Here is a 121,896-nt window from a genome sequence, read left to right as displayed (position 1 = left end):
TATTGAGAATAATAGTCAGAGCACCACATGTGTTGAGAACACTCAGAGCACTACAACGAACAGTTTCATGAACACAATGAGTGAACTGAAACAATGGAAAGCGTGACATTGTCTGGTGTCACCTTTGACCTGAGTGGAAGTCAACAAGGTGCTCCTTTAATCTCGCCTTGGATGACGAGGAGAAGTAAGGGAAAGAAGTCTACTCATTTGCTCTTAGACGAGATCCTCTGCTTCCCTGGCAGATTAGGTCCCTTCATAGCAATGGAGGTTCCACTAATTATCTAGCATTTACTTTCCTTATGTAACATAAGAGAAAGTTCACTCCTTCCCAAGAAAAGGAGATGTAACTCCACTTTCTCCTGTAGCGAAGATGTAATTTCACTTTCTCCCGTGGTAGAGGAGGAGGTGGAACTCTTGGTCCTTCCGTAGTGAAGGACGAAATGCAACTGCAGGTCCTCTCGTAGTGGAGGACGAGGAGGAAGGGTTACAAATCCAGATCCTACTGTAGTGGATGAGGTTCAACTTTGGACCCTCCTCCACTGGAGGAGGTGCAACTTCAGGTCTTGCTCTAAATGGAGGAGGAAGAGGGAGATTTAGCTCTCGGCCCTTCTTGCAGCGGAGGAAAAGGCGCAACTCCAGGTCCTCCCATACTTGAGGTGGAGGTTCTGTACTCAGACCTTCTGTAGTAGAGGTGGTGCAACTGTAGGTGCTGCTATAGTGAGGTGGAGGTAGCCCTCGTGAGCGCCTCACCACACTGATAAATATAACACCAGCTCCTCCTGTTCCTAGACTTCCCATACACCCCGTCACCAAGGTACTCTGGGGACAACTAATCAATTTGCAAAGTGCTTTTGCAATCATTTCATAGCTTCGCATTGTCGCTGAGATGAGAAGTGAAAGCCAAAATGTTTTGCTATTCCATGCAGTGCGGAGGCGGCGACTACAGTGAGCATATATATTGAATGTTTTAAGGATGGAAGGTGGGCGCGGGTGTAGAAGGCACTCTGGCGCTGGCACTCTCGTCAAGCACTCACTCGCGAGGAAACACTAGTTTACTCTCTCTCTAACAGACAAGAAATTCGCTTTCTTGACTAAAACTTGCTCTACTGTTTCTCCTTAAAAATGGTGAATATATTGGTTTGTGTACATTGTTGTGATGTAAGGTAGAACGATGTGTGAATTACATTGTCTTGTCAATGGTACTTTTGACAGCATTATTTATGTTCAGTGCATCAGGAAGCATTATTTGATCTACTCATCTGTGCTCGTAGATTTATGGTGAGAGATTGCAATACTGTGTTATGGAAATTTTGTTTTTACATCAAAATAAGACGTGTTATACGGGGTTATATGTCACTTCGACCTGCTAACGTGATCCTCTATGTATAGTGTAGCAGCTGTTATTGTGTATATTTCCCCTTGTTTAACTTAGCCCTGCCTCTCTATCGCTGTAAAAACAAAAGCTTAAAATAAGACACAATAATAAAAACGTGGAAAAAATTCTCTCCCACCGACTAACAATTTAAAGGTGTCTTGACTTGAAATATCGCGGAATAAAGCTCAAGGCACTTTACGACTGCTGTCATATACCAGGAAAAATGCCAGTGCTTAAGTTCCTTCCTGGTGAAGAAAATGCAGGGGTGAATATACCTAGAAAATATACAGATATATATACCAGTCAGTACGAATATCAGAATATTTTTGATGTATTTAAGGACTTCAGAGATTGGCTGAAACTGTGCTGTGCCACTGAAGGTAAACTTTTGGTAATATATGTAAAAGGAGAGATGTGCTGAGAGTAAGATATTGCCTGAGGAGTGAACAATGAGGGAGGGAGAGCCACTCACTCCACACTCCCGTAAATAATTCAGCCCTCCAGCCCTCCTGCATTCGAATCCTGCCTTGCCCTTCCCTCGGCTTTAACGGCGACTCATAGGAGTCGATTTGATTTCCAGGGATGTGTTGTAATTATCAGATGCTGCTGGAAATAAATGAACAGTGCTTGAGTGAGAGGAAATGATCAGTTTAGCTCTACACTTAGAGATTAATCTTACGCCCTCCCCTCAGTGCCGGGGCTCGCATCTAAACCCCTTCTTTCTGACTTAGTTTAACATTTACAAATCAATGTAACTTTACACATTTCGACTCATGCATCACCATAGACAACGAAACAATTTTATTAAATGCTCTTAAGGCTAAAATATTATAGATTTTTCCATTATTCGGAGTATTTGCGGTCATTTAATAGACCTCACAGTCATTTCAAGAGAACCAGACATGGAGATGTTCGGCGGAGCCAACCTTCACTAACCACCCACTTGTTAATCTTCCCCTAAAATACTAAATCCCAGGCTAATTACATTTGCAAAATTGACCGAATATCACTATTTATTGATTGAAAATCTTAGGGCATCAAGGACTATGAATGACACACAGTGGCGATAAAAAAAATTATTCGTGGCATGTTGAACGCAACTTTGTTATTGGTGGTGCTAGGAGTGAGACCCCGAGTGAGTGCTCAAGGTTGTTCTAATTTACGGTGTAGTGGAGGCCTAGGGGCACGGTAGGCCTAGGCACTCACATCACGAGTGAGGGTAGGCCACGGGGGTACCAAGGGTAGGCTGAGTGGAGAAGTGGGTAGAGGTTTAAGACTGAACTAGGTCCCCCTTAAGGTGAAGTGGGTGTGCTGTGTGACGAGGGTGCTGGGCCAGGAGCTAGGGCTTAGCTACAACCCACTGGTGCCTGTGTCTGGGGGGCGGAGTTCACATTATGGTGTGAGACACTTGCGTACTTCACAGTTCTGCTATTACATACACCTCATATCTAGGAAGCGCTAAACCCATACGGATCATAGAATACCTGGGCAATGAGAGGCATTTAGTCTCGACTCAAGATAGGGGGAGGAAAAGTCCAACGCCTTGGAACAAATGCACCTCAGCCAGCATCAAGGAAACTCCTTTGAGGGGATTCAGCTCACAACTGAAGGGCCCAGGATCAATCCTGGGTGTGGAAAGTCATGATGCCTGCTTTCCTGTTCACCTAACAGTAAACAGTTGACATGGAGGGTTATCATTTACAATTACTATTCTTTGGAACTTTGCAGTGTATACAACCAAGTATTGTGTAAATCTACCAATGGCTGACTAAGGTTAAGTTAGGTTAATTAAGTTAGTTTCATTGGTTACATTTCTTATTATTTTCTCAAAATAATATCTGAACTCTAAAACCAGATTAATATTTTACAATTCAAACTATAATTGATGACTAAAATCCACCAAGGACCCCAATGGAAATAAGTCACTTTATCTGACTCTTTTTGGTTATCCTCGGTAATCTACACATATGCTGCTATGTATGATAATTTATGTAACCGTATTTATGTGTATCTGTTCCTGAGTCCCCTCAAGGAAGGTTCTTTGATGTTCTGGGGGCTCTTGATCTAGGGAATTGGATCTGTGCTCCAGTTCCCTGAATTAAGCCTGAATTCCTTCCACATCCCCCCACAGGCACTGTATAATCCTATGGGTTTAGCACTTCCCCTTTTATTATAATAATAACCTGTTCCTGAATAAACTTAACACCATGTAGCAGTCGTCCACTATTACCCCTAGGAGTTAGTCGTTGTGTGAGTTTCATTCTGGGAAATATCGAAGGATCTTGATGGAAATGAGCTATACTGTTGGCTTTCTTGGGTTATCTCAGAGGTTATTAGATAATCCACTTGGGTTATTAATCCAAATAAAGTTTCTTCATCCTCAGAAGTCAGCAGGTTGAGTGGTGTCTGGAAAATTAGGTGTTCCTTGTAATTAAACATAATTTACTATCATCTGCTGCATTATTGCCTATTTATGATTTTTTGGGAATGATCTCTATATACGGTAATAATATCTCTTTATCCTACATAAATTAGTGGTCAGCTGTGTGTTTTGAGTTAAGCTAATCCATTTCTGGCAATATTGAACTAAATGCTCTTTTTTTTTTTATTTTGCTTTGCTGCTAAAAATATTAGTGTAGTTATTAATGCTATTCGTATCTAATATACAAAATTAAAAGTATGTTTGTGGCTGTTGTGGAGAAACTTCTGAAGCTAGTCTTCCTAAATTTTTGCTTGGCAAAGTCCCCTGTAACCCCCAAGAAAAAGTTTTGACATACTGTGGTAGGTCTCTTCTCTGCCTCTTATCCCACTAAAGACAGAAAATATTAGTCTGTTTTAAATTCTACCCAATAAGAGTGATCCAGGGAATGCCACTGATTTTACCAGTGTCTAAGTCACCAATTGGTCAGAAGTCTCCATTATTTTTTTTACTGGCGAGACGTTCTCCCGTACGGTAAACCCTCGATTTAATGGTTACAGAATAGTCCAGTATTGTTACATTCACAGCAAAACTGTCTTGTCTCTATCCACCGTCACCAGTACTGACCAGCCGCTCCTCTATTAGTCTGTTAAATCAAGGGTTTTTGTAGATTTTGTAAAATTATTGGCAGACACAAACCTAACATAGCCCAACTTAACCTAAATCTAAATTATGCTGTTGAATATTATTACAATTATATTTTAACAAGTCATCTAACCTGCCTCCTGGATAACTTGCTGACATTGGTCATTTAAGAAATCAGTTAATTTTATCACATACTGATCCACGAAATGTTTCAGTTTACAGGTACATATTGTTAATTATGTGGTCTAATGTTTGGTAGATACCTGAGTGCATAAACTGAGCATCCAGCGGCAGATTATTTACAGCTTTCCTTCCCTTTAAGAGGGGGGCTCCTTGTCGTGGTAAAGAGGCTATTGGTCTGAGGAATTGGACCTTTTGGTCTTCTTTCTCAGACTGAACCTAATTACCCCCAGTCCTCCCTCCCCTATACCATCCTCCTCATCCCCCCTTTACCCCTTCCTCCCCCCCTCCCAACCCTCCCTTTCCCCCATCTGGCATCACAGTTTCTAGGTAGGGGGAAGTGTGCTGGAGTTCACCCCACTCAGTGAGGTTCCTCAGGTGTGGTGTAGTTCACCATGGAATCTGGATTGTCTGGAAGTGTCCTGGTCCCTTCTCAGATTTCCGAGAAGTGGGCTGGGTATCCTGCAGATGATGGGTGTATCTCCAGAGGCTGCCTATCAGTTCTGGGAGGTGACAGCTGAAGGAGGTATGCTCTGTGGCAGGTCTCCGGCCCCCCTCTCTTTTGTCTGCTGAGGTTGCTATCCCGGAGTGCTGGTTTACTGGCATGAAAGGTAGGGTATGGCATGGGTTCCACACTGCATCTGCACTGCTTGTGGGCTGAGGTCCTCTTGGATGAGAGGAGGAACTTATGACCCTTTCATGCCTTCTAGTGACTGTCCATCCACTGTCCCTCTTTTTTTATTTCTTTCCTTGTTTCTTTTTTTTTTTTCTTTAAAATAATAAGAAAGAAGTACACCACTATCCTGGAGTCTTTGTTCTGTGATAACACTCCTCCTCCCAGGCCCCTTTCTGTTCCCGCATCCTGTTCTGACCCGGCTTCATTATTGGACCATTCTCTAGACTTTTCCCATACCCCTGTACCTTCTGCTGGTGACGCTTCATCACCTGTTCCAGGTGCTGGGGCTCTGCCCGTTTCTGTTAGTGCCTCTGCCTCTTGCATGCCTTTAACATTGCATCCGGCTTCCCCAAATACAGTGTGACAGTTTTCGGATCACACACCTACCTCAGGGCGGGCCACCCATGGTACTACGCCTAAACGTTCCAGACCATTTTCTGATGATGGTTCTTCGATGTCTGTTCATTCTACCCAAAAACGACGTATGCAACACCCACTTCCTTTATGCACCATGTTTACAAGTACGCAGTGGACTAAATTCTTCTCCCTACAACCGACATCTCCAACTGATTATCTTTTTGACCATAGTACTGGTAAAGTTCTTTTACGACACATTGGCCAAAATATATGCTTTCAGGCTTTTTGAAGCGGTGCACACATAGTTACTGTTCAGAATGCAGAACAAGCTCATGATGACACCAAAATAGGCCATCCAGTTCATTCTAATGAGAACATTAGAGCACTCCAGGATGATTTGAATAGTGGCAGATGCAGTTTAATATAGACAGAAGCAAAGTTCTAAATGTTGGACAGGAAAATAACCATGCCACACATAACTAAACAGTGCATTAGTGTTCGCAATAAAGCTAACAGAATCCTTGGCTTCATAGCAAGAAGTATAAATAATAGAAATCCTCATTTAACTCTATATATCTTTGGTTAGGCCTCATTTAGATTATGCTGCGCAGTTTTGGTCACTGTATTACAGAATGGATATAAGTGCACTGGAAAACATACAAAGGAGGATGACTAAGTTGATCCCATGTATCAGAAATCTTCCCTATAAGGATAGAGTGAGGGCCCTGAATCTGCACTCTCTAGAAAGGCGTAGAATTAAGGGGGATATGGTTGAGGTGTATAAATGGAAAACAGGAATTTATAAAGGGTGTGTAAATAGCGTGCTAAAAATATCTAACATAGCCAGGACCCGCAGCAATGGCTTTAAATTGGAAAAATTCAGATTCAGGAAGGATATAGGAAAACACATGTTTGGTAATAGAGTTGTGGATGAGTGGAACAAACTCCCAAGTACCGTCATAGAAGCTAAAACGTTGTGCAGTTTTAAAAATAGGTTAGATAAATACATGAGTGGGTGTGAGTTGGACCTGACTAGCTTGTGCTACTAGGTCGGATGCCGTGCTCCTCCCTAATGTGACGTGTCTGACTTCACTAGGTCAAGGCATTGGCTTAAGCCGGTGGGAGAATTGGACCTGCCTCGCATAGGCCAGTAGGCCTGTTGTAGTGCTCTTTCTTTCATATGTTCTTATCACTTCCGGTCACATGCTCATGCTGTTGCTGTTTATACAGATGGTTCTAAATCTTCTGACGGTGTTGGGTTCACAGCGGTGTTCCCTGACTTCTCTGTATTACATATACGTATGTCTCTGTATTACATATATGTCTCCTTCAATGTTTGTGATCACTTCAGATTCCCTCAGTGCTTTACGAGCCATTAAACAGTTTGATTCCCCTCATCCATTAGTCCTTCGTATTCAACTATGGTTGCGCCATGTGGCTAGCAAAAACAAATACAGTGGACCCCCGGTATTCGATATTAATCCATTCCTGAGAGCTCATCGAATACCGAAAATATCGAAAAGCGAATCAATTTTCCCCATAAGAAATAATGGAAATCAAATTTATCCGTGCAAGACACCCAAAAGTATGAATTTTTTTTTTTTACCACATGAAATATTAATTTTAATATACACAAACTGAAGAAGACATGCACAGTTACATGACACTTACCTTTATTGAAGATCTGGTGATGATTGATGGGATGGGAGGAGGGGAGAGTGTGGATGGTGTTAGTGTTTAGAAGGGGAATCCCCTTCCATTAGGACTTGAGGTAGCAAGTCCTTTTCCAGGGTTACTTCCCTTCTTCTTTTAATGCCACTAGGACCAGCTGAGTCACTGGACCTCTGTAGCACAACAAATCTGTCCATAGAGCTCTGTACCTCCCGTTCCTTTATGATTTGTCTAAAATGGGCTACAACATTGTCATTGTAATAGTCACCAGCACGGCTTGCAATAGCTGTGTTAGGGTGATTTTCATCCATAAAGGTTTGCAGTTCAACCCACTGTGCACACATTTCCTTAATTTTTGAAGTAGGCACAATGGATTCCACAACTGGCATAGGCTTCTCAGGGTTAGCCCCAAACCCTTCAAAATCTTTCTTAATTTCCATACTAATTTCTCACCCTTTTTACCACAGGGTTGGCACTAGAAGCTTTCTTGGGGCCCATGGTGACTTATTTTGCAGAAACAAGCACCAAAAACAGTGATTATATGGAATGTACCGAATGTATCCTTAGATGCGCTCACACTGGCTGGCTTGTAAACACTGGCATACACAGGGCAGTTCAGGCCACATGTGGATACATCTCGAACGAATCGTATCGAATACCGGGTTTTCAATCGAATACCGAGGCAAAATTTTTGCGTTAAAATGCATCGAATACTGGATTTATCGAATACCGATGCCATCGAATACCAGGGGTCCACTGTACATCGTTTTCTGTTGGGTCCCTGGACACGTTGATGTGCAGGGCAATGAACAAGCGGATGCTGCTGCACGGTCAACAGTGCATGATCTTCTGGTTTCCTATAGAGGTATTCCGTTCAGAGATTATTTTCCAGTCATCTCTGCTCGTCTTCGTGCAGCGACCGTTGGCAACAACAGTGGTTGGGCATGCACCATAACAAATTGCACTCTGTTAAACCGCTTTTAGGTTTGTGGCCATCTTCTTACCACCATTGCTGTACTTGGGAGACTGTGCTCTCCCATCTCCGCATTGGCCATACCCACCCTACTCAAGGGTATCTCATGGAACGACACCATATTCCTCTCTGTGAGGTTTGTTGGGTTCCTATTTTGGTTCTTGTAGATTGCCTGGTTTACCAACGAGCTCCCAAGATTTGCCTCCAACAATGCTGCTTTTACCTCATCTTCCCTTCTTGCAGATGGTCCTGCCTTTGACTTACAATCATTTTTTTACTTTTTATCAGCAACTGCTTTACTATACAAACTTTGACACAGCCCTTAGTGTCCCTTCCAGCCCTTTTCTCCCCTCACCACTGATCCCCTCCCCACCTAGCTGTTTATAGCCCCAGCACTATTTTCTGCCCTGCAGCGCTGTATGATCCTTGTCGGTTTAGCGCTTTCTTTGATTATATGTAATAATAATAATACAGCTTTTCTGTTAAAACCTTAATACTGTATTACAAGTACAATAATACTTGTCAGTTTGTGTTGACAAGTATACAGAACTAAACTCTACACACAGGCTTCCCACTTCTAATTATTTTATTTACTATATTTGTATAAATAAGAAAACCACATATGACACCTAAATCAAAGCTATTATTTTATTACATTTGGAGCACTTTTGTTTCCCAGAATATGTAATTGATTATATCTTGTTATTTCTTGTTTTAATTATTGTTTTTTATTTTAGCTCCAGTACTGTCATTATTCTAATAATAATGTATTAATAGGTTTACAAAATGTAATTATTAAAGTAATTACTGAAATACAATATCTATAAACAAATTGTTTCCACCAGTAGTGTGAACACTATATTTAATATATTTAAAAGAAGTTTTAATTTTCAGATAATAGTTTGTTGCTCTTATTTATGCACTTAAAATTTTGAAGTCACACACTTGTATTCTCTGTGGTGTGCTTGATATCTTTTAATCATGCAATAAGATCACAAGTTAGTTTTCCTAACTTGTGTGGGCATGTTCAATGGGAATGAGTGGAGACAAGTGATTTTTATGATTTGATGTGCTGTGGGAGTGTCGGCAAGCTAACATTTATGAAAGAGATTCATAGGAAAACTGGGTAGTTGGACTTGAATTCTGGAGTCAGGAAGTACAGTGCTTCTACTATAAAGGAGGGGTGCGAATGTTGCAGTTCTGAAGGTTATCTGACTATGATGTCAGTACACTTCTGGCAAAATGGTGATTGAATGAATGACAGTGAAGGTGTTTCTTCTATTCTGGGTCACCCTGCCTCGGTGGGAGATTGCTGGTATGTTAAAAAAATACTTGTTCTTGTCTTGCATATATGTTTTCTAGACCGCATTACAGTTTTGATCAACAGTAAAAGTTTTACAGTTATACTGTATTCAATGGTTTTAGTTCAGTGCATGCAGTTACCTTTGTGTTTAGACAGGTATTAGTTAAAATGGGTATGCTGCTTCAATATGTATCTGATTTATAAAAAATACATTGTTAATTATGGAGCATCAGAATGTTCTTTACTGTATTTACAATATCTTTAATTTTGATATTTTAGAACTTAAATGATATTCTATATCTAATTATATTTAGGCTTACATTCTTAATGTTATTTTCATTTTAGGTGATGTGACGTCTAAATAATTATGGGAGAGAAGGTGGGTAACACAGAGGTCCTCGTTGGGGGGATTGGTGGTATATGGCACGAGGCACGACTCACCCTGGAGGCTGACCATCTGTTTGTCACACTCACTGACCTGGATGACCTCAATAATCTTCAAGGGTCTGATGGAGAAAGTGGACCAAGTGAAGTCCCTGAGCCAATAGCAAGTCAGAAAAGAGTTGTTCAGATCTGCAAGTCTGATAACAATGGCCTTGGTATCTCAATTAAAGGTGGAAGGGAGAACAAGATGCCAATCCTCATATCTAAAATTTTTAAGGTAAATCAATATATCTGTTGCATTTTTGGAAAGTTAGTCTTGTATAATCTTAGTTTTTATGTACTCTTAAATACCTTGATGCTATTGCTGATGTAGGATGAAGAAAGAGAAAGCATGAGAAGTTCCTGCTGTTTGGTAATGTGTAATGCATATGTATGCATGCATTCTTGTGAGCTTAGGGATGTTTGTTCTTTATTTTTTATACATTTTTTACTTATAAAGCTTTAAATATTTAAGATTATGAGGCTTTAAATGTTTACTTGAGCTTATGTAATTAATATTGCAATGTACACAAAAATTAAACATATAAGTGCAGGAATAACCTCCCAAGCTGCTTAACAGCTCCCACTTTGCTCCAGATTTTGTTGTCATAGGAGAAGATAAGAGAGAAATTTTAGAAAAGAGTTTTAAGAATATTTTGAGCTACACTGATTCTTTTGTTGTACAATAAACCCTTCAGTATAATGGACTTTTAAAATTATAGACAAAATCTGTTTTATTTTCAATGTTTATTGCAATATATCTGTAAATTATGTGTACAGTACAGTAAAACCTCTCATTAATGAATTTCTACAATTTCTCACAAAAAAATTATTGGACAGAATGAACAAAAGTCCGTAATTCTGTATTTTGTCTGTAGCCATAGTATCCAGTTGTCTTCGGAGGTATTGAACCAAGTCTGCTTACTCAAATGTTTGTCTGGTGAGGGCCAAAGAGGCTATGTCCAGAGCCTGTTTCCTGACCCATAGGCCACCCATTCCAGTTTATTGTTTATACTCATACATGCATGCTCTTGTTGGGCTGTGGGGTTGCCTCATCCATACACTTGCTAATTAGGGCAATGGAGAAATGTTAAATTTTTATATATTTTTTATTTTAATACAGGGTATGGCTGCTGACCTGACAGAGAATCTGTATGTAGGAGATGCTATTCTTTCTGTCAATGGGGAAGACCTGAAGGAGGCCACGCATGATGAAGCAGTACGTGCCCTGAAGAGAGCTGGCAAAGTCGTCACACTTGAAGGTAATGCCTTGAGATTTTGAAGCTTTTATTTGTTTCAAGGTTTGTAAGAAGTATTTCTCTGCAGAATTATAGACATGTAATTAGTTTTTAGATAAAAAATTATCTCATTTAATTTTAACAAATATGTAAAGGAATTGAAGTGTATGTTTTTGGGGTATCAATGTTGCTGTTGTCACAAATTACTTAAAAAACAGCAATGTTGAAATTAAAGTAAAAGTTATTATTTCTTAGTGACTGTTAGTACTGTAAAACCTCAATAAAACGATCTCTGTGTAACAGATTTTAAATTTTAGATATAACTGACAAAATATTTGGCCAGACACAGGTTGAGTGCAACTGGCGAAGTCGGCTGCATCAAAATTTTACCCACTAGCAGTGATGTGTGTGTGTGTGTCCATCCAGTAAGCTCCTTATACAATAGACCACTGTATAGTCCTTGTGGCTTAGCGCTTCTTTTTTATTATAATAATAATATACAATAGACCAAGTCTGGTGCATTGAGCTTTTATCTGTTAGCATTCGTGCACGTGTCCTGTGGGTTCTGCATATAACGGACAAGTCTGTTGCATTGAACATTTCAATACAACACATTTTCATTTAAATGGATACCCCCATACAGTTAGTCCATCATACTGAGGTTTCACTGTACTGTACTCTATAGCAAAATAATGAATCAGGTTTAAATTAATTTGGATAATACAGCACTGTATGATACCATGTTAAAAATCTGGTACAAGTCTAAGATAAATGTATTCACATGTATTTTGGAGATTCAACATTTTCAGTGAAACACTGACATTGACAAGGTAGACCTAAACTGAATAATATTTTGCTCATGGTAATTCTGAGTGAAATGTTCCTAACTCTTTTTGTTTTACTCCATTTATTGGCAGTGTCATTCCACTCAGCATTTGTCATTATTTTTTTTTACAGTCTCCAGTGCCTGTGCCATACTTTGTTGTAATAGAAGATAGATTGCATTTCTTATACACCAGATTTTTGTTAAGTTGAATCTTATTAGTTAAATGTTGTTCTCTCGCTAGTTTTATGAATTGTTTGAGGAGTAAATGATGATGAAACGTTGATTCTAAACTTGATTAAACTAAACCCAAAACATAAATACAGTATGTATTTATACTATGGTATGGTTAATTAGTTCAAATGAATTCCTTTATGAAATTTTAATTATTCTTGGAAAGAACTTTTTGGCAAAATTTAAAACCAAACAGACATGGTTTTACATCCAGGCCTCAGTTCTGGCAATGTTTCCTCTGGTAGTGCAAAATGAATATGGAAGAAAATGCAACACAATCACAAACAAGTGATCTTAACAGTGCAGAATAAGCCACACAAGGATGGAAATCTTTAGCTCTAGATCTTTCACACTTGGAGCATCAGGAGCTATGCAGTGTTGCAAGACTAGCAACACATAGAAGGGGAAATTCTCTTGAAGCAAGGCAGAAGTGCATGAGTGGCAGCTGCCTCAGATGTACTTGACTCAGAATTTCCTCTCCTGTCTGTTGCTAGTCTTGCAACATTGTACAGTTCCTAATGACACACGAGAGCGCAAAAGATCTAGAACTACAAATTTCCCTCCCCGCGAGGCTTGTTCTGGAATAAAATGCCAGGAATTCATCTTTTCATAATCATTTATTTGAATATATAAATATTGGTGTTAGAGAACTGATAGGAGTCTCATGAAAGAAATGATAATTGGAAGAATAACATTTCATTATGTAATTAATCTGGAGGTTTAGAAGGGTATTTGTCAGAATGGAGGAGTCTGCAGATGTGTGCTGAGATGGTGACGTATAGCTGCTGTTATGACTGAGTCTTCTGTACTCTGGGAGAGGGCATGTGGGATATACATAACTGGGATGGCTTTATCACACTACAAAAAAGGGCATTGTGTGCATGCACTTACAAGATGTCATTTTTTTTTAATTTCATTGTTGCATGTGCTTGTTTTTACTTTTTTCCAAGTCTAGCTAAATGTCTGTGCAGTATATTGAGGGTGTTACGATGTTTGAAATTGAAATCATAGGAAATCTGGAAACTGGCTTACTTTAAGTGTCCACAAAGTACAATCATAGAAGAGGTAAATTGTGTATCACTCTCCTGATAGTGGTTCTCATCTTTTGCCACATTCACACGCTAGTGATGTCTCCTTTCTCAAACTTAACAAATTCCTGTAATGAATATGTTTTCTCATTTTGACTTAGGTGTTTTGCAATTTTCACTGTATTTTTCATTCTTCTTCATGTATTATGTTTTTTATCTTTTATGTCACATTACCCATTTTCTACCAGTGCAAAACAACTCAGTGAAGGAATCACATTCACCCTCACTTATTCAGTAGCTGTCTTGCCAGAAGTGCACAGATATCATACTTCAAATGACCCTCTGAGCTGCAACATTTCTTCCCATCCTTCATCCACCTATCTATAAGTTTATTATGCAGGTGGGCTACTGCTGTAAAGTGAAACATAGCCTTTTTTTCACTTACAAATGCATATAAAGGCCTAATAACATGTTTACACTGTCATATATGGTATTAACCCTTTCAGGGTTTCTGACGTACTAGTGCAGCTTACGCACCAGGGTTTTTGACGTACTAATACGCCTAAATTCTAGCGCCCTCTAATCTAGTGAGAGAAAGCTGATAGGCCTACATATAAAAGAATGGGTTTATGTGGTCAGTGTGCGCAGTATAAAAAAAATCCTGTAGCACACAGTGTGGCGTAATGATTTAAATGGTTTAAAACAGCAACTTTGCACTGTATTTTCGTATAGTATTTATGATGGTATTCTAGTTTTCCTGGTCTCATTTTATAGAATGGAAGACATATTACAGAAATTGAGACGATTTTGCTTGGTTTTACAATAAAAAGTACCTTGAAATTGAGCTCAAAGTAGCAGAAATCTTCGATTTTTGCCAAAGTTCAAAAGTAAACAAATCATGCTATGCGTCCAATACACATCAACTGGTGAGTCTGATATTATTTCACAAGTGCGCTGATAGTATTTATACCATTTTTACACTAATGCAGTAGTCTGCATAACAGTAAATCTTCTATTTTTTGTGAGAATATAAATTCAAAGTGGAAAGCAAAAGAATGTAAGAGGGGCATGAGGAAGTGACTAATGAACAGAGGAAATGTTATTTTAGTGCCAGGAATGTCTTTCTTATTTATTCTGGACCCTATTTGGAAATTGGCATCTTTTGAAATTTGTGTGAAATTGGCAAAATTGCTAAATTCTGACTACTTTATTGGATAGTTGAAATGGGTAAATGGGTCAGTTTTTTTGTACTCATTCGATAGAAAAAATGGAGTTCTAGCGAAATAGTTATGATTTTTGTCGACTAGTACACTGGAATTGGCCAAAAATAGGGCTCAAAGTGGGCAAAATCGCCGATGCGTAAACATCGTCGAGACCGCTAACTTCACAAGTGCATAATTCCGTAAGTTTTCCATCAAATTTCATACTTTTGGTGTCATTATGATCGGGAAAAGATTCTCTATCTTTTCATGAGAACAAGTCTGGGAGAGGGTTTGTCGACCCTGAAAGGGTTAAGTGAGCGCTAGAGCTAGGCCTAAAAAATGCATATACATCACACACATTACTTATCTTAAAATATTTTTGTCATTAGCTTATAATGAGTGGTGAATATATTAATTGTAGGAAGTCTGAAAACAATTAAGACTGGGTATAAATGAAAGCTGCTACATAGTGAAGTGCTGTAAAGTAGGGCCTGCATATATGTAGACTTCATCTTTATTTTATGATTTGCATGAAACAAAGATGAACAGATTTAGTAGTTTATTATTCTCTGAAGATTGGTTTGCCTTTTTCACTCTTAGTTGGGAACATAGTTTGGATGAGAGTTGGAGATAGTATATCAGTTTGGAACACTTGTAAAAGAGCTTAAACTTAAAATGGTGAATGTATCAGATTCATAAATTTCATGCTTTTATTGTTTTTCTCTTCTATCAAACTGTTGTTTTCTGTATTTTACCATAATAAATGTTTTCTGTGGTTTTAACACAAACATTTATAAAAATTTAAGCTGACTTAAAAGTAACTTTTCTGTCTTAATAGCCTTTGAATATTTTCTGCTTGTGGTTAAAATTGCATGGTTAAAAGTATGTCATTCTAAACTATTGTATCCAAGTTTGTGGGCATGCATTTTAAATTTTTGCATTTTTTATCATATGTTAAATCCTCACCGCACCTCATAACCTTATTGTCGAGTCTTGACGTGCAGTGTTTTTAATGTTCTTGTGTGTGTGTGTGTTTTTTTTTTTTTTTTAGTGTTTTTGTGCCACATTTTAATATTCTTGTATCACCATTTTTGTCCTTTAATGTTTTTGTAATTACATGTATTTTGTTTTTTCATAGTACAGTGGACCCCCGGTTAACGATATTTTTTCATTCCAGAAGTATGTTCAGGTGCCAGTACTGACCGAATTTGTTCCCATAAGGAATATTGTGAAGTAGATTAGTCCATTTCAGACCCCCAAACATACACGTACAAACGCACTTACATAAATACACTTACATAATTGGTCGCATTGGGAGGTGATCGTTAAGTGGGGGTCCACTGTATTTGCTGTATTATATTTGTGACGGCAGATTATGAAGCAATGTGATGGATGTAAAGAGTTTTCATGTGGAGAGTGTGGCTCAAGTTAGAGCATGTAAGAGAGAGGGGGACTATTTTTCCATTACATAAAAGTAAGCCCCAAACTGGGATGTGTGATGTCACCATGGTTTACTGTATATATAGATGAGATTGTGGAAGATTGAATTCTGGAGTGTTGGTGAGAGGTGCAGGCTTAAAAGATAATGAATCTGATTCAAAGAGGAGCTGTTACAGTTGCTTTTTGCTGGTGGCAAAAAAAGAATCTAAAGAAAAGTTGCAAAGGTTGGTGGATGAATTTGAGCGAGTATGCAAAAAATGGAAATTTAAAGTGAACAAATAAATGAGCAAAGTTTTGAGAGTAATAAAAAGTCTAGGCAATGAAAAATTGGAGGGAGAGGAGTATGGAGGAGGTGAATGTATTCTAACAATTGGGAATGGACATTATGTCAAAGGGTTTTATGAAATAGATGGAAGGAAAAAAAGGTAAATGGTGTGTTGAGGTGTCTGTGGAGAGAAAGAAGTTTATCTTGGAGGCAAACAAGGGAAATGTATGTACCAGAATACAGTATAGTGGCACCAACACTTTCATTTGGGTGTGAGGCATAGGTTTTAACCCTTTGAGGGTCTGTGCTGTAGATCTATGGCTTTACGTTGAGGGTCCAAACCGTAGATCTTCGTCATGAGCTCAGCTCACTCTGATAAGCTGTGAGCGGTAAATTTTGGCCTAGATATGAGAGAATACATCTATGTGGTATGTGTGCACCACATAAAACAAATCCTGCAGCACATAGTGCATAATGAGAGAAAAAACTGGTACCGTAATTTTCAATTAAAACAGCGACTTTGCAGTGTTTTTTCGTATGTTTTTTATAGTTGTATTTGCGATTTCTTGGTCTCATTTGATAGAATGGAAGTTATATTACAGAAATAAGAGATGATTTTGAAAATGGCTTGAAACTGAGCTCAAAGTGGTGGAAATGTTAAATTTTTGCCAATGTTCAGGAGTAAATAAATGACCTCATACGTCTAATACACGCCTGCTAGTGGGTCTAATATACGTTCACAAATGTGGTGATATTATTTATACAATTATTACAATACTTCATAACAGTAAATCTTCTATTTTTTTGTTTGAATAAAAATTCATTATGTGAATAAAAAATCAAAATGGAATTCATTAGTAAAGCCAGAAAATGTAACTAATGAACAGAGGAAATGTTAGTTTAGTGCCAGGAAGGCCTGCATTGTTTATTCTGGACCCTATTTTGAAATTGGAGTATTTTGAACTTTGCATTAAATTGGCCAAATTACCAATTTCCGATCACTTTATTTTGTAGTTGAAACAGTTGACTTGGCGAATTTTTGTGCTCAATCGATAGAATAGAAGTATTACTAGTGAAATAGCTAAGAATTTGGTCGACTGGAATAATGTAATTGGCCTAAAATGTTAGTCAAATTCGGCAATATTTACGCATCGGCATAATCACCGATGCGTAAATATCACTGACACGTCAAAATTCGTGGGAGCGTAATTTCGTCAGTTTTCCTTCAAATTTTGTACTTTTTGTTTTATTACCTTCAGAAAAAGATTCTCTACCATTTCATAAGAAAAAATAAATTTTTTTTTTTAAATTCTTGGGCACTGGTGTGTACTTTGAAATTTGGCCTCTGGACCCTGAAAGGGTTAAATGTTGCAGGAAGGAAGAGGTTAGAGGCAGTAAAGATAACATGTTTTAGAACAGTGTGTGGTGTGAATATTATGCAGAAAATTTGTAGTGTAAAAACTAGAAGACGGTGTATACCTGGAGAGGGTTTTGGGGGTTAACACCCCCCGTGGCCCGGTCTGTGACCAGGCCTCATGGTGGATCAGGGCCTGATCAACCAGGTTGTTACTGTTGGCCGCATGCAACCCTACTTATGAATCACAGCCCGGCTGTTCAGGTACTGACTATAGGTGCCTGTCCAGTGCCTTCTTGAAGACAGCCAGGGGTCTATTGGTAATCCCCCTTATGTATGCTGGGAGGTAGTTGAACAGTCTTGGGCCCCTGACACATATTGTGTTGTCTCTTATTGTGCTAGTGGCACCCTTGCTTTTCATTGGGAGGGATGTTGAATCATCTGCTGAATCTTTTGCTTTCATAGGGAGTGATTTTCGTGTGCAAGTTTGGTACTAATCTCTCTAGGATTTTTCAAGTGTATATAATCATGTATCCTTCCCGCCTGCATTCTAGGGAGTACAGGTTGAGGAACTTCAAGCGTTGTGTTTTATTGCAGTTATGTGTGCTGTGAAGGTTCTTTGTACATTTTCTGGGTCACTAGTTTCACCTTCCTTAAAAGGTGCTGTTAGTGTGCTGCAATATTCCAGTCTAGATAGAACAAGCGACCTGAAGAGTGTCATCATGGGCTTGGCATCCTTAGTTTTGAAGGTTCTCATTATTCATTCTGTCATTTTTTAGCAGATGCAATTGATACAATGTTGTAATCTTTGAAAGTGAGATCCTCTGACATTATCACTCCCAGGTCTTTTGCATTAGTTTTTCGCTTTATTGTGTGGTTGGAATTTATTTTATACTCTGATATAGTTTTAATTTCCTCACGTTTTCCATATCAGAGTAGTTGAAATTTCTCATCCTTGAACTTCATATTGTTTTCTGCGGCCCATTTCAAGATTTGGTTGATGTCCGCCTGGAGTCCTTCAATGGAGGACACTGTCATGCAAATTTGGGTGTCATCTGCAAAAGAAGACATGGTGCTTTGGCTTGCATCCCTGTCTATGTCAGATATGAGGATGAGGAACAGGATGGGAGTGAGTACTGTGCCTTGTGGAACAGAGCTTTTCACAGTAGCCGCCTCAGACTTTACTCTGTTGACTACTACTCTTTGTGTTCTATTTGTTAGGAAATTATACATCAATCTACCAACTTTTCCTGTTATTCCTTTATCACACATTTTGTGCACTATTACATCATGGTCACAGAGTTAATTTGTTTTAGACATAAGTTTTGATCCATGTTGCTTAGGTGTGGGATTATGAGCGGTATAATTCGTAGTGCTAAGCAGGGGTTGTAGTGGTTTGGGGATTTAGAGAGGATTGAGGACAATTGAATAACCAAAAAGGTGTATAGAGTTAGGGCGGGAGGAAGGGATAGAGGGTTATCCTGAAAAATGTTGGAAAGAAGTGGTAAAGGAAGTTTTGATTGCTATTGGCTTGAGAATCCAGCAAGCTTGTTAGATCATTGAGTAGAAACACAGTTTTTATTACTTAATGAGCTTTTGTAATGTGAGCAAGGTAATATTTATTGAGGGATTCAGGGAAGCTGGTTAGCTGGACTCAAGTTGTGGTGGTGGAAAGTACGGTGCCTGCACTCTGAAGGAGGGCTGGAAATGATGTAATTCAAAAAGTAATTTAAATTCTGGTGTCTTCACACTTCTGGCACGAAAGCTATTGAATGAATGATGGTAAAGACATTTTCTTTTTTTTGGGGGGTCACCCCTACATTGATGTGTTAAAATAATAATTTTTATGTTCTTAGAAGATGTTATTTGATGTGGTTAGTGCATGTATTTTGTGCTCTGTGATGCTAAGCATATTTCACTCATTTCTAGTATTGGCAAGTTATGGCATCTTTTATTCATTTTGTGTACAGTATCAAGAGTGCATTTGTATCATGTACAAATGCGCTCCATTTCTTTTCTGTCAATGATATAACAGCACGAGTGCATCTTGTATACTGTATAATACTGGTTTTTAGCATAGTGTGGCTGCCAGAGGTGTGTTATTACTTTTTATGTGCGTGTGTGTCAAGTTATTTTTCCTGTTGCAAGACTATTGCATCACATTACAGTACTTTTATGTGATATATGCAAATGTCAGTTCTCCTGCTTGAAGTTGAGCGTGTTTGTGCATACAGTGTGTTAAGTTATGTTTTGTATTCAAGCATCTTGTAATATAACTTAAAAAGATGGAGCAACTTGTTGTCTGGCTTTGAGAATGTCTGTGAGTTACATTCTTCTCACATTTGTAATTTACTTCTACTCAGATAGTTTTTTTCTCGTGCAGAGTAGGCACTCTTGGCATCTTCGCCCTCCTGCACTACATAAAATATGTCCTTTCCTTGTTATCCTCTCTCATTTAGAATAGTTATTTGCATTTGTCACATTATTTTGCAATACAAAACATAGTTAATTTCAGATCTCAGTATATTTATATTATTTTTTATTACATTTTGCTGGACTATGGATAAAATTTTATTTTGATAGATTTTTCTCTCTACACAGTATGTGGTAATTACTTTCATATGAAATAGATGTTTTTGTTTGTTGTCCTCACTCATACAGGATTTTCCTTTCACTATTATGTTGGGACAGAGCATGCTCCTGTTACATTATTTTCCTTCGTATTAGACATTTCGTGTGATTCTTCTTCTTGGGGTGAAGCATGTTATTGCATCATGCTATCATGTCTGGCATTAGCAAACCTGATGAGGTCAGGTTAGACTTGAAGATGAAGCATGTCTTTGCATCGTACTCTTATGTCTGTCAAATTAAGTGACCCAAGGTGGTCAGGTCAGGCTTGAGGATGAAGCATGTCTTTGCATCATGCTATCGTATCTGGCCTTAAAAATCTTGAAGTGTTTGGGTTAGTGTTGTTGACTGCAGATGCTACTTCTTGAGGATCATGAAACATTAATTAACATATATCTTGATAATTTTACATCATTGTGAAAGTAAATGATAGAGAAATCACTTTTAACAAAGCCAGAGAAACTATCATTGCTCCACATCACATGATCTCTTCATCTGAAGATGCCATGTGACATGAAATAATAATATACTGTCATACTTTTGATGGTATACAATGCCAACAAGTTGATGAGCAAGACACATGTGCAACACTTGGGTGTCTTTATTGCTGAAATGTTTTGCCTACACAGCAGTCTTGTGCAGTCAAATGAAGGTCTTTGTTGTGTAGGTGAAATGTGTGGGGGCAGTAAAGACACTTATTCTTTGTTAATACAGTGATAGTTTTTCTCAATATTATGTATTTAAGGTTTTTTATTGTAGTTTCAAACAATGTTTTACATTTATCCATATTCTCCTTTTTTTTTTTTATAGATTATTGGTACATATTGTAAGTGTTTTCAACATAAAAACTTCCTTTACTTTGTGTGTAAATAGTATTTAGAATTACAAATAACTTAGGTCACATTCTTGTGTCAAGGATAAATGGATTCATTTTAGTTTAAGAGCGTCGATACATATATATCATTGTTATTGTTGATGAAGTAGATTGGTATGTAGTAGAAGGGTCAGTATGCAAAAATATTTTAAGCTTTTGTTATTGACTTTTTCCTTGTAGACTTATTTTTCTTCACACTGTTTTACTGCTCAATAAGGCTTTGTTGAATTTACTCTGAATATAAAAATATTTTTAATTTGCTTTTGGAGAATTGGCTGATTTAGAGTATAGTACATTACTATGAAATCACACTTCATACAAAGTAAAATGTTATGACAGTCATAGATGTGACAGATAATCTTGTACTAGAAGGATTAAAATATTTTTTTAGCGATATATACATACCAGAGAATATGTTATAATAGTATATGTAAGGTTTAAGCAGCTTCATATCATATTGTGGTGAACATTTGTGGTTTAATAATGAGCAGAAAGCTAGTCCTGGTAAGGCAGAGTTGGCTCAACTATGGGTATTCAACACCAGTAGGACTGAAGTTACATTACTGAAATCATTGGTACCCAGCACCAGTACACTAGCACCAGTATACCAGCACCAGTACATTAGCACCAGTATACCAGCAACAGTATAACAGCACCAGTACACCAGTAGTTTAATCACTGGCTGGGTCATCACCCAGCAGAGACTCACTTTGGGAGACATTTTCCTTACAAACAAAACACTACTGTATAGGAATTTTGAATCTGGTTAGTAAAGATGGTCATATGGAAAAAGTAGCTGAAAATAGAGCAGTACAGGGATGAAGTGCCTTAGATGACTTAAAAATTTAATCATATTTTCTCAAATATATTATGTAACTTGTGCTGGAAATCCTTTCCAACCAGTTTGCTGTCAGTAAGGATAGGCAAAAGTACATAATGTGAGGGCTCTTGTTGGACATACTGATAATGTTTGAGTTGTATGGGAGTAAGAATAGTTTTGAAAGCCGACAAGTTGAAGAATGAAACACATGAGGAACATTTGGGAATCTCTATTGAGTAATCTTTTTGCCAGCCAGTGGCTTCTTCAGGAAGATGAGAAAGAGTTCGAGGTAATCATCTCCAGGCTGAGGAACTGATCACCTCATACTCCTCCTCCTCTTCCTCTGTTTTTCTCTGTATTGGGCCAAAGAAGTTACTGGCAGGCAAAATGTTCTTCAGTAAAGATTCCCTTATGTTGCACAAGTGTCTCAATCTTCCACTTAGTAAGTTACTGGCTAGTTGTGTTATGTTCCTTGTTCTTCACTCACTACATTCTTTCATGGATGGGTTCCTTGTCATTGGCAAAGAGCTCTTGATCAAAGGAGCTGATCCTCAGTAGGTCCTTTTCAGTGCATCACATCTGAATACCTTTCACCACCCATTCATGTTGTTTATTATATTGTAATAATTTCTGCAAATGTGATGTAGGGTCTTTATCCTACAGTGAATTATGAATGTGGGTTGTGGAAGGTGACTAATAGACTTAATAATTGTTTTGAATGCATTGAAATGACTAATGTAATATTACAACAAATTATCCCCAGTAACAGCAAACTGGTAATGATAGCAACAATTTAATGATAATGTCCACACTTTCTTATGTTTGAAGCACTGAATAACAACACATTTCTAGCGTTTTTTTTTTTTTTACATCCTACAAATCAGCCAGTGAGTGAGAACATTTATCATGATCCACAAGGTGCATTTATCCACTGTTCATTTATCATGATCCACAAGGTGCATTTATCCACAATGTTTATTTATCATGATCCACAAGGTGTAGCAAGTACTGTGTGAGATAATAGCATCTTTAAAATGTTTTGCTTGTAGATATAGTTACGTTTGAGCAAGCATTCATGAGAAGCAGTTGCTAGCATTTTTAAATGTGCTTGATTATTTGCTGTACTATATAAGGGCTATTATTTGATTTGATTTTTGGTTGCTCACTCATGTTTGTTTTCTGTCTTCCTGCATGTATCGTCCTCGACCTGCCTCACCTGCCTGCTTTCTGTACCCTACACGGCCCCACATTCTGCACCCGGGACTCCATATCAAACCTGGGCTTCACACCAACTGTGGATACTCTACCCAACCTGGAACCCTTTGATCTGTCCACCCAATATGGACAATGATTACCAAACCTGGATAATTTATTTTCACTTTGGGAATTCCCTTTCTGGACTGGGACCCTGCTTGGAAACTGTTCTCAATCATGGATCTCCATTCATTTTGGAACTACAACCTTAATTTGTTATGTATTTCATTATTTTGGTGCTTTTGCTTGACATCTCAATTTTGGTGATCAATGACTATTTGCATTCTTTCACTGTGGTCTGCCTGAGAGCTGTTTCTGTGGCTTTTGACTTACTTTATGGTGTTGATACTCTGTGGCTCCCTTCTAGTGGTGCCCTCCTTCTATGTTACAGTCAAGTATCTGCGAGAAGTGACGCCTTATTTCCGCAAAGCCTCAGTAATGGCCGATATTGGGTGGGAGCTCCAGTCCGGTTTTTTGGGTGCAGAAAATGGGTTTCTCACCACGGATGAAGATAGAAGTTCACCAGTTATGACCAATGGGCCAGACACAAGATCAGTTCCTCTTCTTTTCTGCCATCTGACACAAAACTATAAATGTGAAGGTATGCTATACAAGGTTTACTATAATAGTGTATTTTTAATTTAACTATTAGGTCAATGATGATTCTTAAGTTTGCAGCTTAAATTTTGGCAAAAGATTTATCCAGTACTGAAATGTAATTAAATTTGTTGATGTTCTAAATAGAGTGGACCCTCGACCAATGATATTAATCCGTTTCAGAGAGCTTGTCCTTAGCCGAATATATCGTTAGCTGAATTAATTTTCCCCATAAGAAATAATGGAAATCCAATTAATCCATTCCAGACAGCCAAAAATATTAATTTTTTTTTTTATGAAATATACATTTCCCTACAAAGAAAACAATGAGACATGCACAATAATTGCATAAATAAATGCTAAAATGACACTTACCTTTATTGAAAAGTATTGATGAGACATTGTTTTTCTTGAACACTGGAATTTTCAGAGTGATACATGAGTAAAGGCTTCACTTTGCAATCCCCACTAGCATTACAACAAAACATGAGAGTTAGCCTGTCTTTCAAGGGCTTGTGTCCTGGGAGTGCCTTTCCTTCCTGAGTAATGTAGGTCCTGTTTGGCATTTTCTTCCAGAACAGGCCTGTTTCATCACAGTTGAACATTTGTTGGGGTTGGAATTTTTCAGCTTTGCCATGCCTTATCACACTGTGTATGCCACTACGATTCTTAAATCTCTCAAACCAACCTTTACTGGCCTTTAATTCACCAATATGAACACTAGTTCCAGGCATTTTTTCCTGTTCACCTGGGTGTTAGTCGACTGGTGTGGGTCGCATCCTGGGGGACAAGATTAAGGACCCCAGTGGAAATAAGTTAGTCCTCGATGACGCACTGACTTTCTTGGGTTATCCTGGGTGGCTAACCCTCTGGGGTTAATTGTTTCTCAGTAATTGTTTCTCGTTAAGCCACACCATCAACCCTCTCTCCACATCTTCAAGTAGTACAGCTGACTGTGGTGCAGCAGCAGCTGACCGTGGTACAGCAGCAGCTGACGGTGGTGCAGCAACAGCTGACGGTGGTGCAGCAGCAGCTGACCGTGGTACAGCAGCAGCTGATGGTGGTGCAGCAGCAGCCGACTGTGGTACAATAGTATTTAAATAGTATTTCTCACCCTTTTTACCACAGGGTTGGCACTAGAAGCTTTCTTTGGGCCCATGGTGGCTTATTTAGCAGTTACAAACGCTAAAAACAATGGAATAATACAAAATGTATCGCATATATGCATGGAACCATCCGCCCTGCCTTGTAAACAATGACACACTAGCTGAAGGCAGGGCAGTGGAGGCGCTCAGGCTGGACGGACAGGCCAACACGTTCGGGACGAATGCTGTTACCCAAGTTTTTCACTGTTGGTCGACCCAATATTTTTACGCAGAAACGCATTGTTAGGCTATTTTATCATTAGACGTTGACAGCGTTGGTCAAGGGTCCACTGTACATTGTCATAATTCTTTTGAACTTAGTTTTGCTGCACTTTATTCATTTATATAGTCTAACAGAAACCTAAATTGATGTGGTATGTATCAAAATCATATTGACTATTGTTAATAAACTCAAATTAGACTATAATATTAAATGTGAACATTATGAATGTATTTTCTCTTTTGGGTCATCCTGCCTTTGCAGATGGCTGTTGTGTTAAAAAAATAATAATACAGCCTTTCCTCACTTAATGATGGAGTTCTGTTCCTAAGACCACGTCGGTAATTGAGGAGCATACTATAATGGTAGTGGGTTTGTAATGTACAGAATAGAGGAAATCAACTCTTGTACATTATTTAGGTGTGCATTCTGGTCAGAGAGCCCGTCATAAGTCATAGTTGTCGGTAAATGAGTATGTCGCTAAGTGTGGAGAGCCTGTAATGCTGTGATAGTAATAAAAATAATAATTATTTATTCAGGGTCACTACATGTGGTTTACAGACTGTTATACATTTAGACAGTTACCTTTAAGATATTATTGTTCTATTTATACATTGTTAGTGAATTATGCAAAATATGTCTAAGATGACCCCTAAGTCATTGTGACTTATTTCCATTGGGGTCCTCAGGATTTACTCATGTGTAATTTTTTGTTAACATTATCATCATCTGCTTGCTTTAATTGGCACATGCTTGGCTTTGTGGTTTCTTTAAGGTCTCGTTTTTCATTTCCAAGAATGTTTTTGTTTTATTTTAATTTTGCATGTCATATTTTTCCAGAAGTACACAGCCTTGAGTTGCACTCTCCTGACCGCCTACACAGTCTTATAATAAAGTGCTCCTCAGAAGCAGACATCACAAGTTGGTATAATGCCCTGCACTCCACCCTGGACCGTCTCACCATTGCTGCACTAGTTCATGCCAATAAAATGCTTGGAGATGTACTAGACAAGGCCACAATACATCACATGGGTTGGCTAAAGCTTAAGGTAGATCAAGTGAGTGCTGGTTTCTTATCGTTAATAGTGTAAATGATGGTGAAAGTGTTTATTTTTCGGGTCACTCTGCCTCAGTGGGAGATGGCCAGCATTTAAAAAAAAAATATTTTTAAATTTGATAACTGTATTTTATACATTAAATCCATCCTGTGCAGCTATGTGATGGAAGTTAATTATGTACTGGAATTTTTAAACTATTTCTGCCTGTATATTCTTGAGAGAGTTGATCAGTGTTGTAAGCCAATAGGTATATTTTCATTCCAAAAATTCAGTTGTTTCCTAGATCTGTTCTAAATTAAGTTAATGTAATGTAATTGGTGCTACTAAATAGTACAAATACTAATTCAACAGGTTTCACCTTGTGTGCTAAATGATGCTAGCATATTACTGTGCTATACTCATTAGTTAACGATTACCATCCATTGTTTTCGTCAAGGTAATACAAGTTTATGTATATTATACAAGATTTGTTAATGAAGATGGTAGCTAATAGGTTCGTAAGCAGCTATCTAGAGAGGTACTAATATCATGTTGAATGAGTGTGAAATGGAAACCTGCTAATTTGTTGAACTTTGGTATGATTGATGTTCTTTCAGTATCATGAATACTTAAGATGACAGGTGAACCTTACAGACTTCTTACATTCATAATAAATAATTTTTTTTTTCTTTTTTTCAACAAGTTGATTGTCTCCCACTGAGGCAGGGTGACCCAAAAAGAAAGAAAATCCCCAAAAAGAAAATACTACTTTCATCATCATTCAACACTTTCACCTCACTCACACATAATCACTGTTTTTGCAGAGGTGCCCAAAATACAACAGTTTAGAAGTTTTTTTTTTTTTTTTTTTTTTTTTTTAAAAAAGTCGGCCGTCTCCCACCGAGGCAGGGTGACCCAAAAAAGAAAGAAAATCCCCAAAAAGAAAATACTTTCATCATCATTCAACACTTTCACCACACTCGCACATTATCACTGTTTTTGCAGAGGTGCTCAGAATACAACAGTCTAGAAGCATACACATATAAAGATACACAACATATCCCTCCAAACTGCCAATATCCCAAACCCCTCCTTTAAAGTGCAGGCATTGTACTTCCCATTTCCAGGACTCAAGTCCGACTATATGAAAATAACCGGTTTCCCTGAATCCCTTCACTAAATATTACCCTGCTCACACTCCAACAGATCGTCAGGTCCCAAGTACCATTCGTCTCCATACACTCCTATCTAACACGCTCACACACGCTTGCTGGAAGTCCAAGCCCCTTACCCACAAAACCTCCTTTACCCCCTCTCTCCAACCCTTTCGAGGACGACCCCTACCCCGCCTTCCTTCCCCTATAGATTTATATGCTTTCCATGTCATTCTACTTTGATCCATTCTCTCTAAATGACCAAACCACCTCAACAACCCCTCTTCTGCCCTCTGACTAATACTTTTATTAACTCCACACCTTCTCCTAATTTCCACACTCCGAATTTTCTGCATAATATTTACACCACACATTGCCCTTAAACAGGACATCTCCACTGCCTCCAACCGTCTCCTCGCTGCTGCATTTACCACCCAAGCTTCACACCCATATAAGAGTGTTGGTACTACTATACTTTCATACATTCCCTTCTTTGCCTCCATAGATAACGTTTTTTGACTCCACATATACCTCAACGCACCACTCACCTTTTTTCCCTCATCAATTCTATGATTAACCTCATCCTTCATAAATCCATCCGCCGACACGTCAACTCCCAAGTATCTGAAAACATTCACTTCTTCCATACTCCTCCTCCCCAATTTGATATCCAATTTTTCTTTATCTAAATCATTTGACACCCTCATCACCTTACTCTTTTCTATGTTCACTTTCAACTTTCTACCTTTACACACATTCCCAAACTCATCCACTAACCTTTGCAATTTTTCTTTAGAATCTCCCATAAGCACAGTATCATCAGCAAAAAGTAACTGTGTCAATTCCCATTTTGAATTTGATTCCCCATAATTTAATCCCACCCCTCTCCCAAACACCCTAGCATTTACTTCCTTTACAACCCCATCTATAAATATATTAAACAACCATGGTGACATTACACATCCCTGTCTAAGATCTACTTTTACCGGGAAGTAGTCTCCCTCTCTTCTACACACCCTAACCTGAGCCTCACTATCCTCATATAAACTCTTTACAGCATTTAATAACTTACCACCTATTCCATATACAGTGGACCCCCGGTTAACGATTTTAATCCGTGCAAGAGGGTTAATCGTTATGCGAAATAATCGTTATGCGAATGAATTTTCCCCATAAGAAATAATGGAAATAAAATTAATCCGTGCAAGACGCCCAAAAGTATGAAAAATTTTTTTTTTTACCACATGAAATGTTAATTTTAATACACACAAACTGAAAAAGGCATGCACAATTAAATGACACTTACTTTTATTGAAGATCTGGTGATGATTGATGGGATGGGAGGAGGGGAGAGCATTATCTTCTTACTGTTTAGAAGGGGAATCCCCTTCCATTACGACTTGAGGTAGCAAGTCCTTTTCCGGGGTTACTTCCCTTCTTCTTTTAATGCCACTAGGACCAGCTTCAGAGTCACTGGACCTCTGTCGCACAACAAATCTGTCCATAGAGCTCTGTACCTCCCGTTCCTTTACGATTTGTCTAAAATGGGCCACAACATTGTCATTGAAATAGTCAACAGCACGGCTTGCAACAGCTGTGTCAGGGTGATTTTCATCTATAAAGGTTTGCAGTTCAACCCACTGTGCACACATTTCCTTAATCTTTGAAGTAGGCACAATGGATTCCACAACTGGCATAGGCTTCTCAGGGTTAGCCCCAAACCCTTCAAAATCTTTCTTAATTTCCATACTAATTCTCACCCTTTTTACCACAGGGTTGGCACTAGAAGCTTTCTTGGGGCCCATGGTCACTTATTTTCCAGAAACAGCACCGAAAATACTGTAATAATACGAAATATTCCGAGTGTATGCTTGGATGTTACCGCGGAGGCTGGCTGGTAAACAATGGGACGGAGCGGCACATGTGAGGCTGGCTGAGGGCACATTGGACGCGTCTCGGACGAAAATCGGTATGCGGGTTTTTAATCGGTATGCGCGGCAAAAATTTTGCGATAAAAGTAATCGTTATGCGGAAAAATCGCTATGCGATGCCATCGTTATGCGGGGGTCCACTGTACTTGCAACATCTGCCACATTGCTCCTCTATCCACTCTATCATATGCCTTTTCTAAATCCATAAATGCAATAAAAACTTCCCTATCTTTATCTAAATACTGTTCACATATATGCTTCAATGTAAACACCTGATCTACACATCCCCTATCCACTCTAAAACCTCCTTGCTCATCCGCAATCCTACATTCTGTCTTACCTCTAATTCTTTCAATTATAACCCTACCGTACACTTTTCCTGGTATACTCAGTAAGCTTATTCCTCTATAATTTTTACAGTCTCTTTTGTCCCCTTTCCCTTTATATAAAGGGACTATACATGCTCTCTGCCAATCCCTAGGTACCTTTCCCTCCTTCATACATTTATTAAACAAAAGTACCAACCACTCCAACACTATATCCCCCCCTGCTTTTAACATTTCTGTCATGATCCCATCAGTTCCAGCTGCTTTACCCCCTTTCATTTTACGTAATGCCTCACGTACCTCCCCCACACTTACATTCTGCTCTTCTTCACTCCTAAAAGATGGTATACCTCCCTGACCAGTGCATGAAATTACTGCCTCTGTTTCTTCCTTAACATTTAAAAGTTCCTCAAAATATTCTCGCCATCTACCCAATACCTCCATCTCCCCATCTACTAACTCCCCTACTCTGTTTTTAACTGACAAATCCATATTTTCCCTAGGCTTTCTTAACTTGTTTAACTCACTCCAAAATTTTTTCTTATTTTCATTAAAATTTCTTGACAGTGCCTCTCCCACTCTATCATCTGCTCTCCTTTTGCACTCTCTCACCACTCTCTTTACCTTTCTTTTACTCTCCATATACTCTGCTCTTCTTATTACACTTCTGCTTTGTAAAAACCTCTCATAAGCTACCTTTTTCTCTTTTATCACACCCTTTACTTCATCATTCCACCAATCACTCCTCTTTCCTCCTGCCCCCACCCTCCTATAACCACAAACTTCTGCCCCACATTCTAATACTGCATTTTTAAAACTATTCCAACCCTCTTCAACCCCCCCAATACTCATCTTTGCACTAGCCCACCTTTCTGCCAATAGTCGCTTATATCTCACCCGAACTTCCCTCTCCCTTAGTTTATACACTTTCACCTCCCTCTTACTTGTTGTTTCCACCTTCCTCTTTTCCCATCTACCTCTTACTCTAACTGTAGCTACAACTAAATAATGATCCGATATATCAGTTGCCCCTCTATAAACATGTACATCCTGGAGCCTACCCATCAACCTTTTATCCACCAATACATAATCTAATAAACTACTTTCATTACGTGCTACATCATACCTTGTATATTTATTTATCCTCTTTTTCATAAAATATGTATTACTTATTACCAAATTTCTTTCTACACATAGCTCAATTAAAGGCTCCCCATTTACATTTACCCCTGGCACCCCAAATTTACCTACTACTCCTTCCATAACATTTTTACCCACTTCAGCATTGAAATCCCCAACCACCATTACTCTCACACTTGATTCAAAACTCCCCATGCATTCACTCAACATTTCCCAAAATCTCTCTCTCTCCTCTACACTTATCTCTTCTCCAGGTGCATACACGCTTATTATAACCCACTTTTCACATCCAATCTTTATTTTACTCCACATAATCCTTGAATTAATACATTTATAGTCCCTCTTTTCCTGCCATAGCTTATCCTTCAACATTATTGCTACTCCTTCTTTAGCTCTAACTCTATTTGAAACCCCTGACCTAATCCCATTTATTCCTCTCCACTGAAACTCTCCCACCCCCTTCAGCTTTGTTTCACTTAAAGCCAGGACATCCAGCTTCTTCTCATTCATAACATCCACAATCATCTCTTTCTTATCATCTGCACAACATCCACGCACATTCAGACTTCCCACTTTGACAATTTTCTTCTTATTCTTTTTAGTAATCTTTACATGAAAAGGGGTTACTAGCCCATTGTTCCCGGCATTTTAGTTGACTTTTACAACACGCATGGCTTACGGAGGAAAGATTCTTATTCCACTTCCCCATGGATATAAAAGGAAAATTAATAAGACCAAGAACTATTAAGATAAAATCAAAGAAAACTCAGATGAGTGTGTATAAATAAATGTGTACATGTATGTGTAGTGTGACCTAAGTGTAAGTAGAAGTAGCAAGACATGCCTGTAATCTTGCATATTTATGAGACAGACAAAAGACATCAGCAATCCTACCATCATGTAAAACAATCACAGGCTTCGTTTTACACTCACTTGGCAGGACGGTAGTACCTCCCTGGGTGGTTGCTGTCTACCAACCTACTACCTACTACTACAGTTTAGAAGTATATACATATAAAAATATACAATATATCCCTCCAAACTGCCAATATCCCAAACCCCTCCTTTAGAGTGCAGGCATTGCACTTCCCATTTCCAGGACTCAAGTCCGGTTATATAAAATAACCGGTCTCTCTGAATCCCTTCACTAAATATTACCCTGCTCACACTCCAACAGCTCGTCAGGTCCCAAATACCATTTGTCTCCATTCACTCCTATCTGACACGCTCACGCATGCTTGTTGGAAGTCCAAACCCCTCGCCCACAACACCTCCTTTACCCCCTCCCTCCAACCTTTTTGAGGACGACCCCTACCCCGCCTTCCTTCCCCTACGGATTTATACGCTCTCTATGTCATTCTACTTTGATCCACATTCTCTCTAAATGACAAAACCATCTCAACAAACCCTCTTCAGCCCTCTCACTAATACTTTTATTAACTCCACACCTTCTCCTAATTTCCACACTCCAGATTTTCTGCATAATATTTACACCACACATTGCCCTTAGACAGGACATCTCCACTGCCTCCAGCCACCTCCTCACTGCAGCATTTACAGCCCAAGCTTCACACCCATATAAGAGTGTTGGTACTACTATACTTTCATACATTCCCTTCTTTGCCTCCATAGATAACATTTTTTGCCTCCACATATACCTCAATGCACCACTCACCTTTTTTCCTTCATCCTCATCCTTCATAAATCCATCTGCTGACACGTCAACTCCCAAATATCTGAAAACATTCACTTCTTCCATACTCCTCCTCCCCAATTTGATACCCAATTTTTCTTTATCTAAATCATTTGATACCCTCATCACCTTACTCTTTTCTATGTTCACTTTCAACTTTCTACCTTTACACACACTCCCAAATTCGTCCACTAACCTTTGCAATTTTTCTTTAGAATCTCCCATAAGCACAGTATCATCAGCAAAAAGTAACAGTGTCACGTCCCATTTTATATTTAATTCCCCATAATTTAACCCCACCCCTCTCCCGAGCACCCTAGTATTTTCTTCTCTTACAACCCCATCTATAAATATATTAAACAACCATGGTGACATTACACATCCCTGTCTAAGACTTACTTTTACTGGGAAGTAGTCTCCCACTCTTCTACACACCCTAACCTGAGCCTCGCTATCCTCATAAAAACTCTGTACAGCATTTAGTAACTTATCACCTATTCTATATACTTGCAACATCTGCCACATTGCTTCCCTATCCACTCTATCAAATGCCTTTTCTAAATCCATAAATGCAATAAAAACTTCCCTATCTTTATCTAAATACTGCTCACATATATGCTTCAATGTAAACACTTGATCTACACATCCCCTACCCACTCTAAAACCTCCTTGCTCATCCACAATTCTACATTCTGTCTTAGCTCTAATTCTTTCAATAATAACCCTACTGTACACTATTCCTGGTATACTCAGTAAGCTTCTTGTTCTTTCTTTCAACACACCGGCCGTATCCCACCGAGGCGGGGTGGCCCAAAAGGAAAAACGAAAGTTTCTCCTTTTACATTTAGTAATATATACAGGAGAAGAGGTTACTAGCCCCTTGCTCCCGGCATTTTAGTCACCTTTTACAACACACATGGCTTACGGAGGAAGAATTCTGTTCCACTTCCCCATGGAGATAAGAGGAAATAAACAAGAATAAGAACTAGAAAGAAAATAGAAGAAAACCCAGAGAGGTGTGTATATATGTGCTTGTACATGTATGTGTAGTGTGACCTAAGTGTAAGTAGAAGTAACAAGACATACCTGAAATCTTGCATGTTCATGAGACAGAAAAAAGGACACCAGCAATCCTACCATCATGTAAAACAATTACAGGCTTTCGTTTTACACTCAGTTGGCAGAACGGTAGTACCTCCCTGGGTGGTTGCTGTCTACCAACCTATGACTCAGTAAACTTATTCCTCTGTAATTTTTACAATCTCTTCTGTGCCCCTTCCCTTTATATAAAAGGACTAAACACGCTCTCCACCAATCCCTAGGTACCTTCCCCTCTTTCATACATTTATTAAACAAAAATACCAACCACTCCTACACTATTCCCCCCCCCCCCCAGCTTTTAACATTTCTGTCATGATCCTGTCAGTTCCAGCTGCTTTACCCCCTTTCATTCTACGTAATGCCTCACGCACCTCCCCCACACTCACATCCTGCTCTTCTTCACTCCTAAAAGATGGTATACCTCCCTGGCCAGTGCATGAAATTACTGCCTCCCTTTCTTCGTCGACATATAAAAGTTCCTCAAAATATTCTCGCTATCTACCCAATACCTCCATCTCCCCATCTACTAACTCCCCTACTCTGTTTTTAACTGATAAACCCATTTGTTCCCTAGGCTTTTTTTAACTTGTTTAACTCCAAATTTTTTTATTATTTTCATTAAAATTTCTTGACAGTACCTCTCCCACTCTATAATCTGCTCTCCTTTTGCACTCTCTCACCACTCTCTTCACCTTTCTTTTACTCTCCATATACTCTACTCTTCTTATAACACTTCTGCTTTGTAAATACCTCTCATAAGCTACCTTTTTCTCTTTTATCACACCCTTTACTTCATCATTCCACCAATCACTCCTCTTTCCTCCTGCACCCACCCTCCTATAACCACAAACTTCTGCCCCACATTCTAATACTGCATTTTTAAAACTATTCCAACCCTCTTCAACCCCCCCCCCCCCTACTCATACCAGCACCAGCCCACCTTTCTGCCAATAGTTGCTTATATTTCACCCAAACTTCCTCCTCCCTTAGTTTATACACTCTTGTTGTTGCCATTTTCCTCTTATCCCATCTACCTCTTACTCTAACTGTAGCTACAACTAGATAATGATCCAATATATCAGTTGCCCCTCTTTAAACGTGTACATCCTGGAGCCTACCCATCAACCTTTTATCCACCAATACATAATCTAACAAACTACTTTCATTACGTGCTACATCATACCTTGTATATTTATTTATCCTCTTTTTCATAAAATATGTATTATTACCAAACCTTTTTCTACACATAGCTAAATTAGAGGCTCCCCATTTTCATTTACCCCTGGCAACCCAAAATTGTCTACTACTCCCTCCACATTTTTTCCCACTTTAGCATTAAAATCCCCAACCACAAGTACTCTCACACTTGGTTCAAAACTCCCCACACATTCAACATTTTCCAAAATCTCTCTCTCTCCTCTATACTTCTCTTTTTCCCAGGTGCATATACACTTACTATAACCCACTTTTCACATCCAACCTTTATTTTACTCCACATAATCCTTGAATTAATATATTTATAGTCCCTCATTTCCTGCCATAGCTTATCCTTCAACATTATTACTACTCCTCCTTTAGCTCTAACTCTGTTAGAAACCCCTGACCTAATCCCATTTATTCCTCTCCACTGAAACTCACCCACCCCTTTCAGCTTTGTTTCACTTAAACCCAGGACATCCAGCTTCTTCTCATTCATAACATCCACAATCATCTCTTTCTTATCATTTGCACAACATCCACGCACATTCAGACTTCCCACTTTGACAATTTTCTTCTTCTTATTCTTTTTAGTAATTATTACAGGAAAAGGGGTTACTAGCCCATTGTTCCCAGCTTTTTAGTTGACTTTTACAACACGCATGGCTTACGGAGGAAAGATTCTTACTCCACTTCCCCATGGATATAAAAGGAAAAGTAATAAGAACAAGAACTAAGATAAAATCAAAGAAAACTCAGAAGTGTGTGTATAAACGTGTATATGTATGTTTAGTGCGACCTAAGTGCAAGTAGAAGTAGCAAGACGTACGTGTAATCTTGCATATTTATGAGACAGACGAAAGACACCAGCAATCCTACGATCATGTAAAACAATTACAGGCTTTCATTTTACACTCACTTGGCAAGACGGTAGTACTTCCCTGGGTGGTTGCTGTCTACCAACCTACTACCTATAAATACCATAATAATAATAATTTTTTTTTTTCAACAAACCGGTCATATCCCACCGAGGCAGGGTGGCCCAAAAAGAAAAACGAAAGTTTCTCTTTTTAAATTCAGTACATAATTTATACAGGAGAAGGGGTTACTAGCCCCTTGCTCCCGGCATTTTAGGCGCCTCTTACAACATGCATGGCTTACGGAGGAAGAATTCTGTTCCACTTCCCCATGGAGATAACAGGAAATAAACAAGAACAAGAACTAGTAAGAAAATAGAAGAAAACCCAGAGGGGTGTGTGTATATATATATATATATATATGTGTGCTTGTACATGTATGTGTAGTGTGACCTATGTGTAAGAAGTAGTAGCAAGACGTACCTGAAATCTTGCATGTTTATGAAACAGAAAAATGGACACCAGCAATCCTACCATCATGTAAAACAATTACAGGCTTCAGTTTTACACTCACCTGGCAGGACGGTAGTACCTCCCTGGGCGGTTGCTGTCTACCAACCTACTACCTAGTAATACCTATAAATACCATAATAAATATACCTTCACTATTCTTTGTTCTTAGTAAGGTAGCTCTTAACCCTTAAACTATCCAAACATAGATCTACGTTCACATGCGTAGTGCTTCAAAAGTAGATCTTCGTTTTTTTACATATTTTCAAATATTAAAAAAAATAAGACGTAGATCTAAGTTTTTTTACACTTTCAAATGTAAAAAAAAAAAAGAAGATCTACGTTTTTTTAAATACTTTCAAATGTCGAAAAAACGTAGATCTACATTTGGACAGTTTAAAGTTTAATACTGTAATATTTCCTCTCCATCTTATGAGACCTGGTCTGGGACTGGGCTGTGGGGAAAATATTCCCCAGACCCTCAAACAGATAACAGAACAGGCACAGAAGACTTGCAACAGAAATTAAAATACAAGTAATGAATAAATTTTCATTTCCATGTCCTTTTTACTGTTCAGAAACTTTTACTTTTTGATGCAATTTGTAGTATATCTAGAAGAGTAAGCCCTCAAGAGTTATGAACTCTAGATATTAACTGTCGTTTAATTTCCAGGGTAAAGATGAATGGGAGCCTCAGTTTTGTGCAGTAACTGACCATGATATGATTCTTTTTCAAGAAGTCCCATGGACAAAAGAGGCATGGGCTAATCCTCTTGTATTCTATCCTCTGTTGGCCACCAGGTATGTTAAAAAAAAAAATTCTTTCAGTTTTATATGGTTTTGAGTGTAATCATATATAAACATTATTTATTGTAACATATAAAACTAAGTACTTCCAAAAAGTGAGTTTATTTCCTGTGAGTAAAATATTGTTTTGAAAATATTTCAGAATTGTTAACTCGACACACAAGGGATCGTTGGGTGGTAGCGAACCAATCACAATGACAATGCGTTGTGGTACCCAGGAAGGGGTAGCCATGAGTGTCTTCCAGCACGACACACATCGTGATCTGGCCACCTGGGTTAAGGTCTTGGTGCAGGGTGCGCACACCGCTGTTCAGAGACAGAAAGAAGTTGCTTGTTGTAAGTTTTCCTTCAAATTGATGACTAGTAGTAGTAGTAGCTGCTTTACCCCCTTTCATTCTACGTAATGCCTCACGTACCTCCACCACACTTACATTCTGCTCTTCTTCACTCCTAAAAGATGGTATACCTCCCTGGCCAGTGCATGAAATTACCGCCTCCCTTTCTTCCTCAACATTTAAAAGTTCCTCAAAATATTCTCGCCATCTACCTAATACCTCCCTCTCCCCATCTACTAACTCCCCTACTCTGTTTTTAACTGACAAATCCATTTGTTTTCTAGGCTTTCTTAACTTGTTTAACTCACTCCAAAACTTTTTCTTATTTTCATTAAAATTCCTTGACACTGCCTCTCCCACTCTATCATCTGCTCTCCTTTTGCACTCTCTCACCACTCTCTTCACCTTTCTTTTACTCTCCATATACTCTACTCTTCTTATAACACTTCTGCTTTGTAAAAACCTCTCATAAGCTACCTTTTTCTCTTTTATCACACCCTTTACTTCATCATTCCACCAATCACTCCTCTTTCCTCCTGCCCCCACCCTCCTATTACCACAAGCTTCTGCCCCACATTCTAATACTACATTTTTAAAACTATTCCAACCCTCTTCAACCCCCCCACTACTCATCTTTGCACTAGCCCACCTTTCTGCCAATAGTCACTTATATCTCACCCAAACTTCCTCTTCCCTTAGTTTATACACTTTCACCTCCCTCCAAATATTTTGAAAAATAAAAAAATTTTTTTTTGTTTTTAAATTAAAGAGGGCAATTTTCTGTGTGGTATAAGACCAAAAAAAAATTTTAGGATCAGTGCTTAGCCAAGATATAAGACCCCAAAGTTGGCTCTGGATGCTCACCAGATGGCAACATTCAGTCCTGCTGCTTGCAAAAGTGTTGCCGATTTACCTTTTTTTTCTCGTTTTTATTTTAATTTATGTAATTTTTATGTTCTAATAATTACAATTTATAATAGTTCTTGTGATTTCACAGCCAATCTTTGTTCTGACATTAACCCTTTGACTGTTTCAGGGCCCTCTCTGAAACTGTCATTCTATGTCGCCAAATATTCGAAAAAAAAAAAATTATTTTTTCTTATGAAAATGTTAGGAATATTTTTACTAGTGTTTTAAGCCTAAAAAAAAAAATTTTTGCCATCAGTACTTACCGAGATATAGAGCCGCAAAGTTTGCAGAAATTGACGTGCGTACGGCAACAGCGGCGACTGCCGCCCACCCGGTATTCTTTTATTTACTCTAATTCAAAGGTTTCTTGCATTTTTCAATATTTTTCTTTTCCAGGTAACTTATGTGGCCTGTGAGACCAATGTAAGGTGCATTGTTCAAATATACACTCATTATTTACAACACAATAACAGAACAAACTTTATCACTATTAGTTTGTGTATACACTTTGTTTACACAAACAAACAATACAAAACAATGTTTATTACTATTGTTCCATAATATATATACATATGTACAGTCACTAACCACGTTCCTAGAACTGCTGCAGCTTGTGGAACTCTTTGAAACATGGGTATATGCAGAGGGGCACTTCACACTCCTCACACATAAAACGAGTGTCTCTGCGTGTTTGTGGGCGTTTTGTGGTATGCATACATACATAACACCTCTTCTGAGCATTTTTCTTGGCAGTAGTAGGAGGCAGTTGTATGGGGTAGTGATCACCAGGCCTCAAACGAGATGACGTCTGTGGGCGCTGGTCTATTGCAGGAGTTGCTCCTTTGTACTTTGCAATTATTTGTCTGATTACTGACAGGCAAAATTCACCATATTTTGGTGTTTTGTTGGTCTTCAACTTGTATATGTTATAAGCATTTAGCATAGAGATATCAACAAGATGGAAAAAAAGTTTGATATACCACTTATAACTCTTGCGTACACAGTCTGCAAACCCAATCTGCATGTCACATTTGTCCACTAAGCGCATATTGAGGTTGTAGTCCATGACAGCTGCAGGCTTTAGAATGGGTTCATTGGTCTCTCTGTTGTCCCTGCCACTGGGTACCATTTCGTTTGTGTGAACTGATGTCAACAATGTGACATCACGTTTGTCATGCCACCGAAATGCCATGATGTCATTGGCAGCAAAGGCTTGCACCTCACCTCTGCGAGTGCCAGCGTCGAACCTTGGCATATGTTTGCGATTACCACGCACTGTGCCACACACGTCTGTCAAGTTCACTCGCAAGAAATCACTGAGTAAGGGGCTTGTGTACCAGTTATCAGTAAATAACATATGCCCCTTACCAAGATATGGTTCCATCATTGTTCGAACCACATCACCAGAGATACCCAATAACTTCATGGTATCTCTCAAAGTATTACTGCCAGTGTACACAATAATATCTAAAACAAGACCACTTCTGCAATCACACAGTACAAATAGCTTTATACCAAAGCGTTTCCTCTTGCTTGGTATATATTGCTTGAATGAGAGTCTTCCTTTGAATAAAATCAAGGACTCATCAATAACAAGCTTCCTGAAGGGATAAAAATACATGCAGCACTTTTGTTTCAGGTACATAAACACATTTCTTATCTTATATAACCTGTCGCTTCTGTCAGGCCTGGTTTTGTCTGAAAAGTGTAACATACGCAACAGTATCAGGAAACGATTGACACCTATAATGTCACTAAAACCTGGAGTTGAAATCAGGCGATCTGTTGTCCAGTATGTGGTGACAGTGTGCTTATACACATGTGGCATAAGCATTATTGTGGCAAAAAACAGGTACATCTCTGCCACAGTTGTCTCCTTCCACTTGTGTAGCCGTGATTTTGGTGAGAGAATTGTATTTGCCATGGTGTAATCACAGTATGTATTTGTTTCCCTGACAATGATGTCCATCAGGGGTTCATCGAAAAATAACTCAAAGCAGTCCAGTTCACTGGCATTGTTCCCAAGTGGACAAGATGGCTTTATTCCACTTTGTGTTTCATCAAAGTCATGGGGACTGGGAACAAACTCGTCACCGTCCTGCCAATCCCAGATGCGGTCTGCTGGTGGGGTCTGGATATTGTACCGTGGTTGTGGCTGTGCAGGTTGTGGTGGTGCAGGTTGTGGCAGTGTGGGGTAGGGTGAGGCTGGTTGTTCTGCTGAGTCAGCTGCGTGGCTAGTAGCGTGGCCCGGTGATGGTGCCACATGGGCCGCGCCACCCTCACTATCACCACCACTGCCTCCTCCCTCACTGTCACCATTCATACCCATCGTTACAATATCGTCATCTTCACTATCAGGTCGTGGTGTTGGGCCACGGGATGTGCTCCCAGAGTTTCTCCTTCCCCTTGGAACAACATATGAAACACTACCAGACCGCATGCTACGTCGTACATACTGGCGCTTCACTGGGGAATATTCACTCTCACTGTCACTAGAACTGCTTTCAATGACCTTGAAATCACTATCACTATCACTGCTATCATCAGAGTGTTGTACACGACCAAATAGTTTCCTCTTTCGTCCTGGTACAGGCGAACGTGAACGTGAACAAGCCGGCACAGCACCAGAGGTCGAAGGTTGTGGGTCATCTGGGTTTTCGTCACTATTTACGTTATCCTGGGCACTTTTTTCGGTAACACTCACTTGAAAACCCTTGAATTCATTGTCACTGACATTTTCATCGCTGTTAGAGCTATCACTTGGGAACAAAAGACCTCCAATCCGCCGAGGAGTGAGGAACTTCTTACCGAGAGGCATGGTGAAAATGGACTGACAACATGGCGTTCCCACAATGCACCGCTAGGTCCCAGATTTTTTTCACAGGGTGCACACCGACCACTGAGACCCATTCTCTCCCGTGTAGGCCTACCAGGCCTTTGGCGCTCGATTTGAAGCCGCTAGAATTTGTGCGTATAAATACGTCAGAAACATTGGCTCGTAAGACGTATTTATACGTCGGAAACAGTCAAAGGGTTAATATTATGTACTGAAATAGTACTCAGATAGTAACAGTCACACTGACAGGTGAACATTTTCACCTGCCTTGGTCATTTACTATTGTCTAGAGATATATACAGAGTATTTCTAGGTCCCAGCAATGTTTTAGACATGCTGGAGTATGAAACTCCTTGAAGAATGATGTTATGACAAGGGTCAGATAACAAGTGACAGCCAGTGACATTTGATGAATGTGTGCTGCTGCAGGGAACCATGCCTTTATGTTTTTACTCTTGCACACAAACATGTCTCTGTATGTCTGTCTATCTATCTGTCTGTCTGTCTGTCTGCCTGTCTGTCTGTCTGTTTAGCTCTGCTTATCTGTCTGTTTAGTTCTGCTTATCTGTCTTTCTGTCTTCTGTGTGTACCTGGAGTATAATATGAAACTCCTTGAAGAATGGTGTTATAACAAGCATCAGATGACAAGTGACAGCCAGTGACATTTGATGAATGTGCACTGCTGCAGAGAACCTTACATTTATATGTTTTTACTCTTGCACACAAACATGTCTCTGTATGTCTGTCTGTCAGTCTATCTATATCTGTCTGCCTGTCTATCTGTCTGCCTGTCTGTCTGTCTGCCTGTCTGTCTGTCTAGCTCTGCTTTTCTGTCTAGCTCTGCTTATCTGTCTTTCTGTCTGCCTGTGTGTGTGTGTGTCTTTCTACCTGCTTGTCTCTGTCTCAGGGAGTGGCTAGTAAACCTGTTGGTTTGTGGTGTATGGGCCACTCCCTAATTGCTGAGCAGGTGACACTGCTATTACTTGCATCATGTTTATTTATGTCTTATATCTACTTAGGTCACACTACACATACATGTACATGTTTATTTATACACACTCATCTGAGTTTTCTTTAATTTTATCTTAATAGTTCTTGGTCTTATTACTTTTCCTTTTATATCCATGGGGAAGTGGAATAAGAATCTTTCCTCCGTAAGCCACGCGTGTTGTAAAAGTCAACTAAAATGCCGGGAACAATGGGCTAGTAACCCATTTTCCTGTAATAATTACTAAAAAGAATAAGAAGAAGAAAATTGTCAAAGTGGGAAGTCTGAATGTGCGTGGATGTTGTGCAAATGATAAGAAAGAGATGATTGTGGATGTTATGAATGAGAAGAAGCTGGATGACCTGACTTTAAGTGAAACAAAGCTGAAGGGGATAGGAGAGTTTCAGTGGAGAGGAATAAATGGGATTAGGTCAGGGGTTTCAAATAGAGTTAGAGCTAAAGAAGGAGTAGCAATAATGTTGAAGGATAAGTTATGGCAGGAAAAGAGGGCCTACAAATGTATTAATTCAAGGATTATGTGGAGTAAAAAAAAGGTTGGATGTGAAAAGTGGGTTATAGTAAGCGTATATGCACCTGCAGAAGAGGAGAGAGAGATTTTGGGAAATGTTGAGTGAATGCGTGGAGAGTTTTGAACCAAGTGTGAGAGTAATGGTGGTTGGGAATTTCAATGCTAAAGTGGGCAAAAATGTTGTAGAGGGAGTAGTAGGTAATTTTGGGGTGCCAGGGGTAAATGAAAATGGGGAGCCTTTAATTGAGCTATGTGTAGAAAGAGGTTTGGTAATAAGTAATACATATTTTATGAAGAAGAGGATAAATAAATATACAAGGTATGATATAGCACGTAATGAAAGTAGTTTGTTAGATTATGTATTGGTGGATAAAAGGTTGATGGGTAGGCTCCAGGATGTACACGTTTGTAGGAGGGCAACTGATATATCGGATCATTATTTAGTTGTAGCTACAGTTAGAGTAAGAGGTAGGTGGCAAAAGAGGAAAATGGCAACAGTAAGCAAGTGGGAGGTGAAAGTGTATAAACTAAGGGAGGAGGAAATTCGAGTGAGATATAAGCAACTATTGGCAGAAAGGTGGGCTGGTGCAAGTATGAGTAGCAGGGGGAGGGGGGTTGAAAAGGGTTGGAATAGTTTTAAAAATGCAGTATTAGAATGTAGGGCAGAAGTTTGTGGTTATCGGAGATGGGTGCAGGAGGAATGAGGAGTGATTGGTGGAATGATGAAGTAAAGGGTGTGATAAAAGAGAAAAGTTAGCTTATGAGAGGTTTTTACAAAGCAGAAGTGTTATAAGAAGAGTAGAGTATATGGAGAGTAAAAGAAAGGTGAAGAGAGTGGTGAGAGAGTGCAAAAGGAGAGCAGATGATAGAGTGGGAGAGGCACTGTCAAGGAATTTTAATGAAAATAAGAAAAAATTTTGGAGTGAGTTAAACAAGTTAATGAAGCCTAGAAAACGAATGGATTTGTCAGTTAACCCTTTGAGGGTCGACAGGCCCTCTCCGAAACTCGTTCTCAGGGTCGGCCAAATTTAAAAAAAAAAAAAAATTATTTTCTCTTATGAAAAGATAGAGAATCTTTTCCCGATCATAACGACACCAAAAGTTTGAAATTTGATAGAAAACTTACGGAATTATGCTCTCGCAAAGTTAGCGGTCTCGGCGATGTTTACGGATCGGCGATTTTGCCCACTTTGAGCCCCATTTTCGGCCAATTTCACTGTACTAGTCGACAAAAAACATGAATATTTCGCTAGAACTCCATTTTTTCTATCGAATGGGTGCAAGAAACCACCCATTTATAAATTCAACTATCCAGTGCAGTGGTCAGAATTTAGCAATTTTGCCAATTTCACACAAATTTCAAAAGATGCCAATTTCGGAATAGGGTCCAGAATAAACAAGAAAGACATTCCTGGCACTAAAATGACATTTCCTCTAGTCATTAGTCACGTCTCAAGGCCCCTCTCATATTCTTTTGCTTTCCACTTTGAATTTTTATTCTCACAAAAAATATAAGATTTACTGTTATGCAGACTACTGCATTAGTGTAAAAAATGGTATAAATATTATTGGTGCACTTGTGAAAGAATATTAGACTCACCAGTTGACGTGTATTGCACGCTTGGCACGATTTGTTTACTTTTGAAGTTTGGTAAAAATCGAACATTTCTGCTACTTTGAGCTCAATTTCAAGGCACCTTTCATTGTAAAACCAGTCAAAATCATCTCAATTTCAGTAATATGTCTTCCATTCTATAAAATGAGACCAAGAAAACTAGAATACAACAATAAATACCATACGAAAATACACTGCAAAGTCGCTGATTTATTAAAAAAAAATGGAAAAAGTTTTTTTTTTCTCATTATGCACCGTGTGCTGCAGGATTTTTTTTAGACTGTGCACACTGACCACATAGACCCATTCTTTCATATGAAGGCCTACCAGCTTTCTCCCACTAGATTTGAGGTCGCTAGAATTTATGAGTACTAGTACGTCAAAAACCCCTACACGTAAGACGTACTAGTACGAGGAAAACCCTCAAAGGGTTAAAAACAGAGTAGGGGAGTTAGTAGATGGGGAGATGGAGGTTTTGGGTAGATGGCGAGAATATTTTGAGGAACGTTTAAATGTCGACGAAGAAAGGGAAGCGGTAATTTCATGCACTGGCCAGGGAGGTATACCATCTTTTAGGAGTGAAGAAGAACAGGATGTGAGTGTGGGGGAGGTGCGTGAGGCATTACGTAGAATGAAAGGGGGTAAAGCAGCTGGAACTGATGGGATCAGGACAGAAATGTTAAAAGCAGGGGGGGGATATAGTGTTGGAGTGGTTGGTATTTTTGTTTAATAAATGTATGAAAGAGGGGAAGGTATTTAGGGATTGGCAGAGAGCATGTATAGTCCCTTTATATAAAGGGAGGCGGACAAAAGAGATTGTAAAAGTTATAGAGGAATAAGTTTACTGAGTATACCAGGAAAAGTGTACGGTAGGGTTATAATTGAAAGAATTAGAGGTAAGACAGAATGTAGGATTGCAGATGAGCAAGGAGGTTTCAGAGTGGGTAGGGGATGTGTAAATCAAGTGTTTACATTGAGGCATATATGTGAACAGTATTTAGATAAAGGTAGGGAAGTTTTTATTGCATTTATGGATTTAGAAAAGGCATATGATAGAGTGGATAGGGGAGCAATGTGGCAGATGTTGCAAGTATATGGAATAGGTGGTAAGTTATTAAATGCTGTAAAGAGTTTATATGAGGATAGTGAGGCTCAGGTTAGGGTGTGTAGAAGAGAGGGAGACTACTTCCCAGTAAAAGTAGGTCTTAGACAGGGATGTGTAATGTCACCATGGCTGTTTAATATATTTATAGATGGGGTTGTAAAAGAAGTGAATGTTAGGGCGCCGAAAAACCAGTCGATCACCGAGTTGGCCGATAACAGAGGTGGCCGACAACTGGGGGTCCACTGTACCTCAATTACAGTCAAGCATCCAAATTTAAGATCTTTAGAATTTACCAGTTTTGATTATCTAATATTTTTACTGAAGGGTCTTCGATGAATAGCTTCCATTATTCACATTTTTTTCATGGTTTCCATCTTGTTTAACCCTTTGACTGTTTTCGACGTATAAATACGTCTTACGAGCCAATGTTTCTGACATATATATACTCAATAATTCTAGCAGCTTCAAATCAAGTGGGAGAAAGCTGGTAGGCCCACATGTGAGAGAATGGGTCTGTGTGGTCAGTGTGCACCACATAAAAAAAATCCTGCAGCACACATTGCGTAATGAGAAAAAAAAAACTCTGATCGTTTTTTTGGAATAAAACGCCGACTTTGAGGTGTATTTTCGTATAGTATTTATCGTTGTATTCGCGTTTTCATGGTCTTAGGTGATAAAATGGAAAACATATTACAGAAATAGAGATGATTTTCATTACTTTTACGATGAAAACGACCTTGAAACTGAGCTCAAAGTAGCGGAAATGTTCGATTTTTACCAATGTTCAAGAGCAAATAAATCACACCACACGTCCAATACACGTCAACTGGGGAGTCTAATATTCTTTCACTAGTGCACTGATATTATTTATACCATTTTTACAATAATGCAGTCGTCTGCATAACAGTAAATTTTGTATTTTTTTGTATGAATTAAAAATCAAAATAGAAAGCAATAATAATATAAGAGGGGCCTAGAGATGTGACTAATGAACAGAGCATATGTTATTTTAGTGCCACGAATGTCTACCTTGTTTATTCTGGACCCTATTTTGAAATTGGCATCTTTTTTATTTTGCGTGAAATTGGCCAAATTGTCAATTTCTGACCACCATATTGGGTAGTCCAAATTAGTAAATGGGAGGTTTCTTGTACTCAGCTGATAGATAAAATGGAGTTCTAAAGAAATAGCTATGAGTTTGGTCAACTGGAACAATGGAATTGGCTGAAAATAGGGCCCAAAGTCGGCGAAATCGCCGATACACATATGTCGCCGAGACCGCTAACTTCGCGGGAGCATAATTCCACGAGTTTTCGACCAAATTTCGAACTTTTGGTGTCATTACCATCGGGAAAAGATTCTCTATCATTTCATAAGAAAAAATAATTTTTTTTTTTCAAAAATTGAGCGACATAGAATGACAGTTTCAGAGAGGGGCCTGAAACAGTCAAAGGGTTAAGCTTGGCATGGAACCCCAAAATTAAAGAAAAAATTCTATACATTCTAGACAGGAGTGGATGGAGACGAATGGTATTTGGGACCTGACGAGCTGTTGGAGTGTGAGCAGGGTAATATTTAGTGAAGGGATTCAGGGAAACCGGTTATTTTATATAACTGGACTTGAGTCCTGGAAATGGGAAGTACAGTGTCTGCACTCCAAAGGAGTGGTTTGAGATATTGGCAGTTTGGAGGGATATATTGTGTATTTTTATATGTACAGTAGGGCCCCACTTATATGGCGGGTTAGGTTCCAGGGTGTCACCGGAGAGCAGACATCGCCGGAAGGCAGAACGCCATTTTTTTCCATTTATAAACGCCAGACAACAAGTTTACATTAAATTATATTAAGTTAGTAATAGAACTAGGCATTAAAACACACAAAGTAAAATACATTCACAGTAAATTCATTACTTATCTTAAAGTATTTGTAATCTTAATGTAGGGAGAGAGGTGAGTAGTACTTACTTGTAGGAAGTCAGGTGCAGGTACCCAGGTGTAGGTAGCACTGGCTCCCCGTCTCATACTTAATATACGATATTTAAAACATCCCAGAGAGGTAAAATACACATACAGTACACTCATTATTTACCTTAAATTATGTGTAGTCTTAATATAGGAAGAGAGGTGAGTAGTATTTATTTCTAGAAAGTCAGTGTAGGTAGCCGGTAGGTGTAGCCCGCCTGGGCTACACCTACCAGCTACCTACACTGTGGCCCAGAGCCATATTATTAACATCGACATGCCTTGTTCACTGAATTTAATAATTTCTAACAACTACCTTTAGATGCCATCATAAACGAAGGTAGAAGTAATGAATAATTCATGCCGAAAATTGTAAACAAAAGCGGAATGAGGGAGTGGCTGGGCCAAACGCAGATTCATAAACGTTTTCTCTGATGGCTGAGCAGAGAAAACGTAATGTTGTCCCTCCACCCAGCTACCACACAGCTCCACAAGTATTATTATCAGAGCACACATAAAATATGCAATAAATGCCAGACAACAAGTTTACACTAACTTATATTAAGTTAGCAATATAAATAGACATTAAAAACACAATAAAAGGTATGATACACACAGAGTACACTTATTACTTACCTTAAAATATTAATATTAATGTGTGAGAGGTGAGTGGCAGGGTGTTTATTGAATAAAATCAGAATGGCACACAATCATCCTCTAACTTGGCACTTAAAGCAAGAGGCTTACGACTTCTCTTTTTATTACAGCTAACCTTAGATGCCATCGTCAATGAGAGCCAACTAGTTAACGAAAGGGTAAACGAGAGAGAGAACGAGATACAGAATTGAGACAATGTAAGAACACAAACTGAACAGGTAGTGGACGAACACTTGGTCAGGCGAAATAAATGCGTATTAATATGTGTCTACTTTTAGTTCATTCACGTCCATTTGTAAGAGTTTGTAAAACATTTACCTCAATATTTTTTTATTTTAATAATAATTACCTCACAATACAAATACTCTTACATTGTGTACAAGTTAGTTCAGAATAAACAAACAGCAACACACCATTTTTAGAGTGAATGAAGATGATAATAATAATAATAATATTATTATTAATAACACGCTAGATAACAGGGATATCTTGCTACTCCTACTTACACTTTGCTCACACTTCACAGACACGCACATGCATGTATATATACATACATCTAGGTTTTTATCCTTTTTCTAAATAGCTCTTGTTCCTCTTTATTTCTTCTATTGTCCATGGGGAAATGGAAAAGAATCTTTCCTCCGTAAGCCATGCGTGTCGTATGAGGCGACTAAAATGCCAGGAGCAATGGGCTAGTAACCCCTTCTCCTGTAGACATTTACTAAAAAAGAGAAGAAGAAAAACTTTATAAAACTGGGATGCTTAAATGTGCGTGGATGTAGTGCGGATGACAAGAAACAGATGATTGCTGATGTTATGAATGAAAAGAAGTTGGATGTCTTGGCCCTAAGCGAAACAAAGCTGAAGGGGGTAGGGGAGTTTCGGTGGGGGGAAATAAATGGGATTAAATCTGGAGTATCTGAGAGAGTTAGAGCAAAGGAAGGGGTAGCAGTAATGTTGAATGATCAGAGAATATGAATGTGTAAATTCAAGAATTATGTGGATTAAAGTAAAGGTTGGATGCGAGAAGTGGGTCATAATAAGCGTGTATGCACCTGGAGAAGAGAGGAATGCAGAGGAGAGAGAGAGATTTTGGGAGATGTTAAGTGAATGTATAGGAGCCTTTGAACCAAGTGAGAGAGTAATTGTGGTAGGGGACCTGAATGCTAAAGTAGGAGAAACTTTTAGAGAGGGTGTGGTAGGTAAGTTTGGGGTACCAGGTGTAAATGATAATGGGAGCCCTTTGATTGAACTTTGTATAGAAAGGGGTTTAGTTATAGGTAATACATATTTTAAGAAAAAGAGGATAAATAAGTATACAAGATATGATGTAGGGCGAAATGACAGTAGTTTGTTGGATTATGTATTGGTAGATAAAAGACTGTTGAGTAGACTTCAGGATGTACATGTTTATAGAGGGGCCACAGATATATCAGATCACTTTCTAGTTGTAGCTACACTGAGAGTAAAAGGTAGATGGGATACAAGGAGATTAGAAGCATCAGGGAAGAGAGAGGTGAAGGTTTATAAACTAAAAGAGGGGGTAAGATATAAACAGCTATTGGAGGATAGATGGGCTAATGAGAGCATAGGCAATGGGGTCGAAGAGGTATGGGGTAGGTTTAAAAATGTAGTGTTAGAGTGTTCAGCAGAAGTTTGTGGTTACAGGAAAGTGGGTGCAGGAGGGAAGAGGAGCGATTGGTGGAATGATGATGTAAAGAGAGTAGTAAGGGAGAAAAAGTTAGCATATGAGAAGTTTTTACAAAGTAGAAGTGATGTAAGGAGGGAAGAGTATATGGAGAAAAAGAGAGAGGTTAAGAGAGTGGTGAAGCAATGTAAAAAGAGAGCAAATGAGAGAGTGGGTGAGATGTTATCAACAAATTTTGTTGAAAATAAGAAAAAGTTTTGGAGTGAGATTAACAAGTTAAGAAAGCCTAGAGAACAAATGGATTTGTCAGTTAAAAATAGGAGAGGAGAGTTATTAAATGGAGAGTTAGAGGTATTGGGAAGATGGAGGGAATATTTTGAGGAATTGTTAAATGTTGATGAAGATAGGGAAGCTGTGATTTCGTGTATAGGGCAAGGAGGAACAACATCTTGTAGGAGTGAGGAAGAGCCAGTTGTGAGTGTGGGGGAAGTTCGTGAGGCAGTAGGTAAAATGAAAGGGGGTAAGGCAGCCGGGATTGATGGGATAAAGATAGAAATGTTAAAAGCAGGTGGGGGTATAGTTTTGGAGTGGTTGGTGCAATTATTTAACAAATGTATGGAAGAGGGTAAGGTATCTAGGGATTGGCAGAGAGCATGCATAGTTTCTTTGTATAAAGGCAAAGGGGATAAAAGAGAGTGCATAAATTATAGGGGGATAAGTCTGTTGAGTATACCTGGCAAAGTGTATGGTAGAGTTATTATTGAAAGAATTAAGAGTAAGACGGAGAATAGGATAGCAGATGAACAAGGAGGCTTTAGGAAAGGTAGGGGGTGTGTGGACCAGGTGTTTACAGTGAAACATATAAGTGAACAGTATTTAGATAAGGCTAAAGAGGTCTTCGTGGCATTTATGGATTTGGAAAAGGCGTATGACAGGGTGGATAGGGGGGCAATGTGGCAGATGTTGCAGGTGTATGGTGTAGGAGGAAGGTTACTGAAAGCAGTGAAGAGTTTTTACGAGGATAGTGAGGCTCAAGTTAGAGTATGTAGGAAAGAGGGAAATTATTTCCCAGTAAAAGTAGGGCTTAGACAAGGATGTGTGATGTCACCGTGGTTGTTTAATATATTTATAGATGGGGTTGTAAGAGAAGTAAATGCGAGGGTCTTGGCAAGAGGCGTGGAGTTAAAAGATAAAGAATCACACATAAAGTGGGAGTTGTCACAGTTGCTCTTTGCTGATGACACTGTGCTCTTGGGAGATTCTGAAGAGAAGTTGCAGAGATTGGTGGATGAATTTGGTAGGGTGTGCAAAAGAAGAAAATTGAAAGTGAATACAGGAAAGAGTAAGGTTATGAGGATAACAAAAAGATTAGGTGATGAAAGATTGGATATCAGATTGGAGGGAGAGAGTATGGAGGAGGTGAATGTATTCAGATATTTGGGAGTGGACGTGTCAGCGGATGGGTCTATGAAAGATGAGGTGAATCATAGAATTGATGAGGGAAAAAGGGTGAGTGGTGCACTTAGGAGTCTGTGGAGACAAAGAACTTTGTCCTTGGAGGCAAAGAGGGGAATGTATGAGAGTATAGTTTTACCAACGCTCTTATATGGGTGTGAAGCATGGGTGATGAATGTTGCAGCAAGAAGGCTGGAGGCAGTGGAGATGTCATGTGTGAGAGCAATGTGTGGTGTGAATATAATGCAGAGAATTCGTAGTTTGGAAGTTAGGAGGAGGTGCGGGATTACCAAAACTGTTGTCCAGAGGGCTGAGGAAGGGTTGTTGAGGTGGTTCGGACATGTGGAGAGAATGGAGCGAAACAGAATAACTTCAAGAGTGTATCAGTCTGTAGTGGAAGGAAGGCGGGGTAGGGGTCGGCCTAGGAAAGGTTGGAGGGAGGGGGTAAAGGAGGTTTTGTGTGCGAGGGGCTTGGACTTCCAGCAGGCATGCGTGAGCGTGTTTGATAGGAGTGAATGGAGACAAATGGTTTTTAATACTTGACGTGCTGTTGGAGTGTGAGCAAAGTAACATTTATGAAGGGGTTCAGGGAAACCGGCAGGCCGGACTTGAGTCCTGGAGATGGGAAGTACAGTGCCTGCACTCTGAAGGAGGGGTGTTAATGTTGCAGTTTAAAAACTGTAGTGTAAAGCACCCTTCTGGCAAGACAGTGATGGAGTGAATGATGGTGAAAGTTTTTCTTTTTCGGGCCACCCTGCCTTGGTGGGAATCGGCCAGTGTGATAATAAAAAAATAAAAAAATAATAATAATAATAATAATAATATTATTATTGTTGAGAATTTGGCCTTACCAGCTAAGATATAATTATATAATGAACACTTAGCTGATAAATGACAGCAAATCGTCTACACAGCCGCCCCTGCAGACGAGGTCTAGATGCTGTCGAAACCATCACAACAGTGGGCTGTCAAGAGATACAATTTGTAAGTATATTACCCCTAGGGGGTGTTATGTCAGCATATTTCATTCGATGATGGCTGACGAATACTTACTTGTTTGGACTCAAAAGTCCACACCTTACTGCCGATTATAGGTTGATTACAAACTCCTTGTGACTCAAGAATTGCGCAATCCCCCGATCTACAAGAAATTCGTAACATACCTTGCTCTTTGTAACGTGAGCTATGGTGTTCTCAACACCTTCGACAGATATCGGTGACTTGATAGAAGCTGAAGTGTCCTTGGATGTCCACATCTTCCATTGTCTAGGAAACGCACACTGGTACACTATGTTCAACAAGATTTGTCTTTATTGTTCACAATGTATCACAAGAGAAGCTGATCACACTTCTCTTAAGTGTTTATTGTGTTGTGTGAGACACTTTATTCACACTAACGCACAGATCAGTGTCCTTTGCTGGTTATCCTGGCGTCAGTGTCTCGTAGTAGAGTCAAAGTTAGTCTGCCAAACGCTACAGGGCTCCACCCCGTCACTGGCCCCAGCACAAAAAAAAAAAACGCTGACCTAGTACCTTGCATCCTTGTCACCTCCTCGATGAAGCAAAGCAGAATGTTTGTTTCTTGCTGTCTTAAGCAGAGACAACAATGTACACTATTTTTACTATGGTAATAAAGTGGGAGCAGGATTTTCCTTAATTGTCCTGCTAAGTAAGAGATGTACTGTCTCTTATAAAAATACACTTTGCAACACCGCTGCAAGGAGCAGAGGTCATTTGACCACTCATACGGCATCTGTGATCAATTACTCACTCTAGCAGTAAACAAGACGCTCGCCCCTTCTAGTGGCCCCTCAGGGCTGAAAGGGCTGAAGGGGGCTGATACCCCCCTCCTGGAGAAAATTTCTCCACAATTATTATTAGTAGTATTATTATTATTATTATTAAATAGCACTAAACCCACAAGGGTCGTGAATTGCTATATATAGAGTAAAGGCATACAAAAAGAATATTTTTCTACAGTTATCCCCCAGTTTGACTAGAGAAAACGTAATTCTTCCGACACTATCTACACAGCTGCTTTGTAAACAAATCTCATATTTACATAAATTTTTCTGTGAGTGTATGTATCATGTTTATATGTTATGTAATGGGTTTCATATATAATTTTGAGAAAAATATCATAGATGGATTAATGAAAATTCCTATATTGATGTAAAATAAGACATGTAGTGTGCCCAAGAGTGATTATTATTAAGTGGTATTGGCATCATGAGTAGAGAGAGACTTTGCGATTTTAATGTGTACCTTCACACCAGCACAGTGTGTAAGTATACACCTACCATCCGACTTACGACCTGCTCGACTTACGACGACTCGACTTACGACCGTGTTTTTTGTGCCAAATTTCTGGGAAATAAACAACTATTTGTGTTGTACACAGTGTTTATCCTAAACCTTACAGTGTTAAATACAGTACTAACAGCATAAAAAGTAAAGTAAAACATGAAATACCAAAATAAAACAGTAAAATAAAGTCATTACAAAAATGTTTTGTTGATATTCAGTAGTAAAGTTCGACTTACGACCATTTCGACTTACGACCGGTTTCTCGGAACCGAACTCAGTCATAAGTCGGTAGGTGTATTTAGGTACAGGTACACATAAGTATAATTATCAGAGTACATATAAAATATGCAGTAACTTTAAAACACTTGAAATTTTGGAAAGTTTCCTGACATAATAGATGTGGTTACGGAAAATATAAACAAACCGGGTGGGGGGCACCGTATTTGAAAGATCGCTTGCCGTATAGCAAATTTTGGTCATAATTTGACATCGCCGTATTAGCGGAATGCCGTAAGGCGAAACGCTGTAAAGCGGGGCCTTACTGTATATACTTCTAAACTGTTGTATTCTGGGCACCTCTGCAAAAACAGTGATTATGTGTGAGTGAAGTGAAAGTGTTGAATGATGATGAAAGTATTTTCTTTTTGGGTATTTTCTTTCTTTTTTGGGTCACCCTGCCTCGGTGGAAGACGGCCGATTTGTTGGAAAAAAAAAAAGTGTTTATGGTTGATAAACTTATAGGTTTTAATGTCTAATGATGTTTTGATGTTACTTCATTGTTTACTGAAGTACCAGTAGGTGATCTGCTAGATTTCCTTGCAGTTCTGCCTTTAGCCCTTTCAGGGTTTCGGCCGTACTAGTACGGCTTACGCACCAGGGTTTTTGATGTACATGTACTAGTACGCCTAAATTCTAGCTCCCTCAAATCTAGTGAGGGAAAGCTGGTAGGCCTACATATGAAAGAATGGGTCTATGTGGTCAGTGTGTGCAGTATTAAAAAAATCCTGCAGCACACAGTGCATAATGAGAAAAAAAAACTTTGACCGTGTTTTTCGATTAAAACCGACTTTACACTGTATTTTCGTTTGGTATTTATTGTTGTATTCTAGTTTTCTTGGTCTCATTCTATAGAATGGAAGACATGTTACAGAAATTGAGATGATTTTGACTGATTTTACAATGAAAAGTACCTTGAAATTGAGCGCAAAGAAGCAGAAATGTTCGATTTTTACCAAAGTTCAAAAGTAAACAAATCATGCTAAGCGTCCAATACACGTCAACTGGTGAGTCTAATATTCTTTCACAAGTGCGCCGATATTATTTATACCATTTTTTACACTAATGCAGTAGTCTGCATAACAGTAAATCTTCTGTTTTTTGTGAGAATAAAAATTCAAAGTGGAAAGCAAAAGAATGTAAGAGGAGCATTAGGACGTGACTGATGAACAGAGGAAATGTCATTTTAGTGCCAGGAATGTTTTTCTTGTTTATTCTGGACCCTATTTGGAAATTGGCATCTTTTGAAAATTGTGTGAAATTGGCAAAATTGCTAAATTCTGACCACTGTATTGGATAGTTGAAATTGGTAAATGGGTGGTTTCTTGCACTCATTCGATAGAAAAAATGGAGTTCTAGCGAAATATTTTATGATTTTTGTCGACTAGTACACTGGAATTGGCCGAAAATAGGGCTCAAAGTGGGCAAAATCACCGATGCGTAAACGTCGTCGAGACCACTAACTTCGCGAGCGCATAATTCCGTAAGTTTTCCATCAAATTTCATACTTTTGGTGTCATTACGACCGGGAAAAGATTCTCTATCTTTTCATAAGAAAAAATAAATTTTTTTTTTGAAATTTGGGCGACTGAGAACAAGTATCTGAGAGGGCCTGTCGACCCTGAAAGGGTTAAACGCTCGAGTAAAAAAAATCCTATTTACAGGCCTATCTACACATTAAAGGGTAGTTCTGATAATTGAATGGTGGTTTCTTGTGCTCATCAGATAGAACAGAAGGCATACTAGCAAAATAGCTAGGAATTGGGTAAAACTGAGAATTGGAATCGCTTAAAATAGCACTCAAATTGAATGAAATTGCCAGTGTGTAAATAGCTCCCAGACTGCCAGCTTTGCACCTGCTGAATTCCGTAAGCTTTCCATCAAATTTTGCATTATTTGGTATCATTACCTTCAGAAACAAGATTACTAATTCCGAAGATAAAATTATTATTGTTATTCCTTGAAAATTCATGATACTGTAGCATTTTTATTTTCAGAGGTCATGACACTGAAAGGGTCAGATGTATTTTTGTGTAATTTGTCAAACATTTAATATGTTTATTAAAGTAGTATAACTGAATCAGCATGTCTTAATATTGACATGTTAATTAGAAAGGTACCAGCTTCATTAAGTTAGTCATCATACCCATAAACAAAACTAGTTTTACATTAAAATTTTACATATAATATTACATACAAAATTTATATACTAATATACTGTTCTTTGTTCTTATGTACTTATGACCTGTACTTGTCTAAATACAAGCATGATGTTCCTCCTTAAAATACTTTCATCATTCAACACTTTCACCACACTCACACATTATCACTGCTTTTGCAGAGGTGCTCAGAATACAACAGTTTAGAAGCATATACGTATAAAGATACACAACATATCCCTCCAAACTGCCAATATCCCAAACCCCTCCTTTAAAGTGCAGGCATTGTACTTCCCATTTCCAGGACTCAAGTCCGACTATATGAAAATAACCGGTTTCCCTGAATCCCTTCACTAAATATTACCCTGCTCACACTCCAACAGATCGTCAGGTCCCAAGTATCATTCGTCTCCATTCACTCCTATCTAACACGCTCATGCACGCTTGCTGGAAGTCCAAGCCCCTCGCCCACAAAACCTCCTTTACCCCCTCTTTCCAACCCTTTCGAGGACGACCCCTACCCCTCCTTCCTTCCCCTATAGATTTATATGCTTTCCATGTCATTCTACTTTGATCCATTCTCTCTAAATGAACAAACCACCTCAACAACCCCTCTTCTGCCCTCTGACTAATACTTTTATTAACTCCACACCTCCTCCTAATTTCCACACTCCGAATTTTCTGCATAATATTTACACCACATATTGCCCTTAGACAGGACATCTCCACTGCCTCCAACCGTCTCCTCGCTGCTGCATTTACCACCCAAGCTTCACATCCTTATAAGAGTATTGGTACTACTATACTTTCATACATTCCCTTCTTTGCCTCCATAGATAACGTTTTTTGACTCCACATATACCTCAACGCACCACTCACCTTTTTTCCCTCATCAATTCTATGATTAACCTCATCCTTCATAAATCCATCCGCCGACACGTCAACTCCCAAGTATCTGAAAACATTCACTTCTTCCATACTCCTCCTCCCCAATTTGATATCCAATTTTTCTTTATCTAAATCATTTGATACCCTCATCACCTTCTCTTTTTCTATGTTCACTTTCAACTTTCTACCTTTACACACATTCTCAAACTCATCCACTAACCTTTGCAATTTTTCTTTAGAATCTCCCATAAGCACAGTATCATCAGCAAATTCCCATTTTGAATTTGATTCCCCATAATTTAATCCCACCCCTCTCCCGAACACCCTAGCATTTACTTCTTTTACAACCCCATCTATAAATATATTAAACAACCATGGTGACATTACACATCCCTGTCTAAGACCTACTTTTACCAAGAAGTAATCTCCCTCTCTTCTACACACCCTAACCTGAACCTCACTATCCTCATAAAAGCTCTTTACAGCATTTAGTAACTTACCACCTATTCCATATACTTGCAACATCTGCCACATTGCTCCTCTATCCACTCTATCATATGCCTTTTCTAAATCCATAAATGCAATAAAAACTTCCCTACCTTTATCTATATACTGTTCACATATATGCTTAAATGTAAACACTTGATCTACACATCCCCTACCCAGTCTGAAGCCTCCCTGCTCATCCACAATCCTACATTCTCTCTTACCTCTAATTCTTTCAATTATAACCCTACCGTATACTTTTCCTGGTATATTCAGTAAACTTATTCCTCTATAATTCTTACAATCTCTTTTGTCCCCTTTCCCTTTATATAAAGGGACTATACATGCTCTCCACCAATCCCTAGGTACCTTCCCCTCTTTCATATATTTATTAAACAAAAGTACCAACCACTCCAACACTATATCCCCCCCTGCTTTTAACATTTCTGTCATGATCCCATCAGTTCCAGCTGCTTTACCCCCTTTCATTCTACGTAATGCCTCACGTACCTCCACCACACTTACATTCTGCTCTTCTTCACTCCTAAAAGATGGTATACCTCCCTGGCCAGTGCATGAAATTACCACCTCCCTTTCTTCCTCAACATTTAAAAGTTTCTCAAAATATTCTCGCCATCTACCTAATACCTCCCTCTCCCCATCTACTAACTCCCCTACTCTGTTTTTAACTGACAAATCCATACTTTCCCTAGGCTTTCTTAACTTGTTTAACTCACTCCAAAATTTTTTCTTATTTTCATTAAAATTTCTTGACAGTGCCTCTCCCACTCTATCATCTGCTCTCCTTTGCACTCTCTCACCACTCTCTTCACCTTTCTTTTACTCTCCATATACTCTGCTCTTCTTATAACACTTCTGCTTTGTAAAAACCTCTCATAAGCTAACTTTTCTCTTTTATCACACCCTTTACTTCATCATTCCACCAATCACTCCTCTTCCCTCCTGCCCCCACATACTTAATATTGATATTTTTTAATGCTGAGCTATCAGTTTCACATTAAAGTGCCATCATCTATTTGAAAATGCATTGGCTTGCCTGTAGACTGTGAATGGAGAGGAGTGGAGGCCAAATTAGTGCTACACCACGAAGAAGGTTTTACCTTGCTGTCGACGCACGATGTCTCTGGTGGTAGAGGTCGTGTTCTGTGGACTCAGCCATTCCACAAGTTGCTCATGAGCTCTGATGATGGGGCAAGGTTAATTTGGCTACGGTTTGATGGAGATATGGAAGTGGTAAGTTTGGTGTTAACTCTTGTACTGTTTTTTTGTTTTTAACCCTTGAACTGTCCAAACAGATCTACATTCACATGCTTAGTGCTCCAAAAGTAGATCTACATTTTTAACATATTTTCAAATATAACAAAAAAAAAGTAGATCAGTTTTTTTACACATTTTCAAATGTAAAAAAAGAAAAGGAAGCTCTACGTTTTTTTACATACTTTCAAATGTTGAAAAAAACGTAGATCTACGTTTGGACAGTTTAAGGGTTAAATTTGCTCTTTGCCTTCCTTTTTTTCTCGCTCCCTCTGCCTCCATTTACTTCATATACCTCTTTTTTTCCCTCTGCCTCTTTTTTTTCCTCTTCCTACTTCCTTATACTCTTCCTTTTGTGCTGGAGCTGAAACAGAAACAGAAAAAGTATTTTTCATATTAACTTAATTGTTGTATGAAGTACAGTAGAACTCCTGTATCCACTGATTCAGTATTTGCAGTTTCAATTATCCACTGTTTACTGTGGCCCCCCAAAATTATAATTTTGCATAATAATAATGGCCCAAAGTGCAAAAGTAGAGAAGCTGGCAATTGTTCAAACCCTGAGAGAAGCCATGAAGTGCTTCCCATCAGTAAAAAAGTGATAATTCTCCAATTATTGTGCATAATTTATCAAGTAAACTTTATAATAGCTATGTATAGGGCTTATTTATGGGGTTTGCAACTATCTGCTGTTTCAGTATCCACGGCAGGTAGTACTTGGAACACATCTCCTGCGGATATGGGAGTCCTACTGTGTATGTTATCTTTCCATTCAGTAAGAATAGTCTAAAAATTAATAAAAATTTAATAAGAAAATCCATGGGTAAAATTCATATAAGTAAATTTGTACATTATTAGCTTAGGAGAGTTCATATTATGTTTGTCCTTACAAACAGGCAGTATTGGACCTATTGTGTCTCTATTTGTATTCATTATATAACCCAGTATATATACCCCACCTCTAGGCAATATTTAGCCCTGGATGTCTCTACCTATATTTAATATTTTACAGTTTGTTCCCATCTATAGGTAATATTTTACTCATTTTTATTCAGTAGTTGACTGTCATGTCCTCACCTATATTCAGTTAGCACTGATTATGCCTCCACCTGTATTCAGTATTTAGCCCTGTATTTCCCCAGCTGTATGCAGAATTGCATGCCTTAGATGCCTGTAACAATATTTGACTTGTGTCTCACAAGGTATATTATACCAACAAACGTGCAGATCAGACATGTGCAATGCTTGGAAACTTTTACTAGGGTACATTTTGTTCACTAAGAGCTTTCTCAGTTTATAAAATATTAAAAAAAGCTCCTAATGAGCAAAACATATCCCAAGAAAGGTTTCCAAATGTTGCACATGTGTCTAATTTATACATCATTTAATCTAGCAACTCTCACTTCTAGACATTATTTGACCAAGTACGTCCTCATCCATAGGTGACATTTGAACATTTGTATGTCATACTATGACCTTTGACAAACTAACATTTATAATGTGCGTGTTTTTTGAAGCATAGAATAGTGGCAGATTTTTGGGGGATTGCACAAGTGAGCTTAGGCTGACTTATGTCTTTGTGATCTGTGTGTAGGCTCATTGATCATGACACATATACATATAGGAATGAGTCATGTGTTTGAAATGCCATCACATTATCTCTTGATGGTTCAAGTTTTGTGGAATGTGCATAAAACTGTGACAAATGGATGAATGAACAAATGAATGATGAGACTCATGAAATGTGATAACCCTCCAGCTGCCATCTTTTGCAGAGATATAACTATAAGAAGTGTTTCTTTTCAGGAGTTGGACTTGAAAACCAACCCTAAACCTTTCGTCTTCATACTGCATACCTTCCTGTCAGCAAAGGTTCATCAACAGTCCCTCTCGTCTTGACGTAAGCTAGATCAGCCAATGTCAACAAAAGCATTGGGGCCATTACACTCCAAAAAGATTACTAATCAAGAACAGTTAGCAAAAGCAAAATCAACAAGCCAGATGAACCTAAGCAAAGCTGGAAAACCCAGCCTCCACACACAAGGAAGACCGTCCACCCAGGTAGATACCAGTGTAATTAGCCCACCTGATCACCGTAAGCCAATAAAGCCATCGAGAACGAAGGCTGAGACTAATAAAGCTGGACAAACCACAAAAAAGCAGAACTGGAGTGCCAGTTAAAGCATAGCACAATAATTTGCTGGTTTATGAAAGAACCAGAAACAGTTGTATTAATGAAGAAGTTCAGTATTTGAGACTTCAGAAAATGTTTATGAAGACTTGATACGTATTTAGGACATCCAGCTCGTAAAAAGGTGATTTGAGAGAAAGATACAATATTGACAAGTTCCTTCTCATATTATTTGTTCCCTCTCATCATGAAATAGTAGAACAGCTTTACAAAATTGATAAAATAACATGACAAGAAAGCATGTCTCCTTTTTTTTAAGCCTAATAATCAAGTAATCCAGAATTTTAAATAGAATAATAAAACTTCAGTGTTTTGCAAGAGAGATACAGCAGATAATGTTTAAAATGGAGCAAGAGAAAACTTAGTATGTATCGTGATTAATGAAAAAAAGGGGTGTAAGCATAAGTAAGGTAGGCAGCAATCATAGATTGACATATGAGAATAAGTGGAAACTGGAGAAATTCATATTTTAACCTACCATACCATTTTTCTCTTTTTCCTGTCCCGTCTTCTTGGTGTCGACAGCTCAACTCAGGAACCATAAACTGGGGAAATTATTGACCCCTGTATTTTTGATGAATGCTTTTCTTGCTCTGTGAACTTCTAGCTTTGCTGTTACCTTAATAAGTAATAGTTGAGATTAGATAGAAAATAAATCATATCTTTGCATTGGTTCTCTGGGCACATATTTGAAATTATGGTCCATTATGTAGCTAAGATGGTGCAGAATATGTATTTCACTGCTCTTCGCAGGTTTGACTTCACCTCTTAGGTGGATTATTATTATAATCATAACTAAGCGCTAAATCCATAAGGGTCATCTCTTAGGTGGAATTACTTTTAAAATTCATATGTATGGTCAAGGAACCACCTAACATAGGATGAAATTGTTAATGCAGCATACGAATGTGAGAGATTTAATAGTTAACTCCGTTAGGTCACTTCATCAGTTACGGAAGATGGTGGTCATTACTTGCATTTATAAATGTTACCTGCTGCTGACCATATCAGTACGTAAAGTTCATTGAAATCAAGAAATAAGTGTTAAAAATCAATGAAGTGGGCGTACCTTGATATTATGCAAGACTTAATAGTGAAAGAGATAATGTAACGTCCCCGAACTTTGTCAAACTACGGAGGAAGAGGATAGAGTATCAGGAGTCGTCATGTTGTGTCTCCACCATTCCCAGATTGTTCAAGCACTTCACCAAAACAATTATATCAGCCTACTGTGCTTGACAACAGTAGTTCAGCTTATTTTGTTATTTACATGGAACAGGTGAAGGTGTGTTACACAGATTAACACTGAACAGGTGAGGTTCTCTTACTGTAATGGCTTGCATCAGGAAGTGTCCTAGTCTTAGAGAGTTGTTAAAGTCATAAGATGCTTCTGCCTTTTAATGGTAAGGAAATTTGAATGCCAAGGAATTTCTGTGATGATAGACAACTTAAATTGTAGGGCTGCTTGTCAACATTTGTGATGCGAGAAGTACTAATATTTTATATATATATATATATATATATATATATATATATATATATATATATATATATATATATATATATATATATATATATATATATATAAATATATATATATATATATATATATATATATATATATATATATATATATATATATATATATATATATAATATATATATATATATATTATGTATATATATATTATATATATATATATATATATATATATATATATATATATATATATATATATATATATATATATATATATATATATATATATATATATATATATATTATATATGTGTCTCTCATGTTTTACGCACAATCAAAAGAAAGTGATGCTAAGAGAATATATCATTAGCTTTTATGTTACTAAACGAAGAGCTTATACTCATTATACCTTATACTCGTATTAAAGTCTTATAAACACTGATGCAAAGTGAGAAACCACTTGGACAGCCATATGAAACATAGGTAAGAGAGACGTGTGTATTTCATCCTCTGCTGGAGAGTTGGTCTCTTGAGTAAGACAGATGTACAAATCTCTCTCACCTGTGATATTTCTTTCCAAATGGTCTTTCACTTTATATGTTATAAGTTATGAGAAAAGACAAGCTTTGAATGATACTAATATTTGAGCTATTTTAAAGTATCCATTTGTCTCAGTAGCTCACATTCTTTGGCAATAATTCTATGCTTATTATTCTGGAGTGTTTTACTGTATCTCTTTTGTAGAAATTTCCCATTTCCCTTCTTCCTCTGTGTTTAAAGGGAAACAGATCATTTGCTTAGTACTTTTTACTGATTTTTGTGGAAAGGTCTGGCAGAAAGAGCATTTTCCTTTGTATATTGTAACTGAAATTGCTTGAAAACCTGAAAATTCTTTGCCCACAACAAATACCAGAGTTAACAATGACATTACCACAATGTAATAACTCACTTTCTAAGAGAAAACATTATAAAAGACACTAGTATTTGAACTGATTTAAATGCCATTTTTTTCCTTTAAGTAGGCTTTTAATGTGGAGATCAATGTGTGGGTGACTTGTTAAAGGTTACTGACTATGCAGACTAATGGTTATATTAATGTATTTGTGTAATATATGAAAGGTAGTGGATAAATTGGCTTCACCTACTCCCACAAGTACTTGTCATAGTGCAAATAAAAAACTGTAAAGTTCTAAATGTGGGAATATGTTTGTGCTATAAATCAGTGTTAAAAATATTCATTACAATAAGCTCTTATCATCAAAACGAGGTAATTTTATGGATAATTTTCAAGATACAGGAGTTTGTGTGTTTTAATATTTGTCTAAACTTCATCTAGTCTGTACACAAATAACCCATATGTAGGAGAATGACACTTATGACAACATTTTGATCTGACTTGCTTCATTGACTAGTCAGTAGTCCAAGTCGGGCTTAAACGTTGTTATAAGTTTTAGTTTCATATGTGCAAGTTATTTGTGTATTGTTCCAGTCACAGTATTGTCTTCTTATTCTTCATCTAGTCTCATTAGTCCAAAAGAAAAGAAGAATTATTAAAAAATATGACCAGGGAGTCGCAAGGGAGTGTACAGTACTGGATTAGCAAAAGTCATATTTCCTGTCCTTCAGGAGGTCTTTTAGTTGCCACATTCCTGTAACCACTTTTAGGAGTTTTACTAATCAAACTTGGCCTGAGGTCATACTTTATAATTTACTGCTGGTTAGTAAAAAGAAACACAGCAAAATGAGATCTTTATTATGATTTTTCACTTACCGGAAGCATTATGAAGCCTCATGTAGGTAAAACATCAAACTAATAAAGGTTTCCTATTTACTGCATGTCTCTCTTTACCACTTATCAGCTATACCTTGCTTCACTTACTACCTGGTTCACCAGGCTTCTGTTACCAGTGGCCTCTGGCCACTGTGATAGCTATATAGCTATCACAATATGGCTGATTTGGCACATACAGTATATGGCATTTTATTGAGAAAATGTTTCGTTTATCAGGGATTAATTGATTTGACATGAGTTGCAGGAAGTGGTTCAGTTTCCTCTTAAGGGCTTCTAACAGTGTTCTGGTACTGTCTCATACATACACACATTCATTCATTGGTAGATGGTAAAGTCTTGTACCACTGATGTTGACATTTCTCTTATTTTGCTTGTGGCACCCATATTCTTAAGAAGGAATCTTTTTGTACTTACAAGATCACTTTCTTTAGGATTAAACATAGTACGAGTGATAGTCCCAAGATATAATGAGAACTAAGCCCTAAACCCACAAGGGAGTCCCAAGATCGAGTAAATGAAAATCAGGTGATAAATTTAAATATTCCCTATCATAGACTATCTTCATAACATGTCCAGTACTTGTCTTGACTTTTGTATTATTTGTTCATATGTTATAGAATGATTAATTAGTATTTTAATTTATATTGCTTTAACATTATGTAACCTGATTTTTTCCAGTTTTTTAAGTGTTAATCTAAAGACTTAAAATAAGGGTTCATAAAAATAGGATTGTTTATAATTTTTATTATGTTCCAGTTTTCTCTTATTACACTGATTTAAGTATATACATTTGTGCCAATGAGTATATTTATTTTTTAAAAGGCAGAGCCTGAGAATTTGTCTTAAAAAAAATTTCTTTTTCTTTAAATCTAAACATCATCTTCACATACAAAAGAAGTACTGTATAATAGAAAGTCTACTGAATTATACATATATTTTAGAATTCTAAGTAGAGTAATGGATACTTTAGGTGAAGACTACAGAGTTTTTATAAGTTATGAGACTAATAAAAGTTAAAGAAGACAGGGCCAGTTGCAGAATTTTCAAAGAAGCATTGATCCACCTCACCAAAACCATGAAACAAAACAGTGGAATGTACACTTGTTGCCCACATTGTCCATGATTCATAAACATAATAAACTTTTAGGTGGAGTGAAAGTTAATAACAAGCAGAGTTATAGGCAGGAAACTCAGTTGCAAGACTCTTTGGGCTGTTTAATGTAAATATTGCAAACAACTTTTTATGATAATAGTAAAAGTTACAGGAATTTATGGTTCTAAATAAAGATTCAGTATATCATTTATACAGTTCTCTTCTGCTTAGCCTATTGACCTACTGGTAAACTTCAATTCTGTGTATATGGGGGGTGATCCAATTGCAGAATTTCTCTCAGACATATCCTTAAAAAAAATTGTGCATGTTGAAATTAACTAGAAAACTGCAATGGCATTTGCATTTATTACAACTGTGCATATATACATTCTATCATGAGTGCTTAAGTTGAACTGTAAGAAATAATTGGGTCTCACAGTTCATTTTCTATATAAAGTGTACCCACTGAGCTTGACTTCTAGTCTTGGGTTAGGTAGCAACCCATCCTCTCACCATGCATCATATATATGAATAACTAAAATGTAATGAGCACTTATCAGTGCTCAGTAATAATGCACATGGCGACAGAGACTCAGAAGATTAACTGATCTGTATATCTCGACCCTCTTCTGCAATCCTCTTATGCTGAAGACGACCCCAGCAAGGGGGTCAGATATACAGACCAATTAATCTTTTGAGTTTCTGTTTCCAGGTGGGTTATTATTGAGCACAAAATATATATATATATATTTGTGTGTGTGTGTGTGTGTGTTTAATAAATGTATGAAAGAGGGGAAGGTACCTAGGGATTGGCGGAGAGCATGTATAGTCCCTTTATATAAAGGGAAAGGGGACAAAAGAGATTGTAAAAATTATAGAGGAATAAGTTTACTGAGTATACCAGGAAAAGTATACGGTAGGGTTATCATTGAAAGAATTAGAGGTAAGACAGAATGTAGGATTGCGGATGAGCAGAGAGGCTTCAGAGTGGGTAGGGGATGTGTAGATCAAGTGTTTGCATTGAAGCATTTATGTGAACAGTATTTAGATAAAGGTAGGTAAGTTTTTATTGCATTTATGGATTTAGAAAAGGCATATGATAGAATGGATAGAGGAGCAATGTGGCAGATGTTGCAAGTATATGGAATAGGTGGTAAGTTACTAAATGCTGTAAAGAGCTTTTATGAGGATAGTAAGGCTCAGGTTAGGGTGTGTAGAAGAGAGGGAGAATACTTCTTGGTAAAAGTAGGTCTTAGACAGGGATGTGTAATGTCACCATGGTTGTTTAATATATTTATAGATGGAGTTGTAAAAGAAGTAAATGCTAGGGTGTTCGGGAGAGGGGTGGGATTAAATTATGGGGAATCAAATTCAAAATGGGAATTGACACAGTTACTTTTTGCTGATGATACTGTGCTTATGGGGGATTCTAAAGAAAAATTGCAAAGGTTAGTGGATGAGTTTGAGAATGTGTGTAAAGGTAGAAAGTTGAAAGTGAACATAGAAAAGAGTAAGGTGATGAGGGTATCAAATGATTTAGATAAAGAAAAATTGGTTATCAAATTGGGGAGGAGGAGTATGGAAGAAGTGAATGTTTTCAGATACTTGGGAGTTGACGTGTCGGCGGATGGATTTATGAAGGATGAGGTTAATCATAGAATTGATGAGGGAAAAAAGGTGAGTGATGCATTGAGGTATATGTGGAGTCAAAAAACTTTATTTATGGAGGCAAAGAAGGGAATGTATGAAAGTATAGTAGTACCAACACTCTTATATGGATGTGAAGCTTGGGTGGTAAATGCAGCAGCGAGGAGACAGTTGGAGGCAGTGGAGGTGTCCTGTCTAAGGGCAATGTGTGGTGTAAATATTATGCAAAAAATTCAGAGTGTGGAAATTAGGAAAAGGTGTGGAGTTAATAAAAGCATTAGTCAGAGGGCAGAAGAGGGGTTGTTGAGGTGGTTTGGTCATTTAGAGAGAATGGATCAAAGTAGAATGACATGGAAAGCATATAAATCTATAGGGGAAGGAAGGCGGGGTAGGGGTCGTCCTCGAAAGGGTTGGAAAGAGGGGGTAAAGGAGGTTTTGTGGGCGAGGGGCTTGGACTTCCAGCAAGCGTGTTAGATAGGAGTGAATGGAGACGAATGATACTTGGGACCTGACGATCTGTTGGAGTGTGAGCAGGGTAATATTTAGTGAAGGGATTCAGGGAAACCGGTTATTTTCATATAGTCGGACTTGAGTCCTGGAAATGGGAAGTACAATCCCTGCACTTTAAAGGAGGGGTTTGGGATATTGGCAGTTTGGAGGGATATGTTGTGTATCTTTATACATATATGCTTCTAAACTGTTGTATTCTGAGCACCTCTGCAAAAGCAGTGATAATGTGTGAGTGTGGTGAAAGTGTTGAATGATGATGAAAGTATTTTCTTTTTGGGGATTTTCTTTCTTTTTTTTGGGTCACCCTGCCTCGGTGGGAGACGGCCGACTTGTTGAAAAATATATATATATATATATATATATATATATCTCCATGGGGAAGTGGAACAGAATTCTTCCTCCGTAAGCCATGCGTGTTGTAAGAGGCGACTAAAATGCCGGGAGCAAGGGGCTAGTAACCTCTTCTCCTGTATATATTACTAAATGTAAAAGGAGAAACTTTCGTTTTTCCTTTTGGGCCACCCCGCCTCGGTGGGATACGGCTGGTGTGTTGAAAGAAAGAATATATATATATATATATATATATATACATACATATATATATATACATATATATATATATATATATACACACACACACACACACACACACACACAGACGTACACACACACCCACGTGTGCGTGTGTGTGTGTGTGTATATATATATAGTGGACTGTCACCTAACGATATTAATTGGTACCCGAGAACGAATATCGTTAGGCAAGTTTTTTAGCGTTAGCCGAGGCAAAATGTTAGTGTTAAAATGCATCGTTAGGCGAGGGTCCACTGTATGTATATATATATATACAGTGGACCCCCGCATAACGATTACCTCCGAATGCGACCAATTATGTTAGTGTATTTATGTAAGTGCGTTTGTACGTGTATGTTTGGGGGTCTGAAATGGACTAATCTACTTCACAATATTCCTTATGGGAATAAATTCGGTCAGTACTGGCACCTGAACATACTTATGGAGTGAAAAAATATCGTTAACCGGGGGTCCACTGTATATATATATATATATATATATATATATATATATATATGTGTGTGTGTGTGTGTGTGTGTGTGTGTGTGTGTGTGTGTGTGTGTGTGTGTGTGTGTGTGTGTGTGTGTGTATACATAGTTGCTGAGACTACTTTCAGAAGTGCCGCATCCATTTTTTCAGTTGACTTCTTCATGGTTATACAGTACATATATATATTTTTGCGGTTTTTATGGAGCCTATTTTACCCTAACCTAAAACAAAAAATATAAATATGCACTGGAAGTATTCAGAGATCAAGATGGGTAATGCATAAAACAACTAACAGTGTAAGATGAGGATGGGTTGTGGGCAGCAGCTAGTATAATATTAAAGACGCACAAAAAGATTTTTTATTACCTCTATATTGATTATCATCTTTCATTTGTGTAGTGGTGTATAGACTAGTCTTGTAGATTGCTTTCATTTATTCTTGCCTGTCTTGCATAAAGCAGATAACATTTAATGTCCATTCACTGAATTGGATATGGTGTTTATTCTTTGCAATGTTTTAAATATCCACTCTTGACTTTATCCCATCCACCAAGTCTTTCAGAACACCTTCAGCTCTTTTCCAAACAATTTTTCTGCTTCCAACTGTATGAATATTGTAGACTTATTTTATCAGTCATCCAAGTAACAGAAAGAGCAATATGTATGTGTATAAATTCATTGTGTATGAGTTGATTTTATTGTGTAGGTGAACATAGCTAATCATGTTTATAGGAAATAACATTACTTGTGCTCTACCTGGCCTATCTTGTGACTAAAGAAAGAAAGGCTGGATGTAGAAGAAAAAGTGTTTTAAATTACTGTATAATGCAGGAAATGATGTCTGCTGCTGGTTTGAAATTATAATTACTGTTCTATAGTGTTCAAGGTGTTTAAAGAAGTTTCATCCAAAAGATGTTAAAAACAGTCTGTCTTGGTTAACTTAGTGTTTGCAAGTGGCAGAGCTGTGCAGGTCTTATGATGTAAGTTTTTTGATGATCTAATATTTCATTAAAATGCTTTAGTTTTCATTTTACATTTAGAAGTATCTGGTTGAGCAAATTCACTTCAGACTAACTCTTGATATTTGTTGTTGCTTCAGTTTTTTTTTTTTTTTTTTAAATATTTCATTGATACCATACATTTAATTTTTTTTTTGCAACAAACTGACTGTATCCCATTGAGGCAGGGTGACCTAAAAAGAAAAACATAAGGTTTCCTTTTTAAATTAAGTAATTTATACAGGAGAAGGGGTTAATTTTTAGTCACCTCTTATGACATGCATGGCTTACAGAGGAAGGACTTTTCCACTTCCCCACAGGGGAACATTTCAGAATTACACACAGTAATTTCATTTTCTCCATAAACTTATTCAGTAAGTTTTATTTCCTTGTACATGAGGCAGATATTTGAGGGAATGAAAGTGGTAGAGAGAAAGTGTACACAAGAGGTGGGATGCAGTTGTGTGAACATGTTAACATGGGAAGCAGGTTAGCATATTATCTATGCTCTGTTTAAAAAAATAATTAACTTTTTTATCTCATTGTTTGCCCTTAAAGATAAATTATGTGAAGGAATGGGTAGACACTTACTGTAGTCGGTATCAAGGTTGGGATTAAGCCTAGTCATCTTGGGCAGGCACTTGACACTTTGTATAATGTGAGGCATGAGTATTATCTTACCAGAAGGGGTTAATTGTTTATTCTGAGCAGCATTTATTTAATGTGTAGGTTAGTGGTGCAAATGAACCCACTTGGGGAAGATAAATGGAAAATGGGATGTTTCAGTGTACATCTGAAGCCTTCTTCAGCATGTACAGAATACTTACTATCTTATGCTTTGTTTTTCCCATGTGAGTTTTTGTCATTGTAGGAAAAATTAAAAGAAAGATCGGTGTGTTATAGATGCAGTGAAGCACCACATTCTCTCTACCCCTGATTGGTGTGTGTAGAAAATTTTGAAACGAGTGAATGTAAATAACTCTAGTGATCACCACGAGGGAGTTAGCTAAAGTCATAAGAATTCAGCAACCAAATTTGTTGGGAAGGTTTAAGATGGCCATAACTAATAATTATGTTGCAGTTGTGGCTTTCACAAATTTCGCAGTAAATCTGGTCAGAGAATTCTTATGACTGTGTAGCTCAGTGACCACTGCAGTGAGTTTATACTCCCGGAGTCCAGCCATGGGCCATAAGTTAAAATTTGTATTCACTTCATTGAACATGAATAACAAATTTAAGCACAGTTATAGTTCTTAATCTTTACTCTTACTCTAATTTTTTTCTCTCTTTTTTTTTTTCTACAGTTTAGTTTCCTTTATGAGAATACTTGTCAAAGTAGCAAATATATTTTTCACCTATTGGTATTTCTGAGTGCAAGTGTATTGCAGTAACCTCTTTTATGGACAAGCGAGGGTGGAGGTTGCTTGTATTGCTGAAGACTTGCAAATTAAATCTTGTAGGATATCAAATTTCCAATTATACCAGGATTGTTTGATTCTTCTCTATCTCAACCTTTTGTGAATTTGAAGACATGCTGAGAAAGAGCTTTCATGAAAATGGTCTCCAAGACACCAGTCAAGTAAATATCATTCACAACTAACCTACTAAGTGAAATAAAAAAAGATAATGTTGTGAACTCAGATTAAATCATAATAAATGACTGTCAACAAATAAAGGTGGTGTGAACTCATATTAAGTGGCAATAAATGACTGTCATTGTCTAAAGATGATGATGTGGTCATCCTGAGCCATTATCAAGATGCAAGTGTGAATTGCTGCAACAAAAGCAGGGTAATTATGGACCCTTCAGGTGTGAGAATGGAAGTCATTACAAGGCACATTGAGAAACATGAAATGTTTTCAAGGTTTACCTGGAGAGGGTTTCAGGGGTCATTTGGAGCCATTTCCTATATTAATATTTAGCTAACAGTATTTGTAAAAAATTTTATACAAGAAACAATGCTGTGTTACTGCAGAAATTTCACTGATAAAAGTATGATATGTTAGGTGAAATTAATCAGTTGTAAAATATAAATATTATGGTTTATTTAAAGTGTCTTTCCATCTTCTGAAATTGGAAGATTAGGTAATGACAATAATGGGAAGGTGATCTTTTTGGTAATATTTCTCATATTATTATTATAATCCGAAAGAAGCGCTGAACCTACAAGAGTCATACCACACAGTTCTCGTAGTTATGCATTAACCTTCATTTATCATTACTGTGTTTTATATGACTTCATATTAATTTAGTTATTTTTTCTTTTAAGTTTTTATTATGAGAATTTTTAAAGTGTAACAGTAAAACACAGCATTTTATGCTTTGTATCTGCCACTTGAATATTTGCAATATAAATTTTTTTCACAAACATTAAGGCAAAATTTTTGTTGATAGTCTTCTGGTACTGAAAATTCTGAAGAGAGAATTACAGTGCAAATCACGATTAGTTAGTGGCTTCAAAGATAACACTAAGAAGTAGACCCAGGCTTATCTGAAGAGGGTGGAAGAGAGAAGGGAGGTAAAGGTACACCTGGTGTGAAGTATAGGGATGGGTATCTGCTGTGGGAGGGGATGGGGAAGGTACACCTGGTGTAAGGTATAGGGATGGGTGTCTACTAGCGAAGGGGATGAGGAAGGTACACCTGGTATAACGTATAGGGTTGGGTGTCTACTGGGGGAGGGGATGGGGAAGGTACACCTGGTGTAAGATATAGGGATGGGTGTCTACTGGGGAAGGGGATGATGAAGGTACACCTGGTATAATGTATAGGGTTGGGTGTCTACTGGGGGAGGGGATGGGGAAGGTACACCTGGTGTAAGATATAGGGATGGGTGTCTACTGGGAAATGGGATGAGGAAGGTACACCTGGTATAATGTATAGGGTTGGGTGTCTACTGGGGGAGGGGATAGGGAAGGGTTTGTCATCCCTTGTCCTGGATTAGAAAAATATTATTGATGGCAAGCTTTGAGCTTGCTTATTCCTCTTGCCTCTCAGGAAAATAGGGTCTTGAGAAAGTGATGCAGCCAGTGACACAGCCAGGATTTAAGCCTAGGGGGCTTAAAAGGGAACTTCAGTCTAGGAGGGTCTTAAAAACTATAAGATACTGAAAAAAAAAGTTTTTTAAAAGCATGTTTTTTAACATGTGAAATTACTAAAGTGTTACTCTTTTGTGGTCATTTATTAATATAGTGAAAATTAACATTAATTTGAAAAATAATAAGTTTTGCATCTGAGGACTTTCTACTTCCTTTAGCCATGGGTTTCAAGATAGCTGAGTGTCAAAGAATTTATTCTATCAACAGGATCTCCAACCTCACTTCACCTAATTTTTTTGTGTAGATTCTTAGAGGACACTTTATTTCACTCCTGGGGTTTAACGCTTTCTTTGATTATAATAATAATTTCACTCCTGGTCAGACACTGCAGACCCTAGAGATCATCATTGGTTGTGCACTACACAGCATATCAAGAAAGATGTTAAACCGTATTTGGTATCACATCTTGTGAACACCTGTGTGAACTTTGTAATGGCCATCATACTCAGAATTAAATTTACTAATAAATGTGATTCTCCAAGGGTTGCATCACTTCTGAAGATCCTGTAGAACCATATACATGGGTGAGACAGATATTGCTATAGAGTACTGAATTATGCATAGATGAAACTGCTTGAAGGACCCATTTGTCTTCCTGGTGCAAAATCTATTATATGCAATATTGTAATTAATATTATAATCGTAACCCAAGCGCTAAACCTGTAAGGGTCATACAGTGCTGCAGGGTAGGGTGCTAAAAGGTATAATATGCCTGATCAAAGCTCAGTGAGGGTGAAGAGTATAACAGAGGTAGAGTTAGTAAGGGCGGTGAGGAGTGCTAAAGGAAGTATAATCAAAGTTGGTGTAATAAAGCTGTTGCTGACAAAAAATCATAGAGGGAGTCTGTGTCAAAGGTGGGAATGCTGCCCCTATGAATATAGAAGTAAGAGACTTTGGAGTGACAGGAGTGTGTGACATTGGAGGATCTTGAATTGTCCATAGAGGTTTGATAGTAGGAATTACATGTCTCAAGAAGAAAAGATTAAATTAACACTGAAGAAGTACACAGCACAGTCTGCTAAACTGTATTTTATTGAATAAATAGTTTAAGTGTAGACTTAAATGTTTATACTTCTTGAGGAGTGACTGATAAGTCTGATCATTATTTAGTGACACAGTAGGTAGGGTAAGACGAAGGTGAAGTACAAGAAGAATTATGTCGCTATAAAAGAGAAGCCAAAGTGAATGAATTAAAAAAGGAGGTAGTGAATGATATGAGGAACTAATGGAAGGAACAGTGTGTCAAGTGTAAGTAGTGAGGAGAATTGTCAGAGATACAGTATTTAAGAGTGTATACAAGTGTGTATAGCAAAGGTTTCTGGTATCAAGATGATGGTTGCAGAAGGCAACCATCAATAAGGGAGAAAAAATTAAAAACTGAAAGTTTTTCACAGTTTTAAGAATGGTATAAGGGTAATGAAGAATATGAAAAAGAAGAGAGAAGTTATGAGAGTTAAGGAGTGCAAGAGAAGCAAAAATAAATGAACATGACAGTGACTATCAGCATATTTTGTTTAGAATATGAGTTCTGGAGAAAGATAACTAGTGGGAAAAACCCAGGCAGCAAATGGCCTTGTTAATATGAGTAAAATTAGTGATATGATAAATAACGAGAGAGATGCATTAGAGAAATACAGAGGTAATAATTTGAAAGTTGAGTGAAGGCAAAATAGAGGTGAAGATTACATGCCTGGGGCAGGGAAGATTGATTGGATGGGAAAGCCAGTAGTGAGTATGAAGGAAGTGGGTCATTGTTGATGCTCTATTATATTTACAAAACACTAGAAACTTGTGGTCATTCAGCACTTTGAACATATTCAGTTTCTAATATATAACAAATTTACACTCAGTACCAACTTGCTACTGTTGTGATCAGTTCATTCTCACAGTACAGCCTCTCCTCACTTAGTGACGTACTCGTTTACTGATGACTCGGACTTACAACGGGCTCTCTGACCAGGATGCATACCTAAATAATGTACATTAGAGCTGATTTCCTCTATTCTGTTTGCTACAATATACAATACACTACTGTATAAACATTTAAAAAATACCAGAAATGTTATAAATGGTGCAGAGGTGACATTAAAATATCAAAGATGGTTGACACAAACCCACTACCATTATAGTATGCTCCTCACTTAACGACAAATTCATTTACCAACCTGGTCTTAGGAATGGAACTCTGTTGTTAAGTGAGGAGAGGCTGTATATAAATCATAATCACAACACGGCTAAAACTATTCAGAATTTTATTTTCACAAACCACAATCTATGTCCATAAAACATTCCATCTTGTTGGCCAGAAGAGTGAGCATATTTAGACATAAGGGGGAAATAGCCGCACCATTTACACTGAAAGAGATGGAGGGTTATCAGGGAAGTGGCACCCCTCCTAGAGAAGTCATCCCCTACCAGTGGAAATGGGTGAAGCAATGGTATAGCTGCAAGAATAGATGTAATTAAGATTCAAATGTGTGACAGCAAGTTGTAAAAAAGATTCTGAACAGTTTTATTTTTATTTTATTAACACATCGGCCGATTCTCACCAAAGCAGGGTGGCCCGAAAAAGAAAAACTTTCATCATCATTCACTCCATCACTGTCTTGCCAGAGGGGTGCTTTACACTACAGTTTATAAAACTGCAACATTAACACCCCTCCTTCAGAGTGCAGACACTGTACTTCCCATCTCCAGGACTCAAGTCCGGCCTGCCAGTTTCCCTGAATCCCTTCATAAATGTTACTTTGCTCACACTCCAACAGCATGTCAAGTATTCATTTATTGTAAGATGTATTTAAAAGAACAGAAGGAAACTAAGAATTCGCAGAGAGCATGTAAAGTTCCTTAGTATAAGTGGAAAATGGGCGAGAGTAAGACTTGTACAGTAATAAGTACGAAGCGTATAGTGTGTGTGGCAGGATGATCAGAAAAAGTGAATGAGAAAAAAAGTTTGATTGCAAATGAACAAGGGAAAATTAGGAATTGAAGGTGATGTGTGAATCAAGTGTTTGCATTGAAGCATATAAGTGAGGTGTCACAGTACTTGGATCAGGTAAAGAAGCTGCTGCTTTGTCCTATATAGAATATCTCTTGATAAGAGGAATACTTTCTATACAATCACATGAAAGGCAGATTTCTTATTAGCAAACTTAATTACCTGTTTTGTCTCACAAGATGAATTTTTATACCAATTCTCAGCTGGTACACTTTAAAGTTGCAACAACTTTTGTGACATCAGGCATTTCAAGTCTTAATCATTTTCATTGGTAACTGATGTGGAATACCACAATATGATGTCATGCCCATATGATATCACCTATTTTTACTTAATTCTCTCTGAGGATAGCATAGGTTCTTCAGCTCAGGAACATGGTTTCAAATCTATGGACCTTCTCAAGCTTTCTTAGATGTTCAAGATGTGCTTTCCAATCTGACACTATATCCCAGTGTTAGTAAGTGGTGTATGCTAAAAAAAAAAAGAAAAAAAAAAGTCCTCGTTAAGATTTCTGAAGGCTGTTCTTAAATATTTGCTAATTTTGCATATACATACTGTTGGTATCGTCATGTTTTGTAAGCTTGCTGCAGTGGGGGTTGATTTTATGTCCACTCTAAGGTATCAGTCAAGGATTTTGCAGTGCATGTCAAACCTGACATGTTCCTTGAAATGAATGTCAGTAGAAAAATATCAGTCACTTACCCAAGGCTGTCAAATATAAATGTAAGAACATAAGAATGGAGGAACACTGCAGCAGACCTACTGGCCCATACTTGGCAGGTCCTCCTCAAATCCAACCCCTTTCCTCCCCCCACTCAAACCTTTGTCAAACCTATTATCAAAGCCAGCCAAAGTGTAAACTTGAATAACCCTACCAACACATGCTCTGTAAGTCCTGTGCTAATCCATCCATCTTATGCATCTACCGAACCTCTCTTGAAAGCTACCTAACATGTTAGCTTCATTGATCCTACTTGACAGTTTGTTCCACTCTTGATCCACTCCAATGTCAATGTGATCCAGTTAATGGTCCCAGTTAGACTGAAATGTCATAAGTTTCATTCTCCTATGTGCTGGTTATTTGTGTACTTATCCAGTCATGGTACTACACCTTCATATTTGTTAGGTTTTTCTTGGTTGCATAAACTCGCTGATGTATGAGCAAGTGCTCTTTCAGAATGATATACAGTACATATATAAAGTCAGTCCTTGAGTATAAAGCCCCACTTTGAAACCTTCACCTAGCCAGGTATATAAACAAGATTGAGAGTTGAATTTTGCCACCGAATTTGTAACCGAACTGAGGTGTGTTTTGAGGAAGGCCCATGTGCACTAGATCTCACTGGAAAAAATTATGACAAAAATATACAGGGTAGACAAGAACAGTCAGCAGCCAATTCTCACATCATGATGAGGGTACATATTTTTGCCAGACATGTTGCACCTATTTTTTCATTTGCTTATTTGTGATAAACAAATTTTTATAGGTATGTGTAACTCTAAGCTAAAATAAATATCTTTAAACAGGACACATTCAGAAATTACCAGTGGCAATGGTTAATGTATAAGAAAACTATGGAGGAACTAGGATGACAACTTAGTACACAAGCGAGTCACATTCAGATTGATTTATTCAACACAAGGATAGTGAAGGTGTGAAACAAGCTACTTAATAATATAGAAGATGCTGACTCTGTATCTATAACATTCAGAAGTAAAGTACATGTAATAGTTAAGTCACATCAGTCCATGGAATATTAAAAGACAGGCACTTAAAGTTTTTCTGTGTACTTTCATCCAAGGCTTAAGGAATTTGTTCATAGTAGTACAGTTGTATTAAAGTTATCTCAAAATGTGGGATATACATGAAGTATGGATTACTCAGTGCACTGCCACTGAGAATATACTTTGATTATCTGTACACTGATGTTGGTGTACAGGTGAATTGCATCCTTTATAATCCGTATGCAGCTAATAAGCTATAACCTTAACCTAAAAGCTATTAACTTAAAAATTGAAGGCAGACTGTCACATTTTACCTCACTGCACAGATTTAAACTGAGCTGGAGAATAAATGCAGGTAAAATCCTGCCACACTTGCTGTAAAGCAATTAAAAATCTTTGTCCATGGTTCTTTCTGTCATTTATTCTTTCCAATTTGTTTAAAGTATAGTGTAGAACCAAGGTTGAAATGTTGTTAAGAGTTGTTGGGATGGGGAGGGTCCTTAGTGTTGCACTGTTAATGTTACTCATCAGAATTTTAGGTAATATTTTTTGTTTTCTTTACCATTGTCACTAGTAGTAAAATGAATGACATTATTGGTTTAGCACAAGATTAGCTATATAATTTGTTTCAGACCAGAAATGGTAATACTATATAAAAATTGCAAACTAAAACAAATATAATGTTGATGTTGAGTAAAGTCACTGGTTCATGCTTTTGTAGTATATTTCTGAGCAAGTAGTCCAGCCATTTCCTGCCTTGTGAGGTGTGAGCAGATTACCACACCTGTGTGTTGTGTCCTTGTGAGGTGTGAGTAGATAACCACACCTGTGTGTTGTGTCCTTGTGAGGTGTGAGCAGATGGTGATCATATGAGTATTGCATCCTCACTACCCTGTGAGATGTGAGCAGATCACATGAGTGTTGAATCCTCACTACCCTGTGAGGTGTGAGCAGATGATGACTGGAGTGTTGTGCCCTCACTGGCATGGAACACTTTTCTTGTACAGCTTAATTGTAAATAGGATATTTAGTTTGTAATAATGTTGCACATTATTTACTTTTATAAGCACTACAGATTATTAATGTTTTATTGAGTTGAAAGATAAAGAACTTGGAGATGAGTTTGTTATGCTTTAGGGCACACCATTATAAAATATCATGTTTATATACAAAAATGTCATATTTACAGCCAATATACAGAACTTGCCAAATGTGTGGTGTGATTGTTGGTGTACAATGTTGTATATATGTGTTAACGTACAGATCTTGTGGGGCTGAGTCCCACTGCACGCAGCAGTGTAGTCGAGTGTTGGTTGTGCACATTAGCTGGTGCCCCAGGGGTAAATATTGTTCTATATTAGCCTCAGTTATATAGATTCATCTGGAGCCATAAAGTTTGGATCTCAATATTATATGTAAAAATTGGTCTAGTTCAGTATTATGATCATTGATATATTGTTAGGAAATCAGATGATACACCGTATTTTCCGGCATATGAAGTGCACGAGTGTCGGCTGTTTGCTGGCATGATGTTTCCAAGCAGCTGTAATGTAACGTTAGCAAACAACTGCTAAAGTGTAACCCAAAGCCTACCCATGGCCCTGACCTTGAGCATATAAGGTTCAGGATGATTTTCCAAGACTTTTTTGTGGGGGAAAAAAAAAAGCATGCCTTATATGCCAGAAAATACAGTAATCAGGAAACTTCTTTGGTTTCAATAATGAATGAGTCATCTCCCTGAACATCTGCAGTGCTTTATTGGACTGTATTGACCCCTTTGGCATCCTGCATTTAGTTTGCACCTTGCACATGTTGCATACAAGTTTGACACTGGTTTAATTGTTAAATCTTGGGAAAATGTATTTGTGAGTAAACTTCAGTATCTGTTTTCACTGACAATAGATATAAGCTAATGATGTTCTTGAAGTGGTCAAGTGTCCCAGAGTGTTATTCTCGTGTCTGTATCCTGTAACCACAAGTTGAATTGCTTTGGTACACATTAAAATAGAAAATAGGAGTTATGAGTAGTATGTACACAGATTAGTGCTACTATCTGCTGAAAGCCACTAAGCTGTTTTTATGAAGACAATCATGTAAAATCTGATACAATTTCTGTATGGTTTATTGTTACATGCAATATTTACATCATGTACTAGACTTTCCTAAGATTTATGTGCATTATTATAAAACAGGTCTTGTTTCAACTCTTATGTTTAAGTCAGCTTTATTACATAAATTCTAAAAATTTAGTAACATATAAATATATTTTGGGAAGTGTAAAAGTGTTGAGGTATCTGTTCCTTGTATGTTTTATTTGCATTGAAAAAATTCATAACTAATCAACACTTAGAGACAAACTTTTTGAGAGCAATTCAGTCTGTTCAGAACCATTATCAAGTTGTGACTTTATAATGGTCCATTATGGAATGAAACTTTGTCTAAACAATTATCTCCAATTTGTTAGTTGTGAACTGTTCCAGCCACGATATTGTGACTTTTTCTACACGAACTTTCAGTGTGACGTATCAGCAGTACATGCTAGCAAGGCATGGGAAATAGGTAACTAGCTATAGTATAGTCTTGCGACAGGCGCTTCCATATGCATTTTCCTAGTAAAAACTTGTAATATGAAATATAACAAGTTTCAAGGTTAATGTAGGACCATAGGAATCTATTATCATATTGATCAAAGTACAGTTTAATGGCTGAACATTCTTGTATAGATTTTTTTATTATGTTTAGTGTTTTGGCCTCAACAGGTTGATATAATATTGTCTTTAAAATTTTTCTGATCAGGGTTTATACAGTACACTGACAGGTGTAAATCTTTCTGTATATATAACCTGAGAGCCACATCCCTATTTCAGGGATTAACATTTGTGGTGTTAGGAACAGGTTAACTGCATCCTTAATTACCTACATTCAGTCAAAAGGCTTATATCCTAACAAACTAAGCTATAAAAGTTTGGAAGTTGAATACAAAAAAAATTGTAGTAAGGAAAATGAACAATGATTGATGAGGGAGGTGTGTGAGAAGAATAGTATGCATACTCAAGAATAAGCATTTAGCATGCTACTGTACTTGTGTAAACTTCAAATAATTGGTCTGTTTTCCCATATATGTATAAAAGCTTAATATTTCATAGATGTATCCAAATAAACTAAATGTTTTTTACTGTAATATCATATTATTGTACAGGTGCTTGTTGTTCAATCAGCTTTTGAGGTGCAGTTTAAATATGATGAGTATTGAGAATTGGGTGAAATAATGCCAATTGCAACACTGTGGTATCATAATGTATTATTGCTAACTGCAACACTGTCATATCTTTGTTAATTGGAACTTCTACCTTGTAGCCAAAATCATGGATAATATTTTGTACTTTTGAGAAATTAATAACTGTAATTATTGAACACAGTATTATTATAACATATTAATATTTTTTTTATATTCTTAAAATTATTAGAGTAAATGCTTAATTTAATGTAGTGGCTAATGCCTTGTATGATTGTAACAATAACAGACAATTCTGTAACCAATGGATTGTTAGTACTGTAGTTTCCATATCAAATGAGCGGATTTTGTCCTGTATTTCTAAAGTCTTGTAAACCGAGGATTTACGGTATGCTTGAAAATTGCTCTGAATATTTTTATACTATATCAAATATTACTTGAAATGAGAGAAAACTATTAGAATGATTTTTTCTTAAAATAAAAAGCAACCTGTGTTTTGGTAACCAGCTGAGAGGATCAAGTACAGGTAGATGGAATGTAGATATTTTTCTGTGTAGTCTTGTGAATTACTTGGGAGATAATGTCTGTAATATTGTGATAGTATAGTCAACACCGGGGGCTCAAAAGAAGTGGAGAATAAGGCAGTTCTTAACAGTGTATAATTCACTTTTAATGGTGAAGGTATTGTATCAGGGCCAAGTGGCTTCACTGTGTAGCCATATGACTCTCTCTCTCTCTCTCCTACATTGTTCAGTCTTCATAATGTTTTGTACTTGATGTAACTTACATTCAAATTTAAATAAGTAATTTTTATTGCAGTCTAAGCAATTATTCCAAATCAAACAATTTAAAATGGTAGAATAATCCCAGTCTTGACCCAGTGCATCAGTTGCCGTTGCTTAACAGTGTGTTGATGTTTGTGTAATACCTCTTGAAGGCACTTTGTTTGCACTGGTAAAGACATTGTTAGGCTGTGGGTGTTAGAGTGCCTTCTAAGAATTTATTTTTGTGCTAAATCTAGTAGAGACAAGGATTTCAGAATAATTGTTTTTCTTTCTTGGAATCTCCATTAAATGCAGCACACTTTATTTTCTTGTGTTGTGATTGTTAGAGGAGCCTTGAAATGGTATTTGTAAAATGAATTGTATTCTCCCTCTATATCAGTGGTATTTAACTCTTTTTGGCACTGTTAACTCCATGATCTAGCTAATGAATCTGAAGTTATTCCCTCTCCTTTATAAATAAAAATGAAGAAAAATCAATAGTTTATTTTTTTTTAGTAAACACATAATTCATTTATTTCTAAACAGTGCCTGTTGCTTGTTACCCCTCTCCTACCCCTCCCCTTCCAAAATACAAGTGGAATTACCCCACTGAGGCAAGAGAGGGTGGGGGGTAATAGTCACCCCAGGTTCAATACCACTGCTCTATATCAAGGTAAACTCCTGCCTTTCACCACTATGCCTAAGTCATTCAGTGATATTTTCACTGTACTGTATTTCTCCAAGTATGCATCTACTTTTACCATTTTTTTTTATCTCAATAATTACCACATTGCAATCAAAGTCTGGACCTTTTTTTTTTTTTCAAACCCCCCACCCCACCCCGACAGAATATTGCATTGGTTTGTGGTGAATTAGCGTTGGTCATCCACGTAGATCATAGATGACCATTTCTCCCATTAAGTCCTCCCTCACTGCCCATGCATATCCCTACCCACCAACCTGCCTTCCATTGTTAGAATTTTGTTGTTCGTTCTACATTCATAAGGGTTGAGGGAGTTTCAGTATGAATTCGTGCATTAACAAGTCACGATGAAATGGAAAGATGCTATTCGACACATTATAACTAATTTTATATCCATGAGATAAGGTGATGTCTACGTTATTAGTGAGAGTATTGTTTTGTCCCCAAATTACTTCATATAAAGCATTTTAATGATAAAATTGTACTATAAAACTGTTGAAAAATATTCATTCAGCTCAATTACCTTCAGATTTTAAATGAAGTTGAAGTTTTAGGTAATTTTTAACCAAATTAGTATAAATAATAACAGTTCCTGTAACTGATTTTCAAATTGATATAGTAACCAAGATTTTTTATATATATAGTACATATATTTGTACTGTTAGTAGGATTTCAGTGACGATACCAACATATACATGTCACTATGTTTAGACAGAGTTACCATCTTGGCTTACAAAATATTTCAAATATGAACAAGACACAATGTGTGTTATTGTATTCTATTTTAAAGATGTTTTATCTACCTGGGACTTAATTCATGCAGAGAATAACAAGATTGGTATTTATAGGGTTTTGAGAAAGGTTCTGAGGTAAAAAAAAATGGAGCCATGAAGTCACATATGAGAAGTCAGCCCAGTAAATGATGTCAGGTGACAGCTTTCTCAGATATTGGGAGAATAATAAGCCTTACTAAAACTTTGTAGATTGTAATCCTGAGTTTTGATTAATGGCATCGACTGTGGCTGTTACTACAGATTCCAAGCAGTCTGCTGTAAATCAAGATTTATCATCAAAGAAAGTGACCAATGCTGCAGATTATGTTTAGAATCTAGAGCAAAGCTTCGGCTCATTCACAGTCTCTAACATTTTAGTGAGGTTTATTTCCCAATACCTAATAAAGCGATCACCCAACTTCATGTATACTCGAATAGATACTCATTTATTGTTATTATCATGGGGGAGTGCTAAACCCATAGGGATTGTACAGCATCTGTGAGGGGGGGAGGATCATTCATGCTCAATTCAGGGAACTGGAATACAAATCCAGTTCCCTAAATCAAGAGGCCCTCACCAGCATCAGGGAACCTCCCTTGATGGAGTGAGATACTCAGATGTGACTATATTCTTACACCTCAAAACCTCTTGCCACCCTCTATAAATTCTCTTTTTTTTTTTTCACAAATCAATTTTACAGGCTAAGAGCCATTATTCTAACTCTTTCCAAAGCCCAGCCCTATCAAAGGTATACTACCACTCAACAGGATGCCACCCACAACAGTCAACTAATACCTTATTGCTAGGTGAAGAGGGGCAGCAGGCATAAGGAAATATGCCCTGTTTCCATCCACCTGTTTCAGGGATCAACCCACATACACACACTCAGTATGTGAACTGTTTTTCTCTGTGTGACTTTTATAAAGTCACTGGTGGACAAAACTACTTAACAATAAAGTGAAATAAAATTGTGCATCTTATTTACATTGAAAAGAAGAAATTTTTTTTTTATTAATGCTATATTATACTAAGTAAATTTAGACTTACCTTAGAGGTATTTAATTGGATTGATCTGTATTTTATTGAACTAATTTTAATAAGAAGTAATATACAGTACTAGTATCTATCACTGTACTGTATAAGATAAAATTCTGAAAGATCTATCTTGAGGGACCTTTCAAGGGAAGTGTCTTGATCCAAGGAATTGGAGCTATCCCTCTCATTCGTCAGGCATTGTATGACACCTATGGCCTATGTACTTATACACGATTATGTGATGGAATCTGTCTAAAAAAATTTTGACATATATATGCTATGTAATGTTTATGCGAGTGTGTGTGTGCACATATTATTTATATATATATGTATGTATGTATATATGTATATATATATATATATATATATATATATATATATATATATATATATATATATATATATATACATATATTTTATACGTATATATATATATATATATATATATATATATATATATATATATATATATATATATATATATATATATATATATATATATATATATATATATATATATATATATATATATATATATATATATATACACATACATGTAGTAGATATATATATATATATATATATATATATATATATATATATATATATATATATATATATATATATATATATATATATATATATATATATATATATGTCGTGCCGAATATGTAAAACTGGTGAATTAGCAAGAACTCGTTTAAAATTAAGTCCTTTCTAAAATTTTCTCTTATACGTTTAAAGATATATTTTTTCATTAATGTCGATGTAAAAATTTATAATTTTGCACCAAAAGGAACTTAGAAAACTTACGTAACCTTATTATAACAAGCACAATTTATTTTAGCCTAACTCAACTAAATATATTTTAGATTTGTTTACAATAATTAATACTAAACAAACACAGTGAAATATATTTTTTTCGTTAGGTTCAGAATGATTCTGGCGAAATTATTGCATACACAAATTTTCACTTGTCCTATATGGCAAGATGAGCGTTGCTATTTAAGCCAAGATCGCAAGTTCTGCCTATTCGGCACGACATATATATATATATATATATATATATATATATATTTATATATTTATTATATGCACACAAACACTGTATTCAGTATTTAATTTGTTTTCAACTGGTCTCCATTTCTGCCTGAAATTATATAAATATTGTTATCTGGTTAAATCTGCTTTGTATGTGATGGAGCTTCAGTAATATACCAAATCTTGATGTTATTTAGTATTGTATTAATTACAAGGTTGAGAGTAAGATGGACAGGATAGTAAAGAAAACATAGCAGTGTATGGACTTGTAGTCATGTCATTATCTGGCTAATGTCTGCAAGTTGAATCAGAGTGAATATTTGAAATAAACCACACTATTTTCTCTTAATGTTCTCTTTCATTTATCGCCTTGCTCTTCTGTAGCAATTGTAGTTCACTGTTTACTCTGTTCTTGATCCAAGGAACTGCAGCTGTCCTCTCATTCCTTGGATCAAGTCAGTTTGCCTGCCACTCCGTCAGGCGCTGTATAGCTCTTGTGCCTTTAGTGCCACCCCCAGGAATCCAAAAAGAATTGACTGAATATGGAGTTGTCCCCCTGTATCCATATGTGATACATTCCAAGATGTACCGTGGATGCCCAAAACTACGGACAGTAGTGAGTCCTATATATAAGTTATTTTTTGTTTACATATCTATCATCAAGTTTAACTGATTAATTATGCACGATAAGTCAAGAATTAGCATTCTTTGATTGATGGGAAGCATTTCATGATTTTCTTAGACTGAAGAACTGTTACCATCACTACTTTTATGCTTTGTGGCCATTATTAAGCAAAATGAAGGGTTATTTTTGGGCCACAGTAAATCGCAGATACAGGGGTTCTACTATACTGATCCTTTCATGGGAGAGGGGTGTCCTTGGATAACAGTTGGTTCTTGTGGAGAAATTTTCTCCAGGAGGGGGGTATCACCCCCCTTCAGCCCCCTTCAGCCCCCTTCAGCCCTCTCAGCCCTGAGGGGCCACTAGAAGGGGCGAGCATCTTGTTTACTGCTAGAGTGAGTAATTGATCACAGATGTCGTATGCGTAATCAAGTGACCTCCGCTCCTTGCAGGGGTGTTGCAACGTGTATTTTTATAAGAGACAGTACATCTCTTACTTAGCAGGACAATTAAGGAAAATCCTGCTCCCACTTTATTACCATAGTAAAACTAGTGTACATTGTTGTCTATGATTAAGACAGCAAGAAACAAACATTCTGCTTTGCTTCATCGAGGAGGTGACAAGGATGCAAGGTACTAGGTCAGCGTTTTTTTTTTGTGTATTAGGGCAGTGACGGCATGTAGCCCTGTAGCGTCTGGCAGATTACTTTTGACTCTAGAGAGAGTCACACTGACGCCAGGATAACCAGCAAAGGACACTGATCTGTACGTTAGTGTGAACAAAGTATCTCTAACACAAACACTTAGAGAAGTGTGATCAGCTTCTCTTGTGATACATTGTGAACAATAAAGACAAATCTTGTTGAAAATAGTGTACCAGTGTGCGTTTCCTAGACAATGGAAGACGTGGACATCCAAAGACACTTCAGCTTCTATCAAGTCACCGATACCTGTCGAAGGTGTTGAGAACACCATAGCTCACGTTACAAAGAGCAAGGTATGTTACGAATTTCTTGTAGATTGGGGGATTGCGCAATTCTTGAGTCACAAGGAGTTTGTAATCAACCTATAATCGGCAGTAAGGTGTGGACTTTTGAGTCCAAACAAGTAAGTATTCGTCAGCCATCATCGAATGAAATATGCTGACATAACACCCCCTAGGGGTAATTTATACTTACAAATTGTATCTCTTGACAGCCCACTGTTGTGATGGTTTCGACAGCATCTAGACCTCGTCTGCAGGGACGGCTGTGTAGACGATTTGCTGTCATTTATCAGCTAAGTGTTCATTATATAATTATATCTTAGCTGGTAAGGCCAAAATCTCAATAGAGCTTTGGTCGTGCTCGAACCGGATAAAGACCACACTGTGGTCCAAATATGTTGTACTACAGTGCACAAATAACCTATGAGCCAAGGTCCTTCGAAAAAAGCTGTAAAACTAGTGTTTTACAATATAAATCAGTATAAATGAGTCCCTCCAGACTCAATCACAGAGAATGGGCAGCCAAAAGAAAACGGGCGCTCACCCAGCGTTCACCCAAAGGAAAACGGGTGCTCACCCAGCGGACACCCAAAGAAAACGGGAGCTGGGTGACTCACCCACATCCTGCACCCACTGCTCCAGTCTCGAGAAATTGCTGACTTAAGACAACACCCAAGTTGTTTGTCTGAGTGTATATACACACAGTGTTTATAATGTTTATAGACAGAAATTAAGAGACAAGATTGTGTTAAAGTTTGTTTCTTATAGATCTACCTGTTATATTAAAGGAACTTATATATAAAGTGTAAGCTTTCAAATATATATTAACAGTGAAATTTATATATGTGTAAGTAATATTCACGTGTGATTACAGTTATACAGTGACATTTATAGTGTATAGTGAATGAAGTGTATAACATCGTTATTTACGATTAATCATCATGGGTAGGCTGACACAGCACACAAGCCATAAACACCAGACACATGTACCCTGTACCCTCATGGTCATTAACCCTGAGGTTAAGCTTAGTGGGTCAGTAGTGTCTGACTCGATTATTGCTGACTTAAGCATAACAAAAACTCAGCTGTCTATAGCAGTACAGTGTTTTATAAACACTCTAAGTGTGGTGCTAGAATTTTCAGTATACCATTAAAATGGCTTGTTTGAAAACTCAGTTTCAGTCTTTACAGACTAAGATTACACAATTAGAAAATCTAATTTCAGTCTGTCTAGGATTAACTCAAGATACAAACATAGATTTTGATGATCTTGAGGTAAAGTTTGGATTATTTACACAGCGTCTGGAAATAATTAATTCAGACTATACACATTATGAAAATAAATTTCTTGAATCAGATCCATCTGAAGATGAAATTAAAAATGTTTTGGATACTTTTAGTGATCAACAATTAAGGTGGACAGGAGTACAGGCTATCTGCCGTAAAACTCTGTCACAGAGACCTACTGTAACTAGTGGTCAAACGCCTGTTACACCTGTAACAACAACAAGTGTCCCATTACCAAGCTTACCTACATTGTCATTACCTATTTTCCAAGGTCATAATTATGAAGAATTCATTAGTGGTTTTCAATCCATAGTAAATTCACGAACTGACATAGATGAGATTGCTAAGTTCAATTACCTTAAATGTCTTGTGAAGGGAGAACCCTATGAACTGATTAAGTCATTTCCGGTGGTCAAAGGCAATTATCAACTAGCCTTACGTGTCTTAGCAGACAATTACTTCGATGCTGACAAGGCTAGAGTTAGACATGCAGTCTTAATATCAAGCTTGAAGCCACCCAAACATTGTTATTCAGACTTACAAGCATTTAGAATCACATTAGACAATAGTCTCAGATCTCTAGGTGCTAAATATGACCTATGACAATGTGATTGGTTTATCAGTGGTATTGTACAAGATAAGTTGTCACCACAAACTATTGAACGATTAAATATTATGTTCAATAAACGCTATTTCACTTGTGAGGAAATTAGCAATGGTTTACAAACAATAGTTTCATGCATGCAAGCAACGAGACAAGATGAAAAATCCACAAATCCAGTGGATAATAAACCTTCAACTCAGTATAAAAAGAGTATAACTACTCCCACTAAACCACATAATGGGAAGTCCCATATAGGCATTTATCAAGCTGTGAATACAATAGACAGTAAACAGACTGTCATACATAAACGTACTCCAAAATGTGTACTTTGTGATGGAACACATTGGGCACAGTATTGTAATCAATACACATCAATGGAGGCACGTAAACAACGTGTTCATCAGCTGAAAAGGTGCATCAAGTGTTTAAGTGAACACAAGGGAGGAAAATGCTCACTGAAGAAGTGTTTTAAATGCAAGGGTATGCATCATACAGCATTATGCCCAAATACTTTTGCTGAACAGCAGCAGACTTCCACAGAATCAGGAAGTCAACAAGCAACAGCATTAAATGTGAGAGATAAGTTTAAAGCAACTGCTCTCCCGATAGCTCGAGTTGAGTTATCTAATAAATTACACAAAACCAATGTGCTAACACTATTTGATCAAGGCTCACAAAGGTCCTTCATAAGAAGATCAGTGTTGCAGAAACTGAATAAACAACCCTATGCCAAAATACAGTTAGATATAGCTGTTTTTTTCCACAATTCTGGTAAACAGACATATGACCTAGCCAGAATCACTGTTGGTCTAGGAAACAGGAAAAAGACAGTAGAAGCTGTGGTAGTAGATGATTTGCCTAAGTCAGTGCAGATCCAGGGATTAAAAGAAACAGTTGCAGCACTGAAAGCAGCTAAGGTCAAGTTAGCCTGTCCTGACATACAGACGGACACAATTAGTCCAATTGATTTAATCATTGGAAGTGATTATTATCACTGTTTTGTGCAAAATATAGTAAGTAAACATGATGTTCACTTGCTGAAAACAGCAGGAGGCCACATGATACGTGGTCCCATTCCCTCTCAAAGTGGGAAAGAAGCTGATATTGATTCAGTGGAAAATGTACTAGTTACGAGAATAACCGCTGATCATGTACCACAGCAAAAATTATCATTACTGGAAGAAATGAATGAACCAGTTGATAAGTTGTGGGATTTAGATGCGATAGGTATTGATGTAAATAAACCAAGCCCACAAGAGTCTCAGACTTATAACCAATATTTGGACACTGTCAAATATAAAGATGGACAGTATTGGGTTAGGTTACCATGGAAATTAAATCCACCACATCTGCCTAGCAATTATCGCATGGCTTTCGGACAGATGAAAGCACAAATACATGAGCTCAGGAAGAATCCAGAGCTACTGACTGTCTATGATAATATCATACAAGAACAGTTGGACAATAAATTCATTGAGGAAATAGTCGAAGATAAGTTGAAGACAAACGCTCATTATCTCCCGCACCATGGAGTCAGAAAACATTCTGAAACCACTCCACTACGTGTTGTATATAATTGCAGCGCACGTGCAAATAAAGATGTAGCAAGTCTTAATGACTATCTGATGACCGGACCCTCACTAACGGAGAAGCTTGGAGACGTGCTTATGAAATTTCGCACAAACCCATATGCCTACACGGCTGATATTTCCAAAGCTTTCTTAAGAGTAGGACTACAAGAAATAGATAGAGATTATACTCGATTCTTGTGGCCTGAAAATCCACATGATCCTCAAAGTCCTGTGAAAACTTATCGTTTCAAATCAGTATTATTTGGTGCAACATCCTCTCCATTCTTACTAGAAGCTACTCTAAATACACATTTGAAGAAATCTGAAAGTCCCTTCAAAGAAGTCTTAAAGAAAAGTTTCTATGTGGACAATCTTCAAGGTACTGTGAATAAAGAGGAGGATTTGAAATCCTTATACAGAGAAGCTAACAAGGAGATGAAAGAAGCAAATATGCCTCTAAGGATGTGGAATACAAATTCAAAGCAATTAAGGGAACTTATCAAAGAAGATTTCCCTGAAACTGAAATTCCTGATTGCAACAATATGCTGGGACTTAACTGGAACACGCAGGAAGATACTTTGAGTCTCAAAAGGATAAACAATAAATCATGCAGTACACTCACTAAACGTAGTTTACTGTCAGAGATATCACAATGTTTTGATCCTCTAGGACTCGTCTCACCGATTACCATAAAGGGTAAAATGCTTATGCAAGATGCATGGAAACTCAAAATTGGATGGGATGAGAACTTGCCTCTAGAAATGAGTCAAGCATGGGATGAAATATCCAAGGAGTTTAAACAACTTCATCAAATTAAATTTCCCAGACAAATAGGTCAAGAGGGAAACAATTACACATTACATGTGTTCTGTGATGCGTCAACCAGAGGTTATGGCGCTGTAGCTTACATGAGTAATGCTGAAGGAAGTACACTAATTACTTCAAAGGCCAGGGTAGCACCCTTGAAGGTCAGAACAGTACCACAATTGGAACTGACAGCACTCTATGTAGGTACAAAATTAGCTGTCTATCTCAACAAAGTACTTGATCATCTCACTATTGAAAAAACCGTGATCTGGAGTGATAATGAGGCAGTTCTCCAGTGGTTAAGAAATAATAAGAGTAAGTTGGTCTATGTACAGAACAGAGTAGCAGAAATAAAAGAGATGCAGAGAGATTATCTCTTTCTTCACGTCTCTACCCAAGAGAATCCAGCTGATATGTTGTCACGTGGTGTCCCACTCAAGAAATTTGTGAATAATAAATTATGGCTCCACGGACCGAACTGGCTCTCTAATGAAAATAACTGGCCTCAGCAAAAAGCTCACATTATGCCAGAAGAAACAGTGTGCTTGAACACAGCAGAAATAAGTTGTGTAAATACTGCAGACACAACAGAAATAGTCATTGATGGATTTAAATACTCATCTTTGGGTAAACTATTAAGAGTTACAGCTCTTGTCTTTAAATTCATTAAAGGAATGAAACCTGATTATGAATGTCTTGAACCCATTAAATACTGGGTGAAACTAATACAGAAAGATGTTTTCTCTACAGAATATAAATTTCTAGAAACACAAGATAAATCCCCAAAGAGACCTGTCATGATTAATTCTTTAGGACTTTATCTCGACTCAGAAAAGATTATAAGATGTCGAGGAAGAATTCATAATTCTTCACTACCTAAAGAAGCCATACATCCAATATTGATCCCCAAGAATCATTGGCTAACAAAACTGATTGTGCAAAACGCCCACAGTAACGTGTTACATGGTGGGGTAGCTGACACACTTTGTCATATACGACAATCCTACTGGATACCTCAAGGTCGACAAAGTGTGAAAAAACAAATAAAGGACTGTATTACTTGTCGTCACTACGATATGCGAGTATGTCAGTATCCAGGTCCACCTCCATATCCCTCTGAAAGAGTTTGTCATATCACTCCATTTGAGGTGACAGGTGTAGATTATACTGGACCAATAATTTTAACCAAAACAGTTGACAAAGTTCCCATCAAGGTGTACATCTGTTTGTTCACTTGTGCTACAACTAGAGCAGTACATCTAGAAGTAGCCACTGACATGTCTGCTGAAACTTTTATCAAATTATTCAGAAGGTTTGCAGCCAGAAGGGCATGTCCCAGACTGATGATTTCAGATAATGCAACGAACTTTGTTGCTGGTGCTGCTTATATAAGCAAGATCTTTGATCAACCAGAAGTACAACAGATGCTGAATCAACGCAGATGTCGTTGGAGATACATTCCTCCTAAATCTCCATGGCACGGCGGATTTTATGAAAGAATGATCGGCATTGTAAAGCGTTGTTTAAGGAAGACTCTTCATTGTCAGAGAATAGACTTAGAAGAATTCTGTACAGTTGTGACTGAAATAGAAAATAGAGTCAACAACAGACCTCTAACTTATGTTACCGATGATCTGGACAATTTAGAAGTGTTAAGTCCATCTCATTTACTCCATGGCAGAAGGCTCGAACCTGTTCCTCCCATGAATGATAAAGAAATCAAAGAGGATCCTACTTATTTCGAACCTGAGCAACTCAGACGTAAATTCAAACACCTTAATAAAGTGATTGAACGTTGGGAGAAAATTTGGCGAGAAGACTATCTCACATCATTGAGAGAACACTTCTATGGAGCTGGTGTTCCTGAAAATCATAAGTCCTTAAGACCTGGTGACATAGTGATTATCGACAATGATGGTCCGAGGTCCCAATGGCCACTTGGAAAAATTGTGACCATATATCCTGATGCAAATGGAATCATCAGGACAGTTGATGTTTTGAGCAAAGGTGTAGTGAATAAGCGGACAATAAATAAACTAGTGCCGTTAGAATTACACAGTGTTGAAAACAAAATTAGTGATTCTCCAGAAACCACACAGACTAAAGCTGTTCAGAAAAGACAAGCAGCAGTGGTGGCGAGTGAGAAAATTAAATTAATGTTAAGTGATGAATAGTTCACCTGCAGCGAACCTCCGCCGCCCCCCAGTGTGGAGAAATTTTCTCCAGGAGGGGGGTATCAGCCCCCTTCAGCCCCCTTCAGCCCCCTTCAGCCCTCTCAGCCCTGAGGGGCCACTAGAAGGGGCGAGCATCTTGTTTACTGCTAGAGTGAGTAATTGATCACAGATGTCGTATGCGTAATCAAGTGACCTCCGCTCCTTGCAGGGGTGTTGCAATGTGTATTTTTATAAGAGACAGTACATCTCTTACTTAGCAGGACAATTAAGGAAAATCCTGCTCCCACTTTATTACCATAGTAAAACTAGTGTACATTGTTGTCTATGATTAAGACAGCAAGAAACAAACATTCTGCTTTGCTTCATCGAGGAGGTGACAAGGATGCAAGGTACTAGGTCAGCGTTTTTTTTTGTGTATTAGGGCAGTGACGGCATGTAGCCCTGTAGCGTCTGGCAGATTACTTTTGACTCTAGAGAGAGTCACACTGACGCCAGGATAACCAGCAAAGGACACTGATCTGTGCGTTAGTGTGAACAAAGTATCTCTAACACAAACACTTAGAGAAGTGTGATCAGCTTCTCTTGTGATACATTGTGAACAATAAAGACAAATCTTGTTGAAAATAGTGTACCAGTGTGCGTTTCCTAGACAATGGAAGACGTGGACATCCAAAGACACTTCAGCTTCTATCAAGTCACCGATACCTGTCGAAGGTGTTGAGAACACCATAGCTCACGTTACAAAGAGCAAGGTATGTTACGAATTTCTTGTAGATCGGGGGATTGCGCAATTCTTGAGTCACAAGGAGTTTGTAATCAACCTATAATCGGCAGTAAGGTGTGGACTTTTGAGTCCAAACAAGTAAGTATTCGTCAGCCATCATCGAATGAAATATGCTGACATAACACCCCCTAGGGGTAATTTATACTTACAAATTGTATCTCTTGACAGCCCACTGTTGTGATGGTTTCGACAGCATCTAGACCTCGTCTGCAGGGACGGCTGTGTAGACGATTTGCTGTCATTTATCAGCTAAGTGTTCATTATATAATTATATCTTAGCTGGTAAGGCCAAAATCTCAATAGTTCTTGATCCAAGGACTTAGAGCTGCTCTCCATTTCCATGGATCAAATTTGATTACCACATATTCCTAAGACTACATGAACCCTCTGGGTCATGTAGAATGGCTCTCTGTATCTGGTCTCTGATCTGGAGATACCTGGAGAGGGCTGCAGGGGTCAATGCCCCCATGGACCAGTCTGTGCATATTAACTACATCTCTAGCACATCCTGCCCTGCAGCGTTATATCACCCCTGTGGGTTTAACATTTAGTTCTGATTGTAATAATAATGTCAGAGGCGCCTGCCTGGGATCACTTTAAGTGTTGAATATATTAATGCCAATATAATAAAGTAAGTTTGGTTTGGTAAAATTTGTCAGGAAACATGACAAGTGTTTCCTGACATGGGTCTTATTCTCCTGATGACCAGCAGCTGGACCATTTTGGTCATTTGACCGAGGCTTTCCACTGGCTTACCTCTCCACCCCTTTAAAATTAAATCCTACTAGTGAGAGCACTGAAGATGACAGACGCTAAAATATATGGTCTCCAACTGAAATACAAGGTCTCCAGCTGAAATACAAGGTCCCCAACTGATATACAAGGTCCCCAACTGAAATAGAAGGTCCCTAACCGATATACAAGGCCCCCAACTGAAATACAAGTTCCCTAACTGATATACAAGGTCTCCATCTGAAATACAAGGACCCCAACTGAAATACAAGGTTCCCAACTGAAATACATTGTCCAAAACGGATGTATAAGGTACCCAACTTAATTACAAGGTCCCACCTGAAATACAAGGTCCCCAACTGAAATACAAGGTCCCAAACTGAAATACAAGGTCCCCAACTGAAATACAAGGTCCCAAGTTGAAATACAAGGTCCCAAACTGAAATACAAGGTCCCCAACTGAAATACAATGTCCCTAACTAAAATACAAGGTCCCAAGCTGAAATACAAGGTCCCAAACTGAAATACAAGGTTCCAAACTGAAATACAAGGTCCCCAACTGAAATACAAGGTCCCAAACTGAAATACAAGGTCCCAAACTGAAATACAAGGTCCCCAACTGAAATACGAGGTCCCCAACAAATACAAGGTCCCAAACTGAAATACAAGGTCCCTCACTGAAATACAAGGTCCCTAACTGAAATACAAGGTCCTTAACTGAAATATAAGGCTCCTAACTGAAATACAAGGTCCCAAACTGAAATACAAGGTCCCAAACTGAAATACAAAGTCCCAAACTGAAATACAAGGTCCCCAACTGAAATACAAGGTCCAAAACTGAAATACAAGGTCCCCAACTGAAATACAAGGTCCCAAACTGAAATACAAGATCGCCAACTGAAATACAAGGTCCCAAACTGAAATACAAGGTCCCAAACTGAAATACAAGGTCCCAAACTGAAATACAAGGTCCCCAACTGAAATACAAGATCCCAATTCGAAATACAAGATCGCCAACTGAAATACAAGATCCCTAACTGAAATACAAGGTCCTAAACTGAAATACAAGGTCCCAAACTGAAATACAAGGTCCCCAACTGAAATACAAGGTCCCAAACTGAAATACGAGGTCCCAAACTGAAATACAAGGTCCCCAACTGAAATACAAGGTCCCCAGCTGAAATACAAGGTCCCCAACTGAAATACAAGGTCTCCAACTGAAATACAAGGTCCCCAACTGAAATACAAGGTCTCCAACTGAAATACAAGGTCCCCAACTGAAATACAAGGTCCCCAACTGAAATACAAGATTTTTAACTGAAATACAAGGTCCCTAACTGAAATATATGGCTTCTAACTGAAATACAAGGTCCAAAACTGAAATACAAGGTCCCAAACTAAAATACAAGGTCCCAAACTGAAATACAAGGTCCCAAACTGAAATACAAGGTCCGAAAATGAAATACAAGGTCCTAAACTGAAATACAAGGTCCTAAACTGAAATACAAGGTCCGAAAATGAAATACAAGGTCCTAAACTGAAATACAAGGTCCCAAACTGAAATACAAGGTCCGAAAATGAAATACAAGGTCCGAAAATGAAATACAAGGTCCTAAACTGAAATACAAGGTTCCAAACTGAAATACAAGGTCCCAGACTGAAATACAAGGTCCCAAACTGAAATACAAGGTCCCCAACTGAAATACAAAGTCCCTAACTGAAATACAAGGTCCCAGGCTGAAATACAAGGTCCCAAACTGAAATACAAGGTTCCAAACTAAAATACAAGGTCCCCAACTGAAATACAAGGTCCCAAACTGAAATACAAGGTCCCCAACTGAAATACAAGGTCCCCAACTGAAATACGAGGTCCCCAACAAATACAAGGTCCCAAACTGAAATACAAGGTCCCTCACTGAAATACAAGGTCCCTAACTGAAATACAAGGTCCTTAACTGAAATATAAGGCTCCTAACTGAAATACAAGGTCCCAAACTGAAATACAAGGTTCCAAACTGAAATACAAAGTCCCCAACTGAAATACAAGGTCCCCAACTGAAATACAAGGTCCAAAACTGAAATACAAGGTCCCCAACTGAAATACAAGGTCCCAAACTGAAATACAAGGTCCCCAACTGAAATACAAGATCCCAAACCGAAATACAAGATCGCCAACTGAAATACAAGGTCCCTAACTGAAATACAAGGTCCTAAACTGAAATACAAGGTCCCCAACTGAAATACAAGGTCCCCAACTGAAATACAAGGTCCCAAACTGAAATACGAGGTCCCAAACTGAAATACAAGGTCCCCAACTGAAATACAAGGTCCCCAGCTAAAATACAAGGTCCCAAACTGAAATACAAGGTCTCCAACTGAAATACAAGGTCCCCAACTGAAATACAAGGTTTTTAACTGAAATACAAGGTCCCCAACTGAAATACAAGGTCCCCAACTGAAATACAAGTTTTTTAACTGAAATACAAGGTCCCTAACTGAAATACAAGGTCCCTAACTGAAATATATGGCTCCTAACTGAAATACAAGGTCCCAAACTGAAATGCAAGGTTCCAAACTGAAATACAAGGTCCCAAACTAAAATACAAGGTCCCAAACTGAAATACAAGGTCCCAAACTGAAATACAAGGTCCGAAAATGAAATACAAGGTCCTAAACTGAAATACAAGGTCCTAAACTGAAATACAAGGTCCGAAAATGAAATACAAGGTCCTAAACTGAAATACAAGGTCCCAAACTGAAATACAAGGTCCGAAAATGAAATACAAGGTCCGAAAATGAAATACAAGGTCCTAAACTGAAATACAAGGTTCCAAACTGAAATACAAGGTCCCAGACTGAAATACAAGGTCCCAAACTGAAATACAAGGTCCCAAACTGAAATACAAGGTCCCAGACTGAAATACAAGGTCCCAAACTAAAATACAAGGTCTGCAACTGAAAAACAAGGCTCCTAACTGCAGGTTTCTTCAGTCGAATACGAATATGTATCAATGGAAACGGGAAAATATCTAGATTTAAGGTTGCCAGTCCTTCAATCTGTACATGTTTTTGTTCAGCGCCAGAGAGAGAATTTTACTAATTAGATTACTGTGTAAGAATGAAGATAAATTTCACATGTAGAAGCGCTGCAATTTCTGTAAACAGGAAAGCACAGTTCCTGACCTTCGTTAATGTGTATGTCTTTATTTATTTATTTTTTTTGAACATGATGCATAGTTGTACAAAGAAATATAGTGATTGGGTGTACATGCCAAAAGCCCCTTGTATGCAGTTATAATAATAATAATAATAATAATCTTTATTTCTATATGTACAAGGTATACAGAACATAGCTGATATCAGTGACATACTACTATGGGTCCTACACAGATGACAGCAAGGAAATGAGTGTGCTACTCAAGTCCCAATATGACTCAGTTTTTAGCAAGCCGCTAACCAGACTGAGAGTCGAAGATCAAAATGAATTTTTTATGAGAGAGCCACAAAATTTGATTAACACAAGCCTATCCGATGTTATCCTGACGCCAAATGACTTCGAACAGGCGATAAATGACATGCCCATGCACTCTGCCCCAGGGCCAGACTCATGGAACTCTGTGTTCATCAAGAACTGCAAGAAGCCCCTATCACGAGCCTTTTCCATCCTATGGAGAGGGAGCATGGACACGGGGGTCGTCCCTCAGTTACTAAAAACAACAGACATAGCCCCACTCCACAAAGGGGGCAGTAAAGCAATAGCAAAGAACAACAGACCAATAGCACTAACATCCCATATCATAAAAATCTTTGAAAGGGTCCTAAGAAGCAAGATCACCACCCATCTAGAAACCCATCAGTTACACAACCCAGGACAACATGGGTTTAGAACAGGTCGCTCCTGTCTGTCTCAACTACTGGATCACTACGACAAGGTCCTAAATGCACTAGAAGACAAAAAGAATGCAGATGTAATATATACAGACTTTGCAAAAGCCTTCGACAAGTGTGACCATGGCGTAATAGCGCACAAAATGCGTGCTAAAGGAATAACAGGAAAAGTCGGTCGATGGATCTATAATTTCCTCACTAACAGAACACAGAGAGTAGTCGTCAACAGAGTAAAGTCCGAGGCAGCTACGGTGAAAAGCTCTGTTCCACAAGGCACAGTACTAGCTCCCATCTTGTTCCTCATCCTCATATCCGACATAGACAAGGATGTCAGCCACAGCACCGTGTCTTCCTTTGCAGATGACACCCGAATCTGCATGACAGTGTCTTCCATTGCAGACACTGCAAGGCTCTAGGCGGACATCAACCAAATCTTTCAGTGGGCTGCGGAAAACAATATGAAGTTCAACGATGAGAAATTTCAATTACTCAGATATGGTAAACATGAGGAAATTAAATCTTCATCAGAGTACAAAACAAATTCTGGCCACAAAATAGAGCGAAACACCAACGTCAAAGACCTGGGAGTGATTATGTCGGAGGATCTCACCTTCAAGGACCATAACATTGTATCAATCGCATCTGCTAGAAAAATGACAGGATGGATAATGAGAACCTTCAAAACTAGGGAGGCCAAGCCCATGATGACACTCTTCAGGTCACTTGTTCTATCTAGGCTGGAATATTGCTGCACTCTAACAGCACCTTTCAAGGCAGGTGAAATTGCCGACCTAGAAAATATACAGAGAACTTTCACGGCGCGCATAACGGAGATAAAACACCTCAATTACTGGGAGCGCTTGAGGTTTCTAAACCTGTATTCCCTGGAACGCAGGCGGGAGAGATACATGATTATATACACCTGGAAAATCCTAGAGGGACTAGTACCGAACTTGCACACGAAAATCACTCACTACGAAAGCAAAAGACTTGGCAGACGATGCACCATCCCCCCAATGAAAAGCAGGGGTGTCACTAGCACGTTAAGAGACCATACAATAAGTGTCAGGGGCCCGAGACTGTTCAACTGCCTCCCAGCACACATAAGGGGGATTACCAACAGACCCCTGGCAGTCTTCAAGCTGGCACTGGACAAGCACCTAAAGTCAGTTCCTGATCAGCCGGGCTGTGGCTCGTACATTGGTTTGCGTGCAGCCAGCAGCAACAGCCTGGTTGATCAGGGGCTGATCCACCAGGAGGCCTGGTCACAGACCGGGCCGCGGGGGCGTTGACCCCCGAAACTCTCTCCAGGTAAACTCCAGGTAATATAGAAAGTCGCTTGTTATGCTGAGCATTTCCCGCAAATTAAGTCAGTTTTGTCCCCAGGATGCGACCCACACCAGTCCACGAACACCCAGGTACCTACTTGCTGCTAGGTGAACAAGGACAGCAGGTGTCTTAAGGAAACACATCCTAATGTTTCCACTTGAACTGTGGGAACTCATTTCACTAAACGTTTCATATTATAAACTTTAAGACCTTAACACTTACATAATATTTGTACATAATATTTACCCTTCTAGGAAGGCTTACGTAGGTAAAAACAGTAGTAATTATAGTAGGAATTATTAATATAGTTTTAGGACCTAAAATAGTTAGGATTAGGTTTAACGTAAAATATTAGTTAGAGACTGGCGACTCAAATTTCAATTATTATTATACTCATGGGGGAGCGCATGGGGGGGATGGAAGGTATTCAGGCTCAATTCAGGGAACCGGAGCACACATCCAATTCCCTAGATTAACAGCCCCTCACCAGCATCAAGGAATCTCCCTTGAGGAGACTTGAATTTCAAGCAGGAGAGACACCAGTTATCTCACCAGAGAGAGGCAACACAAGTGTACAGCCAGATTATTATTATTATTATAATCAAGGGGAAGTGCTAAACCCGGAGGATTATACAGCGCCTGGGGGGGGGGATGTGGAAGGCATTCAGGCTCAATTCAGGGAACTGGAGCACAGATCCAATTCCATAAATCAAGAGCCCCTCACCAACATCAAGGAACCTTCCTTGAGGGGATCTCAAGACGAAGTGTACAGCCAGAACACCGGTGTTATACACTTGGCTCAAGATAATCTTGAGCAGTTTCTCAAAATATAGGATACTCATCCCTATCAGGCACACCAGCAGTGACGCGAAATATACAATTCCTAGCAATATAGTCGGCCGACATTGGGGAAAAATAGTTAATCTGCGGGAGAGTGGAACCAGACACTTGGAGTGAAGTTCGTCTCCATATGTGGCCTCAAGAGTAACATGGAGATCCTTCCACCAAGTACGTTAACTATGTTTTGTACATCCTCACGTTAGAGCTGTAGTAATTGGTTAGGGCACTAGCTTAAGCCGGTAGGAGACTTGGACCTGCCTTGCATGGGCCAGTAGGCCTGCTTCAGTGTTCCTTCTTTCTTATGTTCTTATGAAATGTGTTGCAAGAGCCATTCGTGAGCATGGGAGAATCAATCTGGAGCGTCTGCGTCAGCAGCACAGCTAAGTTTGCCGCTCACTTAGGGGCAGTTCGCACAGAAATTTTCAAACGCGCCAGGGATCGAACCCTGGACTTCAGTGCGTGAGCTGAGTGCGCTACCAACCCAGCTACGGGATAGCCGTAAGACAAATGCGAGTTAAAGGCAGACTGTTAATGTGAATTAAAAAATATTCCCCAGGGAGTGTTCTTTATCATGGCGTGTTTAATGTATGGGCCAGTAGGCCTTCTGCAGTGTTCCTCCATTATCATGTTCTTATGAATATACAGAAAGTGGACGGAAGAGGGGAAACCGCGGTCTGTAAATGATAGTTGTTCATTGTTGTCACACCTTGCGTCATTATGTACTGGAGTGCGATAAAATTAATGAATTTAGAGACAACTCACTCAGAAATGTTCAAGAAATGGCAAAGTATTTTATCCACAGTGGTATATTACAGACCATTCTGGAGAAATACCCTGACTTTGCTAGCTGTAAATAATGCATTACCACGTACTCGCCTAATTGTAGTTGCAGGGGTCGTGTGAGGGAAAAGTTCAATAGACAGGAGTAGCGATATAGTAACAATAGTTTCATTGCTGGCTACTAGTTAAGGTAGGGTAAGTCAAGCTCCCGTTTTTCCCGCCTTTTTTCCCCCTCACTGAAAGTGATAGTTTGACTGCCGGCTGCTTGTTAAGGTAGGGTCAGTCTAGCTCCCGCTATCCCTTCCCCTCCCTCTTCCCCCCCCCCGAAAGGTGACGTGTGGGGCTCTGGTCAAACAGTAAATCACTCGACTCACAGCTCCCAACACTACTGTAAGTACATGCCTGCCTTGTATTCTAGTGGATTTATTGGTTAAAAGCTTCACTTTTGACCAATAATACACTTGGTCCTTTCAGTCTTGCTCTAGGTTGATTGTTGTAATAATCACCACATCTTTCGAGTATTGTACTTGCCATGGAGAGTGATTATTTAAGCAGTGGGTAACCTGTCTATCTTTTCAGCTTGGATGACAGAGAGGGTCACCTGTCAATCAACGAGAAGAACAGGAGACGGACTAACGTCCTGGAGACGTCCCATTTTGGATTTAATTACCTGTGCACCTGTATGAAATTGCAGGACGTAACCCCACATAATTGCAGCAGTAAAGAACCTGCTTTCCTGTCATCGGGATACTACTCACGGCGATACTCTGCGAAGAACTAGCCAGTGGTGGTCACCAACACCTGCGACCCCTCCCCCCCCACATCAGCAACGGCTACGATTTCAACAACAGTGTCACCAACACCAGACACCCCTATATATATTAGCGTTGAATTCAGTTATCATTTATATTTTTCATTTTTCATTTTCTTTAATGTAGGATTAATATTTCATATTTAAGTGTTTTATATTTTATATTTTCTATATAATAAAGTGTTTATGTTTGTCTGTTATTATTTCTTTTTCTATTCACTAATTTTCCTGAGGAGGAGCCAGCCTTGGTAATACTGTCTGAAGTTGTTACAGGGCTGAGTAAGCCTTCACAGGTCGAGACTCAGCTCCTGGCCCCGCCTCTTCACTTCACGTGTTAGTTACCATTTTGTCCTAGGCACATGTCGATTAGACACTAGGCCTGTTGTATTTGCGAGTGTGTGTATGTGTGTGTGTGTTTGTGTGTGTGTGTGTGTGTGTGTGTGTGTGTGTGTGTGTGTGTGTGTGTGTATGTGTGTGTGTGTGTGTGCGTATGCTTGTGTGTGTGTATGTGTGTGTGTGTGTGTGCGTATGCTTGTGTGTATGCATATGTTAGTACGCTCTGCACAATATTCAATTTAAACCAGCAAATAATAGAGCCTACTAGACTGGAGAATACACTAGACCTCATCTTCACTAACAATGATGATCTGATAAGAAATGTCACCATATCAAAAACAATATACTCAGATCACAACATAATTGAGGTTCAGACATGTATGCGCGGAGCCCCAGACCGACATAATGAGACTAGTCACGAGGGAGCATTCACCAAATTCAACTTCAATAACAAAAACATAAAGTGGGACCAAGTAAACCAAGTCTTAACCGATATGAACTGGGAAGATATGCTAAGCAACACAGACCCCAACTTATGCCTAGAACAGATGAACTCGGTGGCACTCGATGTATGCTCAAGGCTTATTCCTCTAAGAAAAAGGAGGAGTAGACGTAAAATAGAAAGAGACAGGCGCTCCCTTTACAGGCGACGGAAAAGAATAACAGAGCGGCTAAAAGAGGTCAATATATCTGAAATGCGTAGGGAGACACTGGCCAGAGAAATAGCCAGCATCGAACTTAAGCTAAAGGAATCTTATAGGAGTCAGGAATCGCGGGAAGAACTAAAAGCCATAAATGAAATCGAAAGAAACCCAAAGTAATTCTTCTCCTATGCCAAATCAAAGTCGAGAACAACATCCAGTATTGGGCCCCTACTTAAACAAAATGGGTGCTACACAGATGACAGCAAGGAAATGAGTGAGCTACTCAAGTCCCAATATGACTCAGTTTTTAGCAAGCCGCTAACCAGACTGAGAGTCGAAGATCAAAATTAATTTTTTATGAGAGAGCCACAGAATTTGGTTAACACAAGCCTATCCGATGTTATCCTGACGAAAAATGACTTCGAACAGGCGATAAATGACATGCCCATGCACTCTGCCCCAGGGCCAGGCTCACGGAACTCCGTGTTCATCAAGAACTGCAAGAAGCCCCTATCACGAGCCTTTACCATCCTATGGAGAGGGAGCATGGACACGGGGGTGGTCCCACAGTTACTAAAAGCAACAGACATAGCCCCACTCCACAAAGGGGGCAGTAAAGCAACAGCAAAGAACTACAGACCGATAGCACTAACATCCCATATCATAAAAATCTTTGAAAGGGTCCTAAGAAGCAAGATCACCACCCATCTAGAATCCCATCAGTTACACAACCCTGGGCAACATGGGTTTAGAACAGGTCTCTCCTGTCTGTCTCAACTATTGGATCACTACGACAGGGTCCTAGATGCACTAGAAGACAAAAAGAATGCAGATGTAATATATACAGACTTTGCAAAAGCCTTCGACAAGTGTGACCATGGCGTAATAGCGCACAAAATGCGTGCTAAAGGAATAACAGGAAAAGTCGGTCGATGGATCTATAATTTCCTCACTAACAGAACACAGACAGTAGTAGTCAACAGAGTAAAGTCCGAGGCAGCTACGGTGAAAAGCTCCCATCTTGTTCCTCATCCTCATATCTGACATAGACAAGGATGTCAGCCACAGCACCGTGTCTTCCTTTGCAGATGACACCCGAATCTGCATGACAGTGTCTTCCATTGCAGACACTGCAAGGCTCCAGGCGGACATCAACCAAATCTTTCAGTGGGCTGCAGAAAACAATATGAAGTTCAACGATGAGAAATTTCAATTACTCAGATATGGTAAACATGAGGAAATTAAATCTTCATCAGAGTACAAAACAAATTCTGGCCACAAAATAGAGCGAAACACCAACGTCAAAGACCTGGGAGTGATTATGTCGGAGGATCTCACCTTCAAGGACCATAACATTGTATCAATCGCATCTGCTAGAAAAATGACAGGATGGATAATGAGAACCTTCAAAACTAGGGAGGCCAAGCCCATGATGACACTCTTCAGGTCACTTGTTCTATCTAGGCTGGAATATTGCTGCACTCTAACAGCACCTTTCAAGGCAGGTGAAATTGCCGACCTAGAAAATGTACAGAGAACTTTCACGGCGCGCATAACGGAGATAAAACACCTCAATTACTGGGAGCACTTGAGGTTTCTAAACCTGTATTCCCTGGAACGCAGGAGGGATACATGATTATATACACCTGGAAAATCCTAGAGGGACTAGTACCGAACTTGCACACGAAAATCACTCACTACGAAAGCAAAAGACTTGGCAGACGATGCACCATCCCCCCAATGAAAAGCAGGGGTGTCACTAGCACGTTAAGAGACCATACAATAAGTGTCAGGGGCCCGAGACTGTTCAACTGCCTCCCAGCACACATAAGGGGGATTACCAACAGACCCCTGGCAGTCTTCAAGCTGGCACTGGACAAGCACCTAAAGTCAGTTCCTGATCAGCCGGGCTGTGGCTCGTACGTTGGTTTGCGTGCAGCCAGCAGCAACAGCCTGGTTGATCAGGCGCTGATCCACCAGGAGGCCTTGTCACAGACCGGGCCGCGGGGGCGTTGACCCCCGAAACTCTCTCCAGGTAAACTCCAGGCACCTTTCAAGGCAGGTGAAATTGCTGACCTAGAAAATGTACAGAGAACCTTCACGGCGTGCATAACGGAGATAAAACACCTCAATTACTGGGAGCGCTTGAAGTTCCTGAACCTGTACTCCCTGGAACGCAGGCGGGAGAGATACATGATTATATACACCTGGAAAATCCTAGAGGGACTAGTACCGAACTTGCACACGAAAATCACTCACTACGAAAGCAAAAGACTTGGCAGACGATGCACCATCCCCCAATGAAAAGCAGGGGTGTCACTAGCACGTTAAGAGACCATACAATAAGTGTCAGGCGTCCGAGACTGTTCAACTGCCTCCCAGCATACATAAGGGGGATTACCAATAGACCCCTGGCAGTCTTCAAGCTGGCACTGGACAAGCACCTAAAGTCGGTTCCTGACCAGCCGGGCTGTGGTTCGTACGTTGGTTTGCCTGCAGCCAGCAGTAACAGCCTGGTTGATCAGGCTCTGATCCACCAGGAGGCCTGGTCACAGACCGGGCCGCGGGGGCGTTGACCCCCGGAACTCTCTCCAGGTAAACTCCAGGTCATGTGCATGTGTCTTGGCGTGCGCCCTCGTGTGTGTATGTGTGTGCGCGCGCGCTCGTGTGGGTGCATGACCCATTTAATATTTGTATTTATAACTCATTACAATTGTGACCATGTGTGGACGTATCATTACTTTGTAATTTGTTCATGACTGTAACCATGTATAGGAGTGAGGCTGATTCATTACCTCTGTAACTTGCCATGATTGTGACCAGATCTACCTGGAGTTCATTACCTTTGTAACTAGCTCAGCTATCATAACTTTGAGGTCCAGTCACTGGACCCATTATGCACCTTTGTAATCTTTTGACTACCGCCCACAGGATGGGTATGGGGTGACTACCGCCCACAGGATGGGTATGGGGTGACTACCGCCCACAGGATGGGTATGGGGTGCATAATAAAGATATTAAACTAACTCATTGGTGGACGCAGTAGCCCCCCACACATGTGTCATGCCCCACACACATGCATCACCCCCATACACACATGCGTCACCCCCACACACATGCATCACCCTCACACACATGCATCACCCTCCGCACACATGCGTCACCCCCACACACATGCGTCATCCCCCCTGCGCACATGCGTCATCCCCCCCACACATACGTCATCCCCCCTGCACACATGCGTCATCCCCCCCTGCACACATACGTCATCCCCCCTGCACACCTGCGCCATCCCCCAGCACACATGCGTCATCCCCCCAGCACACATGCGTCATCCCCCCAGCACACATGCGTCATCCCCTGCACATATGCGTCATCCCCCCAGCACACATGCGTCATCCCCCATACGTCGAACAAGATAAAAGTTTGGACAAGAGCGCCTCTGAGCTGACAGGAAGATTCCCACGACAGAGTTACTGCTACCAGGAACATCAACAAAGTCTTGTTCCTCTGATGAGAGAGATCTTACCTGCTGGTAAAGTTTGGAAAGTAGTGGTTGTAAATATGAGAGAGAGAGAATGAGTTAACCTGTTTCTAGGCACAGGAGCAGAGCTGTGCTCGTGGTGCTTTGAGTTCATTAATGAGTTTATTTACCATATTTTTATTTACATTTGACAATTTTTGTACCACTTACTATAACTACTACATTTTTTCCCATTGGTTAACCACCTCTGGAGAATTTTTTTTATCATCCCTTTGGTGTAGCTCTGCCAAAAATATTCTCGATAATCTGGGGCTTTCTGCATGCACAACGATGTCACATATATCTGTACATACGTTGTATCATGCTTAAATAAATTATTGTTATTATTACTATTATTATTATTATTAATATTATTATTATTATTATTATTATTATTATTATTATTATTATTATTATTATTATTATTAATAATAATAATAATAATAATAATAATAATATTATTATTATTATTATTATTATTATTATTATTATTATTATTATTATTATTATTATTATTATTATCTCACTTTACAACTGTGTTCTCGCGTGATACCTGTTGTAGTTCCTAAGAAATCTCAGTATCTACTCTTTCATGATCTTATATGTCGTTGTCATGTCTCCTCTTTTCGTCCTGTCATTCACCGTGGGAATAGATTAGGTAAGATTCGTCAGGAAACAGGGCAAGTGTTTCCTGACGAAGGTCTTAGTTACAAGATGACCCACACCTGGAACTTTTGGACATCTGACCGAGGACTTCGTGGGCATACTTAGTTATTTTCTGCATTTCACAATATGCCTAGCAGATTTTAAATCTGGAAGCCACATTCAAGCTTTTCTTCGGAACTAGGGCTTTAGCCTGGATCTTTAAGATGACTGGGTGTGCTGGGAGAACTGGGTGTGTGGGTGTACAGGGTGTGTTGCGTCAACTGGGTGTGTGGGTGTACAGGGTGTGTTGCATCAACTGGGTGTGTGGGTGTACAGGGTGTGTTGCGTCAACTGGGTGTGTGGGTGTACAGGGTGTGTTGCGTCAACTGGGTGTGTGGGTGTACAGGGTGTGTTGCGTCAAGTGAGTGTGTGGGTGTACAGGGTGTGTTGCGTCAACTGGGTGTGTGGGTGTACAGGGTGTGTTGCGTCAAGTGAGTGTGTGGGTGTACAGGGTGTGTTGCGTCAACTGGGTGTGTGGGTGTACAGGGTGTGTTGCATCAACTGGGTGTGTGGGTGTACAGGGTGTGTTGCGTCAACTGGGTGTGTGGGTGTACAGGGTGTGTTGCGTCAACTGGGTGTGTGGGTGTACAGGGTGTGTTGCGTCAACTGGGTGTGTGGGTGTACAGGGTGTGTTGCGTCAAGTGAGTGTGTGGGTGTACAGGGTGTGTTGCGTCAACTGGGTGTGTGGGTGTACAGGGTGTGTTGCGTTAAGTGAGTGTGTGGGTGTACAGGGTGTGTTGCGTCAACTGGGTGTGTGGGTGTACAGGGTGTGTTGCGTCAACTGGGTGTGTGGGTGTACAGGGTGCGTTGCATCAACTGGGTGTGTGGGTGTACAGGGTGTGTTGCATCAACTGGGTGTGTGGGTGTACAGGGTGTGTTGCGTCAAGTGAGTGTGTGGGTGTACAGGGTGTGTTGCGTCAACTGGGTGTGTGGGTGTACAGGGTGTGTTGCGTCAAGTGAGTGTGTGGGTGTACAGGGTGTGTTGCGTCAACTGGGTGTGTGGGTGTACAGGGTGTGTTGCGTCAAGTGAGTGTGTGGGTGTACAGGGTGTGTTGCGTCAACTGGGTGTGTGGGTGTACAGGGTGTGTTGCGTCAACTGGGTGTGTGGGTGTACAGGGTGTGTTGCGTCAACTGGGTGTGTGGATGTAGGGTGTGTTGCGTCAACTGAGTGTGTGGGTGTACAGGGTGCGTTGCATCAACTGGGTGTGTGGGTGTACAGGGTGTGTTGCATCAACTGGGTGTGTGGGTGTACAGGGTGTGTTGCATCAACTGGGTGTGTGGGTGTACAGGGTGCGTTGCATCAACTGGGTGTGTGGGTGTACAGGGTGTGTTGCATCAACTGGGTGTGTGGGTGTACAGGGTGTGTTGCATCAACTGGGTGTGTGGGTGTACAGGGTGTGTTGCATCAACTGGGTGTGTGGGTGTACAGGGTGTGTTGCATCAACTGGGTGTGTGGGTGTACAGGGTGTGTTGCATCAACTGGGTGTGTGGGTGTACAGGGTGTGTTGCATCAACTGGGTGTGTGGGTGTACAGGGTGTGTTGCGTCAACTGGGTGTGTGGGTGTACAGGGTGTGTTGCGTCAACTGGGTGTGTGGGTGTACAGGGTGTGTTGCGTCAACTGGGTGTGTGGGTGTACAGGGTGTGTTGCGTCAACTGGGTGTGTGAGTGTACAGGGTGTGTTGCGTCTACTGGGTGTGTGGGTGTACAGGGTGTGTTGCGTCAACTGGGTGTGTGGGTGTACAGGGTGTGTTGCGTCAACTGGGTGTGTGTGTGTACAGGGTTTGTTGCATCAACTGGGTGTGTGGGTGTACAGGGCGTGTTGCGTCAACTGGGTGTGTGGGTGTACAGGGTGTGTTGCATCAACTGGGTGTGTGGGTGTACAGGGTGTGTTGCATCAACTGGGTGTGTGGGTGTACAGGGTGTGTTGCATCAACTGGGTGTGTGGGTGTACAGGGTGTGTTGCATCAACTGGGCGTGTGGGTGTACAGGGTGTGTTGCATCAACTGGGTGTGTGGGTGTACAGGGTGTGTTGCATCAACTGGGTGTGTGGGTGTACAGGGTGTGTTGCATCAACTGGATGTGTGGGTGTACAGGGTGTGTTGCATCAACTGGGTGTGTGGGTGTACAGGGTGTGTTGCATCAACTGGGTGTGTGGGTGTACAGGGTGTGTTGCATCAACTGGGTGTGTGGGTGTACAAGGTGTGTTGCGTCAACTGGGTGTGTGGGTGTACAGGGTGTGTTGCATCAACTGGGTGTGTGGGTGTACAGGGTGTGTTGCATCAACTGGGTGTGTGGGTGTACAGGGTGTGTTGCGTCAACTGGGTGTGTGGGTGTACAGGGTGTGTTGCGTCAACTGGGTGTGTGGGTGTACAGGGTGTGTTGCGTCAACTGGGTGTGTGGGTGTACAGGGTGTGTTGCGTCAACTGGGTGTGTGAGTGTACAGGGTGTGTTGCGTCAACTGGGTGTGTGGGTGTACAGGGTGTGTTGCGTCAACTGGGTGTGTGGGTGTACAGGGTGTGTTGCGTCAACTGGGTGTGTGTGTGTACAGGGTTTGTTGCATCAACTGGGTGTGTGGGTGTACAGGGTGTGTTGCGTCAACTGGGTGTGTGGGTGTACAGGGTGTGTTGCATCAACTGGGTGTGTGGGTGTACAGGGTGTGTTGCATCAACTGGGTGTGTGGGTGTACAGGGTGTGTTGCGTCAACTGGGTGTGTGGGTGTACAGGGTGTGTTGCGTCAACTGGGTGTGTGGGTGTACAGGGTGTGTTGCATCAACTGGGTGTGTGGGTGTACAGGGTGTGTTGCATCAACTGGGTGTGTGGGTGTACAGGGTGTGTTGCATCAACTGGGTGTGTGGGTGTACAGGGTGTGTTGCATCACCTGGGTGTGTGGGTGTACAGGGTGTGTTGCATCAACTGGGTGTGTGGGTGTACAGGGTGTGTTGCATCAACTGGGTGTGTGGGTGTACAGGGTGTGTTGCATCAACTGGGTGTGTGGGTGTACAGGGTGTGTTGCATCAACTGGGTGTGTGGGTGTACAGGGTGTGTTGCATCAACTGGGTGTGTTGCTGCTTATTCCAAGTGATACAATTATTCTCTTCCTTGCAACCTTTCGTGCTAAAAAGTCATTATTACTGCTGTTGTGGCCGCCCATCCACGCCCACACCCGCCTACTCACGCCCACTTCCAGGTGTTACTAATGTAGCCGCCCATCCACGCCCACCCACGCCCACACCCAGGTGCTGGTAGGAGGCGAAGGGATGGTAATTGATGAATTTGCTGAGAAGAAAGAGGGTGAAATTATGGTGGAGGTGGTTGATGTAGTTGTTAGTGATGGTGGTGGTTATAGTTGTTAGTGATGGTGGTTATAGTTGTTAGTGATGGTGGTGGTTATAGTTGTTAGTGACGGTGGTGGTTGTAGTTGTTAGTGATGATGGTTATAGTTGTTAGTGATGGTGGTGTAGTTGTTAGTGATGGTTATAGTTGTTAGTGATGGTGGTGTAGTTGTTAGTGATGGTGGTGGTTATAGTTGTTAGTGATGGTGGTGGTTATAGTTGTTAATGATGGTGGTGGTTATAGTTGTTAGTGACGGTGGTGGTTATAGTTGTTAGTGATGGTGGAGGTTGTAGTTGTTAGTGATGGTGGTTATAGTTGTTAGTGATGGTGGTGGTTATAGTTGTTAGTGATGGTGGTGGTTGTAGTTGTTAGTGATGGTGGTGGTTGTAGTTGTTAGTGATGGTGGTGGTTGTAGTTGTTAGTGATGGTGGTTATAGTTGTTAGTGATGGTGGTGGTTGTAGTTGTTATTGATGGTGGTTATAGTTGTTAGTGATGGTGGTGGTTATAGTTGTTAGTGATGGTGGTGGTTGTAGTTGTTAGTGATGGTGGTGGTTGTAGTTTTTAGTGATGGTGGTTATAGTTGTTAGTGATGGTGGTGGTTGTAGTTGTTATTGATGGTGGTTATAGTTGTTAGTGATGGTGGTGGTTATAGTTGTTAGTGATGGTGGTGGTTGTAGTTGTTAGTGATGGTGGTTATAGTTGTTAGTGATGGTGGTGGTTGTAGTTGTTAGTGATGGTGGTTATAGTTGTTAGTGATGGTGGTTGTAGTTGTTAGTGGTAGTTGTCGTTGTTAGTGGTGATTGTAGTTGTTAGTAGTGGTGGTCGTCGTCGTTGTTTGTGGTATTAGTGGTGGTGGCGGTTGTAGTTAGTAGCGGTTGTAGTTGTTAGTGTTGGTGGTTGTAGCTGGTGGTGGTTGAAGGTGAGTTGGTGGTGATTGTGGACTAGGCTGTGGTGGTGGCAAGTACAGTGGTGATAATAGTGGCAGTGGTGGTACAGTGGTGATAATAGTGGCAGTGGTGGTACAGTGGTGATAATAGTGGCAGTGGTGGTACAGTGGTGATAATAGTGGCAGTGGTGGTACAGTGGTGATAATAGTGGCAGTGGTGGTACAGTGGTGCTGGCAGTGGTGGTACAGTGGTGCTGGCAGTGGTGGTACAGTGGTGGAGGCAGTGGTGGTACAGTGGTGGTGGCAGTGGTGGTACAGTGGTGGAGGCAGTGGTGGTACAGTGGTGCTGGCAGTGGTGGTACAGTGGTGCTGGCAGTGGTGGTACAGTGGTGGTGGCAGTGGTGGTACAGTGGTGATAATAGTGGCAGTGGTGGTACAGGGAACACGATGGTTCAGTTTGAACCACTAAGGTTTACTCTGGCTCTTTGAAAACTTTTTTAAGTTTCACCTGTTCATTTTTGTTCCACTTTGTGTCACTTTGATCCAGTTTTGTCCAATTTGATCTTCTTTGGTACACTCTTTTTTTTTCACCTCGATACCCCTCTGGAACACTGGATTTCCTCTGGAACACTCTGGATCTCCTCTGGAACACTGGGTCTTCTTTGGAACATTCTGGGTCTCTGGAACACTCTGGGTCTCCTTTGGAACACTCTGGGTCTCCTTTGGACCACTCTGGATCTCTGGAACACTCTGGATCTCCTCTGGAATACTCTGGCTCTCCTTTGGAACATTGGGTCTCTGGAACACTCTGGGTCTCTTTTGGAACACTCTGGGCCTCCTTTGGAACACTGGATCTCCTATGGAACACTCTGGGTCTCCTTTGAAACACTCTGGGTCTCCTTTGGAACACTCTGGGTCTTCTTCGGCACACTGTGAACACAGGCTCTCTGCAAAACACCAAGACGACTGTGGAACACTCTTATCTATCATGAGATCACTTTTGAAATCTTGCTTTACGTGAGAAACTCTGGTCTGTTTTGGAACGCTCCGGTCCACCTTCTACCAGTTTAGATCATTTAGGTCCACCACTCCTGTCTGGCTGAAAGTGATTGACGGGTTAATCTCCAGATCTTTAGTCTGACAGACAGGGTGATTTGGCAGAGATCCTGACACTTCCCAGGACAAGTTGGGGACACGGGATGGTGAAGGACGTGGCACTCCTGTGTCCACCGGCTGAGTTTTGGCAACTCACGGGCTCGATACGGTATAGCAATCAGTAGCCCTATAAACCACAACCCGTAGCTCGACGCCAGGGAACTGCCTTCCTCCCCCTTTCTTTGTTGTTATAATCATCCGTCTGCATGACCGTTGAATGTTTAGCGCTTTGTTTTGATAATATAGTCACCTGTAAGGTCAAATTCCCTGACCTAAGAGTCCTTCACTAGTTTCAAGGCACCTCCTTTAAAGGAGGTGCAGGAATTCTTCCCCCAGAGTCTTGAATAATCTCGTATTTTTGGGAGACATTTTTCTCTCATATTAACTCAGGGGAGAATGTTGTCTCCCTCAGCCCCAGCGAGGCGTCATTCACTTACACCTCTGTCACTTATTTCAGTTAAGATTCTTGTACATAAGTACGACTTTCATGTACAAATATGCCTCTGATATGCTAGTATGCCATATAAAACAGCAGTCCTTACATGGAACTAGATGGAAGAAATCACAATAAAAAGTGTGATCGCTTTCATGTGCTTACGCACACATATCTTCAGAAGATATGTATACCTGGAGTATACCTGGAATATACCTGGAATATACCTGGAGTATACCTGGAATATACCTGGAGTATACCTGGAATATACCTGGAGTATACCTGGAATATACCTGGAGTATACCTGGAATATACCTGGAGTATACCTGGAGTATACCTGGAGTATACCTGGAATATACCTGGAGTATACCTGGAATATACCTGGGGTATACCTGGAATATACCTGGGGTATACCTGGAATATACCTGGAGTATACCTGGAATATACCTGGAGTATACCTGGAATATACCTGGAGTATACCTGGAATATACCTGGAGTATACCTGGAGTATACCTGGAATATACCTGGAGTATACCTGGAATATACCTGGAGTATACCTGGAATATACCTGGAGTATACCTGGAATATACCTGGAGTATACCTGGAATATACCTGGAGTATACCTGGAATATACCTGGAGAGGGTTTCGGGGGTCAACGCCCTCGAGGCCCGGTCTGTGACCAGGCCTCATGGTGGATCAGGGTCTGATAAACCAGGCTGTTACTGTTAGCTACACTCAAACCAACGTACGAACCCGGCTGGTCGGATACTGACCGTAGGTGCCTGTCCAGCACCTTCTTGGAGACAGCCAGGGGTCTTAAAGACAGCCAGGGGTCTTAAAGACAGCCAGGGGTCTTAAAGACAGCCAGGGGTCTTAAAGACAGCCAAGGGTCTTGAAGACAGCCAGGGGTCTTGAAGACAGCCAGGGGTCTTGAAGACAGCCAGGGGTCTTAAAGACAGCCAGGGGTCTTGAAGACAGCCAGGGGTCTTGAAGACAGCCAGGGGTCTTAAAGACAGCCAGGGGTCTTGAAGACAGCCAGGGGTCTTGAAGACAGCCAGGGGTCTTAAAGACAGCCAGGGGTCTTGAATACAGCCAGGGGTCTTAAAGACAGCCAGGGGTCTTGAAGGCAGCCAGGGGCCTTGAAAACAGCCAGGGGTCTTAAAGACAGCCAGGGGTCTTAAAGACATCCAGGGGTCTTGAAGACAGCCAGGGGTCTTGAAGACAGCCAGGGGTCTTAAAGACAGCCAGGGGTTTTGAAGACAGCCAGGGGTCTTGAAGACAGCCAGGGGTCTTAAAGACAGCCAGGGGACTTGAAGACAGCCAGGGGTCTTGAAGACAGCCAGGGATCTTGAAGACAGCCAGGGGTCTTGAAGACAGCCAGGGGTCTTGAAGACAGCCAGAGATCTTGAAGACAACCAGGGGCCTTGAAGACAGCCAGGGGTCTTGAAGACAGCCAGGGATCTTGAAGACAGCCAGGGGTCTTGAAGACAGCCAGGGGTCTTGAAGACAGCCAGAGGTCTTGAAGACAGCCAGGGGCCTTGAAGCCAGCCAGAGGTCTTGAAGCCAGCCAGGGGTCTTCAAGACAGCCAGGGGTCTTGAAGACAGCCAGAGGTCTTGAAGACAGCCAGGGGCCTTGAAGACAGCCAGGGGTCCTGAAGACAGCCAGGGGTCTTGAAGACAGCCAGAGGTCTTGAAGACAGCCAGGGATCTTGAAGACAGCCAGGGGTCTTGAAAACAGCCAGGGGTCTTAAAGACAGCCAGGGGTCTTAAAGACATCCAGGGGTCTTGAAGACAGCCAGGGGTCTTGAAGACAGCCAGAGATCTTGAAGACAACCAGAGGTCTTGAAGACAGCCAGGGATCTTGAAGACAGCCAGGGGTCTTGAAGACAGCCAGGGGTCTTGAAGACAGCCAGAGGTCTTGAAGACAGCCAGGGGCCTTGAAGCCAGCCAGGGGTCTTGAAGCCAGCCAGGGGTCTTGAAGACAGCCAGGGGTCTTGAAGACAGCCAGGGGTCTTGAAGACAGCCAGAGGTCTTGAAGACAGCCAGGGGTCTTGAAGACAGCCAGGGGTCCTGAAGACAGCCAGGGGTCTTGAAGACAGCCAGAGGTCTTGAAGACAGCCAGGGGCCTTGAAGCCAGCCAGAGGTCTTGAAGCCAGCCAGGGGTCTTCAAGACAGCCAGGGGTCTTGAAGACAGCCAGAGGTCTTGAAGACAGCCAGGGGCCTTGAAGACAGCCAGGGGTCCTGAAGACAGCCAGGGGTCTTGAAGACAGCCAGAGGTCTTGAAGACAGCCAGGGATCTTGAAGACAGCCAGGGGTCTTGAAAACAGCCAGGGGTCTTAAAGACAGCCAGGGGTCTTAAAGACATCCAGGGGTCTTGAAGACAGCCAGGGGTCTTGAAGACAGCCAGAGATCTTGAAGACAACCAGAGGTCTTGAAGACAGCCAGGGATCTTGAAGACAGCCAGGGGTCTTGAAGACAGCCAGGGGTCTTGAAGACAGCCAGAGGTCTTGAAGACAGCCAGGGGCCTTGAAGCCAGCCAGGGGTCTTGAAGCCAGCCAGGGGTCTTGAAGACAGCCAGGGGTCTTGAAGACAGCCAGGGGTCTTGAAGACAGCCAGAGGTCTTGAAGACAGCCAGGGGTCTTGAAGACAGCCAGGGGTCCTGAAGACAGCCAGGGGTCTTGAAGACAGCCAGAGGTCTTGAAGACAGCCAGAGGTCTTGAAGACAGCCAGGGGCCTTCAAGACAGCCAGGGGTCTTCAAGACAGCCAGGGGTCTTGAAGACAGCCAGGGGCCTTCAAGACAGCCAGGGGTCTTCAAGACAGCCAGAGGTCTTGAAGACAGCCAGGGGCCTTCAAGACAGCCAGGGGTCTTCAAGACAGCCAGAGGTCTTGAAGACAGCCAGGGGTCTTGAAGACAGCCAGGGGTCTTGAAGACAGCCAGGGGTCTTGAAGACAGCCAGGGGTCTTGAAGACAGCCAGAGGTCTTGAAGACAGCCAGGGGTCTTGAAGACAGCCAGGGGTCTTGAAGACAGCCAGAGGTCTTGAAGACAGCCAGGGGTCTTGAAGACAGCCAGGGGTCTTGAAGACAGCCAGAGGTCTTGAAGACAGCCAGGGGTCTTGAAGACAGCCAGGGGTCTTGAAGACAGCCAGAGGTCTTGAAGACAGCCAGGGGTCTTGAAGACAGCCAGGGGTCTTGAAGACAGCCAGGGGTCTTGAAGACAGCCAGGGGTCTTGAAGACAGCCAGGGGTCTTGAAGACAGCCAGGGGTCTTGAAGACAGCCAGAGGTCTTGAAGACAGCCAGGGGTCTTGAAGACAGCCAGGGGTCTTGAAGACAGCCAGGGGTCTTGAAGACAGCCAGGGGTCTTGAAGACAGCCAGGGGTCTTGAAGACAGCCAGAGGTCTTGAAGACAGCCAGGGGTCTTGAAGACAGCCAGAGGTCTTGAAGACAGCCAGGGGTCTTGAAGACAGCCAGGGGTCTTGAAGACAGCCAGAGGTCTTGAAGACAGCCAGGGGTCTTGAAGACAGCCAGAGGTCTTGAAGACAGCCAGGGGTCTTGAAGACAGCCAGGGGTCTTGAAGACAGCCAGGGGTCTTGAAGACAGCCAGGGGTCTTGAAGACAGCCAGGGGTCTTGAAGACAGCCAGGGGCCTTCAAGACAGCCAGGGATCTCTTGGTAATTCCCTTTATGTATGCTGGATGAACTAAAGACAGGTATTTTTATAGGTCTACATTACAAACTGTTAATCATTTTGCTGCAGTTGAGATGCTACTTGGCTGTTTTAATAACTGCTTCGTACTGCAGATGCTACTTGGCTGTTTTAATAACTGCTTCGTACTGCAGATGCTACTTGGTTGTTTTAATAACTGCTTCGTACTGCAGATGCTACTTGGCTGTTTTAATAACTGCTTCGTACTGCAGATGCTACTTGGCTGTTTAATAACTGCTTCGTACTGCAGATGCTACTTGGCTGTTTTAATAACTGCTTCGTACTGCAGATGCTACTTGGCTGTTTTAATAACTGCTTCGTACTGCAGATGCTACTTGGCTGTTTTAATAACTGCTTCGTACTGCAGATGCTACTTGGCTGTTTTAATAACTGCTTCGTACTGCAGATGCTACTTGGCTGTTTTAATAACTGCTTCGTACTGCAGATGCTACTTGGCTGTTTTAATAACTGCTTCGTACTGCAGATGCTACTTGGGTGTTTTAATAACTGCTTCGTATTGCAGATGCGACTTGGGTGTTTTAATAACTGCTTCGTACTGCAGATGCTACTTGGGTGTTTTAATAACTGCTTCGTACTGCAGATGCTACTTGGCTGTTTTAATAACTGCTTCGTACTGCAGATGCTACTTGGGTGTTTTAATAACTGCTTCGTACTGCAGATGCTACTTGGGTGTTTTAATAACTGCTTCGTACTGCAGATGCTACTTGGCTGTTTTAATAACTGCTTCGTACTGCAGATGCTACTTGGGTGTTTTAATAACTGCTTCGTACTGCAGATGCTACTTGGGTGTTTTAATAACTGCTTCGTACTGCAGATGCTACTTGGGTGTTTTAATAACTGCTTCGTACTGCAGATGCTACTTGGGTGTTTTAATAACTGCTTCGTACTGCGTGCCATGGGAAGTTATAATTAATAAAAGGTTTGTGTCAAAGAGTGGGCACTGATGTGGCTTATTGATGTACCACCTCTGTAACACCTGTGTACCACCTCTGTAACACCTGTGTACCACCTCTAACACCTGTGCATATATTCTAATAGTGATGATCAAAGTCTCACACAACTACATTTGAATCTCCCTCACCACTGTCATAGAATTAGAAGGCCCATTTTTGAACGTTTGAAGCTACGCCACTGAGGACTTTAGAAATTACCAAACCATTCTAGGATGCTGAGAATTGTATCAGTAATTTAGGTCACAGGACACTAGAGCCTGGTTCTTGTTACAGGACACTAGAGCCTGGTTCTTGTAACAGGACACTACGAGTCTGGTTCTTCTTACAGGACACTAGAGTCTGGTTCTTGTTACAGGACACTAGAGTCTGGTTCTCGTTACAGGACGCTAGAATCTGGTTCTCGTTACAGGACACTAGAGTCTGGTTCTCGTTACAGGACACTAGAGTCTGGTTCTCGTTACAGGACACTAGAGTCTGGTTCTCGTTACAGGACACTAGAGTCTGGTTCTCGTTACAGGACACTAGAGTCTGGTTCTCGTTGCAGGACACTAGAGTCTGGTTCTCGTTACAGAACATTAGAGTCTGGTTCTCGTTACAGGACACTAGAGTCTGGTTCATGTTACAAGACACTAGAGCCTGGTTCTCGTTACAGGACAATAGAGTCTGGTTCTCGTTACGGGACACTAGAGTCTGGTTCTTGTTACAGGACACTAGAGTCTGGTTCTCGTTACAGGACACTAGAGTCTAGTTCTTGTTACAGGACACTAGAGTCTGGTTCTTGTTACAGGACACTAGAGTCTGGTTCTCGTTACAGGACACTAGAGTCAGGTTTTCGTTACAAGACACTAGAGTCTGGTTCTCGTTACAGGACACTAGAGTCTGGTTCTCGTTACAAGACAATAGAGTCTGGTTCTCGTTACAGGACACTAGAGTCTGGTTCTCGTTACAGGACACTAGAGTCTGGATCTTGTTACAGGACACTAGAATCTGGTTCTCGTTACAGGACACTAGAGTCTGGTTCTCGTTACAGGACACTAGAGTCTGGTTCTTGTTACAGGACACGAATGTTCAAAATCTTAACCCGATCGGATGAAGGGTTCTTGAGCCCCTTCAGGGATACCAAATTAAGCCTTTTTTTCCCATCAAGTCAAATATTCCAATAAGCCTTATACCCAAGCAAATCATATGTACCAGTAAGACTTATGTATCATTAAGACTTATATAAAAGTAAGCTTTGTATACCAGCAAGCATTTTATACCAGCAAGTCTTATATACCAGCAAGTCTTATATACCAGCAAGTCTTATATACCAGCAAGTCTTATATACCAGCAAGCCTTTTATACCAGCAAGTCTTATATACCAGCAAGCCTTTTATACCAGCAAGTCTTATATACCAGCAAGTCTTATATACCAGCAAGTCTTATATACCAGCAAGTCTTATATACCAGCAAGTCTTATATACCAGCAAGTCTTATATACCAGCAAGTCTTATATACCAGCAAGCCTTATATACTAGCAAGTCTTATATACCAGCAAGCCTTTTATACCAGCAAGTCTTATATACCAGCAAGCCTTTTATACCAGCAAGTCTTATATACCAGCAAGTCTTATATACCAGCAAGTCTTATATACCAGCAAGTCTTACATACCAGCAAGCCTTATATACCAGCAAGTCTTATATACCAGCAAGTCTTATATACCAGCAAGTCTTATATACCAGCAAGTCTTATATACCAGCAAGCCTTTTATACCAGCAAGTCTTATATACCAGCAAGCCTTTTATACCAGCAAGTCTTATATACCAGCAAGTCTTATATACCAGCAAGTCTTATATACCAGCAAGTCTTATATACCAGCAAGTCTTATATACCAGCAAGTCTTATATACCAGCAAGTCTTATATACCAGCAAGTCTTATATACCAGCAAGCCTTATATACCAGCAAGTCTTATATACCAGCAAGCCTTTTATACCAGCAAGTCTTATATACCAGCAAGCCTTTTATACCAGCAAGTCTTATATACCAGCAAGTCTTATATACCAGCAAGTCTTATATACCAGCAAGTCTTACATACCAGCAAGCCTTATATACCAGCAAGTCTTATATACCAGCAAGTCTTATATACCAGCAAGTCTTATATACCAGCAAGTCTTATATACCAGCAAGCCTTTTATACCAGCAAGTCTTATATACCAGCAAGCCTTTTATACCAGCAAGTCTTATATACCAGCAAGTCTTATATACCAGCAAGTCTTATATACCAGCAAGTCTTAAATACCAGCAAGTCTTATATACCAGCAAGTCTTATATACCAGCAAGTCTTATATACCAGCAAGTCTTATATACCAGCAAGTCTTATATACCAGCAAGTCTTATATACCAGCAAGTCTTACATACCAGCAAGTCTTATATACCAGCAAGTCTTATATACCAGTAAGTCTTATATACCAGCAAGTCTTATATACCAGCAAGTCTTATATACCAGCAAGCCTTATATACCAGCAAGTCTTATATACCAGCAAGCCTTTTATACCAGCAAGTCTTATATACCAGCAAGCCTTTTATACCAGCAAGTCTTATATACCAGCAAGTCTTATATACCAGCAAGTCTTATATACCAGCAAGTCTTATATACCAGCAAGTCTTATATACCAGCAAGTCTTATATACCAGCAAGTCTTATATACCAGCAAGTCTTATATACCAGCAAGCCTTATATACCAGCAAGTCTTATATACCAGCAAGCCTTTTATAAAAGCAAGTCTTATATACCAGCAAGCCTTTTATGCCAGCAAGTCTTATATACCAGCAAGTCTTATATACCAGCAAGTCTTATATACCAGCAAGTCTTATATACCAGAAAACCTTATAAACCAGCAAGTCTTATATTCCAGCAAGTCTTATATACCAGCAAGTCTTATATACCAGCAAGTCTTATATACGAGCAAGCCTTTTATACCAGCAAGTCTTATATACCAGCAAGCCTTTTATACAAGCAAGTCTTATATACCAGCAAGTCTTATATACCAGCAAGTCTTATATACCAGCAAGTCTTATATACCAGCAAGTCTTATATACCAGAAAGTCTTATATACCAGCAAGCCTTATATACCAGCAAGTCTTATATACCAGCAAGTCTTATATACCAGCAAGTCTTATATACAAGCAAGCCTTTTATACCAGCAAATCTTATATACCAGCAAGTATTATATACCAGCAAGTCTTATATACCAGCAAGTCTTATATACCAGCAAGTCTTATATACCAGCAAGTCTTATATACCAGCAAGTCTTATATACCAGCAAGTCTTATATACCAGCAAGTCTTATATACCAGCAAGTCTTATATACCAGCAAGTCTTATATACCAGCAAGTCTTATATACCAGCAAGTCTTATATACCAGCAAGCCTTATATACCAGCAAGTCTTATATACCAGCAAGTCTTATATACCAGCAAGTCTTATATACCAGCAAGTCTATACCAGCAAGTCTTATATACCAGCAAGTCTTATATACCAGCAAGTCTTATATACCAGCAAGTCTTATATACCAGCAAGTCTTATATACCAGCAAGTCTTATATACCAGCAAGTCTTACATACCAGCAAGCCTTATATACCAGCAAGTCTTATATACCAGCAAGTCTTATATACCAGCAAGCCTTATATACAAGCAAGTCTTATATACCAGCAAGTCTTATGTACCAGCAAGTCTTATATACCAGCAAGTCTTATATACCAGCAAGTCTTATATACCAGCAAGTCTTATATACCAGCAAGTCTTATATACCAGCAAGTCTTATATACCAGCAAGTCTTATATACCAGCAAGCCTTATATACCAGCAAGTCTTATATACCAGCAAGTCTTATATACCAGCAAGTCTCATATACCAGCAAGTCTTATATACCAGAAAGTCTTATATACCAGCAAGTCTTATATACCAGCAAGTCTTATATACCAGCAAGCCTTTTATACTAGCAAGTCTTATATACCAGCAAGTCTTATATACCAGCAAGTCTTATATACCAGCAAGTCTTATATACCAGCAAGTCTTATATACCAGCAAGCCTTTTATACCAGCAAGTCTTATATACCAGCAAGTCTTATATACCAGCAAGTCTTATATACCAGCAATTCTTATATACCAGCAAGTCTTTTATACCAGCAAGTCTTATATACCAGCAAGTCTTATATACCAGCAAGCCTTTTATACCAGCAAGTCTTATATACCAGCAAGTCTTATATACCAGCAAGTCTTATATACCAGCAAGTCTTATATACCAGCAAGTCTTATATACCAGCAAGCCTTTTATACCAGCAAGTCTTATATACCAGCAAGTCTTATATACCAGCAAGTCTTATATACCAGCAAGTCTTATATACCAGCAAGTCTTATATACCAGCAAGTATTTTATACCAGCATGTCTTATATACCAGCAAGTCTTATATACCAGCAAGCCTTTTATACCAGCAAGTCTTATATACCAGCAAGTCTTTTATACCAGCAAGT

The 121,896-nt window shown here is 39.5% G+C and overlaps 1 protein-coding gene across 6 annotated transcripts; it reads left to right on the top strand.

The window, feature by feature from the left end:
- The first annotated feature begins 1,009 nt into the window (after positions 1-1,009).
- Syn1 (Syntrophin-like 1) lies at positions 1,010-60,641 on the top strand. Of its 6 annotated transcripts, none has more exons than XM_070097058.1 (9): positions 1,010-1,125; positions 9,945-10,260; positions 11,146-11,284; positions 23,550-23,783; positions 25,985-26,202; positions 36,764-36,891; positions 37,040-37,233; positions 58,116-58,306; positions 60,134-60,641. In XM_070097058.1, exons 2-9 carry the CDS (start codon positions 9,967-9,969, stop codon positions 60,224-60,226), a joined length of 1,491 nt encoding a protein of 496 aa, XP_069953159.1. In that variant the 5' UTR covers positions 1,010-1,125; positions 9,945-9,966; the 3' UTR covers positions 60,227-60,641. The 6 variants fall into 6 exon arrangements, with proteins under 6 accessions (XP_069953159.1, XP_069953179.1, XP_069953145.1 ...); XM_070097078.1 differs by lacking the exon at positions 1,010-1,125 and adding an exon at positions 2,320-2,510 and having other exon boundaries at positions 25,985-26,193; XM_070097044.1 differs by lacking the exon at positions 1,010-1,125 and adding an exon at positions 2,330-2,510.
- The last annotated feature ends 61,255 nt before the right edge of the window (positions 60,642-121,896 follow it).

The sequence above is a fragment of the Cherax quadricarinatus genome, chromosome 4 (genome assembly GCF_038502225.1).
Source record: "Cherax quadricarinatus isolate ZL_2023a chromosome 4, ASM3850222v1, whole genome shotgun sequence".
Taxonomy (NCBI): Eukaryota; Metazoa; Arthropoda; class Malacostraca; order Decapoda; family Parastacidae; genus Cherax; species Cherax quadricarinatus.
Note: the sequence above shows the minus strand (reverse complement) of the source record. Positions and strands in the feature narration are given on the sequence as shown.

Bases quoted from the DNA above. Each gene is read 5' to 3' on its own strand.
- Syn1 (XM_070097058.1), top strand. From the start codon at position 9,967: ATGGGAGAGAAGGTGGGTAACACAGAGGTCCTCGTTGGGGGGATTGGT. The intron at 10,261-11,145 runs GTAAATCAATAT...ATTTTAATACAG, and splicing joins TCATATCTAAAATTTTTAAG to GGTATGGCTGCTGACCTGAC. The intron at 36,892-37,039 runs GTATGTTAAAAA...AAAATATTTCAG, and splicing joins TATCCTCTGTTGGCCACCAG to AATTGTTAACTCGACACACA.